Source organism: Mytilus galloprovincialis, chromosome 1 (genome assembly GCF_965363235.1).
Source record: "Mytilus galloprovincialis chromosome 1, xbMytGall1.hap1.1, whole genome shotgun sequence".
Taxonomy (NCBI): Eukaryota; Metazoa; Mollusca; class Bivalvia; order Mytilida; family Mytilidae; genus Mytilus; species Mytilus galloprovincialis.
The window spans coordinates 54,666,195-54,779,616 of NC_134838.1; the positions used below are offsets into that span (position 1 = coordinate 54,666,195).

Here is a 113,422-nt window from a genome sequence, read left to right on the forward strand (position 1 = left end):
GATAAGTCACGTATTGGACCCTTGTAATTTGACACTTGTAGTTTACACATGTGTTTAAAATTTTGATTTAGACAGTTGTATTGGATTGATATTAGACATGCTGTTTTATTATGTCTCATGAACTTATGTAGTTGTGATATGTGATTACTGTGATTGATAAACTATACTGAATGCTGATTTAATAAACATTATATATTGAACTTTGAATCTGTTTTACGTTGACATGTATTCAAATGAAAGCTACCAGCTAGTTCCCCCTAGTTCTAGCAAGATAAGTAACCACGTTAGGAACGAGCATAGTACTGGCCTTGGTTATAACATACCTTTGAAACAGACTACGAGATGGGTCCTACTGTGGATGACAACAGAATTTAAGCTGATGATACACTTTGAAACAAAGACAAAAACCAGACAAAACACAACAGTGGAAAGTTTTACACTTTACAGACAAAAGTGAGAAAACAACTCCAGAACAATCACGACAAATATGTCAAAGATGTTCTACCACCAAAAAAACCGCCAAGTTCACATACACAGTTGCAGATAACAAATATTTAAAAAAAAAAGAAATGTTTGTCAAATATAAACGGTATGGAAAAGACAGTTGCATCATAGTAAGCTTAAAAAAGAAACAGAACAGAAATCAAACATATGGAAGAAAAAGCTAACATCCTGAATCAGCAGTATCATTCTAGGATATTTATTTCAACCAGTACATAGATACAAGATACTACATAAACATAGATTTTAGGCTACCAAAGATATCTAAATGAACTCATCATAGATACCAGAACTAAATTTTGTATATACGCCAGACGCGAGTTTCGTCTACAAAAGACTCATCAGTGACGCTCGAATCCAAAAAAGTTAAAAAGACTAAATAAAGTACGAAGTTGTAGAGCATATCAATTAATATTGGAACTACCACATTACATCCAAGGTACTAGTAGATAAAGCATCACAATAACTAAATTTTGTAAGAAGAAATGTGTATCGATGCCCACAAGATATACATGCTTATATTGCTCTCGTTAGAGCACATCTAGAATACAGAAGTCAAGTGTAGGATCCTCATTGGAAGAAGTATATAAAAAGGGTACAAATGATTCAAAACAGAGAGGCAAGATATATAACCAACAATTTCAATTACCTACCTGGCTCAATGACAAACCAGATGCTCCGCAATGCGCAGCTTTATATGACCGCGGAGGTTGAACACTGAACGGTTGGGGCAAGTATGGACACAACATTCAAGCTGGATTTAGCTCTAAATTTGGATTGTGATTAAAAAGTTGACACAGCATAGGTTTCTGGCACAGAATGAATGTGGTTTAATGAACTTTTTTTTGCCTTTGAGCAATTCACTATGCTGTTGAATATTAATCCTCTCAAAAAAATGTTTGAAGAAATTTTCTTTTTATTTATGAAATCTGAAATGAGAAAAATTTAACCCCCCCCCCATTTTTTTTTCACATCCCCCTTTCCCTTTTTCCAAAACTGATCTCAATTCAAATTTCTAATGTAGTTTGCAACAATAACTACTCATTTAAAAACATCATAAAATATTAAAATGTAAAATAAAGTGCTTGTTATCACTGAATGGTAAAGATTGTTTTAATTTATCAGTTGGTAGTAAAAGTGAATATACATTGTATATTGTATAAAACAATGATTCAAGTTGATTCAACTACTATTCTGGACAAAGAAAGATAACTTCAATTGAAAATTTCTTGCTATTGCACAATATTGTGCAATTAGATATTTCTTGCTATTGCACAATACTGTGCAATTGAAAATATTTGCTATTGCACAATACTGTGCAATTGAAGATTTCTTGCTATTGTGCAATACTGTGCAATTGAAAATTTCTTGCTATTGCACAATACTGTACAATTGAAGATTTCTTGCTATTGCTGAATACTGTGCAATTGAAAATTTCTTGTTATTGCACAATACTTAATATAATAATTTTAGATCCTGATTTGAACCAACTTGAAAACTGGGCCCATAATCAAAAATCTAAGTACATGTTTAGATTCAGCATATTAAAAAAGCCCAAGAATTCAATTTTTGTTAAAATCAAACTAAGTTTAATTTTGGACCCTTTGGACCTTAATGTAGACCAATTTAAAAACAGGACCAAAAATTAAGTATCTACATACACAGTTAGATTTGGCATATCAAAGAACCCCAATTATTCAATTTTTGATGAAATCAAACAAACTTTAATTTTGGACCCCGATTTGGACCAACTTGAAAATTGGGCCAATAATCAAAAATCTAAGTACATTTTTAGATTCAGCATATCAAAGAACCCCAAGGATTCATTTTTTGTTAAAATCAAACTAAGTTTAATTTTGGACCCTTTGGACCTTAATGTAGACCAATTTGAAAACCGGACCAAAAATTAAGAATCTACATACACAGTTAGATTTGGCATATCAAAGAACCCCAATTATTCAATTTTTGATGAAATCAAACAAAGTTCAATTTTGGACTCTTTGGGCCCCTTATTCCTAAACTGTTGGGACCAAAACTCCCAAAATCAAACCCAACCTTCCTTTTATGGTCATAAACCTTGTGTTTAAATTTCATAGATTTCTATTTACTTATACTAAAGTTATGGTGCAAAAACCAAGAATAATGCTTATTTGGGCCCCTTTTTGGCCCCTAATTCCTAAACTGTTGGGACCTCAACTCCAATAATCAATCCCAACCTTCCTTTTGTGGTCATAAACCTTGTGTTTAAATTTCATTGATTTCTATTAACTTATACTAAAGTTATTGTGCAAAAACCAAGAATAATGCTTATTTGGGCCCCTTTTTGGCCCCTAATTCCTAAACTGTTGGGACCTCAACTCCCATAATCAATCCCAACCTTCCTTTTGTGGTCATAAACCTTGTGTTTAAATTTCATTGATTTCTATTTACTTATACTAAAGTTATTGTGCGAAAACCAAGAATAATGCTTATTTGGGCCCATTTTTTGGCCCCTTATTCCTAAACTGTTAAAACCGAAACTCCCAAAATCAATCCCAACCTTCCTTTTGTGGTCATAAACCTTGTGTTAAAATTTCATAGATTTCTATTTACTTAAACTAAAGTTATAGTGCGAAAACCAAGAAAATGCTTATTTGGGCCCTTTTTGGCCCCTAATTCCTAAAATGTTGGGACTGAAACTCCCAAAATCAATACCAACCTTCCTTTTGTGGTCATTAACCTTGTGTTAAAATTTCATAGATTTCTATTCACTTTTACTAAAGTTAGAGTGCGAAAACTAAAAGTATTCGGACGACGACGACGAGGCAGACGACGACGCCAACGTTTTACCAATATACGACCAAAAAATTTTCAATTTTTGTGGTCGTATAAAAACTTACACTCTTGAATAACACTTGCAACCAGAATTACAGTAAACCACTTGATACAATCAACAACTCTGAATGTGAACAGCTTCAATACAAAAACTGTTCAAGGCTGGAACCCACCTCCAGGAAACATCTTAAAAGACACCGACTATGACACATTTAAGGAAGGCCTCTTGTCACACCTTCATTAGGAGAACAAAAACACAGTGATGCTGTAAAAGATCAATGTTTAACCTGCACAAACCACAAATTTCAATTTTCCTTTAATCACAGTTTGTACAGCACCTTTACTGCGTGATGGATTTTTGATTTGATGATTAAAGGACGAAGAAACTTGACAGCATGATACATTGCTTATATAAACCATTATTTATTTTAAAACAGTGACCATATTGGTTATTTTGTGAGATGTCTTATCAATTTCAAAAGGGCATACTTTAATCATGAGTGGGACTATGTTTTGACTGAATCTTCATTAGACTGAGAAATTTTAACATGGAAAGCAATTAGATGTCATGTTTTCAAGGTTACAAAAACTTACTTACAGGATATAGAATACATTTAAGGTGGTATGGGATTATAATTAAAAATGTTAGAATTTGTTCATACTTTGCCAAAACGTAGAATATATTGATATATGATAAATATAAAAAAAATGATAAGTCACCGCCAATTTTCTCAAGCTACAGGTTATAACAAAATGACACATTTTGTATGGATTATACAGGGAAAAAACATCATTATGAAATTACACTGTAGAAGCTAAACTAAATAACAGAAATGTAAAATAAAATATGAGAAGATAACTTTTAGAAAATGCTTTTAGAATATCAAAAGAAAAGTAAGAATCACCGTATGATTTCAATCAGTATTTTTCAGATGATAAAAGAGATAAATGCTTTTGTTTTATTTTCAGTCAAAGTGGTATGCAAAATACCTAAATCTGTGACATAATAGAAAAACAAAGGTTACAGAGTATCCATCCATGACACAAAATCAATTAATGTAAGACAAAAAAACAAAAATTAACACACACAAAAAGCTTTTATTGCTATTCTTCATCTCAGAGTCAGAGAAGCCTTCATCACGGAGCAAAACAAAAAGTCATTTTACTGTAATTTCACCTTTAGACAATCTAATAAATTATAGTTGGGAATAACTTTCTGTCATAGCAGAGCGTGATGTCTTATTCCTAAACGTAAGACATTTTACTAGCAGACCAATTTAGATATAAAACTGCCAATTGGATCTATAGAGCTCTGAAAAGACTGAAAAGACTGAAAAGACTGAACAATAAATTATGAAGTAATTTTCAGTCTTTCAGTCAATTTTCCAACTTCAGTAATGTTCAGACAATTTGCTAACAGTCAACTAAGATCTCTTTAGTCTGTATTCAGCTTGATTAATAAATGTCATTTACCAGTACACATCAAGTCTGAAAATTGACTAAACCTGACTGAATAATATCTTTACTTTCCAAATGATATTTTAAAGATCAACACTACCTTTTAAGGCTTAAAATACAGTGACTAGTGTTTCCAAAACAAGGAAATAATAATACACATTCCTTTAATATTATCCTTTATTGTAATACAATTATTCTCATATTAAAAGAAAATGTTAGTTTATGGTTTTTTCCCTAATAACCTATCATTCTAAAAACAAATAAAATCTATACAATTATTTAAATGTCATTGGGACACTAATACTTCCTCTAAACATTCTTATTTTCTTTTTCTTAAATAGTTTTTTTTCTGATAAATATGTCAATATATCATATAAAATAAATTATCACTGAATACATATGTTTTTATCACAATAAACATGGATTTATGGTTACACATGCCAAAGTATCATCATTCCATGTGTGGTAACCAACACCATTGATTATTCCAAATCAAGTTAATCAATGCTGAATTGTCTACCATTATCTGAAACTGCAAAAAAAATGAATTCCTCAAATCAACATGGAGTAGAGATTTCATAGTTGTGTTGGTATAGAATAAGTTTTAATAAATTAAACTGATTTAACTGCTTGTTATTGTAGCTCCACTCACACACTCTTGGCTTTATCATGGCAGCCAGTTTTGTTGGTGGAGGAAGCCAGGAAAGGAAGTCATTTTTCATAATGTATGGTTGCGGTCTTGTTAATGAATTATAGAATAACAAATCAAAGAATTCAAATAGAGAAAAATATTTATCAAGTAACTGACAACACATTATAAAGTAACGAATATTTTAAACAATTCTATTGGGTGAAACGTTATCATGTGACATGGAATAATTCAGTTGTTTTTCATTCAATTGCAAGGAAGGATGAATAACCCTAAAAATTTCCACCAGTGGTGAATAACCATATTATTCACCGGTGAATAATCTTTTGAGTTTGTTGTTTTTTACTTGAGTTATCTCCCGTAAAATGACGTCACATACGTAAATAAACAAAATGGCAGCATTCACATTAGACTGAAAGCCCACCGAGAGAAGAGGAAATAAGGCATTGGACATGAAACGAGTGCCAGCAGCCGATGATGTCTCTTATAAAAAGGTCCTTTTCAGGGCCATCAATATTTTACAAAAAGATTCTACCTTTGTTGTACATTCGAGAAATTCTAAAGCACAAAGCTGTCAAAGGTATTTTTGTGTGTGTTATGTAAAGAATATAGTTAGTGTTGAAAGGCCTTTCCACTGTTAGTTCAGTATAATAAAACAATTGTGACCCCTTAGAATCGATGAATATCCAAAATTGTCAACCCTTAAAAGTTATTTCACTTCCAGCTGCGCCCTCAATGAAATAACCTTCTTGTGTTGACAATTTTGGATATTCACTTCTTCAACAGGCAATAATTGTATAGTGCTGTTCGGTCACAAGTTGAATAATTTTTGATATTTGAATTCTTTGATTAGTTATTATTTTTATTACATTGGCAAATGACTTTTTCAATGAAATTAATTGAGATAATGTAAGGAACTATATCTTTTTCTTTGCATTCACAATTTATTTTAATCCAACGTTACTGACAATGCCTATGACGTCAGGGGAGTGAAATAACCACGTTTATTTTACATGTGAAATTATCGGTTTTTATTTCACCAGGAAATCAATATATATCATTACAACCAATGTAATTACACCCAATATCATTCCCCTTATTTTCAATAACAACTATCTTCTTCAGCCAAAATCTGATGTTTTGCAATATTCTTTTTAGTCCCTATTGTTAAATATGAGTTTCAACTCAGAAAGTCAAGTTTTTGTTATTACCTGCTTGTAGGTGTGTTTTCAACATTTTCTGTGTTTTTTCTTCTATTCACTGATGCAATTTCTGTATCTTTAATTTCATTGACCTGTAAAGTAATCATGAAACAGCTGTAAACTCTATAAAAGTATAATTTGGCTTTAAAATTAGAAAGATCATATCATAAGCAACAAGTGTACTAAGTTTCAAGTAAATCGGAATTCTGCTTCATCAAAAACTACCTTGACCAAAAACTTTAACCTGAAACTCCCACTTTAATTTTCTATGTTCAGTGGACTGTGAAATTTGGGTCAAAAGTATAATTTGGCTTTAAAATTAGAAAGATCATATCATAAGCAACAAGTGTACTAAGTTTCAAGTAAATCGGACTTCTGCTTCATCAAAAACTACCTTGACCAAAAACTTTAACCTGAAACTCCCACTTTAATTTTCTATGTTCAGTGGACTGTGAAATTTGGGTCAAAAGTCTAATTTGGCTTTAAAATTAGAAAGATCTTATCATAAGCAACAAGTGTACTAAGTTTCAAGTAAATTGGACTTCTGCTTCATCAAAAACTACCTTGACCAAAAACTTTAACCTGAAACTCAAACTTTCATTTTCTATGTTCAGTGGACTGTGAAATTGGGGTCAAAAGTCTAATTTGGCTTTAAAATTAGAAAGCTCATATCATAAGCAACAAGTGTACTAAGTTTCAAGTTGTTTGGACTTCAGCTTCATAAAAAACTACCTTGACCAAAAACTTTAACCTGAACAGATGCACAGACAAACGGAGCACAGACCAGAAAACATAATGCCCCTCTTCTATTGTAGGTGGGGCATAAAAAGAAAATGATTTGTTTCCAAATGCAATGTCAAGCAAACTTTTTTAAGAACTTGCACTTTTTGCAGGAGATTATGATAGTTTACTTGTCAGGAAGAAAAAAACACTTGTACTTTCTTAATAAAAAATAAATTGCCATTATGGACACAAAATGATGTAACAATGTTCATTTTTATAACTCCAAAATATCACTATAAAATATCCCAAGGCTAGCTGCAATGTCCATAATACATTTGTGATGAATTAACTTATTAAATTTGTTCACAAACATTTTTAAACTCCACTGAATTTCACATGTTTTTGAGATCTTAAAATCATTGATTTTTAAGTCATCACATTATATATCATAATTGTGTCTAACATTTTACATTTTGTAATTAGTTTTCCTAAAATAGCTAGGCATAAATAAATGGTCATTTCAAATGTGTGTCAACATCAAAACTGTGCTCTGATTGTCTGACATTATCGAATTATTATCAAAAAATCTTCCAGGCTCATTTTCAAACGGACCTCCACTTACACAATCTATGCAATATTTTAAATACCACTGACACAATAACTGTTTGTTTGCTTCTCAAATTAATAAAAATATATAATAATAATAAAGTTCTGACATATATTGTTAAAGGTCAAACTATACAAAACAATCATGTTTCAGATAACAATCATGTTTCAGATATATGTTACTTGTTTGCATATCTTGCTTTGATAATAACTTTTTTTTTAATAAACAGATTCTGTCTATTGCATTTTTTAATTTTTTTTTTAGATAAATGATGTTTTCTGTATATTTTTTAATATTTTCCTAGGTCCTGCATTGTTGATTATGGTATTTTTTACTGTTAACAGTTTTTGTTTATCTATTAATGTTTTTGAAGATAAAAGGCAACTGGATTCAAACCAGTAGCATAAACTTTATGTAAAAACAATAACTCTGAATATAGTTACTCATTTTTATCTTCTATGGATAATTTAATGCTACATTATCTATTATAGTTTTCTAGGCAAGAGGGAAAAACATTCTTCAAAGTACTGAGTATTAGCATACCCCCACTTATAATTCTTAACACCAGAAAACATGAAATGGGTTTCTGAATGATCCAAAAAGAGCTACAACATATCACTGGTACACATTTCATGTTCATTTTATATTTTGAAAGTTTTAGAATATCATCAAACAGAGAATATTTTTGTAAAAACTTACAAAAAAATAAGAAAAGATGTGAAAACTTGACTTTAAAGGGCAATAACTCTTTTAGGGGCCAATTGACCTTTGGTTGTGTTGACTTATTTGTACATCTTACCTTGCTGAACAATTTTGCTATATACAGTTTATCTCTGTCTATTTAAATATTCAAGAAAATAACCAAAAAATGTAAAATCTCCTTAAAATTACCAATTTAGGAGCAGCAACCCAACAACAGGTTGTCTGATGCGTCTGAAAATTTCAGGGCAGATATATCTTCATCTGATGAACATTTTTACCTAGTCAGATTTGCTCTGAATGCTTTAGTTTCAGAGCTATAAGGCAAAAGCTGCATTTTACCCCTATGTTCTATTTTTAGCCATGGCGGCCACCTTGGTTGATTGCTGGGGTCATCAGATAACTTTTTTAAACCACAGGAGTTTCAGAGGAGAAGATTTTTCTAAAAGTTAATGGACGAAGATGACGACAACAACGACGATGGGCGACGACAGTCGCCAAGTGATGAGAAAAGCTCACTTGGCTGTTTTGGCCAGGTGAGCTAAAAATTGTGGATTAAACCTAGTTTTGTAACTAGTTAAACCTCTCACTTGTATGACAATTGCATAAAGTACCATTATATTGCCAACAATGTGTGAACCTGATATGAAACAATTACTGAAACTTACCATTTGAACAGCATTTCTAACATGTTCCCTTTTCTCTCCATATACATGAACATACAAAACCTTTTCTGTATGTTCTACACCCCTGGTTTCTAATGCTTGGCCTCTCAAGAAAAGTTTGGTTTTAGTCTTAAAAGAAAATTTGTTTTACTTATTTGTAAATCAAGGTGAAAACATCTAGAAATGTAAGAAGAGCAGGCCAAATACCTCCAAAAATCAATTTGTTAGTTTATTTTGTTTGTGCGGCACAAATGGCTATTTATATATGGTAGCATTTATTATTGGTTTTGGAAAGTCCAGAAAAAAAACACCTATTTCTGTTTTTTATGCAGAACAAAAGAAGCAAGATGGAAACTTTATATTATAAAATCAAGTAAATAAGTTCTATATATAGGTCAACATGGTCATTGGTTTTCTTCTTACAGATGTAAATTCCCTTCATTAATTGTTTTGCATATTTTTGTGCTCTAGTCAATAAAAATATAATAACATTGTATTCATATAATTTAAAAATGCAAAGCAAAAACAGGTATTTTGGAGTCTCTAGAAGGAACTATTTGTTTAATATATTATTTTAAAAGACACAATATGTTTTGGAATGCTTGTACATGTCAAATTTTATTTTGGAGACCATGTCTTTTATTTTATTCAATCAGCACTGTGGATAGTTGTCTCATTGGCAATCATACCACATCTTCTTTTTTATATCTAACAGATATTTTTAATTTATAATGCATTCCCTACATTACACACATTGCTTTGCATAAGTGGTTTAAGCTTAATGCTACTGTAAATTGAGAAATTATTCTGTGCATCTATTATTGCTATTTTTCACAAATGGACAAAATTGGGAATTTAATTATTGCGATTACAAAATAATCTGCATACAGATCTATGTTTCAGTTATCAAAATACGAGTTCTTGTTATTGCGATACTAAGCATTAATATAATCCTCGAGATAATTTCTGAATTTACTGTAATTGGTAGAAATTTTCCTTAAGAACTAACAGTTATCACATACATTTTGTTGGGAGTACAGAAGATTTTCAAGTTTACTTTGCTTTCTTTGTGAATAAGTTTATCAAAAATATTAAATTGTGGTTCTTATTCCTGAACGTGTGTTTCTTTAGTTCAAGTATATTTTGGCCCCTTTGGGATTTGATAATTAGTGTTAAACAAAGCATTTATCAGCACTGACTGACTGTAACTTCTCAGCATTTGGTTCAAGTGCAACCTGGTATTGAATCAACATATGAATAATTTCACACAACATGGTTAAAATATCCCCTTCCCTGCATCAAATCCACAATAAACACTTAAAGTGTCACCTACAGCACTTGTAAGTTTAACAAATTGATTTTATAAATTTATGAATATTATATTATCACCTATTGGTTGCTCGTCATATCACTTTGCTTTTCGGTCATAACAAAATTGAAACCTTTGACTACACAGTTTGAATTCTTGGACGGGAGAATTAATATGTGTAACAGTAGCATCACTACTGACAAGTGACATCAAGGTTTAAAGGTGTTGTCAATTGTTTTGTAACATGTTGAATATTGATAATAATTTGCATCATAGTTCCTAGTTTTAACAGACCATCGTCTTAATTAAAACAAGATTTTTTATTAAACTATCTTCTTTTTGTAAACATACAGATGTCTTTCAATTATTCATTTTTCAGCTATAAGTTTTAATCAATTTCCTGCTAAAATAATCTTTAATACAATATAATCAGCATCTTCTTTCCTACTTTTTCATATTTGATTTAATAACTATAAACATACCTCTGTTTCCAATGTTTTCTGTTTGGCTCTTATTAACTGAATGAAGTTTATCTCTGGGAAATCATCTAGATGTATTTCAATTTTTTCCTTGAACACTTTTGGACTGAAAAAAAGAAAACAATCAAAAACTTCCCTAATCTTTATGCAAACACATTAGATTCAATAGATTCAATGAAATATTATTTTGAATGACAGAACATTTTCTTATCTAATCTACTCCGTTCTAAATTTTTGATTTGTCTAGACGGTTTCTTTCCAATTTCATCTTCTAAATCCTTATCAATTCAACTATTATTTATACAGATTCTATACAAATGCTGCAATTTTTAAACTAACATTCATTTTTTTACTTTTTACTTTAAGCATTTGCCAGATATACCCTCTTATTTCATAATTGGTTGTCCTCATTGAAAATTGGGGGGGGGGGGGGGGGATGGTAATATCATCCCATATAAGTGAACAGACAATATAATATATGTGGGCTTCATTGATATACTATCATACAGATCATTTTGCCTTTTTAAAATTTCTATCTATCCATTATGGTTTTCAACAAATACCGGTAGGTCAAAATACTAAAATAATACTACATCAATTTCTTCATTTAAAGAATCTTCTAAGAATTTTATTCTAAATAGACATATTAACATTCTGCATATATTTGCCACTGTCCTATGTTGTCTATCTGCAACTGGTTATAAGATAACAGACATCTAAGCCCTTTTCACTCTGGTGGATAGTCATCATTTTGGCAATCATACAACATCTTCTTATTTTTTATAAAAACTAAGTTTTACCCCTGAGTTTTTTGGGCTTTTTTTCAAACATTTACCTTTCAGATACTGTAAGTGTTGCTGTTGCTGATGCTAATTTGTCCATCTCATCTCCATCCTGACTTGTTTTGTTGTCCGGTAAACCTTCTCTTTCTCTATCTTGTCTTGAAGAACTCTTTTCAGAAACATTTTCACTATTGGTGTTTGATGTTTTATCTTTTGTTATATCTGTGTCTTTTTCAGCATTTGTACCAGTAGGTTCATCTTTTGGTACGTCAGAACTAAATAATGGCAGAAAGTCTGTATTTTTTTTCTTATCATCTTTAATCCCTGCAGATTGATCTTTTGGAGGTATGAGATCAGGAATCTTTTCTAAATATAGAGCAATAAATTAGCAAAGAATATATATGTAAGGCCACACCAATTTAATTTCTTGTTCTACAGATTTTTGGACTCAAAAAATTGGGGCGAGCGAGCGATTTGAAAATTTTAATAAAAAAATATTTTTTTGCAAATTTTTTAGGCGAAGCTTGAAAAGTAAAGGCGAGCGATTATATTTTTTTTTTTGTAAACATAAAATAGTAGGTTTTGACAATATTAAAACTTGATTTATCACTTGTACTTTGACATTTTTTTAATTTATGAAGTATTTTTCCCTGTTCATCAAATAAATAATTGAATAATTAGATTTGGTATATGTATGTGTGCCAATTAATGAGACAATTCTCCATCCAAGTCATAATCAGGTTGGGAACAACTCCTCAATTTTATAAATATCCTTTTTATGAGGGGTCAATATAAGTTACAATATATTTTTTTGTAAATAAAACTTTTTAGTACAAAAGAGCTCATATTTTCCCAAAGAACTATATATCTATCTGGTATTAAATGGTCAAAACATGCCCAAGAATTTTGTAATATTCCTGGACTTAGGCCATGTTAACACATTTACTTTAATATTATTCAAAATAAATAATATCATAAATAATTCTCTTTAAGAATATAGTAATGCTGTTTAAAATTATTTAAATATGCTGTATTTCTCCCCTCTTTTAGTTAATTTTTTTAAGTTCTTCAAAGGATTTGTATAGTAACACTATGCAAATCCTTGGTATTTCTTCAAGTTTCTTTTTTACAACAGTAAAATGACCCCATATGTGCCCTTCTGAGGGATAATAGCAAATACAGGTCATAGTACGTACGGCAGAGCTTTGACCCAGACCAAACAGCAAGCTATAAGGGACCCCAAAATTATAAATGTACACAATTCGAACAGGAAAACCAACGATCTAATTTATATATATACAAATGGGAAAATACCAAATAATATTTATGAACATCAACGAACGATATCTAACTGCTGAACGACAGGCCCCTGAATCAATCAGGACAGGTGCATAAACATGCAGGGGGTATGGATAGTTTTGTATCGCCAGCATATTGCAGTTGAAGGCATTTCTTTCCGAAGTTCTTTGAAGTTTATTTCTAACAACGAACATATTTTGATAGGGAATCTAAGTAAGGGGGAAGGAAACCAATGTTTTGTTACAGGTATTTTCTTCTGTTTTCTATTTATATCGGAGCACTCCCATTTGGGATAAATGGGTTTCATGCTGAATCAAATATTATCACAGACATTGACACAGTGTACTTGGGTGCTTATATGTTTAAAATCGTTGTAAATACATGTTAGATTGTGATTATAAAAACAAGTGCAAATATCTGTTTATAATATTTACAAATAAAAAAAAAACGGTGCGGGAAATGGACACGATTACATTTCCGGATGCGGGAAGCGGGAATATAAAAAAAATAAAAAAATTCTGCTTTAAAAAAAATAGGTGCGGGCGGGTCCGTCGAACAAGTAATTAAATTGGTGTGGCCTAATGGTTTGGTTTTTGCTTACAATTCTGCTAGAAGAGTGTCTCCAATAAAAATTGAATGAAGTTATATTGACTCTATCACTGATTCATGTGTTATAACAGATTCATTCTAAATATTTAGAATTTGTTTGATCTAAAATAAACAAAATTGAACTGTCAAGGGAGGAGAAATATTGATTTGCACAACATACAGCTATGGAATTTAATTTTCTCATGACTTTTCGACAATATGTAGATAAATTTTTGCTCTTTTTTCTGTTGGCCAGTCCATTGTTAAAATTCTATCATCTTGATGTGTCTGTATGAAAACAACCATTTACTGCAAATTTTAAAGTTTCTGTGCTAAAGTTCATCTCCCAGTATATTGCTTTTCAAATAAGAATAACATTTTTTTCATAGTTAGAATGTTGTTAAATATTTATTTCATGCAAGTGGTAATTCCTGTTATTCTCTAATACAAGATAATCTGGACAAGTGAGGAGCTTTGCGTACATTGAATAACAGATGTTGGATAAATCTGAGACATCAAAATCCCTCTAATTGCCTATACAGCATGTTATTATAAATGTCAGTAGGAAAGTAACGCAAAACAAAAAAACCTATAAAATTCACACAATATGTGGTTCTGTTGATGAATGAATGCGTCAGAACACACCTTGGGTGTTCCTAGTTGATATTTGTGTTGGATCTTTAGGGGTTCATTGAAAGTTCTTTTGTTTTGAGAAAATGTTTAATGAGAATTTTGTTTTCAAAAATTGATGATAGAAACTTTTGCAATTGGCTTTTAAATATTTGACGTTCAAATATTTGGCTTGAAACATTCTTGGTGATGGTAAATCCAGAAAAGTGCTTCCGACACATGAAATTTATAAAGTTCTGTTCTTAATATTTTGGGGTTAAGAAGGTATCTTCTACAATTAATTGTGCCAATTTGTCTGCTTTTTTTTTCGCAAGCCATGTATAGGTCTCCAAAGATGAAAGGTGAAACAAGGGTTAAAATTTCAACTGTGAAATTAATATCTCTTCTAAGTTCTAACTGGAGGAATATATTTATAAATATAATCTAAAAGTAAAATGGTGTAATTTGAAATTAATGTGATATTTTTTTTAATCTAAGTTATGATTTATTAATCACAGCTTATTAATTTTAGCTACCTATTTTCAAAAGAGTAATATTTCAGCTATAAAGATAAAGATTTTCAAAAAAACCATTGTGAATTAGGGAGAAATTAACTTGTTTAAAATTGGAGAAATAAGAATTACACTGTTGTGAGGGGGAGGATGCTCATTTCCCAGATCCCGCTTCTTTGTAATAATTTTCCACTTCCAACCTTTTCCCTTCTTTTTCCAATATCACACCTCTCCACATTCCAACCCCCCTTTTCACCCACATGCTAAAAGCTTGTCATTCCCCAATGCTGAACTACCTTAAAACAATGCATTTGCTGATGTAAAATGCAAAATGTTTTAAACCCTATCCAATTCAACTTAGTTTTGCCATCTCTAACCAGTTCAGAAAATCATGATAATGATGGTATTCAATATTTGTTGAATTTGTTTGGCAAATTAAGGAAGTTTGCTGCTCAGTTTCAAAATAAATAACTTTTCATAAAACTAGTATATATTGATATGGGATTAGATGAAGAATCCAAAAAGCAAAAAAACTATAGGGGTCAATGTGCTTGTTTTCGAGATATAAGCCATTGAAATTTTGGCGGGAAAATGTTCTCTCTTGATTTTTCATAGCTTTATCATTGACCAGTTAAAGTTCTCAAAAACCATTAAAAAATAAATAAAATTTTACAAATGGCGTATAATTATACATATAAAAGATTAATGAAAAGAAAAATGGGGGTTCATGTGCAAATTTTTTTAAGGCATTCAAATGGATAAAATCAGAGGATTTTGAAAATCTGACAAAAAATCCAAAAATATGACAAGCAAACATCCTTAAGCCCAAAACTGTACCTGCTCATTTCCAATCTGAGAAGAAAAGTTCTGTTTTTATAAAGTGGAACATGGAAGATAAACAGCATTTACAACATAACCTACAACCAATACAAAGTGAGTTGAACTTGAGACAAAGAAAATAACTGTAATATCTTACCTCTGAATTTAAGACCCTTCCAGTAATTTTTGTGAACATCACATACATTTTTAATTGTCTTTATTGCACTGAAAAGACAATTATGAATGTTACTTCAGATATTTATATGAAAGCAATGTTGCTTCAGATATTTATATGAAAGCTTTCAGTGGCAGATTTCTGACAATACTAATTGACAACAATAATCCATAGTAATTTTGTGCCAGTCAGGAAACAATACTGAAATTTGTTCACATTATATATTTTTCGTTCCAAATGTAATTTACTTCAAATAACATGTGAACCTTCAAACCCTATACCTAGAAACAAAACTTCATAATATGCAAAACACCAAGAGTTGACTTTGACATATAAATATTGTCTTCAGTGGACACCATTCTGGCTTTAAACCGTTCTTAAATCCATTTGGCTGTGTAAAATTTTGACTTCATATTGACATTTGGGCTTCAAACTTTTTACAATAAGTGCATAAAGGCAAAACTGCCAAAATAATCTCATTTTGGAAATCTTGTCATTAACATTTAGATAAAAGCAACAGCTTTACCCCAAAAGATATTTTGCTACAAAATGTATTTTACAAAGATTTAAATGTGTGTAAAATATCCTTTTGTGTATGTAAATAAAGCTGTTACTCATATGTGTTTTGACCCAAACTATGGTAAAATATATTAATTTCAACATACTTGCATGTTTATGACATCATAGCAACATCAAAAGCACACTACATATTAACCTGCTCATTTATCAATAAAATTGCAATAAATTTAAGTGGCTTAGATAATTTTGATATCAGATTATCTTCATACTCAGTATTATATTTAAGAATTGAATGCTTCTTTTTGTAACTTGATTGGGGGGTGTAAAAGCGTTGACCAAAGTACATTTTGTAAGAAGTGCGGAAGTGCTTCAATCTAAAAGTGTGTGCACGGTCAACGCTTTAACAACCCTATGAAGTTACAAAAAGAAGCATTCAATACTTATAATTACATTTTTTTAGCTAGGATCATGAAAACATGATTTTTATCAAGTTTTTATTTAATTTACCTGTGCACTTTATTGTGGGACCTCGTGTCATCATGAATGATGAATTTTATTGTGTAATGCAGTTGCTTAAGGAATAACGTGAGCCTGCAGTGTATCCAACCAGAATAACGTATTATAATGAAACATACATCTAATGTAATTTTTGTAATATACCAGCTGCAAGTTACAATATGCAGAGTGAGCATAGTAAACAAGTTCAAAAGAGTTCATATTGTGTCAAGCAGCTGATAGATATTTTACAATATATATATGCAGACAACCAGATAATTGATTTCTTTGCGTATTTTGCATGATAGAAACAAGTGTTTTGTTCAACCAGCAAACTGAAGATGACTTGATGAGTTTAAGTCTAGGTTATCAAAGTCAGTTCAATCGTTATGACGCCAGTGATATGTACAGTTGTGGAGTGATCTTCAGTTTACTAAAAATTCTGCTCAATCAGGTAGAAGTGCAGTTCCTTTGGGTTTTTTTAAATCTTTTATTTTGCATGTACTGATTTTGTGTTGTGAATGGATAACCCATATCCTTTCTCTTCTATTCTTCTAATTTTCTTTTAAATTATTTTATACGCAATGATACTCAATGACAATCATACCACATCTCCTTATTTTCATATTGAACTATATTGTCTGAAACCTAAAAGGTAAGTTCTATTCAAAGCTAGGAATTTCCAAGAGCCTCTTTTTAAATATTCAAAATTACCTGTCCTTAGGTTTTGTTATCTGTAATGAAGGACATGAATCTCCTAACAATACGGATGTACACATACACATTGAGTGAGATATGGAGGTAAGATTGTATCCACCCTGAAAAAAAGTAAAAGGTTATGCGAATTAAAACCTAACTCTTTGTTATCTGTAGACAGGTGCAAATTAAATAAATTGTTAAAAGAATAAAGCTTGTGCTGGCATGAAGCAACTAAATTTCCAAGAAATATTTTTTTAATAGATAATTGCAACTGAAAACAAGGGCAATATCTTTTATAAGAGTCTGACAGTTTTGATTTAAAGGACAATGAAATATCTCAACATCTGGACATTTCTCGCCACATAATCTCTATTAATAACTGTTTTCAAGATAATATACAAAACTTCCATTTTACTCCTATCTCCTATATTTAACCATGTCAGCTTAATTGTTATTTGGTAGGGGTATTTATTTTTAAACTAGTTACTAGTACATAGTAATAATAATTATTGTGGCCAAATTTAGTTAAAATATACTCGGTACATAAGATTTTTTATCAAGTTAACAGAGCAAGGTGATGTATGATGACTGGTGACTTCAGATGGAGAAAAGCTCACTGAGGCCTCTTAGCCAGGTGAGCTAAACAAGAATGAAAGAAATAAAGTTTAAAAAATCAATTAGTTGAATTATAAAACTATTTAGGTTTACATTTTTCATGCATTTTTTAAGTCAGCTATTTATTAGTCATCAGTTACTTTTCATTACAAAAGAGAGATGCTAGAATATTTTTAAATATTTGAAACAGTACATTTTAGTCTTTTAAGGTAGATTCATGGTATACAGCCATCTTGGATTGTACAATCACAGTACAAAATCAGTCTAGTTATTTGGCTTAATCTGCAAATTTGGAGACATATTTTCAATTCAATGGTAAGACTGTTTTTCTATATAAAGAAAACTTGTTAATTAATTGTATTTTACAAAATATTTGAACAAATATCAATTTATTTGGTTTAAAAATCCTTTTTTCAAATGAGCCATTTAAGGGGAGATAACTTTTTTAGTACAAAATTTATACTGGGCTAATAGAGATTTTTTATTTTTACTTGTAGCAAGGAAACAAGTTTGGTGACACCATGTTTTCTTTTTATTTTCTTAAAACATATTATGAAAACTATCTTCTCACAATTTATTTCAAAATTCTATCTCATAGATTTTTTTTTATGCACACTAATGGGTTTTTTTCATGAACAAACTAACCACATTTTGTCAATTTTCAATGACTCATAGCTCGAAAAATAGCATGGTGACCCATACTTTTTATTAAATTTTTGAAAAGCATAGTAAAATCTTCATTTTGGCAAATTATAAGAAAATTCTGTCTCAAAAAATATATACTTATGATCTACCTTAATCCCTTATTCAGACAATTTAACAAAATCACAGATGAACAGAGAATGGAATATCACAAGTTTGGGATGATCACAGAAGAACAGAGAATGGAATATCACAAGTTTGGGATGATCACAGATGAACAGAGAATGAAATATCACAAGTTTGAAATGATATTCAAGTGCATCAAAAATGATGACCAATCATAATCTTACTAGCAAGTTTCATTATGTTTCACAAAGAAATCCATTCCCCATGATAAATGCTGTTCAATGAAACATCATAATTCCTAAACAAAATGGCCTACATCTTAAAGAAATATTACAAATGTTTATTCTTTCAAAAACAAAATAAACATTCATTGAAATCAACTTTTTTGAAAAAAAGGTAAAACATTAATAAATTCATCATATTTTTTTTTCATTATAATTTATTCAGTTGTATTGAAAAAATCCTTCTACTTTACTTTGAATTGATGTATGACATCTACATGTTTGCATTTAGCATTATTTTAACAAATCAATTCATGCGTTTCAAAGATGAGAACCTCTGATGAAAAATAGATTTCTTATGTTTAATATTATATATGTATTGTTTATACAGCCATTCCAGCTCACACTTCTAAATTAATGTTATTATAAAGATGCCAAAATCCTAGACACATTCAGTTAACATGTAGAGACCACATGTTATATCTTGAGGTTAATTTCTCTGGCATTTAACACTTTAAAGTAACACAAACAACTGCAATCTGACCAGGAGACACACTAATCTTTTCTTCTTAATCATATAAATGTCACATTGTTGTTTTTGTAATAATTATTAATAAATGTACTTAGCAGTACAAGAACACTTGATATTAAATCATAATTCAAAGGGTACTGCAAGTAATTGCTTGTTGTTTCTAATAAAGGGTTTATAATCACTTATCCTGTTAAGCTGTGTTCACTGTTCACATCTATCAGTTGACCATTAAATGATGTTTTCATCATTTTTTACTTTTCAGCAAAGGCATTTCAAGATTAAGTTGTAACCAGCATTTTGAGGATATACAATATCATGTAATAAAATGGCTTCTACTAATTTGTATGTCTACATTGGTTGCATTAACATTTTTTGGGGAAAAGTATTAAGCAAACTGATGTTACTGATGGAAAATTGCTCAACCTGAAAAAAAACCTCCAGCTTCATCTATAGCTACTTATGCTTTAACTGTATACAAAATATCTAATCAAGAGCTCCAGGCAATACATAACACAATATATAAACTGAGATTTCAAAGCAGTTTCCTTTTTCCATGGATCACTACTTATTTATTTGGATTTTTTTACTATTCTTTGGGACTTCCAGTTTATGGGTATGTTAATACTGTTACAGTACAGGTAAGTGAAAAAAAAACTTGATTCAAATAATTATTTCAGTTTTGGTCTCCAGTTTATCATTAGTAACAATATATCTAAATTTGAAAAGCATTGTTGAACAGTTCTTAAGTTATTACATAGCAATGACACAATGTGCCATTTTCAAATGTATCAAGGATCATAAATCTTGAATAGTAAACATGGTAAAGGTGAAAATTGTCAATATTTTACATGACTTACACTTTGTCATTAGAAACTACATATTAAAATTTGAAAAGCGTTAATTGAAGTTTTCACAAGTTTTTTCACCAAAATCTGCCATATTTCATCATTTTGATTCAACAAATATGATGGGTAGCCACCAATGGCATCAATTTAATAAAAGAAAATTTAGCTTTAGAAGACTGGATAAAAAACAAATTCATTAGTTTAGAGATACCAGTTTATATATATGTAAGAATTTGAAACACAATTAATGGGACTCAGAACAGCAATGGTTATACTGATGTGCGATGGTTTGACGCTTAAGTGTATTTTTTATCCTTCTGAATGTGCTATGGTAGCATTATGATGCTATCGTGTTGATAGCTATGTCGAAGTGTGATGGACTTCATCAAGTCTATTTTCAATGCTTTTTATGTCAATGTTAGAATAGTGTCTTGTTCCTTTTGAGTTCATGTGATTCTCCAGTTTGAGTCAGGATGCCCTCAGTTGATGTTTGTTACATTGAACTGTATCTTTAAATTGACTTAAAAGAAATGAACACTGGTAAACTACTGCTGCCTAATTGTATACCTATTCTTACCTCAAGAGATAGAATAACTCTACCATTGGCTAGGCTGGACAACATATGTGTCATGTGGGCATATCCTGATGGTGATATCATGTAACCACCCTGAAAAATATAATAACAAATTATTAGAACATAATATGAACACCTTAGTTTTCATAATTTCTATCAAATTATTTTATGTGAGCTTGCTGTAAAAGACCCTCATATTGAAAGATTCATAGCATGGTCCCAATTTCTGTTTTCTTTAATTTAACAATGTTAATCTACATATTCTTTTCTTTTACCCATTCTTGATTTTTCAGCAAATTTTTATTTTCTATTCTTTTTATTTTTACATCCACTCATTTTCTATTCTTAATTTTTTGCCTATTTTGCTCTGTTGTATATTTTTTGTTTTATCCATTATTTTAAATTCTGTAAACTTCATCCACACCTTCATCAATCATTGGGTCAGAAGGTTGAGACAAGGTCACAGTGCCTATAAACAGAGTGAAATTTCGGGACACAATTTGTGCCCTCAACAATATCTTTAGAGCACCAGATAACTGTCAATCATTGATGAAAAAGGCAACTTCTGACAGCCTTGGCATCATCTGAATTTAGCGACTGTTTTTCAAAATTTTGTTGTAGCTATATGGTTGATGTGATTGGTATACACAATATCTGAAGAGACTGGCTACATAACATAATATGTTGAAGGCCATACGGTGACCTATAGTTGTTAATGTCTGTCTCATTTTGGTCTTTTGTGGATAGTTGTCTCATTGGCAATCATACCACATCTTCTTTTTTATATAATCCAAACTATAAAGGTTTATTATGACTATTTACTTACCAAGGGATCACCTATTGCTGAATCAAAACCAGCCGATACCAAAACCAACTCTGGAGAATACTGAAAAGAATCAACATTTGTTTATTGAGTATTATGTCACCAGTAAATGAAGATTTTGTATGAAGTATGGATAGCATGTTCCTACTGGGAGCTTCTCTCCAAGAACCTCCATGGGGATGTGACTGTCATACACGTGAGAGGTTTAGCTAGCTATAAAACCAGGTTCAATCCACCATTTTCTACATTTGAAAATGCCTGTACCAAGTCAGGAATATGATAGTTCTTGTTCATTCGTTTTTGATGCGTTTTGTTATTTGATTTTGCCATGTGATTATAGACTTTCCGAATTGATTTTCCTCTGAGTTCAGTATTTTTGTGATTTTACTTTTTAGTAGTCTATCTAAATCTATTATTTAATGCACCAAGTAAAAGTGCCTACTTGATTATAATATTATTTGGATATTTATAATTATCCAAGTCTTCATTTCAAAATAGTGATGTACTGTTTGCTTGGGTAAATTGCTAACCATGCATAGAGTGTGCTCAGTATCTGAATGGAGTGCACTGAGCAGATTTTCATGCACCAAATATGCAGGGTAATTGAATGCAGTGTCCTAAGTAGATTATCTTACACAGAGCAATAAAAGAACTGTTTTATTAAACTTGTTGCAAGTAATTCACCTTGCTGTATTGCTTATTATATATTAATGTATTTCATTACAGGTCATAAATGTTGGGAACCACAGTATTTGTTGTATTGCATTTTACAGGAGCAGAATATAATACAATTTAAGAAATACCAAAATGATTTCTATTTTTACTTCCTTCACAGGAGGCCCACTTAAGTAACATCATGGTCAACATTACAGAAGCAGAATTTAATACAATTTAAGAAATACCAAAATGATTTCTATTTTTACTTCCTTCACAGGAGGCCCACTTAAGTAACATCATGGTCAACATGACCCAAAAATTCCAGACTGCTACAGTACTACTATTGGATTAATGGTACCTTATACTTTTATTTGCCAATATTTTTTTCCCATAGGCAGTGACCTTAAAATGTCATAATGTTTGTTATTATTTTGTAAAGTGCATAGAGAAATCCTTGAAAAGAAAACAAATGTGAAAGAATGAAACTGTAAATTGATTCTCAGAGAAAATATTTAATACACCAAATCATTTTTTAAAACATCTGCTATGAAAAGTTTATTTAACAAATGGGAAAGAATGCAAAACATTTTTTTTTAAATCACTTCTTACACACACCTGCTCACCTTAACATATATAATGCTGTGTTAATTGTTTATCAAGGTTATAATCAATAAACACTGGCACTAAATACCAAAAGTAAATTAGCAACTTAAGTTTTTCGATTATCAATCACACTGTGACAGAATAATTTTTTGTTGTTGATTTTTACGTAATGGATTTGAAATAAAATAAAATGTAAGTAGAAATGCACAGATGACTTACTTAAGTATTTATGCTTGATAACCTTCAATTTTTTCCTTAACATTATTAACACAAAAAAAACTTGTTTTATATGACTTTAAGCAGTACTAATTATTAATTCTTGCTTTGTTGGTGGTTTTCATCTGTTTTCTGCACTTTTGTTGGGTTGTTGTCTCTTTGACACATTCCTCATTTCCATTCTCAATTTTATTAAGTTATCATTGGAAAAACTCAAAAATACATACATAAAAGGATATAAGACTTTTTTTTTATATATCTCAAAATACTGAGAATACCTAACTTTAATTTTATTATCTAGATATAGTAAGCGAAAGGTGGTTGCAATCTGATACATTAAAATCCTTAAATCAGAAATATGCAAAACAGACAAAAGAATAGATATGATGACCTTTTTTTGTCCAGCAGGGAATAAAAAAGTTTACTTCAAATATTCTACACCTATTTTCTTTTTCAAAAGCAATTAGAACTAAAACTGTGAGTGATAACACAAAAGTTCAGTTATGGAATTTGGGTTTTTCTTCTTTTTTTTTAAAGGCTTTTACAGCAATTCTAAGTATAAAATATTTTATAAGGAAACATTTGGTTTCCGGTAGATATCAGTTAAATAGAACAAATCTACAAAATCTAAATGATTAAATGTCATTGCAAGATTCTAAAAAAAAAAACTAAAACTTATTTTTACAGTTGAAAATGGCATTTCAAAAATAGAATTGCAATCAAATTAAACACAAAATGAACAAACTGATAAAAAGTTATTAAGATTTGTAAATGATTGTCCAAGTGTAAGAGTAACTGTAAATTGTAATATTAGTTACACAGTGTGCAATTGTCCTAATACGAGAATTTATCGGGTCAATAAAATTCATTTCGGGTGATGCGAAGCCAAACCTGATATGAATTTTATTGACCCGATAAATTCCGTATTAGGACAATTGAACACTGTGTAACGAATTTATCCTGATTTTGTTAGTTTACATATTATTATTTACATATTATTTACATATTTTTCATATATCTCAAAATACTGAGAATACCTAACTTCAATTTTATTATCTATATATAGTAAGCGAAAGGTGGTTGCAATCTGATACATTAACATCCTTAAATCAGAAGTATGCCAAACAGACAAAGGAATAGATCATGATGACCTTTTTTTGTCCAGCAGGGAATAAATTCAATTTGAGGACAATATCAATCAAATATATTAAAGATATTTAATCTGAAACTGTGAAATTAAAAAAAATTAGCACTATAAAGCAACTCAAATTTTTTTTTGTATTAGGTCAATGGTATAAGGGAGATAATTCCAACTAACGTAATAAATAAGGGAGATAATTAAGGGAGACGTTATAAAAAATTGTACTGAAATTTATGAGGACAATATCAGCCAATCAAATTGCGAGAAATTACTCTGAATCAGGATAAGTCCATTTATCAGTACAATACAGATTTTTTTTTAATTCAAACTTTTTTCTTCAGATGAAGTTTAGTAATATTTAAGATTAGCTTTTGACCAAGTTTCATAACAATAGATTAAGGATTACAAATTTATCATGTAAAAAAACTTCAATCCCATACTGTATATGTAAATTTGAACTGCAAAAAAACTAAATCCATCTATCAGTAAAATGCAGAAAAAGGGAAAAAATTTATATTCAATTTCAACATGAGATATTATCTCTTGAATCATCAAAAAGCTTCACCAAAATTTCATAAAATTCTATAAAGGTTTGACATTATTGTCTAACAAACTTTAACACCATACTGTATCAACATCCTCACTTAAAAGAACATTTTTTAATGAATTACAACAAAAACACAGAATATGAAGAATCACACTTTTTAGGATTTCTATGATGACGTGTTGAAACAAACTATTGAGTGATACCATTAAAGCACTGACTAGCTAGTCCTTTTGATAATAAAATATTAAAGCACTGCCTTAAATAGTTAGCCCTTTTGTTAGAAAAATATGACATATGAAATTAAATATTTTCATAACTTAGCCCTGGATACTGTCTTTTGATCATAATAAAACATCTGCCCTAATTTCGTTAAATTCCATGAAAATCTGACAGTGTAATTGATGTTATAAATCTCATAGAAGGAGCCTAATTGCTGATGCTATGACGACAACCAAATGAAGGATCCCTACATCTCACATTCATAACATAAATGTCACATGCTCTACAACTATGCATTTACTAACCTGGGATGCAATAGGCATAACAATTTGATGGAAAGCAGCTATATATTCAGCATCACCCATGTATCCCTGAAAGAAGACAGATCTTTGATAATAAGAATCTAATATGCAAATAATATTAGTATTACAGAAACACATATCCCCTGATTCTATGATAGTAGATAGCCATTTGATAATAAGAATAATTACAGATGAACAAAAAATATACAAATACAGAAAAAACCCATTTTATCTCCAATTTTGGTTGCAGCAGGTTGGTACTATTCCCATTTTATTGGGGACTATTATTATTGTAACATTGTCAAATGTATAAATCCATATTGCTTAATGAACCAAAAATTCCTATCAAATGACTACAATATGATTGTTTTATGATTTGTAGTACTATCTAAGTCTTAGTCGGTTACCTTCAATGAAAGAACAACATATATCATTGCATTTTTCATTAATCATACAGCAATAATTACCACCATATATTGTTGATTTAGACAATAACCTCACATACTTTTAAACGAGTTTAATGAGTTAATTATACAGCAATAAGTTACCACCATATATATTTAATGTACAACAACCTCACATACTTTTGAATGAGTTCAACGAGTTAATTATACAGCCATATATTGTTAATAAAAACACCACCTCACATACTTTTGTTGACAGGTGTTGTTAAAACGTGAATTATGGTTCTCAAAATTTGACCTAAACTAAATCACGTTTATCCATCAGTGGAATGATTCTAGCCAAGTTGGACTCAGTATCTGGTGTAATAAATATTTAACACATTTCACTCATATAATGTAAGAGGTTTATGACACCATCAAATGAAAAATTGTTTTGACAAACATTTTAGTACTTAGCATCTTTTGGTGTGAATAAATGGTTTATTCACTTTTCCCTAACTTTTGAAAAATGTAAATGATATTTATTAAACACTTTTCAAACACTAGATGAACTTTTCATTCATACAACTTTTTTTAAAAATGATTCTTTTTGACAAATCTTTAATGTATAGTGTAAAGTCTGAAAACCATCAACTCAGACTATATTGGGATTTTAAAATATAATAAGTAGTAAAAAGAGGGAGAATATACCAACAAGGAAATACCCTGCTAAAATTAAAGGTGAACACAAAGTTGAACAGCAATGGATGTGAAATTGTATTACTACAATATAGCATGAATGTTGATACCAAGTTTCAGGTTGTTCTGATTCAAAGTTCCTGAGAAAAATGTGACTAAAATTTTACAAACAATCATTGTACTTTTGTATTTGGTATTTTTATTGATCATTGTTAAAGACATTATGGTGACCTATAGTTGCTAACTTCTACGTCATTTGATCCCTGGTGGAGAGTTGTCTCATTGGCAATCAAACTAAATCCTCTTTTTTTATAATGTTAAGAAACAATTCAAGAATATCATCATATAATTACATGTGTGTTTTGGGGATTTTATATAAAATTGTGTTATATATTCTTACATGATTCCAGGCAATGTTAACATTGTATCCCTCTCCTTCTCCTTCTCCTACTTTCTCTTCTGAACCATCCTCTGATGATGGGTAGAAACAACCATAATCATATCGATGGAGATTTATTAACAGAACACTAGAAATAGAAATATTTGTAAATAAAATTATTTACTTTACTTCATCAGTAATAAGAATAATATCTGTACTAAACTTGCAATAAAAAATATGTTTGTTATGAGCCTAAGTCACATAATGCTAGACTCACTGACCAATTATACCAGTCTTCACGCTGAATGGCAGCCCAGGCAGCCCAGGCTTGTAAAATTGTTCTAGGGTCTGGGAAAGTCATATCTACAGGCCAACAGAATCTAACTAAAAAATTTCAAAAATTGAGCTTCGGGCCTGTAGATTTAACAGTTCATCGTAAAGACTGTTATACCAATTTGATGTTAAAATACCATTTATAAAAAGAGATACTTTAGGCAAAGCAGTCCCTTGCAAAGTCCCTGCTTTGGTCAGGGAAATCCTAAAGGATATTCTGATCAAAAACATATTATGAGTTGAATGGCATTATATGCTCGAGATTGCAAAAAATTTCAATAAATTATAATAAGAGTTTTTTTTAGGGGAAACAATGCGTACTTGAGTTTGCTATATAAATTGGTAAAATTTAGAAAATATAACTAAAATGTCATCATTGAACAAAATTTTACAAAAATCTAAATTTTAATAAAAAGTCACATGTGTTGTTATAGTTACCATACCCCTAATCCAAAAAAATATTGGAAAACAGCAATTTTAGTTGTCTGACCGATTAAAAGACTTGGCATGTTTCAAGTCATCAATATCAAGCTGCTTACCAAATATTCAGTCATTCCATTTTGTGTTACTGTTGTAATGGAGAAATGTGACGAAAAATATTAACACAAAAATAAGAAGGCGTGGTATGATTGCCAATGAGACAAACTATAGGTCACTGTACTGCCTTCATAAAAATAAATTTAATTCATTTCAGCCTTAAAATTCAAAATGTCAACAAAAAATGAAACTGAGAAAAGTGTGGGACTAAACTACCTGTAGGAGGATTTGACAGACAAGATGAATACAATATAGACCCACTTCACAATGGGAATGTTATAAAATTATTACCTGTTATCATTATAAAATTGATGCTGAGTTCCATTTCCATGATGAACATCCCAATCTAGAATCAATATTCTGTCAAACAAAACAAAAAAGAGTTGTAGTCATAAATGATAAATCAACTTTTTATCAGGATAATTTAAAATTCTTTCAAGATGATATAAAAAAAAGTTCAACCATTGTTATTGCCAAAAATGAATCAGTGTTTTCTCTATGAGTTTCACAGGAATTTCATATCCCTAATGAGAGTCATGAAATAAAGTTGGATAAATTTACAGTAATTTTACCGGAATAAAGCTTTTTAACCTGTGTTATATTGATTTCAACACTTAGCAATTTTTACATTAGCTCCTAATCAAGTTTCCACAAAACAAATCAGTTCCAATATACATATTTGTTGTAATCCTTTTATCATTTAATGTCAGAGTAAATGGATAAATAAGCAATCCAAATAAACAAAATTCTAACCTTTTTAATCCAAACTGTTCCTGTGCATACTTAGCAGCAATAGCTACATTATTAAAGAAACAGAATCCCATACATTTTGTACACTCTGCATGGTGCCCAGGAGGTCTACAAAATAGAATTTTAATGAATGCTAATAAAACCTTTCCGTAGAATTACAGCCATTAAAGCATCTACTTTAATTGAACATGTGAATGCCAAAAAGATCAGAATTGCTATAAAATTTACCACATGGTTGCAGTAAAAAGGAAATGCTAAACTTAGTTAGGAAACAGCATATAGTATAATAGTAAGCAGCAATACAGTTAGGAAAAAATATTAAAATTGACACTCTTAATATCTAACCCTCTTTCCTTTGCTTTTTTATAAATAAGTGTATTTATTTGTTTGTGTCATGTACGTGCATATGTATGGAAACAGCATCTTCCATAGATTTGGTTTCCATTCGTTAAAATGTAAAATAGTCTTTCATAGATTTGGCTTCCATCAGTTAAAATGCAAAATATTCTTTGATAGATTTGGTTTCCATCAGTTAAAATGCAAAATAGTCTTTCATAGATTTTGTTTCCATCAGTTAAAATGTAAAATAGTCTTTCATAGATTTGGTTTCCATCAGTTGAAATGTAAAATAGTCTTTCATAGATTTGGTTTCCATCAGTTAAAATTCAAAATCTTCTTTCATAGATTTGGTTTCCATCAGTTAAAATTCAAAATATTCTTTCATAGATTTGGTTTCCATCAGTTAAAATGCAAAATATTATCTCTTTATGGTGAAAAATATGCATTTATTTATTTGATACAAAATACTACAAAAAGAGGAATGAAAATGACACAAATGTCCCCAAAATAAAGTCTAAATAGAATTTAAATACAATTGAGTGATACCTTTTCTGCAACTATAGTCATTTATCAAGAGGTCAAATAAAAGTCATATGCATTTCACCTGATTTTTTCATAAAATTGAATTGAAAAGTTTGAGCCTTAAACATAAACTATGTCATAAGTTTAAAACACTACAATAATTTCACACCTATGGCCAGTAGGGATGTAAAAACCGTATATATATATTTATCATATACTTAGACTAAATAACATATGATTTTTACCGTATGATAATAGCATTAAATTAAAGTATTTTCCATATTTTTCGAATTGGTGCTTAGCGGGCTGATATGAAAAGTTTATCACATGCTTCGATTGTTATCACATGCCTTTCCGTAACGTTATCACATGGCATTCCGGTGATACTCGGCAAATTCCAGAAAATACACCTCAATGCTACGTTTTCAGTGAAAAACATTACAAAGTAGTGTACAAAACAATTATTTGAATACTGGAAAGTATATTGTGTAAAATAATTAAATTAAATTAAAAAAAAATATATTGAATAAATGCATTTTGTAAGTTTTTCTGAAACATAATTTAGAAAGTTACTTTAAAAAAGTTGACTTTTCCAAACAATGTTCATTATGTATATTGTTGAATTATTTTTTTGTCGATTCGTCCATATTAAAATGTGTTTTTTTTTCTCTGTTGATATGATAGAAAGATTTCATATTGAGTGTATCAAATTTTAGGTCCGATGTTCGTGAACTTTTAACTCTTTCAACTTCTTTTCGGGAACCACGTAGAAGGATCAATATATGAATCTGTTATTTTTCTCTACTGTTGAAGCATATGATAAAAAGATCATAACATGTCATTTTTCATATCACATGTATTATCAGCCCTCGGCCAATATCAGCCCTCGAGCCATGCGGCTCTTGGGCTGATAATTGAACCTAGGGCTGATAATATATGCGATATGAAAAATGCCATGTAATAATCTGATAATATCAACTCATTTCAAAGGCTATATAGTTTTTTAGCTATCTAAGCATTAATATTATTGCACATTCTATTATGACGTCCTTTAAACCCTTTAAGTACACACCCATAGTAAAATATGAATATATTGCCAGGGCTGTTCTGATCATACTCCCACTTCATATGCTTTTTTTTTTTTTAATGAGATACCAGACCACATAGAATGATGACATAAGAATACAAGAGTGCACACGCTGAAATGTCTCGCCTGATATCATTGATATTATGTTGATAGTCCTAAGTATAAAGCTAAGCTTTATTACAACTGTCACATAAACTTAACATTCACAAAGACCAATGAACCTTGAAAATGAGGTCAAGGTCAAATGAACCAAGCCAGGCAGACATGTACAGCTAACAATGCTTTTATACAACATATATAGTTGACCTATTACTTATAGTTTAAGAAAAATAGACCAAAACACAAAAACTTAACACTGTGCAATGAATCGTGAAAATGAGATCAGGGTCAAATAAAACCTGCGCGACTGACATAAAGATCATAAAATATTTCCATACACCAAATATAGTTGACCTATGGCATATAGTATTAGATAAAAAGACCAAAACTCAAAAACTTAACTTTGACCACTGAACCATGAAAATGAGGTCAAGGTCACATGACATCTGCCCGCTAGACATTTACACCTTACAATCATTCCATACAACAAATATAGTAGACCTATTGCATGTAGTATGAGAAAAACACACTAAAACACAAAAACTCAACTATAACCACTGAACCATGAAAATGAGGTCAAGGTCAGATGACACCTGCCAGTTGGACATGTACACCTTACAGTCCTTCCATACACCGAATATACTAGCCCTATTGCTGATAGTATCTGAGATATGGACTTGACCACCAAAACTTAACCTTGTTCACTGATCCATGAAATGAGGTCGAGGTCAAGTGAAAACTGTCTGACAGACATGAGGACCTTGCAAGGTATGCACATATCAAATATAGTCATCCTATTACTTATAATAAGAGAGAATTAAACATTACAAAAAATTTGAATTTTTTTTTCAAGTGGTCACTGAACCATGAAAATGAGGTCAAGGACATTGGACATGTGACTGACGGAAACTTTGTAACATGAGGCATCTATATACAAAGTATGAAGCATCCAGGTCTTCCACCCTCTAAAATATAAAGCTCTTAAGAAGTTAGCTAACGCCACAGCCGCCGCCGGATCACTATCCCTATGTCGAGCTTTCTGCAACAAAAGTTGCAGGCTCGACAAAAAGCATTTTACGGGAAAATACAAGCTTGTGAAACCGAAAATCATCACAACAAAGAAAACATAAACAAACGATGCTAAAATGTGGTATAAGCCAATTTTTTTTTATACATATAAGACATATAAGTAAATTATCATTATCATTAAAATTCATCCAAAACTATATAAAAACATCAATTTAAATAGTTTGAGCTTGTCAATAATGTAGTTTGCTCTGTTCTTTTAGGCCAATTTAATAGTGAGTTTATCTATGGGAACAGCAAATATTTGCCTCCACATAGAGCACTTTGATCCAAACGAATTGCTGTATTTGTCCTGTTAGAATCGAAATAATTCATGGGGGCTTGAACATATCATGATTTTACCACAGGTTGTCCCTTTATGCCAATATTTTACCCCTCGCTATCGCTCAGGGTAAAATATTTGTCATAAATGGCCAACGCGTGGTAAAATTACCATATATTCAAGCCCCCATGAATTATTTCTTAAATAACTTAAATATTTGAAAAGTTTACCAGGGCCAGAATGCAAAACTAAATTATATCTGTGTAAATATATATCAGAATACTGTAAATAACACTTGTAATATCCTAAATGTCAAAAGTTCTATATTTTTTGCAGTATATTAACAATCATTTTCAATATGATACAAACTGCATTTTTTTTTGTTTATGTAATATAATTTCAAGGTTAAATATTATGTGTTATATCATTTGATTAAGGTCATGGCAACCAAAAAGGTCAAACAACTATAAACATGTTATATGACACAACAAATTTAAATTCCTTTACAAGCCAAATAGTTCTTGTGTTCATGAAATAGTTGATCTTAAAATAATAATTTTCCATTTTATTAAGTAAAGGTGTAATATTGGCTATCTGCTCTTTGGTCAGGTTGTTGTCTCTTTGACATGTTCACCATTACCATTCTCAATTTCATGTAATATTGGTTGCTTTCGAATATAAACTTATCATAAGGTCTATCAGACTTTTTTCAGTTTGTGAGAGAGCTGTCAAGTTTACAGACCAATAAACTCCTTCAAAAGTACCTTTATTATAGCTTCGGCAAAATGAAATGAAAAAAATATTTTCTGAAGAGAATTAATCCTTCAACATTACACCTATTTTATAGATATCATATTCATTACGTAAACAATTAAAAGCCAAAAATGAAACAAACAGTATTTAAACTGTTGGCAGTAAGAATCTTTTATATTCTGGATAAAAGAAGTATAAATAATTTGAAACAAATGATACTATGAACTAATAAGCCCTAGTTTTTTTTAACTTACCTTACAACTGCTACTCCACTTGAAGCCTGAAATTAATATGCAAAACAACTGTTAAACTTCATAAACTGTTATTAAACTTCATTTTGAAACTTGCACATGAAGAGGCTGTCAAAATGACAGCTAACTAGGTTTTTCTGACATTAATAGGTATCACAGTTTAAGAATTCATGGCACTTTACTCATTAAAGTTTAACATGAAAATCAACATAATCATTTTTAATGCTTCACCAATTTGTCATGATAAACTATATAATAAAATTTGAGAAGGATAATATCACTTGTCACATGAAGCTTACATGAACAAGAGTGCACACACTGAAATGTCTCGCCTTCTATACTAATCATTGATTTTATGTTGATAGTCCTTAGTATAAAGCTAAGCTTTATTACAACTGTCATTAACCAAGATAACTAAACAAAGACCAATGAACCTTGAAAATGAGGTCAAGGTCAGATGAACCATGCCAGGCAGACATGTTCAGTTAACAATGCTTCTATACAATATATATAGTTGACCTATTACTTATAGTTTAAGAAAAAAATAGACCAAAACACAAAAACTTAACACTGTGCAATGAACCGTGAAAATGAGGTCACAGTCAAATAAAACCTGCACGACTGACATAAAGATCATAAAATATTTCCATACACCAAATATAGTTGACCTATGGCATATAGTATTAGAAAAAAAGACCAAAACTCAAAAACTTAACTTTGACCACTGAACCATGAAAATGAGGTCAAGGTCACATGACATCTGCCCGCTAGACATGTACACCTTACAATCATTCCATACAACAAATATAGTAGACTTATTGCATATAGTATGAGAAAAACAGACCAAAACACAAAAATTTAACTATAACCACTGAACCATGAAAATGAGGTCAAGGTCAGATGACACCTGCCAGTTGGACATGTACACCTTACAGTCCTTCCATACACCGAATATACTAGCCCTATTGCTTATAGTATCTGAGATATGGACTTGACCACCAAAACTTAACCTTGTTCACTGATCCATGAAATGAGGTCGAGGTCAAGTGAAAACTGTCTGACAGACATGAGGACCTTGCAAGGTACGCACATGTCAAATATAGTTATCCTATTACTTATAATAAGAGAGAATTCAACATTACAAAAAATCTGAACTTTTTTTTCAAGTGGTCACTGAACCATGAAAATGAGGTCAAGGACATTGGACATGTGACTGACGGAAACTTCGTAACATGAGGCATCTATATACAAAGTATGAAGCATCCAGGTCTTCCACCTTCTAAAATATAAAGCTTTTAAGAAGTGAGCTAACACCGCCGCCGCCAGATCACTATCCCTATGTCGAGCTTTCTGCAACAAAAGTTGCAGGCTCGACAAAAACCATGATCCAATTAATCAGGGCTCATAACTGCAGAATGGCAAAAGTGAGAATTGTCATTATATAACTTGAACTACATTTTACCATCAGTTACAAAATACATGTTTGTTAATTTTGAAAAGCATTGATTTACAATTATTCTAGGAACAAAATTCAAGAACAACAAAAGAAAAAAAATGTCAATGTCAAGCTCTACAGATGATTTAAAATGTCATTCCTGATAAATAATGCGATTTAAACGCTTTCTTTTTGTGATGAAGAATTATGCATCATACTATTGTATGTTATTAAACTTGCATTTAACATTTTATCAGTGTTTTTATTTTCTTTGAAGTTTCAGCAGCTGAACATGAAATAACAAATAACTTTTTTTTACAGATGCTTTATTGAAGGACATTCAACATACTTATTATCACCATTTCATTACATCATAGAGCATGTTTTATATTGAATTTAGCAGTTTCATTCTTCTTTTTTTTTTGTAATTAAGTATGTACATGATAATGAATCAAATTTAAAATACCTTGAAAAAGGAAATAAATGGATTTTGATGGGTTTAAAAATTCATAAATTTGAAACAAAATGCAAATCAATGAAAATTGGTATTTTTTGGTCCTTTTTGACTTGCTACTGCTTTATACAAAAAGAGAAACAACCTTTTCAAATAAATTTGCCGTTTCAAACTCTACAGGATCCTGGGTATTTTAATTGTTTGTACCCCAAATGAAAACAATGTCATGTCATTTTCTGAATTTCAAGTGTTTGGGACATAGTCAGACAATCAAAGTGTTTAAGTGAATGCTTTTGAAAATATTACCCAGAATGCATTAGATTCTGAAGCAATGAATTATTCCGAGTTCTTACCTGTCCTGTCAATACTGTATGTACAACGTTCAATAAACTTCCTGTAGCTAACAAGGCACAATTATAGGTTTCCTATAACAGATATGAACAGCAATTGTAAGTTCCATGTTTTGATAAAGCTCATTATCATGTATAACAGAGTATCTAAATAATTATAAGAAAACCATATATACATGTGTTAATTAAAAAATAAGGGAAATGCACTTCTAACAAGAGGGCACGGTCAAATTAATAATAGGATCTTGGATTCAAATAAAAAAATACAAGGAAAATAATGTATTGAACTCTTTGCATAGAATATAATGTTGCAATCCTTTGGGTTTTTTTTGCTAAATTTTGAAAAATTGTTCTATTCAAGATAGTGATAAGAAGTGCTCTAAGCCAAATGTTAAAAATAAGCAGATGCAAACATACCTTGGAATTATATTACCAAATAAGACTTAAAACATCATGCATCTGATTTTGTACCAAAGTTCATGTACAAATAAATAAATTTTTAACAGATGGTTTAATTTAACTATAGTATAAAATAATATTTAAGAATGAAATTTTCATTTAGCTATCAATTTGGTAACAATTACCTACTTGACACAGGTAAATAGAATTATAGTTCCATGCTAGTTTTCTTAAATCAAATACAGTCTTCTCTGCTAATTCTTTCATTTCTTCTACATATTTTGAACTAAAAAATATTGAAAAAAATATGCGAAATTTTTTGAAGTTATGTAATACATGTAGTAACTATAGGTGAAGACTCTGTTTCTTTACTTTTTTGTGTTTTTTTGTTGTTAATGTACTGATTTTGTGTGATTGATAGATACCGCATATCCTTTGTTTTTCTATTATTTCTTTCACAGGTATTATAGCTTTATAAAAGGTTTTTTATTTTATTTCCAAACATGTATACTTATGTCTCAGTCACAACAAATGACGTCATCAGACAAAGGAGAATCAATGGATTCACACAAAACCTTGAACTATGTGAATACAGTGAAAGATTTTTTTGCGTCTCATATTCATTGCCTGTGAATTATATAAATGTGTATTGACCGGGAATTATATAAACTACACTGTATGGTTTTTGCTCATGTTAAAGGCCATACAGTGACCTATAGTTGTTGACTTCTACATCTTTTGTCTGGAAAGCAGTTCACCATAAACGTAATTTGTAAAAGTGCATTATAAAAAATGAGAAATTCATTAAAATTACAATCATAGGTTTATATCATATGATAATTCTTAGATTTGGCTGGAGGGGATTCAGAGCTTAAAACTACATATATATGTAGTTTTACATTTATATGTAAATATTTGTAGATAACTGAAGATTATATGTTGATTTCTACATACGTTTTTTCATTAGATTTTATTTCTTTTTGGATGTTGTCTTTATGTTTTTTCAACATTTACTTGAATTCATTTTAATTTACCTGTGTATGAGCTGTAGTTCTGATTCTGTTGCATGCCGTGACTGAAAAAAATAAAACAGACAGACCATTAACAATACAGTTTTTGATACACTACAATTGTTCAAATCTTTACATAAGCAAGACTTACATAAGCTTCATAATTCATAATTAGATGGGCTGATTTACACTAGTCAAAACTAAATTTGAAGGTCAAGACTAGTCGAGACAGGTCGAGCCTTGGTCAAGACCATATCAGACTACACCAAGATCATCAAGTACTGAATCAGACTGATTGTGTGTTTTTCTATGTTGTGATGTTATGCTATTGTTTCAGAAAAAGGGAGAAGGTTTGGATCCATTAAAACGTTTAATCCCACTGCAAATATTTGCACCTGTCCTAAGTCAGGAATCTGATGTACAGTAGTTGTCGTTAGTTTATGTAATTTATATGTGTTTCTCTTTTCTTGTTTTTTTATTTTATATAGATTAGACCGTTGGTTTTCCCATTTGAATGGTTTTACACTAGTAATTTTTGGGCCCTTTATAGCTTGTTGTTTGGTGTGAGCCAAGGCTCCGTGTTGAAGGCCATACATTGACCTATAATGATTTGCTTTTTTTAAATTGTTATTTGGATGGAGAGTTGTCTCATTGGCACTCACACCACATCTTCCTATATCTAATTAAGTAAAGTCGAGTATTCTTAAGTACAGTTAAGTACAGTGGAGACAATGTTAAGACTAGTCAAGTAAAATGTGTGCTTGATTTTACTGGTCGACCACAAAAACTGGTCAATTCAGAATCTGAGCAGTTTGTAGTGTAAACAGTAACAAATTAATTATTGTAATTTTATAAGTATTGGTTGTTTAAGTGTGCAGTAAGTACTACTGACAGAGTCAAGGAAATAAGGTACATAAAAGCCTAACATTATTTTTTATCAATGATACATTTAATAACTTCATTATCAAAAAGTACAATTTTAAAAAAACCTGTTTCACAGAATATATACCTACTTGTACTCTAAGACACCTCTCTAAAAGACCCAATTCTACATGTTTATCAAATATTCTAGTGATTCTGTCTGGATCTTCAGGATGACCTCTTGAACATAATAAAAATAAACTTTAAAGTTTCTTTTATCTTCCAGGAACCAAATCATACATTTTGTAAGTGATTAATTCTTTTTTACTCTCATTGTTTTTTTAAATATTAGAAGAGATTGAAACCTAGATAGCTCAAGCTATTATTTAATATAAGCTAGAGCCAAATGACTCAAGCTTTATCAACTGATTTCTATTTCAAAACCCTAAATGATGTTAAACAGCTCATTATTATATTTTCTGTAAACCCCACCCAGACCCTCAATTGCATTGGTACTTTTAACTGACAGAAATTAGTATATTAGTATATTGGTATGTGTTCCATTTACTCACAGAGTCAGTGCATCTTTTGAAGTATGGAACATAAGTGAACAATAGTTGATGATACAATGTATATTGTTTATTATTGCAAAAACTTAAAAAATGCTTTTCAAAAGTATGTGTCTTTTTTACTGGATAAATCTGTGAACAGAGAAGACAGAATATGTACAATTGTGTACATTTTTGTCAAGCATCCTCAAGGTTTAGTAATATAGATATATACTACTTTAAAACAAGAAATTTTGTTGATTTGCTGTGATTTGTTTTTGTGATAAATAACTTGTTAAGCAAATATATTAACTGGAAAAGAAGATCCATCACAACTATTCATGTTGGATTTGTATATTCATAACTCTACTTATATTACATTTGACATATTCACAACTATTTATATTGGGTTTGACATAATTCAAAATTATTTATGTTGGGTTTGGCATTTCCATAACTATTTATGTTGGGTTTGGCATATTCACAACTATTAATGTTTGGTTTGACATATTCACAACTATCTATAGTAGGTTTGACATATTCACAACTATTTATAGTAGGTTTGTCATATTCACAACTATTTATATTGAGTTTGACATATACACAACTATTTATGTTGAGTTTGACATATTCACAACTTCACAACTATTTATGTTGGGTTTGACATATTCACAACTATCTATGTTAGGTTTGGCATATTCACAACTATCTATGTTGGGTTTGACATATTCAGAACTACTTATATAAGGTTTGCCATATTCACAATTATTTATGTTGGGTTTGACATATTAACAACTATTTATGTTGGGTTTGATATATTCACAACTATCTATGTTGGGTTTGGCATATTCACAACTATTTATGTTGGGTTTGACATATTCAGATTCAGAACTATTTATATAAGGTTTGACATATTCAGAACTTTTTACATTGGGGACATATTCACAACTATCTATGTTGAGTTTGGCATTTCTACAATTATTTATATTAGATGTGACATATTCACAACTATTTATGTTGGGTTTGACATATTTACAACTGTTTATGTTTGGTATGCCATATTTACAACTATTTATGTTGGGTTTGACATATTCACAACTATCTATGTTAGGTTTGGCATATTCACAACTATTAATATTAGGTTTGACATATTCATTACTATTTATGTTGGGTTTGGCATTTCCACAAATATTTATGTTGGGTTTGACATATTCACAACTATTTATGTTGGATTTGACATATTCAAATTTATTTGTGTTGGGTTTAGCATTTCCACAACTATTTATGTTGAGTTTGACATATTCACAACTATTTATGTTGGGTTTGACATATTCAAAACTATTTTGACATATTCACAACTATTTATGTTGGGTTTGACATATTCAAAACTATTTATGTTGGGTTTGGCATTTCCACAACTATTATATAAGGTGTGACATATTCACAATTATTTATGTTGGGTTTGACATATTAACAACTATTTATGTTGGGTTTGATATATTCACAACTATCTATGTTGGATTTGGCATATTCACAACTATTTATGTTGGGTTTGACATATTCAGATTCAGAACTATTTATATAAGGTTTGACATATTCAGAACTTTTTACATTGGGGACATATTCACAACTATCTATGTTGAGTTTGGCATTTCCACAACTATTTATATTAGATTTTACATATTCACAACTATTTATGTTGGGTTTGACATATTTACAACTGTTTATGTTTGGTATGCCATATTTACAACTATTTATGTTGGGTTTGACATATTCACAACTATCTATGTTAGGTTTGGCATATTTACAACTATTATTATAAGGCTTGACATATTCATTACTATTTATGTTGGGTTTGGCATTTCCACAAATATTTATGTTGGGTTTGACATATTCACAACTTATTTATGTTGGATTTAACATATTCAGATTTATTTGTGTTGGGTTTAGCATTTCCACAACTATTTATGTTGAGTTTGACATATTCACAACTATTTATGTTGGGTTTGACATATTCAAAACTATTTATGTTGGGTTTGGCATTTCCACAACTATTTATATAAGGTGTGACATGTTCACAACTATTTATATTGAGTTTGACATATTCACAACTATTTATGTTGAGTTTGACATATTCACAACTATTTATGTTGGGTTTGTCAAATTCACAACTATTTATTTTAGGTTTGACATATTCACAACTATTTATGTTTGGTTTGGCATTTCCACAAATAATTATTTTGGGTTTGACATATTCACAATTATTTATCTTGCAATGTTCTTCTATTTACCAAAGTCATGAAAATATATTTCTCATGAAAAATATTGGTTACAATAAACAATAAAACATCTACTTGCACACTTATGTATTCCATTAAATGACAGCCAATCCTTTCAAGTGTAGATTATCAGCAGGCTTAAGTTTGAGCTATTTGGTTATTACATATATTTTTTTTCAGAAAGCTTTTGGATGCAAAATACAGTTTCTCTCATTAACAAAACCTCTACAAATGCAAACCAGTTAAATATAAGAAACAACTTCAAGTAGATCAATTGATATTTTATGCTAGTTTATTTGTCAGGTAAATAGGCAAATCTCAGCTGTCTGACAAGTAATTAACACAGGTGAAAAATTATTTTTTTTTTTATGAAAAAATATTTAATAATGGTTTACCTAGAATCAGCCTTGTGTGCCCGCATATCATCATCATATACTATACAGGTCCTGTTATAATAAACAAGAGAGATTTAATTAATCAAATAAAGCAATACACAAATAATACTATACTTAGTGCCTATAGAAAACAAACATGCCAGGAGCCTAAAATTCAGTGTTAGTCGTTTGTTGCTGTGTTACATTTTTGTTTTTTGCTCATTTTTTTTGTACATTAATTTGGCTGTTAGTTTTCTCATTTGAATTGTTTTACATTAGTCATTTCATGGTCTTTTATAACTCCCTAAACGGAATGGGATTTTCTAATTGATGTAGGTCATATGATGACCTACAGTTGTCAATTTCTGTGTCGTAGGGTCTCATGTGAAGAGTTGTCTAATTGGCAATCATAACACATTTCTTTAAATGCACTTTTCATAGATTTGGCTATATGTAGTTTGATCCTGCATCTATCTTGTTCAATTCCAGTAGCTAATTACAATAAGTCTAAAAGGAGTCAAAACAATACTGTGTATATAAAAATAAGAAGATGTTGTAAGATTGCCAATGAGGCAAATCTCGATCCAGAGACGAAATGACATAAAATAAGTATAAGTTCAGAGCATTTGATGGCATCTTATTCTTAAACTATTGTCCTGAACATGCATGAAATATTTGCCACTGGACATTAAGCAAACAACTATCAATCAATATTCATAAACTAAAATGAGCAAACATAAGCATGTTTATTAGCACATAAATATTCACCTGTAAGGAGGTCTCAATAATGCTGTCTCTGCAATAAGTTGATCAATGATCGGATCAAACTTTTTCTGTAAAAGATAAACTTCTTGGACTTCTTTTTCGTATGTGTATGTTAGTGGAAACATCTTTGAATCATTTTCTTCATTATTAAATTTGACATCTGATCTATAATAGAAGAAAAAATGCAATACTTTAATTCTAAATATACTTTCTATTTTATCTATTTATTTGGCCAAATAAAAATATATGTGTGGTTCCAGTAACCCTACCGTCCCTACTTTTTCGGCTTAAAAATAGCCTACCCTAAAGATTTTATTGTCATTTTTCATTAAGCACTGTTAAAGTCAGAATGTCTCTACCATAGACTCAATGTAAAAAAAAAACATAAAATAAAAAAAAAATCCCTACCTACCTACCCTAACTTTTTTTCAGATATAACTGGAACCACACATACGTTTTTATTTGGCCTTTAATTTAATGAATTCAAGAAGAGCCCAAGGTCTGTCAACTTGTGTGACTTATGAGGAATTCACTCACAAAAGAAGTTTTAAACTAGAGGCTCTAAAGAGCCTGTGTCGCTCACCTTGGTCTATGTGAATATTAAACAATGGACACAGATGGATTCATGACAAAATTGTGTTTTGGTGATGGTGATGTGTTTGTAGATCTTACTTTACTAAACATTCTTGCTGCTTACAATTATCTCTATCTATAACAGTACTTTCTGTGGAAAATGTTATTGAAAATCTTCAAATTTTAAGAAAATTGTTAAAAATTGACTATGAAGGGCAATAACTCCTTAGGGGGGTCAATTGACTATTTTCGTCATACTGACTTATTTTTAGTTTCTTATTTTGCTGTACATTATTGCTGTTTACAGTTTATCTCTATCTATAAAAATATTCAAGATAATAACAAAAAAACAGCAAAATTTTCTCAAAATTACCCATACAGGGGCAGCAACCTAACAACCAATTATCCGATTCATCTGAAAATTCCAAGGCAGATAGATCGTGACCTGATCAACAATTTTACTTCCTATCAGATTTGCTCTTAATGCTTTGGTTTTTGAGTTATAAGCCAAAAACTGCATTTTACCCCCATGTTCTATTTTTAGCCATGGCGGCCATCTTGGTTTGTTGGCCGAGTTACCGGACACATTTTTTTAACTGTATACCCCAATGATGATTATGGCTAAGTTTGGTTAAATTTGCCTCAGTAGTTTCAGAGGAGAAGATTTTTCTAAAAGATAACTAAGATTTACGAAAAATGGTTAAAAATTGACTATAAAGGGCAATTACTCCTAAAGTGGTCAACTGACCATTTTGGTCATGTTGACTTATTTGTAGATCTTACTTTGCTAAACATTATTGATGTTTACAGTTTATCTCTATCTATAATAATATTCAAGATAATAACCAAAAAGAGCAAAATTTCCTTAAAATTACCATTTCAGGGGCAGCAACCCAACAACAGAATGTCCGATTCATCTGAAAATTTCAGGGCAGATAGATCTTGACCTGATGAACAATTTTACCCTGTCAGATTTGCTCCTAAATGCTTTGGTTTTTGAGTTATAAGCCAAAAACTGCATTTTACCCCTATGTCCTATTTTTAGCCATGGCGGCCATCTTGGTTGGTTGGGCAGCGCACCGGACACATTTTTTAAACTAAATACCCCAATGATGATTATGGCCAAGTTTGGTTAAATTTGGCCCAGTAGTTTCAGAGGAGAAGATTTTTCTAAAAGATTACTAAGATTTACGAAAAAAATGGTTAAAAATTGAATATAAAGGGCAATAACTCCTAAAGTGGTCAACTGACCATTTTGGTCATGTTGACTTATTTGTAGATCTTACTTTGCTGAACATTATTGCTGTTTACAGTTTATCTCTATCTATAATAATATTCAAGATAATAACCAAAAAGAGCAAAATTTCCTTAAAATTACCATTTCAGGGGCAGCAACCCAACAACGGAATGTCCGATTCATCTGAAAATTTCAGGGCAGATAGATTTTGACCTGATGAACAATATTACCCCATATCAGATTTACTCTAAATGCTTTGGTTTTTTAGTTATAAGCCAAAAACTGCATTTTACCCCTATGTTCTATTTTTAGCCAGGACGGCCATCTTGGTTGGTTGGCCGGGTCACCGGACACATTTTTTTAACTAGATACCCCAATGATGATTGTGGCCAAGTTTGGTTAAATTTGGCCCAGTAGTTTCAGAGGAGAAGATTTTTGTAAAAGTTAACACAGGACGACGACGGATGACGACGGATGACGACGGACGATGACGGCGGACGCCGGACTCCAAGTGATGAGAAAAGCTCACTTGGCCTTTCGGCCAGGTGAGCTAAAAACTAATCTCAAAATCATCCTTTAAATAAACTGAATACCACAAAACAAGCATCCAACAGTGTTAAAATTGCATCTAAGCACAAAAATACTAATTTAAATCTATGAAATATTTGGCTACATACATTGTGCACTTGACTAAGGGATGCATTGTGTCGTCTAGGGTCTTAGTGGGGATACATGTATTAAAAAGTGTCCAGTTTAAGGCCTATCAATATTAGCAATTGTTATTAAATTGTTCAAACAAACAGTTTACAACTTTAATGTCACATTCATTATTTTTGTTTTCTGCAAACTACTGTCATACCATGGCCAGTATGTATATCAAATATTGTTTTATCTCCATTTTTGTCAGGATTCAAAATAAGTCTCACAAACTCACATGACCTAAACCTGTCTTTGGCAGGTAAAAATTTCAGACAATGTTTTATCCTGTCAGTGCACCTTATTCTTATACCAGGGGCATATAGGGGGGTCTCTGCATAAAAGAAAGTGAAATAAAATTGCCATTTCATAATGAACGAACAATAATAATTTCTTGCACAATGATCTCTTATTGATGTCATGAAACACAGTGAATAACCAACCTTTTTCACTGCTGCAGATGAAATAAAAATGGCAAAACATGTTGCACGAAATAACCCTTTACCACCCTCTTATCCTTAAGGAAATTTATCCACTTTTTAGAAGATGTTTTCTTCTTTCTATTACAGTGGTATTGCTTGTCATCTTTGCTTTTAGTTATTCTATTTACTTTTCAATTATCAATGATATAGCCAAAATCTGCAAAATTTGCTAAAAAATTAAATTTCAGGGGCAATAACTTCAAAATGGAATGTTTGATTTTCAGAAATTTTAAGGTTATGTAGACCTTGACATTCTGAAAGTATTTATCTTATCATAAATTTTTTCTTGAACTAATAACTTCTGTTTCACACCTCCAGTTCAAGTTTTTGGGAATCCTTAAGGAAAGTTCACACAATGATTTCAGACATGACGATTTTTAAAAAGATTTACGTCATTCAGACACCAGCAGACGCCAAATGATGACAACAGCTCACAATTACCTTATAAGGTCATTTTCATCATGTGTAAAGAATTTTTCATAAGTTTATTGTACAAACCGCCAGACCAAACTGTCTGGGTGGTAATTATATTAGCAGATTTAGTGAAATGTCAAACGTACTGTTTGAAATAAAGATATATAATCTCTTTATTTATGCTGTTTTATACATTAATCTAACGTTTAAATTTTAACAGGTTACCTGGGTGGTAATTTGTTGACCTCTTCAAAAGAACAGAACTCTTCAGTATCATCTTCCAGTAAGTCTTGGTAATGAAAGCAAGACCAATAGGGCCTCAGTACTTTAATTACGTTTAAGATGGTTCCTGCAACGCTAAAATAAATTTTAAAAAATCATTCTGTTTCCATCTTACATAAAAAAAACTAAACTAGGATGCAAAAGATGAAAAACATGTGAATAAGACTCATTTGTATGTCATCTTTTTGTATTTCTTTGTCACCCTTAGTTTTTGGTTGGGTTTCGTTTTGCTCAGTCTTTAAGGTGGTACCCAACACTTTCACTAAAATTGATTTGGCTCGTTTAATTTTCATAAAATTTTGTCAAAATATTTACTTTGACCCTTTAACAAAAATATAAAAATTTTTAAATTTTGAACCAACCGTTTCGTCAGAAAAATTACACTGGTTATATAGCAGTTTGAAAAATATCAATTTTGATCATTGAGAAGCTTAATATTCTTTTTACAACACAACGTAATTAAAAAGTTTAGCTGACTTTACAGAGTTATCTCCCTGTAGTGTTAGGTACCACCTTAATTTTTTAGTTGTGTTTTGTGTGCTGTTTTTCCGCCCTGATGTTGTCAGCTTCAATGATTTAAACAAAATGTACCTCAATCTACACTTTTAAATCCAAATCAAATCATAAAAAGCATTAAATTCTTAACTAGAAAAACAAATTTAAAAAGAAGCTATTTTCTTTTTTCATCCCACACTTATTTGTCACCTTTATTTTTTCAAAATATTTCCCTTAAAGGCGCATAAGCTGTCAAATTCCTTTTTGCCAATTTAACTCAAAGTCGTATATTGTATTATAACATACTAAAACCTGTATTTAAATTACAATAAGTCTTAAATAAGCAATAAACAATGCATGGACTTAATAAAATTATCAGCCTGTTGTGCATATTTAAGTCTCAAAGACAACATCTAATTGTCCATTTGTGGATAGAACCAGTCAGAGGAATGGTTCTGCCTTTTTCAATTTCAATGTTGACATTCTGTTTATTTTAATAGCTGAACACACCTACGACATAACCCATCTCAAGCTAAGGGGTTAATTTGAAGTTCACATGAATACAGATGCACTTGAGGTCAATTTAATCAATTGCAAGTCATGACACAAGAGATTTTTGTATGTATTTCCCTTAGGGTCCTGTGTTAAACTAAGTCCCTCGATGGCGGCCATCTTGGATGATGGATCGGCTACAAAGTAAGAACACTTAGTCAGAACCTCATAAGGAGCATTCATGCTATGTTTAGTTTCAATCCATTCAGTGGTTCTCTTAAAGAAGTCAATTGTATGCATTTCCCCTAGATTCCTATGTTAAACTAAGTCTCTCACTGGCGGCCATTTTGAATGATGGATCGGCTACAAAGTAACAACACTTGGTCAGCATCTTGTAAAGAACATTCATGCTATGTTTTGTGTCATTCCATTCCGTGGTTCTCTACAAGAAGTCATTTGTATGCATTTCCCGTAGGGTCCTATGTTAAACTAAGTTCCCAGCTGGTGGCTACTTGGATGAGGGATCGGCTACAAAGTAACAACACTTGTTCAGCTCCTCATAAGGAACATTCATGCTATGTTTAGTTTGATTCCATTCAGTGGTTCTCTAAAAGAAGTCATTTGTATGCATTTCCCATAGGGTCCTTTGTTAAACTAAGTCCCTTGCTGGCGGCCATTTCGGATGATAGAAAGGCTTCAAAGTAACAACACTTGGTCAGGACCTTGAAAAGAATATTCATGCTATCTTGAGGGTTATTCACTTTTGTTGTGGAAGAAAATAACGTCTTGCTAGTTTAGATGCTTTATGATCGTAAGATAAGATACGTAACAATAACGTTACGTTACATTAACAATAGTGTGCGCGAAAGTACGGGAAACAATTACATAAGATCAAGTGCTAAAGTCTCTTGGCCTATATTCACGACATTCTGGGGGCCTCAAAATGCATAAGAAATAAAATTATTTTAAATGATAAATAATCAAAACTTTAAAGTTCTATAAATGGATCACATTGAAAGTTTTTTGTAATTTCACTTTACGTTAAATGTCCTTCACAAAAATCCCATAACAGTTACTATAGTTCTAATGGATATAACTTCACAATTGGTCGTGTGGTAACTAGTCCTCTAGAAGTCTGTACTTTTGCTGCTCGAATAAGTCCATCTCCTCCTTTGATGACGTCTTCTATTGTTCCTAATCTCCATAAAAGTCGTGGCGATTCACTTCCTAGTTGAACTACATCACCGATGTTAACTTGTCCAGTATGTTTTCCAGAGGCTCGATGATATTCACGTAATCCGGTAAGATATTCATTAGACCAGCGTTTTGAGAAATGGTCTAATAAGAGTCCTTTTCTCTCAAATAGTTTGTTTGCTGTAATCATATCAAGTTCTCGAATATTCGCGTTGTGTTCGTCGTTGTGCATCTCTGTGGTCGTAATAATCCTTCCGTGTAAAAGATGATGGCATCAAGGGTTCAGGATCTCTTATATCTGAAGATATGTATGTAAGTGGGCGATTGTTTATAATAGTTTCAATCTCAGTGAGTATTGTTGTCAAAGATTGTTCGCTGACGAGTGCTTTACCAAATACTTTCTTTAATGTCATTTTCGTTAAGCCAATTAGACGTTCCCACCATCCGCCATACCACGGCGCTCCTTTCGGAATGAATTTCCAGTTGATATGTAAATTCAGCTGACTTTGAAGTGCATTTGATGCGGCTACAAATGTAGGCGCGTTATCAGAATAAATAGTTTGTGGTGTTCCTTTTCGACTGATAAAACGTCTAAATGCTAGGATAAAAGTGTTCAATGACAAATCAGGTACAAGTTCCAAATGTATAGCTCGTATACATGCACATGTGAATAAACATATATATACCTTTCGCGGTTGTTTTGATGTATCCTTGATGTGTAGAGGTCTGGCAAATCTATCCCAGTTGTACAAAATGGTATGGTGTCTTTTACTCGATCCTTTGGTAGTGGTGGTGGTTCCAGGCTGTTATACGGTTTACCAATTATTTTTTGGCACTGTATGCATTTACGTAAGACACTGTTCACACATTGTAAAATTGCTGGTATCCAGTAAGATTGCCTTATATGTGTTATTGTCTGACCGACTCCTGTATGTAGATTTCCTAGATGTGCGTCCATAATAACAAAATCTGTAAGTTTGTGGTTCTTTGGTAATAATATAGGAAACTTCGCGTTTTCTTCTAGAGATGAATTTTGTATTCTGCCTTTACATCGTATGATTCCATTTTCATCCAATATAAACGTAACTGTTGAACAAGCGGTAGTGATTTAACTTTCGGATTTAACGAAATATGTTCTAGCTCTTTCATGAACCTGTCTTGCTGTGTATCTTTGATCCATAAATCCATAGCTAATGAAATGTCCTCTTTTGTTAGACTTGTTCTTAGGTTCCTGTCACCTTGTGAACTCCGTAGTCGATATGGACGTTTTTTCTGGCAGTTCTTAACGAATTTCAAGACGTATCCAGTTACAGTTAAAAGTTTATTTAGATCAGAATACCTGTTCATGTCTATGATTTGTGATATTCGCGGCGGATCACTTGGTATTTTATCGTCACTTCTGTATGTCTTTGGTCCGGTGATATTAGATAGCTGAGTGCTTATATCCACATGTCCTGTCCACGTAGGCCATTTACGCTCGTCTGTTATCCACTGGGGTCCATTCATCCATAATGTTGAATCTTCAAATTGCGATGCAGTCAATCCACGTGTTTGTAGGTCAGCAGGGTTCATTTCTGTGGGTACATATTTCCATTCATGAGTTTCAGTTAATTCTTTAATTTCACTAACACGATTTTTTACAAACTTGTTTAACGATTTCGATGAGGTGAGCCAGTGCAGTACTATTTGGCTGTCGCTCCAAAATACTGCTCTTTTAACTCCTAAGTTTTCGATTACATCTTTTGAGAGTCGTGCTCCAATCACTGCAGCCATTAATTCTAATTTTGGTAAAGTTATCAATTTTAACGGTGCAACACGGTTCTTCGCGATAACAAGTGTCGACTCTGTGCCTTTACTCAAGTAAACTGAAGCTCCGTATGCTTTCTGACTTGCATCAACAAAAATGTGTAGAGTAGTGTCGCTGGTTTCCTCGTCATGGTTTTCAAAATAGTATCTCTGTATTTTAAGTTTCGTAGTTATCTGTAAGATGTCATTCTTCACATCGGTCCATTCGTTTTCAATTTCTTTTGGTAGTGTCTCGTCCCATGCATATCCTTTTTTCCAAAGATCTTAAATAAGTGTTTTTGCTCTAATTGTTATCGGTCCGAGTAGTCCTAACGGGTCATATATAGCGGAAGACTGTCTCAAAAGTTCACGTTTTGTCAACTGTGTGTCCATCTTTAATTGTTTTGTTTCGGCAAAGCTGAGTGTATCTGAGTTTGTATCCCAGCGCATTCCCAATATTTTTGTCACCTTGTCTGCATCCAGTACTTTTTCCGATAAGGCTAAATCTCTGAGTTTGTCGCTGTTCGACATCCATGAACGTAAGTTGAAGCCTCCCTGTTTTAGCAACTCTCTGGATTCATGGAAGTATTTAATTGCGGCTTCTTCCGAGTCCATGCTAGATAGTATATTGTCAACATATAGATCTTCTTGTAGAATAGAAGCTACTTTGCTCGGATTCATGGATAAATGTTTCAGTAATGTTGCGTTTAAAATAAACGGCGAACACGTTGCTCCAAAAAGAACAACTTTGAATCTGTACATAATCAACTCACTTGTCGGGTCAGTTGAATCGGACAACCAAAAGAAACGTGTGGCGTCTCGGTCATCATTGTCAAGTCTTACTTGTAAAAATGCTTTTTCTATGTCCGTTGTGATGCCATATTTTCCTAATCTAAATCTTGTAAGTATGCTTGTCAATTTATTTAAAATAGGTGGTGCTGAAGATAGGCAGTCATTAAGGCTGGGTAAATCTGGATTTCCATGGCAACTGCAGTCATATACAATCCTAATAGGGGTCGTGTTTGAATCTTTCTTAACGGGATGGTGTGGTATGTAGTGGATTCTTCCATGCTCGCGATCTATTTCTGTAATGGGTACCTTTTCTATGAAGTCTTTCATCTCCTGTTCTTTGATAATCTTGTCGTATAGATTTAACATATCCGGATCTTTAGCCAACCTATCGATAACATTCTGAGTCCTCCTTCTTGCTATATATTCATTAGTGGGTAACTCGGGATGATCTTGTTTCCATGGTAGTCTTGCGACATATTTATTTTCCTTAAATGTTATGCTAGAGTTTTGGTACTCAAGCATTAGGTTTTGTACATTTTTTGTGTTTTCATCAGAATCCGCCTCTAATCCGCACGACTCAATTTCCCAAAATTTCTGTAAATCGCACTCCTCGGGTTTGTGCGCAACTAAGACATTCATCATCGTAGAGTTCCATTGTTGAGTGTTGATATCTGTGTTCAGTGGTCCTGATAGCAAATAGCCTATTTTAGATTTAACAGCTGTTGGTCCGTCACCTCGAATAATTTCATCTTGTACTAAAGACCAGTAGTAGTCTGCTCCAACGAGAAGTGAAATGGAAAACTTTTCATCCTGCGTGACTGGAAGGGCAAGTTGTAATCCTCGTAAATAGGGCAAGCTGTTAATGTTTACCCGTTTCTTCATATAAATCGGTGCGGCAATTTTTGGAACAATAATTACTTCCATTGGAATTCTTTCTTTTCTTTCGGTCTCAAAGAATAATGTTGCTTTCTCCAGGTTGCGTACATCACCTTCTTTCCCGCCAAATGCAGAAATTTGCATGCTTACTATACCAGTTGGTTTGATATGGAGTTTCTCTACTAGTTCTTGAGAAATAAATGAATTCTGGGCGCCTTCATCGAGTAGAATGTTAGTCATAACACTTTCATCATGGTACCATACGGGCGCTACGGCGGTTTTCAATAGAATTTCGGTATGTGCTGTAACTGCAGAATGCATAGCGGCGCTCTTTGTTTCTGTGGTACTTTGTAGCTCTTCGTTGACAGGTTTTGTTACGGCTTTATTTTCATTTGAAGTGGAGTTTTCATTTAGTAAATTATTACGGCAGATGCTACTGTGATGTTTCTTACTGCAATTTCGGCAACTGTATTTTGACTTGCATTCCGAAACCTTGTGATTACCGAAACAGTTAAAGCAAACTCGTTTTTCCTTTACGATTTGGGTGCGGGCGTTTATATCGGTGATCTTTGTACATTCATTTGGGTGATGCGGGTTTTGACAAAACAAACACGGCCTTTTAGTCTTAACGGAACTATTGTTGTTACTATCTTTAAACCCTGTTGACTTCCATGTTTTATTTGTAGTTTCTGTCACGAACGATGTGGTGGGGATAATATCGGTTTCAATAGGATTGGCGTTAGCGGCCTCTTGGATACAAATTTCTTTCTTTATTGCTTTGCGTAAACTTGAAATATCCCAATCATCATTACCGTGGTCTCGAGTAATATTTTGTCTGACAAAACATGGAAGCTTGTTGAGTATTAGTGGTATCAAAAGGCTTCCGTACGATTCCTGATATCGACCCATTCCTTCTAGTTCACGTATATTACTTTCTATTGTGTCACTGAACGATTTCAGTCCCCTAATTCCGGGCGTTGGTGCAGGCAAATTTAGCAAATTTTGCATGTATGCGTTTACTATTTTGTGTTGTTGGCCAAATCTCTCGTGTAGAATTTGTATTGCTTGATTATAGTTTGTATTAGTCATTTGCATTCCCGAAATACACTGGCTAGCTTCTCCATAAAGTTGCGACTTTAAATAATTAAATCGTTGCACGTCACTCAATGAAGGATTTTCATGTACGGAATTATTATAGGAATCCCAAAAGGCTGACCATTCCAATAGATTTCCGCCGAAAGTTGGCAAGTTGAGTTTAGGCAATTTGTTATAATGACTTGACACTGTGGAGGTGGGCATGCTTGACTGGCTTAGGCTTGTTTGCTCTGAGTTAAAAATTATCTGGTTAGAATGTTCTTGCACGCTGGGGTTATTGCATATAAAATCTGATGCATTAGGGTTAAGAGCTGATTGATTTTTAGACTGACTAACACTTACTTCTTTTATGAACTTTTCAATTTTCGTTATTCCAATTTGAAAACTAACTCGTATCTGTCAACTTCTTCAATTTCTTCGTCGAGGTCTTCTTCTTCTTCAATAGATTCTAAAATCTTCTCATTGAGGTCGGACAATGTCTTCTTCTTGGTTTTGATAAGCTCCATCATGGATTTGAGGTTGACAACATCTTGTTGCGGTTCTTCTGTCGGGTCTGCTTTTTTCACTAGCTTCATTACTGCTCAACGATGTGCGGCTCGTACTGTTTTGAGTTTTGAACTCATCTCTAGTTGAGGTTTTCGTCACGGCACCAATATCTTGAGGGTTATTCACTTTTGTTGTGGAAGAAAATAACGTCTAGCTAGTTTAGATGCTTTATGATCGTAAGATAAGATACGCAACAATAACGTTACGTTACATTAACAATAGTGTGCGCGAAAGTACGGTAAACAATTACATAAGATCAAGTGCTAAAGTCTCTTGGCCTATATTCACGACACGTGCTATGTTTTGTTTCATTCCATTCAGTGGTTTTCTAAAAGAAGTAATTTGAATGCATTTCCCATAGGGTCTTATGTTAAACTAAGTCCATAGCTGGCGGCCATCTTTGATAATGGATCAGCTACAAAGTAACAACACTTGGTCAGCACCTCATAAAGAACATTATACCATGTTTGGTTTCATTTCATTCAGTGGTTCTCTAGAAGAAGTTCAAAATGTAAAAAGTGAAAGACAACGACGACAGACATACAACAGAAGCCAGACGCCAAGAGATGAGAAAAGCTCACTTGGCCCTTCAGGGCCAGGTAAGCTAAAAAGTAAAAAAATGCAATTTGAGAGTGAATTTGAAAATCATTGAGGACTCAAAATTCCAAATAAAATTGCTTAATACATGTACAGTAATCTATTCCTGGAGTAGAAAATCCTTAAAATTTTGAAGAATTCAAGGTTTTGTATAAACTTTATTTATAATTATGACCATATAAAAACTAGAATAAACAGCTGCGCCATGAGCACATGATACGCCCGACGTCTTGTGTGGAAGTTTTATGCAATAATCATAAATAGTTTCTGAGAAAGTTTAAAGCAATAACCATATATTGTTTTTGAGACAAGGTGGGACATGTGAAACCCCCCACCCTATTTTTTTTCAAAAAATAAAATTTTAAATCAAACCAAAAAGTATACAGATCTTTAGATTAATATAACAAAGACTTTTGTAAAGTTTTAAGCAATAATCATAAATTGTTTTTGAGATACGGCACGACATGTAAAAAAAACCTCCCCCTTTTTTTACAAAATACTCAATAACTCAAAAATGAAATTTTGAATCATCACCAAAAAGTATACAGATCTTTACATTAATATAACAAAGCTATGTGTAAAGTTTAAAGCAATAACCATAAATGGTTTTTGAGATATGGTGCGACATGAAAAAAAAAAACCCTCCCCCTTTTTTACAAAATACTCAATAACTCAAAAATGAAATTTTGAATCACCACCAAAAGGATACAGATATTAAGATTAATATAACTAAAAAGTGTTTAAAGTTTAAAGCCATAATCAAGAATCGTTTTTGAGATACGGTGCGACATGTGAAAAAAACACACCCCTGTTTTAGTTACAAAGTGCTGTAACTCAAAAAGTTTAAATCTTATTTTCACCAAAAAGTATACAGATCTTTTGACCATCATAAGAAACAACTAAATTAAGTTTCATGAAATTTGGATAAGTCATTCTCAAGTTACGGTGTGGCATGTTTACGCTGGACAAACAGACGGACAGACAGACAGACGGACGGCACGACAGAGGGACGGACACCGGACATTTGTATACCATAATACGTCCCGTCAAAATTTTGACGGGCGTATAAAAAGTTCTTTATATTGTTAACTTTTTTTCTAATAAAGTCTTACCTATCTGATGGTTCATTTTGAGGAGGTAGTAATGGAGATGGATCTCTTAGTAATGCCTTCAATGTCAAGGCCACAGATTCTGACAGAGATTTAATACAGTAACCACCCTAAAATATTCAAATATAATAATTACAGAATAACTAATCGAAGAATTCAAATAGAGAAAAATATTCAACGAGTGACCGAACAACACATTAATTCACGAATGCGTGTAGCGCATGAGTTAATTATAAGTGTTGTTCGGTCACGAGTTGAATATTTTTCGATATTTGAATTCTTTAATTAGTTATTCTTTTTATTACATTGGCAAATGGCTTTTTTTTTTTTAAGAAATTAATGTAAAACATGTAAGGAACTATATTTTTTTCTACACATTCACAATTTGTTTTGATCCGTCGTTATCTACGTCTTGACAACGCCTATTGTTGTATGACGTCAGAGAGTGAAATAACTACGTTTATTTCACATGTGAAATTATCGGTTTTTATTTAACTGGGAAATCAATGTAATTCATTGCAACCAATGTAATAATGTGTTTCACATACTTTATGATGCTATTTTTTTTTTTACATCATTCTCAAATTGGTAAATTGAATAAAAAAAAAATCTAGTCTTTTTGAAGTGGTTCATTACTGAACGATAGTCTGTTTGTCAATTCTGTAATTGACACTGTAGATAAACATTAAATTTATGAGTTGCTTTCTTCAGAAGATCATAGATTTTCATTGACAACGGGAACCTAGCGGAAATACTAATATTTATCTATTAGTTATATATATGTTTTTCAGACATAAAGTTTAGAAATAGAAAGGAGTACAAAAAAATCTCAAAACATTATAACCATAAAGGTCATAAAAAAGAAAACATTTTACCAACAAAGATCATAAAAAAGAAATCATATATCAACAAAGATCAATTTTACATGAAGAATATAATTATATTTATTCAAATCATTTAAGATTCAATCATTACATCATTTTCCTATTTATTATATGAGTACCTCCAGACAAACACACACTCTTCCATCAGCTAATCCCATCAAATAATGTGTCATATGACCAAAACATGCAGGTGATACCATCATTTCTCCCTATATAAAATAAAACAAATTCTTTTATAAGTTTCAACAAAATTCTATAGTGACTTCACAACCATTTTTTACATCTTTGGAAGACCATACACATAGATTGTTATGACAGATGTGCAAACTACTACACCATTTCAAACCTAAACAATATTTTTCTCTTTGCTTGTTATGAGCGCTTTTTGAAAATATATTGATAAAAATAAATGAAATATTATATTTCCTAATTTGTAACTTTTTGGCAAGGATATAAATATATGAAAATAAATAGTTTATCTTATCTTAATTATATCAATTACAATAGCAAAAAAAAATTAAATATGTAAACATTAAATAAATAATCCTCATACTCGTGATGTCCTTTTTATTTTATTAACAATATAGCATATATTTTACTTCATATATCAAATTATTATTCTTAATAAAAAAGTTTTTAATTTAGAAATAATAGATGGCAGCCCTAGATTTGTTTTCATTTAACCATGGGTTGGGCATTCTTATTCGATTATTTTACCCTGAGCATTAGCGAGGTGTAAAATATGATTGTAAATGCCCAACCCATGGTTAAATGAAAACAAATCTACAGCTGCCATGAATTATTTCGATTCTAATAGGACAAATTGGATATTTTTTTTAATTTTTAACAGTTAAAGCCCTATACATATAATACTGTTTTGGCTGCTCCGTTTTACCCAATTTTGATAATATTAAATAATTCAATAGATATAGGAAGAGGTGGTGTGAGTGCCAATGAGACAACTCTTCTTCCAAATAACAATTGAAAAAAAGTAAACCATTGTAGGTCAATGTACGGCCTTCAACACAGAGCCTTGGCTCACATCAAACAACAAGCTATAAAGGGCCCCAATATTACTAGTGTGAAACCATTCAAACAGGAAAACCAACGGTCTAATCTATATAAAATAAAAAAAGTGTTTTTTTTTTTAATCACATTTTTCACTTATTTATTTTCTTCCAATGTAATTGTATTCGTTCTGAGGCGTACAAGAAGCTTTAAAACACTCGTTATTAACATGTGATTTTTTGTTTAGGGAAACATACTTGTGATGTCACCTTGTTTTGTTGCCATGCCAAGACAATAACATCATTTCATGGAATTTTTGTTTTATGAAATTTTACCATGAAAAATAAATTGAAATGGATTGTTTTGTTTATTTTGCTGTAGAATAGAGATAAATATATTGAATCTGAATCCTGGCCTATGTAAACTGGGGGGTTTTGATGTCAAAAATTGAGAATATCTGGTAGTATAAACAAGTTGGTCTTAACACGGAACAGGAATTTTTGTGTATTACTGTGTTTGCGCTAAATGTAGATATATTGTGATTATACTGGTTGACTTTAATAAGTCGTAATATTAGAATATAACATTAATACATAAGTTTATATAAACCCCAGACATAACTTGTGATCTTACCAATTCTGAAATTAAATGGTCAATTATACATAGAATAATGGCATTTTTGTTTTTGATACTGACTTTATCAGGCAGAATATCAAGCGAGCCATAAGGGCACAGTTCTGCATTTTTAAAGCTCTTAAAATTATAAACTGTTATTGCGAACCCAGTTGAACCTTTCCATAGATTCACCTGATAGTTACCTGTCCATTTAAACTTTTGGCAGTTCTATTGTCCCATCTAATAAATACAACAGGTATTGTTCTCTGTATAGTTTATTCACTCAGACCTTTAAATTTCTTCTAAGAGAAATCTATCACTCATTGATTAATCTACCTGAGTAAAAAATTAACTGCTAAATTAGATGGACATAACATGTTTACTATTTATAAAAAACTGTATATGAGTTTGAATGTATTATATTTTCAATCTGTTGATTGTAAACACTGATTCAAACATTAATAAAAGTTGATTTCTGACAAAAAAATCAACATTATTCCTATTTCGAAAAAAAAATTGATAAAAAAAACCTAAAAATGTTGATGTTTATATATTAAGGCCTTCTAAAAAGTATTCTATAACTAAACAAAAACTAAAAGATGCAAATTTTCATACGAACAACACTTTTTTTTTTAAAACTTTTTATGATTAAATTATTATTTATTTTGGACAAATTAAAAAAAATATTTAATTTATTTTAATAAACATCAAATCACAGGCATTTTTGTTTATGTGAAACATGTAATTTCCATCAATTTAGCAGATAAACTTTTTACTCTGGTAGATTAATCAATGAGTGATAGATTTCTCTTAGAAGAAATTTAAAGGTCTGAGTGAATAAACTATACAGAGAATAATACCTGTTATATTTGTTCAATGGGACAATAGAACTGCCAAAAGTTTAAATGGACAGGTAGTTATCAGGTGAATCTATGGAAATGTTCAATTGGGTTCGCAATAACAAGAGACATGTTTTTGTTTTTTTATAACTAGAGGTTCTACAGCCTGTGTCCCTCACTTCTGTCTATGTGCTGCAGTGCATATTACACAAAGTACACTCTACAACATTAAAGACAAGAATAGAATTCAAGACAAAATTTTCTGTTTTGTTAATAGTGACTTATTTTATATCTTACTAGATTGAACATTCTTGCTGTTTCCAGTTGTCTCCTTCTATAATGAACATGGCCAAAAAACGTTTCAGAGGAAAAGTTTTTTTGAAAAAGATTACAAAAATTTACAAAAAATTGTGAAAAATTGACTTTAAAGGGCAATAACTCCTGAAGAGGTCAATTGACAATTATAATCATTCTGACTAATTTGTAGAGTCTACTTTGCTGAACATTACTAGATACCCTAAAGATGATTTAGGCTAAGTTTGGTGCTATTTGGACCAGTATATTCAGAGAAGGAAGATTTTTGTAAAACTTAAGGGACGAAGGACGCCAAGTGATGTGAAAAGGTCACTTTGTCCTTTTAGGCCAGATGAGCTAAAAATAGACAAGACTGGGTGTTTACAAAAAAAGACATGTTTTGTCGTTCAAAGACTTTATATGGACACTTTAAAGAGAATCAAACATGTTAATTATTAAGGGGAGGGATACGTTTCTGAGTGTTACATATATATTTTCTTTATCAAACTAATGGCAGAAAGTCAAGGACAAGGATAATGCTATTACAATTCCCAAAATAATTTTAGAAGTGCAGTAAATACACATTACATATACCTTATAATCCCCTATGGAACAATCATAACCAGCAGACACTAAAACTAAGTCTGGACAAAACTGTTAATGAATAAGAATTAGCTGAATTAATTCAAACTTTGTATAAATAGATAAGTAAGCAATTTCCAATAGCACACAACATTTTTTTTTTTTTTATTGTACTACCTACTTTCAATTCACCATGAACTTTCTTTTTCAAAAATTATAAATTTCAGTACTGTATATACAGCAATGTTTGTGATGTTTCTATATTGCTATAATTGTGACAGGACGGATTTTTAAAATTGATGCAATCAAAATGGACATTTTGATAGCATCATTTGTATTTCATTAAATCAATTGATCATGCACTTTTGCCAGTTATTAATTAATCACAATAATAAATGCAAGCAAAAATTTCTGAATTTATAATGGTTGTTTGCTGTGGTAAATAATGTGATTCAAAAGTAATTTTCCCTCTGCAATTTACTAATTAAATTCAAAAAATGTTGTGTACTATGGATGCTACAACATAAAAGCTGTAAAGAAATCGGTGATGTTACTTGAGAAAGATGTTACTGGAAACCAACATAGTTTCAAAAGTACTGAACAAAAACAGTTAAGGATCATTTCAATTTAAAATAATATGACAATATTTTCAATATGTGGTTACAAATAAAGAATGTTTCAGTCAATAGACCCATTCTATATTATCTTCATTTCTGCACTAAAGGATGGCATAGAAATACAAATTCCAGTAAAATGATGTCCTAAATCAGGAGCAATCATTCAAAAATACAAATTTTAGGATGTTTGTTGAATCTTGTGTTTTATTTAATGTCAGATATTGGAAATCCTCTGGTTTAAAAATTTTGCACACTTCCTTTATTTTCATTCAAATTAACTAACATATATAAGCATGATGATTTTTGAAAATCTTATAAAATCCTTGTTATTTTCTTATAGAAAAGAGGCACCAATGTTAAATTTTCAAGGATATGATATCAAGGCTATTATGACTTTTCAAGAGTGTAAAACATCTTAGTTGCTATCTTTTTTCAGTTTTCATGTTTAAAAAAATTGTTAACTATTTGAAAATCAATTTCATAGTCATCTTTTTTACAGTTTGCATGTTTAAAAAAATAGTCAATAGTTAGAACATCAACTTTTTTTTCGTATGACAATGTCATCTTTTTTCAGTTTGCACGCTTAAAAAGTTGTCATCAATTAGAACATAACTTTTTTATCTTTATCAGTTTGCATGTTTATGAAAATTTTAATTTTTCAAGGATGTGCCTGAAGCTACTATGACTTTTTGAGAGTGAAAAAATCTTAATTGCTATTATTTTTCAGTTTGCATGATTAAGGAAATGGTCAACTGTTTAAAAATCTTTTTTTTTTATAAGTCATTGTCATCTTTTTTACAGTTAAATAAAATTGAGAATGGAAATGGGGAATGTGTCAAAGAGACAACAACCCGACCAAATAAAAAACAACAGCAGAGGGTCACCAACAGGTCTTCAATGTAGCGAGAAATTCCCGCACCCGGAGGCGTCCTTCAGCTGGCCCCTAAACAAATATATACTAGTCCAGTGATAATGAACGCCATACTAATTTCCAAATTGTACACAAGAAACTAAAATTAAAATAATACAAGACTAACAAAGGCCAGAGGCTCCTGACTTGGGACAGGCGCAAAAATGCGGCGGGGTTAAACATGTTTGTGAGATCTCAACCCTCCCCCTATACCTCTAACCAATGTAGTAAAGTAAACGCATAACAATACGTTGCATGTTTAAAAAAATACTCAATAGTTAGAACATCAATCTTTTTATAAGTCAAGGTCATCTTTTTTCATTTTGCACGTTTATAAAAGTTGTCAACAATTAGAAAATCATTTTTTCTATAAATCATTATTTCCACATTAAAAAAATTGTCAACAGTTAGACCATAATTTTTTTTCTATAAGAATTTTATATATCAATGTCAATCGTCACCAACAGAAAATATAAGCTTCATGTTAGGCTCTTAATGAGTATGTTTTATACTGGTTCAATTTAATGTTAATATAATGGAAAACAATTGGTAATCCTTAATTCTTTTTGTTCAGTATATATATTTTTTTCTTAATATTATCTAAATCTATTTACAATTTTAACAAATTATCTGTAAGAATTTTTCAAACATGCAAAAAGCCAAAATAAAAACTACATATATAAGTGATATTGGTTTCAAGTAACATGTGGCATGCTGAAAGAAAAGAGAAATATAGGTTACAGTGATCAATTGCATACAAGCACAGCATAAAAATATACCACAATATACTGGTACCTCAGGACATCCTATTGCACAATCATATCCCGCTGACACTAAAATAAGGTCTGGACAAAACTAAAAACACATTCACATGATTACTTCTTACACAGAATTATTCTTAAAGTCGATAGCCAATGAAACAACAGTTACAGTTTGTGTTGCTCAGTTTTTAGTTTTCTATGTTGTATAATGAATATTGTTGTGTGCCTTTTAGTCCTTTTTTGTTCTTTGCCATGGAATTGTTTCACATAAATAAGGGGAGTTATCTTTACCCTACTTTAACAGTTTGTTTCATTGTTTGGTTTTTTAAAAACTTACAGCTTATAATGCTTTTGATATGATTTCAATAAAAAGTATTAATTAAAACGGATTCTGCCTTTTGTAAGCTTCTAGTTGCTGTTTGTGAGATGTGTATATCAAGATGGTACTTTTCAGTTTCTATTTCCATGCTAGATATGTGCAGAGATTCATTTATGGTTCCTGTTAGGTGTGTTTGTATCTGTCTCATTGGTGTTTACCAAATAAGTCTAATTCATGATTTTTTCATTTCAAAACTCACACAAGTTGTCACAAATGTTTTAAAGAATTAACCTTCCATTATGAAAGGAAGTAGACATTAATTTTTGTAAAACACTCAAATACCTAACACTGCTTACCTCATATGCTAAAGGTAACAACACCTGGTGAAACACTGCTAAGTAGTCCTTGTCAGTCATACCTGTCTTTATTGATAAAAATAATAATATACTATGAATTATTAGAAAAAAATGATCTGTATATCAAAAAACATATATAATTTACATATGTTTATGGTAAATCATAGATTTGCAGGTTCAGTGCCAGTGGGTGCCACATGCAGAGCAGAATTTTCTTATCCTTCTTGCATGTCTGAAACCCTCCTTAATTTTGGTGGGGTTCCTGTTGCTCAATTGTGTTTTGTGAACTGTTGTTTATCTTTTTGTTGTTTTCTGTTTATTTGCTATTGTGTTGTTTCGTGTTTTCGACTTATATGTATGAGTTTGAATGTCCCTTTGGTATTTTTCTCTCTCTCTCTCCCCTTTCCAGCTACAAAGGAAGCCACATTTTTATTTCGCTTGGAAAAACATGTAACACTGCCTTTATCTAATTTGAGATATAGCTAAAAGAATAAATCAAAGCGCTGTAAGCGCTGAAGGCAGTTAAACAAAAACCAAAGGCATCGGTAATTATGAAAACTGTGTCAACATTAAACATTCATATATAGTATACATTCATGTTTATCTAATGATTTATTTATTAAGGCAAATAATTTATATGTTATCAAGGTTTCCAAAGCAATGCATATATCAATGTATATTTTTTTTATGGCGAGTCTGCAGTGGTACAAGTTCCCAATGATTGCAGTTGGTCTACTTGGTAGTTAACCTTGGTTTTTATTTGACTGCTAGAAGTTCAAGTTGACTTAGTATGAACATGTAATAGTATGAATGGACTGGTTTCCCTGGAAAGAAAACAGAGTTTGTGTTCTATAGTACAAAAGTTATGAGACACGAATCAGACAAATGTTCACTACAACAGGGATCAAAGGTGAGGTCTGACTGACCTGCCCATAGTAAATGTAAATGATTTGTTATTTTGTCCCATACATATGAATATATATAATTTAGGGGTGGGGATCTCAACTGTTTTCAAGTTCTCAAAAAGGTAGGGGTAGGCAGAGGATTTAGGGGGGGCAGGGGTACCGCCCACCCCCTTTTTGGGAAAAAAATTGGTTGCTTATATAGGGAATCACTGAAGAGTGACTGGAGCGGGCCCCCACTTGTGAAAATTTCTGGATCCGCCACTGGGGGTAGGGTGACCCTAGGGACTTCCCCTACATTTCATTTTATTTGTTATATTGTCCCATACATGAATATATATGGTTTAGGGGTGGGGATCTCATTGGTTTCCAAGTTCTCAAACAGGAGGGGTAGGGTGACCCCAGGGACTTTTCATTTAATTAGTTATATTGGCCCATACATGAATATATATTGTTTTCGTGTGGGGATCTCAACCGTTTCCAAGTTCTCAAACAGGAGGGTTGGGGTGACCACAGGGACTTCCCCTATATTTTATTTTATTTGTTATATTGTCCCATACATGAGTATATATGGTTTAGGGGTAAGGATCTTGACCATTTCCAAGTTCTCAAACAGAAGGGTGTACAGTGACCTCAGGGACTCCCCCTATCTTTCATTTGAATTGTTATATTGTCCCGTACATGAATATATGGTTAAAGGGTGGCGATCTCAATGGGTTTCAAATTCTCAAACAGGAGGGGGTGGGGTGACCCAAGGGACTCCCCCTATATTTCATCTTATTTGTTATATTGTCCCATACATGAATATATATGGTTTAGGGGTGGGGATCTGGACCATTTTTAAATTCTAAAACAGGAAGGGTGGGGTGACCCCCAGCGACTCTTCCTATATTTCATTTGATTTTTCATATTGTCACAAACATGAATATATATGGTTAAGGGGTGTGGATCTCGACCGTTTCCAAGTTCTCAAACAGGAGGGGTGGGGTTACTCCAGGGACTCCCCCTATATTTCATTTTATTTATTATATTGTCCTATACTTGAATATATGCAGGGGCGGATTCAGCGGGCGGGGGGTTTTGCGGGCTTGCACCCCCCCTTCTTAAATTTGCAAATCATGGGTTGTTATCAGCTTAATAAAGAATATTCCGATAATTTTACCTCAAATTTTTTTTAGTCTCGCTCTGCTCGGCGAAATTTAAGTTTGTGCCCCTCCTAACCTAACTTGAAATCCTGGATCTGCCCCTCATATGGTTTAGGGGTGGGGAGCTCGACCGTTTCCAAGTTATCAAACAGGAGGGGTAGAGTGGCCCAAAGAATGCCACCTATATATCATATGATTTACTTACATTTAGGTATATATATAATATAGTTGCATTATTTGTGAAAACAAGGATTTGTATAGTAAGACTATACATATCCTTGGTGAAAATAAAGAAACTTTCAGGTACTTTAATTGACCCTTCAAAATTGAGAAAAACTAATAACCCTTCGAAATTGCAGTAATATGTTTACACTTTAAAAGCATCTCACATGTATTATCATCATTTATCACTGATAAAGAAAATTTAGACTGTGACCATGAACATGTATATTGTTAGATATACTGTTGCCAGCTGTCACGTTGTATTGGATTTTTAAATTAAAATTTGTCAAAAAGTAATTTTGAGTTTCTGTATAAAATATTTTTCTGCTTTTTCTTTCTTTTACATATATCTTTTGGTTTACAATTCTAGTGATTATATTCATTTACCATGCATAGATTTATTTTTTCACCTGCTTTGATTTATTTTGTAAATGATCGCCAAACCCGGAATTATCCTTATCCGCTTCCGGAATCGGATCCGATATTGTAAAATTTTGTCTTCACGGCCGCCATTGTTATCTGTTTACAATGTTGTTTTTGTCAATCAGATACGATTTTACTCGAATTTATACAATATTTGTCGGCGATTTTCTGTATAAAGCTAGCGGTTGAACAAAATGAACATTGCTGTCATGAATAATAATGATAAAAATAAGTTTTTAGCTCGTTTAATTGGAGACTTTGGTGACTTGCATGGAAGGTTTGCAAAGTAATTTCTTATTTTCTTTCAAGTGGAAGGTCACTACGTCGGGCGTAGCTAGAAACCAACTATCCTAGTCGAAATTCTGCTTGCAAAAGTGGAAGGTCGCGGACCTCGGACCACCGCTAATTTGCACACCTGCCTCCAAATTGAAAAGCTACAAAAATTTCTTTTTCTAATTTGAAATTGCCGCCAACAGCATGAACAGTTGAACTTGTTATATAATAGACTACTGACGTAATTGTACTACGTATTGATGACAAACAATATCCCTACGACTTTTGCCATTTGGGAAATCTAAACTACTTGCCTTAAGAGATTTTCGGCGATTAAATATTTCATACAATTGTTCTTTGACATCTTATCTAAAAGCACAAGTCATAATGAACTACACAAGGATTCTTAATAAGCACTACTTCCTATGTGTAACTTCAAAACTTTTGGATAAATCGACGATCATTTAAGGTTTTTCTGGTCATATTTTTTGTAATCCAGAATAAAAAGTATTAAAAAAGTGTTCAATTAGTTATATATAACATAGTAGCGAGCTAGATAATAACAATGGCAAGTATTTCAGCATTTATTGGGTAGAACACAAATCAAGGGTGCTCGCATAATGCAGCTTAACTGCATAAAAACAAAACATAGAACGGTGAATAACAATATGGAAGAAAAATATAGAACTTGCTATTCTCAGATGACATCATTTTTAGTGCATATCTCAGTAAAAACCAGGGGCGTAGCAACCGGTACGGCAGGTACGGCAGGCGCCGTACCAATAATTATCGTTGGTACGGCATGCCGTACCTAGAATTCATATTAAAAAAAACCCAAAAAAACAAGGTTTTTGCACTGCAATAAAGAAAGCAAGTTTGTTTATTACAGAAAATAAAAAAGAATTACCAGTACTGTTACGGCATGCAGTATAGTGTACATTTATCGATACCGGGTAACGTTCGACAACTCGTACGACTGGTATATGCGTTGTACGAGTAATCGACCATGACCCGGTATTAATTAAATAAGGCATTGTTTTACTTATAACTAGTCCCGGGTAATTAACCTAATCTCGCAAAAGATTTTGATAAATCATGGTTATAAACGAGCATAGCATCACAAATATGTAGCATCATCTAGGGTAGATCTATATAGATTTCACAATATTAGTTAAAATGAATGACTTGTAAAAATACAACATATGGAAGAACTAAAGTTAGCAATTTCCAATGGAGACGTAAACTTTGTAAGGCAATTATTTGCCACAAAAATAGTGACTTTGCCCACACAACAAAGTAAACATGAAACAATTATAATAGATGAGTTGTCCGAAATCTTGATTCCGGCCGACCTACCTGCAATAGAGACAAACCAACGATTTATAGCAGTGAAGACGAAGGGCGATGGCAATTGCCTGTTTAATGCAGCTTCCCGGTGTATTACAGGTAATAATGCATATTATAAGTAAACATTGATTAGGGGGGAGGGGGGGGGCTTGCATTTCACTGTGTTCAGAGGCAGGCTATTTCTGTTCTGCCCCTCCACAAATTATTGACACAAAAACTGCCTCTCCCCTCGAAATCAACTAGTCATATCTATCGTAACTTTTGTGTATGCATACCAACTTGAGTTTAGATATTCAATCATAGAACTGAACTCAGTAGGCGATAATATACTTTTTTTAATTGCGGGAGGCCAGCGAAACGAACAAATTTTCTTTTGGAGTATTGAATGTTTGAGGTCAGAATGTTTATATTTATATGTGATTAGACATGACTGATTTGTTTTACCTCAATGTAGGCAAGAATATTATTACATATCCAAAATTTGCCAGCCTTCCTTTTCAATATGATTTGATTGTCCCCTTAAACTGCATATGTTTCTGTTTCTAGTCACCAGGTACGATGGGAATATAAACTAATTTAACTCGCAACATTCTGTATGATGTAGGTGCCTGCAATTCAGTGATTGTCGATTGTTATTTGTACAAAAAGTGTGCGTTAAATGAAGTTGTTAAGTTGATCAAGCTTGTTCTTGTGATGCCAGCAACGAACGCAACAAGTGAGCGATCTTGTAGCTTCCTTCGTCGAATGAAAAGCTACCTGCGTTCTACAATGAAACAGGAGAGATTGAACAGTTTAATGTTTCTTAATGTGCACAAAGACAAAACTGATGGACTGAACATACATGATGTGGCTAGGGAATTTGTATTTAAAGAAAGCAGATACAACACTCTTGGAGAATTCTAAATTATTTTTGCTAAAATTTTTGTATTAATTAAGTCATATGTAACTTTGTGTTGATATTATAATGCTAAACATATGGAAATTTTATAGAAAATCCACAGCCTTCGATTAAATGATTGCTAGCATTGCACCCCGTCTATCCTATCTACATATTAAGCACTGGATTTCCAAATATGAGAGTACAAGTAGAAAGACTTTAAGTTTTCTTGTTACGTACTCTCATATTTGGCAATCCATTAGTGTTGCACACATGACTAGCAATGATTTCATTAAAAACATTTTTATAAATCTAGATAATGGTTAAAACAAATATAAATATGGACCAATATATATATAGGACTAAGGTACTATAGTCACGCTTTCTAGGTTGACTTTAATGACTCGATTAGCAATTATTTTTTTTAGGAATTTATAGATTGTTTACGACTTTTTGTAAATAATAAACGCTAGCACATCATAGAAAAACAAGTGAGTAAGATATGTTTAAAATTCTTTAACAAAAAAACTCATTTCTAAAGTCTGTGGATTTTCTACAAAAATCTTGGTTTCATTTGTCACAAAATCTCCTTTGACTTTGATTTTTTTTGTGTACGTAAACCTTGCAAGCCTTATTCAAATAAGTTGTTTGGACATTTGTCCTTTTATTTCTCAGTCTTACTTTTTGCACATGGAGTTTTGATAATCTGTTCATCGTCCTCGATCTGATCATAGTTCATTTTACGGAAAACCCTGTGACTTTGTTTAGCGAAAATTTGATCGTCTATGATTGAAGTCGTAAATTGTCCTGCATCCAGTATACTGTTACAGAATTGCACGCATTTATTTTTCTAAAACTTTCCCAGGAAGAGCATGCCAAGCCCCGGCCTATCAAGATGTCCGACAAAAAGTGAAACTATTAATTTTGAATAAGATATTCCACCTATTTCTAACTAGTTGACTAATTGTCCTTTTTTGACACATTTCACGTTTCTTATATTTTTTTTATATTATAAAGATATTTTGCAATCACATTTACATTTCGTGGTATATTCAAACATAATAGATGAATAAAAAAACACATTTTTAAAAGCATGTTTTAAGCTTCAGAGATGCTTGCCATCATCTAACCATAATATTGCCTTTAAGACACATATTATAATTATATAACAGTGCAATACAGGGAATGTTTTGTAGGAAAAGTTTTTCGGTCAGGATTCTTCTAAAAAAAACTCATATAAATTTACGAAATATATTCTTGGTGTGAACAGAAAGTCCAGTAACATTGCTGTGGGAGAGCTTGCTAGCTGATTTTCCTATTTATTTTACTATTACTTGATCGATATTAAAACATTGTTTACGACTGTGAGGTTTGAAAGAAGGATTATTATTTGATGCAATCATACCTTGTAAACAATTACGTATTTCTTATGTAAAAACATGATACTGACTCTAATATAGATTATATTCCAATAGAGATTAAGTTACCAAATGTGGACTAATCACTTGCTTCTTTGTGTAAGTTTTAAAAAAAAATCTATAGGAAAGTTAGTCGACATTTTGGAATAGACTGAAGGACACTTCAAACAATTTCTCAGAAAAAGGGGAGTAGAGTTCTTTTTTTTTCTATAAAAAAAATGTTTTAAAAAAGGCAGATTTTAAAACTTCAGGTTTTTTAAAACGGAAATAAGCATTCATTCTTTAAAAGTGAGACAGACATTTAAAAAAAAAACATATAGAAAGATCTGAGCGTCTTTGTTGAAATTGCTCACTTGGTAAAGTTGAAGATGAGCTTAATTTCAAGTTTGTTAGAATACCCACTTTGGGAATATTTATTTCAATAAATTGTTAACAATTTTTTATAATTCTAATTGCTTCAATAATCTTCTAAATTTTTATGGCTCTTGACCCAAGAAAAATTAAATGGTGTTGTTATTTTGGTGACTATTATTATTTCAAGGAGATGATGATCGGGTATGAATATTGACACTAACTGATGTCAAATAAATGATTTTGGAATGGCTGTGTTATATAATGTAAAAAAATTTGTTATCCAATATCTATAATACTAAAATTACGAGGTCCAATTTGTCAGCCGTCATCACGTAAAAACGACGAATCACAGAATTCAACTTTATATATAACTAATTTAGTACAAAGGTGTAGATTAAAAATTACACCACTCCAGGCCCTTTTGTTTTCCACGTAATTAATATTGCCAATAATGAAGAAGTTCCGGGTCGAGTCCGCTACCGATACCAATAGTATATTCACCTGTTACCTATTACCTTATCTGACAGGCGCACCACCAAACGTTGTATTCAGGATTAATATGCTATATACACGGGTCATAACCACAGGGTTGACACTACTAAATTGTCAAATTGTTACCTATTGTAGTATTTTAATCAGTTAGACTTTCTAAGATAACAATACGAATACTAAAAATCTGGACTAAAAATAAGGCGTATAGGTACAGTTTTCAATTTGTTAGTGGGCATGACGTAAAACAGCGAGGCAAAGAATTCAACTTTACTTATAACTTCTATAGGACAATGCTGTTGATTAAAAAATACTCCATTCCAGGACCTTTTGTTTTCCAAATAATTGATATTACCAATAATTGATAAGTTCCAGTTCGACGGGTTCAAACAGAAAGACTTGAAAGCAGAGAAAAACTGTGTGTCTTATAATCGGCATGACTTTAACAGATGACAATACTAATACTAAAATAAGGCTTGCGCAAAGTTATATACTTTAATTCAATCACGGACCCGTGATATCACGGGTGTGTTCTAGTATATACTATTTTGGCTCTGATTCCGACAAATGCTAATATACTGACACATGTACACTGTGATTTTAATTGTTGTGATTATCAATAAGTCAGTCAAGTGTATATAATTGTATGCCCTTTATGGGCTCTATAATTTGGGAAATAAAAATATTCGAATTTTTACTATTTTTATTTTTTTTTTAAGTAAACTTTGAAAAAAAATGTGTCGTAGGTAAAACTATTGCTGACAAAATAGGGTTTTCAAGAATGAAATATAAGTGTCAGGAGAGGGTCAGAATGCAGGATTTTGCACCATTTTTCAAAAAATTTCTGGGGGCCTTAAGCGGCCCCCGGACCCCCAGCCGAAATACCGCCTCTACGAGGCGGGATGATTCGCTTTGCGAATCATACATATTCTGCCGTACCAATAGAAAATTCAGCGCTACGCCTCTGAAAACAGATTACAACATTTAACATAAATGGATATCAAACACATTTTTACCATTAACACATCCAATTAATCTTACTTGATTCAACGGTACATTTATATTAAATCCTTGGCCTTTGTCTTTCCCTATGAAGTCATAGTCTGATTCTCTGAGGTTTGGCCAATAGTTTCCATACTCATAGCGATGAATTGAAAAGTACAGTACCCTGGAAGAAAACATTCTCATTATATGTGCTTTTTCATATTTGACATTGTGGCATTATAATTCAGGCTTACTTTATTCCTTTTTTTTTCTATAAATACATATTACTTAACCTCATAACTATAACACAACATTTTTGGTTTACCAGTAATTTGTCTTAAAATAGTAAAAAGGGCAAAGCTTTCCAACCAATTACCATTTCATTAAATTTTAAATTGTTCTTTATTCTGTATAAATGTATATATATTTACTTATCAATTGGTGATATTTTAGTGAAAATGAGTAATGCAAGGGTTTTACAAATAAATTGATTCATGAATACTAGAGGTATACCACCTTTGTGTAACAAACCATTTAAGCTGAACCTATAGAGCAATCTAAATTTGAATAAATCACAGAAAAATAAATGTTTTGCACTAGGCTAAGATACATAGATTTGACCTCTTAACACTGCATCAAAAGTGATACAATGTTTCTCCACTCAAGACAATTAAATTTTCAAATTTAAACAAAAGACTTGACGAGCATTTTTAATACCTTAATCATAACGTTGTGAATGGAGAAATAATATAACCTAATGCTACAGTGGTGGAATCTGATTTTCTAATGATTTAAAGACAATATGAAGGCAAACTTTATTTTTGTTGATGATCTGCAAAATGGTATGTTCTTTCTAGGTTTTGTCATCAGACATGGTTGCCTTTTTTGTGACATCATAATAGCAAATTCAAAAGAAAAAAAGAAAATGGATGTCATAAAAGATTTTTTATCAATGAAAACCTGAGATCAAATGATCTGAGATTAAATTTCAAACTGAGATTAAATTTCAAAATTTAATCAACCTTGTTAGGAAAGTGCAAATAGGTGAATATTAAGAGAAATCTGCCTACAGAACCAAAAGCAAAGAAATCCATTCCTTATATAACGAGGGTCATATAAATCACTTTGGCCCATTTTAACAAATAGGTGTGTAAAGTATATTTGACGTCATAATCTCCAAAAATAAATGCCACTGAATTGAAGATTTTACTTTTCTATCCTTTTTTTTTTCATTTTTTTTAGCATTTGTAAGGATTTTATCTATTGGCTTAGAATTTGATTTGCAAAGTCTTTGGTGATGAATTGAAAGAAAAATGTAATTTCCAATGCTTTCCATTTCATTTCAGAAAACTATCATGTCTTAAATGTGACAGGATCAACAGTAAATAACAGGTGAAACCTCAATTTTTAAAATTTTAATTTACATAGAAACTAAAGTTTGTTTACTTAGAAAAAATAACACCCTGTATAGCTTAAATTAAAGCAAACAAAAAACTTTATTGCTTTCAAATTTTTCAATATTTCACACAAGCTGCCATAACAACCTTTGAGATGTGACATTCAGTGAATTTGATGATTATCAATGTTTAAGACCCTTCCTGATCATGACCTACAGTAAATGCCATTAGGTTTAATGTCAATGATGATAAAAACATAAACTAGTATATATAAGATCTAGACCATCAATGACATTTCCGGGTTTATGGAGGTAAAACGTCATTGTGAGAAACATGTTATTAATTGATTATGTTACATCAAGAAACACGTTGTTGTCTCCAGCTCAAAACTGGAGGGTTGTCAGGTATGTGATGGTTCCAAATAAATACTGTCATTGGTAGAACATAATTACTACCATGTACTATTATATTTTGAAATAATGTAAAAAAAAATCTGTTTGAAATTTATAGAAAGCTGATTGATTACTTTATAAACAACCAGATGCTCCGCAGGGTGCAGGTTTATACGACCGCAGAGGTTGAACCCTGAACGGTTGGGGCAAGTATGAATGGAAGATTTTACTTTTCTATCCTTTTTTTTCATTTTTTTTAGCATTTGTAAGGATTTTATCTATTGGCTTAGAATTTGATTTGCAAAGGGTTTGGTGATGAATTGAAAGAAAAATGTAATTTCCAATGCTTTCCTTTTCATTTCAGAAAACTATCATGTCTTAAATGTGACAGGATCAACAGTAAATAACAGGTGAAACTTCAATTTTTAAAATTTTAATTTACATAGAACCTTAAGTTTGTTTACTTAGAAAAAATAACACCCTGTATAGCTTAAATTAACGCAAACAAAAAACTTTATTGCTTTCAAATTTTTCAATATTTCACACAAGCTGCCATAACAACCTTTGAGATATGACATTCAGTGAATTTGATGATTATCAATGTTTAAGACCCTTCCTGATCATGACCTACAGTAAATGCCATTAGGTTTTAATGTCAATGATGATAAAAACATAAACTAGCATATATAAGACCATCAATGACATTTCCAGGTTTATGGAGGTAAAACGTCATTGTGAGAAACACGTTATTAATTGATTATGTTACATCAAGAAACATGTTGTTGTCTCCAGCTCAAAACTGGAGGGTTGTCAGGTATGTGATGGTTCCAAATAAATACTGTCATTGGTAGAACATAATTACTACCATGTACTATTATATTTTGAAATAATGTAAAAAAAAATCTGTTTGAAATTTTTTATAGAAAGCTGATTGATTACTTTATAAACAACCAGATGCTCCGCAGGGCACAGCTTTATATGACCGCAGAGGTTGAACCCTGAATGGTTGGGGCAAGTATGGACACAACATTCAAGCTGGATTCAGCTCTAAATTTGGATTGTGATTAGACAGTTGACACAGCATAGGTTTCTGACACAGAATGAATGTGGTCTAATGAATATTTTTTTGTCTTTGAGCAATTCACTATGCTGTTGAATATTAATCCTCTCAAAAAAATGTTTGAAGAAATTTTCTTTTTATTTATGAAATCTGAAATGAGAAAAATTTAACTCCCCCCCCCCCACCCCCCCCCCCCATTTTTTCACATCCCCCTTTCCCTTTTTTCAAAACTGATCTCAATTCAAATTTCTAATGGAGTTTGCAACAATAACTACTCATTTAAATACATCATAAAATATTAAAATGTAAAATAAAGTGCTTGTTATCACTGAATGGTAAAGGTTGTTTTAACTTATCAGTTCAACTCTGTTGGTAGTAAAAGTGAATATACATTGTATATTGTATAAAACAATGATTTAAGTTTATTCAACTACTATTCCGGACAAAGAAAGATAACTCCAATTGAAAATTTCTTGCTATTGCACAATATTGTGCAATTAGATATTTCTTGCTATTGCGCAATACTGTGCAATTGAAAATATTTGCTATTGCACAATACTGTGCAATTGAAGATTTCTTGCTATTGCGCAATACTGTGCAATTGAAAATTTCTTGCTATTGCACAATACTGTGCAATTGAAGATTTCTTGCTATTGCTGAATACTGTGCAAATGAAAATTTCTTGCTATTGCACAATACTTAATATAATAATTTAGGATCCTGATTTGAACCAACTTGAAAACTGGGCCCATAATCAAAAATCTAAGTACATGTTTAGATTCAGCATATCAAAAAAGCCCAAGAATTCAATTTTTGTTAAAATCAAACTTAGTTTAATTTTGGACCCTTTGGACTTTAATGTAGACCAATTTGGAAATGGGACCAAAAATTAAGAATCTACATACACAGTTAGATTTGGCATATCAAAGAACCCCAATTATTCAATTTTTGATGAATTCAAACAAAGTTTAATTTTGGACCCCGATTTGGACCAACTTGAAAACTGGGCCAATAATCAAAAACCTAAGTACATTTTTAGATTCAGCATATCAAAGAACCCCAAGGATTCAATTTTTGTTAAAATCAAACTAAGTTTGATTTTGGACCCTTTGGACCTTAATGTAGACCAATTTGAAAACGGGACCAAAAATTAAGAATCTACATACACAGTTAGATTCGGCATATCAAAGAACCCCAATTATTCAATTTTTGATGAAATCAAACAAAGTTCTATTTGGACCCTTTGGGCCCCTTATTCCTAAACTGTTGGGACTGAAACTCCCAAAATCAAACCCATCTTTCCTTTCATGGTCATAAACCTTGTGTTTAAATTTCATAGATTTCTATTTACTTATACTAAAGTTATGGTGTGAAAACCAAGAATAATGCTTATTTGGGCCCCTTTTTGGCCCTAATTCCTAAACTGTTGGGACCAAAACTCCCAAAATCAATCCCAACCTTCCCTTTGTGGTCATAAACCTTGTGTCAAAATCTCATAGATTTCTATTTACTTAAACTAAAGTCATATTGCGAAAACCAAGAAAATGCTTAATTGGGCCCTTTTTGGCCCCTAATTCCTAAAATGTTGGGACCAAAACTCCCAAAATCAATCCCAACCTTTCTTTTGTGGTCATAAACCTTGTTTTAATATTTCATAGATTTCTATTCACTTTTACTAAAGTTAGAGTGCGAAAACTGAAAGTATTCGGACGACGACGACAACGACGACGACGACGCCAACGTGACAATTTTTGCGGTCGTATAAAAATAATTAAGAATATGTTGATGCTGGCTAATAAATCCTGTCAATGGCAAACCACTAAATGACTTGAAAAACCTCTTTTTTAACGAATCTCAAGATAACATGACTGGGTGTTTACTTTCAGTTTGTACTTCCTAAATATGCATAAACCTATTTTAGCCTAGGTACCTCCATAAGCCTGGAAATAAAGTGACTAGTCATGTTTTGTGCATAAATAATAATACCTTGGATCATCATAAAACATTTTTTGTGTGGCTTGACCGTGATGAACATCCCAATCCACAATAAGTACCCTGAAAAAACAAACATGAAGCTGGTGAGAGCTGAATGGCAAAACACATCTCATAGTTAAGCATGCTCACATGAAATAACAATCCAGTATATCCCACCATTCAGAGGGAGGTCAAATTAATCCATTTTATATAATTCATGGATAGATCGTTTGTTTTCCCTTTTGAATTGTTTTACACTAGTAATTTTGGGGGCCCTTTATAGCTTACTGGTTTGGTGTGAGCCAAGGCTCCGGGTTGAAGGCCGTACCTTGACCTATAATGGTTTACTTTTATAAATTGTTACTTGGATGGAAAGTTGTCTCATTGGCACTCATACCACATCTTCCTATATCTATTGTTGAAATGATAAATCAATTAATGGTACATTGTATATCCATTATGGTTAAAACACAAAACTTACAGAATCTGGACAGACCCATAGACAAGCAAATGGTCAGACCACATTGGAGAAAAGACATCAAAATCAAAATTAAAAACACTTCTATAATGTAATAAAATATTCATTTACTATATCTATCAATGGTAATAATGTTGTATATGAATTCCTCTATAGGAATATACTTACTTTTTGACACCAAGATTGTCTACTGCATGTTTTGCTGCTATGGCAACATTGTTGAAAATACAAAATCCACATAATGCATCATTCATAGAATGGTGACCTGGAGGTCTAATAAAAGAAATGTGTAATAACTGATAGCAGAAATAAACAAAAATACTGGGCAGCATATAACTGACCACACATCAACTACCAACATTTGACTCCTCTTTATAATAAATGAAGCATTTTGTTTAATTTTTTTCTGAAAAAAGCTCTTGATTTGGGTTTTGCTTCAGATCATTAAGATTTTTAATTAACTTGTACCATTGAATTTGCTATTTTCTTTTTATTTTGTCACAATCAAAAGGAGATAGAAGTATCTTTCATAAATACTTTTCTATTTTACCTTGTGATAGCCAGTCCATTTGTAATTTTCTTCTTTAAGATTTGCTCCATTAGTTCTATCGTACTACCCAAAGCAACAAGTGCACATTCATAGGATGACTGTAAAAAATTGTATTCTAAGAAACTATGCAGATATACTAAAGAAAATTTTAATGAAGTTACTGATTCTCTGGATTTGATATCATCCATCTATACTCTATAGATCAATTAAAAATTTCTCAGTAGATTTTGGAACAATAGCAGACAGTGAGAGTATGATAATATCAGATTATTACAAGGCATTTTTCATATCGCATGTATTATCAGCCCTAGGTTCAATCTCAGCCCAAGAGCCCCTGGGCTGATAATACATGCGATATGAAAAATGACATGTTATGATCTTTTTATCATGCTTCAACAATGTAGAAAAATAACAGATTGATATATTGATCCTTTTACGTGGTTCCCAAATAGAAGTTCAAAGAGTGAAAAGTTCACTGACATCAGACCTCAAAGGAGAAAGTCTGGTAAGACCCTTATTTGGCCCCAAAATATAGCAGTTTAACAAAATTGTTAAAATGTAAACTTCTAGTTATTTATTGCAAAGAAGAATGGTTCGGCTACATAGATATGTGCTGTTTTTGACAATAAAATGCACATATATCGGGTAATAGCATCATAAAGTCGTGCTAAATTACTGAAATCTTCACAATTTTAGCATTTTAGTTAAATTTTGGACAGTTTTCGTCTTAAATGAAAGTGGCCGCATTTGTGTTCATTCATAATATTGAAATGTAAGTTGTATTTGATGATAATACATAACATATATAAATGTTGAAGATGAACACGGATGTGGCCACTTTTATTTTAGACAAAAACGATCTGAAAAGTGACATTTTTTGGCATATTTGATAGATATTTCATATTTAGGCTTGAATCGAAGCATTTTTAATGACAAAATCAGTTAAAATCTGTCACATGAAATAATTGAATCAATTGAAATAGACATTGATGTGTTTAAAAAGTGTCCAAAATCTTTCGTCAGATGAACCTGAAATTTGAGGCCAAAATCGGCCCTTACCAGACCTACTCTACTCCTTTAGTACATTCGATATGAAATCTTTCTATCATATGCCTCAACAGAGAAGAAAAACTTTTTTAAAGTGGACAAATCAACAACAAAAAATAATTCAACAATATACATAATGAACACTGTTTGGAAAAATCAACTTTTTTTAAAGTAACTTTCTAAAATATGTTTGAAACTTTTAAAAAATGCATTTATTTAATAATTTGTTTAGTTTTTTGTTTGTTTTTTTTTTTTATTATTTTACACAAAATACCTTCCAGTATCCAAATATTTGGTTTGTACACTACTTTGTAATGTTTTTTTAACTTAGGACGTAGCATTGAGGTGTATTTTCCAGAATTTGCCGAGTATCACTGGGATGCCATGTGATAACGTTACGGAAAGGCATGTGATAACAGTTGAAGCATGTGATAAACTTTTCATATCAGCCCGCTAAGCAACAATTTGAAAAATATGGAATTTACGTAAAATTTAATGCTATTATCATACAGTAAAATTCATATGTTATTTAGTCTAAGTATATGATAAAACAATATATTTTACATAAACAGGGAATGAAGGTCCTTGAGTTAGCTTTTTTTTATGTTATGAACATAATTTATATGTTACTTTGTTGAACCTTGCTTGTTTTGATCAAATTTATGGCTATTTTTGTTCACATTCAAAATATATGTGCCAAGAAAGATAACTCAATTCTATCACTAAAACCAGATGCTCCACAGGGCACAGCTTTATACAACCGCAGAGTTTGAACACTGAACAGTTGGGGCAAGTATGGATACAACATTCAAGCTTGATACAGCTCTGAATTTGGATTGTGATTAAATAGTTGACACAACATAGGTTTCTGAATGTGGTCTAAGAACTTAAACTTAAAAACTTTAAAATTTTAAATTGGACATTTACCTATTATGGGTCCAATATCCAAAATCTAAATACATGGTTAAAGTTTAGTTTTGAACCCCTAAATCCTACACTGTTATGACCAAAACTCCCAAAATCAATCCCAACCTTCCTTTTATGGTCATAAACCTTGTGTTTAAATTTCATAGATTTCTATTTACATATACTAAAGTTATGGTGCGAAAACCAAGAAAAATGCTTATTTGGACCCCTTTTTGGCCCCTAATTCCTAAGGTAGCAATACCCAGTTAGGAAAAAAACTTAATATTGACACTCATAATTTTTAAACACCCTCTTTCCCCTCCTGTCTAACAAAGAAAGCTTTATATGTGTGTTATGCATGTATATACTTATAGAAAGAGAATCTTCCATAGATTTGATTTCTAATGGTCATAAGGGGGAAATATAATCCCTGTTGGGTGTAACCATGGCAACAATCTGCATTTCTTAGATACAAAATATAGCAAAAAAGGGGGGTGAACATGTCACAAAAGTCTCCAAATGTTGGTCTTAAGGAAAATTTCAATCAATTACAGTGATACCTTTCCTGAATCCATAGGTTTATATCTACCTAGTGGTCCAAAAAATCATATGCATTTCTGCTCGTTTTTCCATAAAATTGAATTGAAAAGATCGAGGGCAAAATCTTTGTTGATAAACACTACAATAACTTATGGAGCTATGGACCTATGGACGGTAGGGATAGGAAAATACGGACTGTCAATCATATAAATGGCCTATAAAACAAGAATGTGTCCCAAGTAGACGGATGCCCCACTCGCACTATCATTTTCTATATTCAGTGGACCGTGAAATTGGGGTCAAAACTTTAATTTGAAATTAAAATTAGAAAGATCATATCAAAGGGAACATGTGTACTAAGTTTCAAGTTGATTAGACTTCAACTTCTTCAAAAACTACCTTAACCAAAAACTTTAACCTGAAGCGAACGGACTGACGCACAGACGGACGCACAGACGGACGCACGGACGAACGGAGGCACAGACCAGAAAACATAATGCCCCTCTACTATCGTAGGTGGGGCATAACAATCTAAATGTTCATATAAACCAACTAAGAAGGCTATATTATTCTTTAATTATCTAAAAATCAATTTTATTGTACAAAAACTTTCATAAATTTTATATCCAGTATATAAAATGGTAAAATATAATTTCTTTTTGGTGTTTCCATGGCAACAATCTGCATTTATTTGTTATAAAATATTGCAAAAAGGGGGGGAAAGATGTCACATATTTCCCCAAAATTTGGCTAAAAGTAGAATTTCAATCCCTTGAAGTAGTACCTTTTCTGAAACTGTGTACATATATCATTCAGCAAATCCAATGAAAATCATATGTCTTTCGTCTCATTTTTTTGTAAAATTGCGTCAAAAACTTCGTGTAGAAAAAGAGTGTTTGTAAACAGTACATTAATTTCTGGACCGATGGCCGGTCTAGCTATGAAAATACGGATTGTCAAACAGAAAACAGCCCATAAAACATGTAAAAAATAATCTTGATGCACTTATAAACCATCTTTGAAGACTAAACTAGCACTCATCTGTCTTAAAATGAATTTTATAACACAATAACTTTCCTATTTGAAAAATCCACAGGGGCCAAAATGCGAAACTAAACTCCTAACTGTGTATTGCTACCTAAACTAAAGTTATAGTGCGAAAACCAATGTGTCTTCGGACGATGATGACTACAACAACGACGATGACAACGTCATACCAACATACGACTGCAAAAATGTTTTGCGGTCGTATATAAATCATTTTGGATTGGCAAAAAAATAAGACAGATTAGATAACTGTACAATTGCTTTAGAATTATTCACAAGAAAAAAAGATCCTTTTTGCAAAACAAGAAAATCTTGCACTTGAATATCTATGGACTATTATTGCGTTAGATAAGTGATCCAATCACACTAATGAATGATTATACATAAATTCATATTTCCAAATGACTTATTATCTGTACCTACCTGATTACAATACACAGAATCATAATGTTGACTGAATTCTTGCAACTGTAGTTTGTTCATCTGACTTGTTGATTGGACTTTTTCTAGTAATTCCCTTGTGTGCTGTAATAATACCATATCCTCTGTCCCATACTGTGTCTGAAAATACATAAAAACTTAAAATCAGAATATTTTTTTCTTATTTATAGGAAAGTTTAGAACCTGAACCTAGAAAAAAGCTGTATACTTAAAGATCTAAAGATGGAAGACATGGATGAGTGGAGAATAAAATTACAAGGCAATTACAAAATATGATGCTTATTTTTGCTTTATACCACTAGTTCCACTACCAAGACAGGAGCAGATGTGAAAATCAAAGTGATGATGTGGTTTCCATAACTACGTATTTTATGTGACAGAGATGGGGCCCCATTCACAAACTTTCTCCTTTCTTCTTCCATGGAGTAATGTGAGTGTTATATAGATTAATACAAAGACAGTAAAATACAATTTGTTTTATGTTCAATGAGGAATGTGCCAAATGCTGAGAAGAAAAAAAAACACTTTGAAATGAATTAATTAAAATCTCATGATACAATGAAACTGACATTCAAAACACAATATGTTGGGCTTCTTTTATTTTGAAAGGCTGTTAGACTATTTATACTTACTACATCAAGTATTGAACACTTCAATATTTTGTTAATCAACATAGAAACCTAATGGATAACTTTTTGATTATAAGCTTAAAGTAATACAATTAATAGTTAGAGTTTGTGTAGATCGTAAATTACCATACATGAAGAGAAAAAATGTAGATTAAAAAAAAAAAGATTTTTAGAATGAAACTCTTCCTCCCTTCATAAAAAATGTACTTCAGTCAACACTTTTAACACCCCACTAAATTTACAAAAAGTAGCACTCAATTCTTAAAATTAACATGTTTTATCATGTCATCAGTTATTGTGCTACACATGCAAAATAGTTCTCATGGTAAAGATAACATTTTAAATATTGACATGATTTTGAGTCTTATTTTTTGGAAAAGTTATTAGGGTTTTTATGTAGCTTATAGTTGCATGAAATTTGCTAATTCATTTAGAAAATGATAGACTTTATGGTATTTGTAAGTGAATAAATGAATTGTTCACATCAATAAACTTCTTCCAAATGATCTTTACTAATATAATGAATTTGGCATCTCAAATAGCTTTTTTTTATATAGAATTTCAAAAAATTGTGAAGAAAAATCCCTTAAAAAAGTTTTATAATAGTAGAAAGAAAATAAGATTACCAAACAAGAATGTGTCCAAAGTACACGGATGCCCCACTCCCACTATCATTTTCCATGTTCAATGTACCGTGAAATTGGATAAAAAATATAATTAGGCATTAAAATTAGAAAGATAATATCATAGGGAACATTTGTACTAAGTTTCAAGTTGATTGGACTTCAACTTCATCAAAAACTACCTTGACCAAAAACTTTAACCTGAAACATGCACTTTCATTTTCTATGTTCAGTGGACCGTGAAATTGGGGGTCAAAAGTTTAATTTGGCTTTAAAATTAGAAAGATCATATCATAAGGAACATGTGTACTAAGTTTCAAGTTGATTGGACTTCAACTTCATCAAAAACTACCTTGACCAAAAACTTTAACCTGAAGCGGGACAGACGGACGAACGAACGGACGAACGAACGAACGAACAGACGGACGGACGAACGAACGGACGCACAGACCAGAAAAAATAATGCCCCTCTACTATCGTAGGTGGGGCATAAAAAGCCTTTTTCTTCATACCTCTATTCTTATACATCTTTCTACCAAATGAAGCTCAGAACATCTTTTGAAAGGCTCTGAAATTCTTTCTGGTTTCTCTGGAAAATTGGGGTCCCAGTCATTCTTATGCTTGAGCATTAATTCATCATAAACAAGACCTGTGCTGAAATGAAATACAAGTACATGAGAAATAGAAAATGTTTAATATGTAAATCTAATATATAAATTTAAATGCAATAGTATTTCAGGTATCATATACTTCATAGTTGATCAAGAACCACAAGACGAGGCCTTGATCAGTGAATAATGAAGAAACATAAAAGGAGTAAAGATCTAAATCTTAAAACACAAACACTGGAAGAATTTTTGAAGGCAATCTCAATGAAGCTGGTACTGATATGCAATTGATGACATAGAATATTTCCATTCAGGAAATCACAAGTGGGAAAAACATTAACATGAAGATTTTATAAACAGAGATTCTACAATGAAGAACTCATTAATTGTCCTACTGTTGATTTGAGTATTACTGCAACTTTAATTGAATTTGAACAACATTACTGTACAAATTGAAAAATTGAAACAATTCTTAATATAATCATTAATACCGATTCAAATTTCTCAGACATACATCCTGTAAATTTATTGTAATGTCAGGTTTAAAATTTTATACAAGAATATGTCATGATACCATGACAGCTCTCAAAAGTATTTTTCAGATGTTTGGCCATGGCTCATCCACAGTTATGAATACATTTATCTTTAAATTGATCATGCCTTAGTGTGAAAAGTTTTGTCTTCAACTAAATTTTTCCAACCTTGATAATTTATGTGATTACAAGAACCAGTTTTCTGTAAAATCTCACAAAATGAATTGAATAAACTGAATCTGATTTCCTATCACAAGAATCTCAACTGTTGTTTTTTTTCAGAAATAATCAATTCAATGTAAAGATATAATTTCTCAGTATCCTAAATAATCAAATACTATATCTAGCCTGGATACCTGGCCCAATCATACTGCGTCCATGTAGCAGAGCAAATCAGTAGCCAGGACCTCAGGCTAATACTATATCATCATGCACTTGATTTTATTACTTTATTAACATTAGTCTTCTATAAATAGATTTAAAGCAGTTGTCTTAATTTTCGCTAGATTAGTTGTGGTTGTTACATGTGGAGAATTGAATGGAAAAATCTGACTTGTTACATAACAAGAGGCTCTCAAGAGCCTGAATCGCTCACCTTAATTCCTTTGGTTAAATCTCTCATCAATGATTATTTTGGCTTTTCAATTTATTTAAATGTTTTTTGGATCGTCCTCTTTTCTTCAAAAGCCAAAAAAAAATAATCATTTTCTCCTATGTTCTATTTTAGCCATAGGAGCTATGTTTCTTGACATACAAGGAAATGAAATATAAAATTTATACTAGATACTCTGAAACTCATTTAGCCTAAGTTTGGCTGAAATTGATACAGCAGTTTCAAAGGAGAAGATTTTTTAAAGTAAGTCAACATGATGAACAAATTGTGAAAAAAGTCTTTAAAGGGCAATAACTCCTTAAGGGGTCAATTGACAATTTTGGTCAAATTGACTTAATTGAAGATCTTACTTTGCTGAACATTATTGCTGTTTACAGTTTATTTCTATCTATAATTATATTCAAGATAATAACCAAAAACAGCAAAATTTCCTTAAAATTATCAATTCAGGGGCAGCAACCCAACAACAGGTTGTCTGATTCATCTGAAAATTTCAGGGCAGATAGATCTTGACCTGATAAACAATATTACCCAACGTCAGATTTGCTCTAAATGCTTTGGTTTTTGAGTTATAAGCCAAAAACTGCATTTGACCCCTATGTTCTATTTTTAGCAATGGCGACCATGTTTGTTGATAGATCATAACTTCGGATACAATTTACAAACTAAATACCCTAAGGAACATTCAGTTAAAGTTTGGAAGTATTTGGCCCAGTAGTTTCAGAGGAGAAGATTTTTGTAAAAGATTACTAAGATTTACGAAAAATGGTTAAAAATTGACTATAAAGGTCAATAACTCCTAAAGGGGTCAACTGACCATTTTGGTCATGTTGACTTATTTGTAAATCTTACTTTGCTGAACATTATTCCTGTTTACAGTTTATCTCTATCTATAATAATATTCAAGATAATAACCAAAAACAGCAAAATTTCCTTAAAATTATCAATTCAGGGGCAGCAACCCAACAACAGGTTGTCTGATTCATCTGAAAATTTCAGGGCAGATAGATCTTGACCTGATAAACAATATTACCCCTCTCAGATTTGCTCTAAATGCTTTGGTTTTTGAGTTATAAGCCAAAAACTGCATTTGACCCCTATGTTCTATTTTTAGCAATGGCGACCATGTTTGTTGATAGATCATAACTTCGGATACAATTTACAAACTAGATACCCTAAGGAACATTCAATTAAAGTTTGGAAGTATTTGGCCCAGTAGTTTTAGAGGAGAAGATTTTTGTAAAAGATTACTAAGATTTACGAATAATGGTTAAAAATTGACTATAAAGGGCAATAACTCCTAAAGGGGTCAACTGACCATTTCCGTCATGTTGACTTATTTGTAAATCTTTCTTTGCTAAACATTATTCCTGTTTACAGTTTATCTCTATCTATAATAATATTCAAGATAATAACCAAAAACAGCAAAATTTCCTTAAAATTACACATTCAGGGGCAGCAACCCAACAACAGGTTGTCTGATTCATCTGAAAATTTCAGGGCAGATAGATCTTGACCTGATAAACAATATTACCCCCATGTCAGATTTGCTCTAAATGCTTTGGTTTTTGAGTTATAAGCCAAAAACTGCATTTGACCCCTATGTTCTATTTTTAGCAATGGCGACCATGTTTGTTGATAGATCATAACTTCGGATACAATTTACAAACTAGATACCCTAAGGAACATTCAATTAAAGTTTGGAAGTATTTGGCCCAGTAGTTTCAGAGGAGAAGATTTTTGTAAAACATTACTAAGATTTACGAATAAGGGTTAAAAATTGACTATAAAGGGCAATAACTCCTAAAGGGGTCAACTGACCATTTCCGTCATGTTGACTTATTTGTAAATCTTTCTTTGCTAAACATTATTCCTGTTTACAGTTTATCTATATCTATAATAATATTCAAGATAATAACCAAAAACAGCAAAATTTCCTTAAAATTACACATTCAGGGGCAGCAACCCAACAACGGGTTGTCTGATTCATCTGAAAATTTCAGGGCAGATAGATCTTGACCTGATAAACAATATTACCCCTGTCAGATTTGCTCTAAATGCTTTGGTTTTTGAGTTATAAGCCAAAAACTGCATTTGACCCCTATGTTCTATTTTTAGCAATGGCCACCATGTTTGTTGATAGATCAAAACTTTGGATACAATTTATAAATTAGATACCCTAAGGAACATTCAGTTAAAGTTTGAAAGTATTTGGCCCAGTAGTTTCAGAGGAGAAGATTCTTGAAATAGTTTACGACGACAGACAACGACAGACGACAGACGACAGACGACGGACAACAGACGACGGACGACGACGGACGCCAAGTGATGGCATAAGCTCACTTGTCCCTTCGGGACAGGTGAGCTAAAAATGGATAACCTTGATAAGCCAGAAAATAAACATGCCCTCTGTAGGATTTGGTTGTTATGTTTAGGCCATTTTTGTTTTTCGATAATCTAAAACATTTCATCTCTAATAAGAACTTATCAAGACGTCAGTATTATATATGCCTTTATTTTATATTCAACCTTTCTGTTACCTAACAAAATCATCCCTTCCTGATTCTACATCATCTTCATGTTGTATTTTGATAAATTGTTTAACATCTGTAGGTAAATAAGCTGTATACCTATGACAACACTTTTCATTCCCAAACAATTTATGAAATGGCCAAGTAATAGCTGAGGTTGCATTCCTTACAAGTCCTTGACCCATTATAACGATCCTTCAATTTATTTCTTACTTATCCTTTCAATAGCTAGAAAAAGTGTGTTAGAGAGCAGCCAACGTTTTGATCAACACCAAACCACAATTTCCAGAATCCGTTTTCAAATAGTTTTCACATAATGAACGGAATAAAATAAATCTGCCTTCTGATGACAAGAATCTTTTCTATTATTTCCAGAAATAATGAAAAAATCATATTTAAACTAGATCACAAACAATGAAATACAATACCATCATGCACTTAATGATACCTTTAATTCTAAATCTGTTTTAACCTCTTAACCTCATGCAGTTTAATACTTCCTCATTCTTACCTGTGGAGAACTTTTTTTTTTAAAGTTTATTACTTTTTACACACTAAATAATCAAACAGAGATACTGGTTATAATTGTTTCAAATTTATTGTCTCATATAATAAAACATTACAAACGACAGAGAACCATTTAACACCTGGCCAATCTTCAGTACAATAAAATCCCAGAAGCGGATACTTTGGGTATGCAGGGTTGTTATGATAAAAACTGCTTAAAAATAAAGTTTTAATTTTTTTTGCACCTTTTCTTCTTCTGTGACAAATCATGTAAAATGCATTTTTCTTGAAACATTTTATAATTACAAAATATTTTTTGACAGTTTCAAAGCTCCAAACGACATAAAGTTTTAGCTTGCATTACTAATTAGTTTTATTATTATAGTTTAGTCAAATAAGAAAATATGACCTTCCAACAAAGCAGCCAAAGGATGTACTATGATTGATTGATTGTTGGTTGTTTAACATCCAGTGTCAAATATTTCATGCATGTTCAGGACAAGATATACCATGATGAGTATCTACTGTAGATTTATTATTATTCATGGGATACAAAGTTTAATGGATTTCATGGCTAAAGTGTTAGTTAAGTACATATTTTAATGTTAAAAAAAAGTACACATTATCTATGGGCTTGTAGGCAGAATTTTGCAAAACAATAAAATACAATTTCCATAAATATAATTTCCATAAATACAATTTCCATTAATACAATTTCCATAAATACAATTTCCCTAAATACAATTTTTCTTCAATCCATGAAAACAAGTACAAAATGTAATCACAAAAAAAATATATGAAGTATTCAACAATTAAGTTCAACAGAGAAGCTAAACAACTCCAGTAAACTTACCCAAGAACTTTCTCAGGTTTCTGTAGTGATATGGACTGAAAACCAAAATAGGTATGTTAGTTAAATCAACATCAAATCTATTTTACAAAACTGTTATAGTGTTAAAATTCACAAATACAACCTACAGTACACAACAATCTTTATAGGAGAAATGCATGTTTATCAAAATACTTTTTTTTTTTTTTTTATTTTTATTATTTATAACTTCCAATTTACAACATAATATACACAAATATAATAGCAATATATAATATATAAATCTATAGATATTATCTAATCAATACATCTTTCTATTAGGAAGCAATTTTTTTTTTTTTTTAAATATACAAATATAAAATAAAGAGTAAAGCAGTTTGAACACCGGAGAGAGAGAGATAGAAAGAGAAAGAGAGTGAGAGAGAATAGTGTGGTGAGTTTTCAATATAATGCATCTAGAAATTGAATTCTATTTTAGTATAGTAAATACAGCATTTCAATTTATAACAAGTATAATATTAAATGTAAAGTATATACATTTTTGTACTTAACTAAGCATGCTAAGTAATATATCAAAAGCATTCCATTCTCTGAGAAACTGATGTTCACATTTGTTTTTCATAGCAATATTTTTGTCCATTGCATACACATATTTTATCTTTTCTTTTACTGAGTTTATTGTCAGTTTTTTTTTAAAACATCTGGAATTATAAATATATTGCTTTATGGTAAGAAAAAGAGTATTTTCTGCATTGCCTTTTGATATTTTTGCAGTGTTACCAAACAGAAAAACTTCTTTTGTAAAAAGTACACTAATTCCATTGGTTTGAAACCAATTTTCAATCTGTTCTAATAATAATTGTGTATGTTCACATTCCCAAAATAAATGTTCTAATGTTTCAATTTCTCTATTACAAAATGTACAATTTGGATTATCATAAATCTTGATCTTAATAACAAATTTGGTTTATCTTCTCCTCATGGAGAAGATTTGGTAAAATTCAGATTAAACCATGAATCCATTTTACATATATTATGTGAAACTAACATATTTCAACTTATCATTTTATAAGGCAGAAGAGCTTGATAAGATACTCCATGGTCTTCTGTCTGCATACGAGTGTTGTCATTGACCTCCTTTCTCTGGTTCAGTGCACAGTGATTAAATTTAATAGTCGTATACAGACAAGACTAATGAATGTATCCCTCAAAAACTTTTGAGTACTACAAACTTACCATTGCTGAGAGAGTTTGGACATAATAATCTTCCTCGTCAGGGGAATCATTTTCTGCCATAACCTTTTCTTCTCTTTTTGTCTTTCTTTCTTCTCTTTTTTGAGCAAGTTCTTCTCTACCTTTTCTCTTTATTTCCTCCAGTACTTCTTTATGAGACTTCCTTTTCTGTAATAGTTCTTTAACTTTTGTCTATTCAATATTTCAAGGTACATAAACTAGTGGTTAATGTTAAAAATATATTTTCTTCAATAAAACATAAAAAAAAGAAATTGAAATATAAAGTTAAATTTCTCTTTTTTATAAAATATTTCTAGCTTATTACCACATAAAATTAAGTAATCCAATGAAAGCATTCTGACAGAATACATGTTGTTTTTCAAATACAAATAAGATATATTTCATTAAATTCAATACACATAGACTAGTTGTCAAAATACATGTCAATGTATGCACAAACATCTGTCCATATTTTGATCAATGAATTCTATGATATGTCAGGCTCCAAAACAAACTTCATAATATTAGTATTTTCTAGCAAGGGTCAAAGTCAAAGAAGCCTTTGTATTTGAACTGCAGATATTGGTTATACAACTTGTAAGAAGTCAATAAATTTAGTGTACCTACAAGACAATTTTTCATATAATAAATATTTTCAAGGACCCAATTTCTTATAAAAATATTATCATGTACAAATGTGATACATGCTGATAGTAAATACAACTTGTCAAGTAAATAGTATGGGTAATACACTCAATGGTAATAGGTCCGAGACCACAATTGTCGTCCCTTGATTTTCGTTGTTCACGAATATTGTCCCTAGTGTTGACAGTGGGTTACTTGCCATTAATTTTTATACCCCTTCCAAATTTATTTCTCCATGTTTAATGCCTCAAATTGCAAGTAGGGGGGTGAAATTTCACTGTAAAAAAATTTGGGTCCAGAATTTTAAAGGAAAGTAGTGATTTGGTCCAGCTGAAAAAGGTTAAAAATTAGCACTTCGGAAGCTGTCAAAAGATTTCAAGACGCCCTAAACATAAAATTGTCCATATTTTGAGTTAGAGCCGATGAAGTTTTCTATAATTTTGATATAATTTGTCCCAAAAGTAGTGCAACACACTGTAAAAATTTCTTTGAGAAAGCGCAGGTGGGATTTTTTTAATTTTCATTTATGTTCTAAAAAAAATGCACTACGAAATAATTGTGGTCTCGGACCAATAGTTTATAATGAGCAATCCCTGACAATATTGATATATTAAGTCAATGTTGCAAAGACTTTAATGAACCCCTAATCTGTACAACATCATGTAAAGTGAAAAACATATACATTGTATCTTAGGTATACAAAATCATAGCCTCAGTTTATGACATATTTGCACCAAGATCTATAGAATGTGAGCTAGTGTTCATACTTTACTCTGAGATAACATGTTTTTTTTGTAAATTTGTCTTGGCTTTTACTAGATATTAGTACCTTAGAGTAATTCTAGATCCTTTTGTTATGTCTTTTGTCTCTATATTAGTTTTTTTTTGTGCTTCTTATGAATCTGATAAGTCAAATCATTTTTACAGTTTGTTCTTTATGTTGTGCTATTACCATTACATCTCTGTGACATGGGACTGGGAGGATTGATAACTAATAAAGATGTTTAACCTTGCTATATGTGTCTCTTCTCTCAAGTCAAGAGCCTGTTTTTTCTAAATTTGTCAATGATTTCAGTCAATATTAGTAATATTTGTGTTTCTTTTATTATAAATCTGGTTGTCAGTATTTGGTTTGAACTGTTTCATATTTTGTCTAGTTATGCCTTATATTGCTGACTATGCAGTATACATGGGTTTTATAGCTATTTGTGTTCCATAAATTATGATCATGAGGGCAAATACATCATATACATATAACATTGTTTTTCATTCACACTAATTGTAAGTTCAGTCAAGATATTATTGATGCAATCTTTCATGCATGAATTAGATAAAAGATTAAGTCATAAATTATAAGAATAAAAATGCTAATTATGATCATTAATGATTTTTTAATTCAATTACAAAAAAAAACCATATTACATGTAGTATCTATTATTGCTAATTTATTCAACCATATATATGGTTATTAACAATTGATTCTTTGTAAAAAATAATTCAAATACAGCCAGAAAAAAACCTATAATCCATCAGCACAAACTTATCCTACCATATGGTTTTTAACAATGTATTCTTTTTAAACATATATCTGAATCTACAATGTTAATCAATCACATTGCTGAAAGAATACAAGAGATCAGCCTTCAACATGATATTCTCTCAAAACACAAGTACTCTAATACTAACATAGAAAATGCTTGCATCCTGATGTCATTTGGGACAGGCACATATTGGAGCTGTCTGGTCTCTTTTTTTTACATTAATGAATAACACAAATATTGGACAGATGGACAGAACAACTGAAAACACCAACCAACAATCAACTATTCAGTGCACTTGAAAAAAGAGACATAAAGATAAAAAAAAAAAAAAAGTATCCCACACTGACTAGATAGTCTGACATGAAATGATAGGAATACATATAAACCAGTTTTACATGCAAATGAACACCCCCCTTTGACCATAGCTATCTAAACCATTATTCAAAACTGCAAAACTCAGCTTCCCATACATGTAGGTTAGACCAATAAATAACTAAAAATGTATACACACAAATTTATTTCAGCATACATGTAGTGACTGTACATGTACATGAACATGTATATACAAAGCTGACAAAAGAATTGTTTATATATCATACTTACATCCTCTTCTGAAAGATGTTCATCCTTTAAATTACTTTCTTTATCACCATCAAAGTTTGTTGCTGGAAGCTCTGCCATTGTCCATTTGTTCTACACAGAGAAAAAAAATCTTACAATTGAAATCAATAAGGTTCAACATGTTCGATGTGTAGGTTAAGATACCTTTTTCAAATTTTTTTATATTACTTTGTGATACAAACTTCTTTTTTTGAACAAGCATTATATATGCCTATAGCAACTGAAACTAATATCAAAAGATCTTTCCATTATGTATGAAAATTATTTAATGGTTATAAACATGATAAATGTAGGTTACGGAGCAGGCAAAATAGCCATTGCCTTTATCCAATTGATATAGAACATGTAGAATTGTAAAGACTAAGTTTTTATATTATTTTTCTTTTAAAATGAAGTTAAAAGATTTTAACATCAATTTGAATTTCAACATGTTACATGTACATGTATATTCAGTTTATATTTTTTTAATATAGGATTAAACGCCTTTTTAAAGGAATTTATTGGTGTATAAACTCAACCAATTCACTCACAAACAAATAAAACTTATAATTCGTTAAAATTGGAAATAGGGAAAATATGTTTCCAAACTTGTAACCTCTATCCCACGTAAGTTGTATATCTGTGTCATTGAATAGACATGGCGCATGAATTTATTTGTTGGCTTACACCATGTACACAAAAATATGTTCTCCCTGAAATTTGCAATCTGATAAAAATAAACTACAAATATTCTTATTATCATTCAAATGAATCTTTTTGTTTTTGTTACTTTATTTAACAATTAACTTGCAGTGAAATAAATTTTGTTTTATGTCTGTGTCATTATCGCCGCCATCTTGTTTACATTGGTTACGAAAAGAAGTTTGTTCAATGTCGTCTATCAAAAAAAAAACCAATGTCAGATCAAGATCAACTACCGGAAGTCATCTCGACCAATCATATCAACGTATTCCCTAATATGCAAATTATATAAGAATTATATTACAATATATTTGTTGATAAGTTTTCAGTGGAGGCCAAAAGTAAAAGTTTTTCTTAAAAAAAAAGTGTGTGTGGAAACTTGAGGTAATCTGCCAAGAGAGGTCTAGAATACAAGATTTTGCTTAATCTACACTCAGTTCTTTGCTCGTTGTCATCCACTTTGGTAGGGCAAGTTAATAATTAAAATATGCACAGGAATCGGAAATTCTATCAAAAAATTCTCTCATTTCTTTAAATAATAAAGTCAAATATTAGTAGAGCTTCTAGTAGAGTGGATAGTCAACTTTATTATTTGTTGAATTCTATTGATCCCATGGTCAAATTATGGACTTTGTTATTTCTAAATCAACCCCTGCAGTAGTCCGAGATTACTCTGACATCCAACAGCTGTTTTGCCAGACAAGCTGGGGCCATGGGACGTCAGAGCTCATCCCATATCAAAGAGTGGATATTTGCCCATCCAAAATAGATGCCCTGCTTCGTCTCTTCTGGTGCCAACTAACGGCCTTAGAATTATATAAATCGGGTATCAATTTGTTCATTTTTCATTTACATACCTGTCAACTGACCCGTATTCTGCAGGTGTGACCAAAGATTTTCACAATTCTGAGGGATCACCCGGGACACCCGTCGGGTCATTGAATATTACAGTTTTCACAGTGACCTATCGATTCAGACATTTTTACTTTTATTTTCAAAACACCCGTTGGACGTCAGAGTAATCTCGGACTACCCCTGCAGTTGTATTATGTATTTATATGATTCATGTATATAATGTATATAGCAGTTACCTTTCTCAGCAAATAAAAATCTGTATTCGGTATTCTGTAGTTGTAGCTGTTGACAGTGGATTGTCCGGATTGTAAATCAAATTATCGTTAGTATAATTTCTCACTGGTATAAACTATCGTATATTTGGAAAATCAACAATAGCATGAAGAAGAAGCCTCCATGAAGGGCCGTTATAAGAGTGGGGAGAGAAATGTGTTCTCACGTTTAAAATCAGACTGGTGGTTAAGCTTAAAACAAGTCAGTAAGGAGCACCACCACAACAAAATTTGATTACTGCCTTTATATACAGGAACGTATATATTAATATATTGTTAGATATACTGTTCCCAGTGCCTTATAAATGTTCATTAGAAGAATTATTATTGTGGCAGTTAGGATTATTCATGTTATTATGTCATTATTATTTCCCTTGTTTAAAACAAGGATTTGTATAGTAAACTTATTTTAAAATCCTTGTTTAAAACTATAAATTTCATATTTCTTTATTTCAGATGATTTAGATGAAGCTTATTCTGACAGTATGTATTTGTTAAAATGCATAGCTTTTGCTATTTAAATTCATTGGTTAAAGATGTTTATTTATATTGTAAAGTTTAATATTTGCAGATCTTTGCATCTTCGCAAACTTTGATTATCTTCTGCAAGTTATATTTTATATAACTGGTTTGAGGTTATCATGTTGAATCCTCTGAGGACTGACATTCAGGCCAACCAAGGGAAGCCAAGCTTTCCAACCACCCTTTAGGTTAGTGAATCTGCTACATCGCCTTCTTAATATGGGTAAATTAGAAGTCATTGAATGCTCCATTTCTACTTTTGGCTTTACATGATAAAAGTTGTATTTTGTTGATTAAATCAGTGGCGGATCCAGAAATTTTTATAAGAGGGGGCCCACTGACTGACTTAAGTGGGGGCCCGCTCCAGTCACACATCAGTGATTCCCTATATAAGCAACCAATTTTTTTCCCCAAAAGGGGGGGAGCGGCCCCTGCCCCCCCCCTAAATCCGCCTCTGTAAATTATATATTGTGGTCCGCATCCCCGAATCTGCAGCAGAATTGTTCCTGCTACATTATAAAACAAATATGTAAATAGATATGACTGATTTTACACTTCAAAATTTACCATAGGACAGATAAACTGCAGCATCCAGAAAATTTAAATTGAAGAAAGAGCATGATATGAAATTTATATACAGAACCATTATATATCCTATGTTTGTTTATTAATCAGGAAGAAACAAAAAGATTGGCTTACAAGTCTATGGTGCGATCAAATCTCGAATACTGCTCTTCAGTTTGGTCCCCTACCCCCCCTAAAAATAACCGATGATCGCCAATGTAATATGTATTGATTGTCACATGTATGGATTTGTATTATCTCCCTTACTACATGTATGATTGATGGGTTATTTCCCTTTATTGTTTACCGCCTCATGTTCATTATTAAATGTGCCTTTCTAACGATCACATGTGTTATTTTTTTTACTGCTTACTGGCGTGGCGGTAGCGGTTTAAGAAACTCACATCTCAAATAACTCAACAATTTGAACATTATTCCACTCTAGAAGGATCTAGAAGTAAAAGGTGAGCAGGAAAATTTGTCATTTAATTTGACTAACACGACAACATTTTCTATTGTTGGATTTAACTGATCTTTACAAAATGGCAGGCACACGTGCTCCAAAACAATGGTCACTCTCAAAAGTTGAAACAATAACATCGTTTGAAGCATGAAGACAAAACTTACAATATACCTTGTCCTTTGATCAAAACTTCGCAGCATTCCTTGTTGATGGATTTACATGGCTGAAGAAAACCAACGCCAATCCTTTACGTGGCATTGCTGACGATGGCAAGGCGGTTGCCGAAGCTTACCGACGAACATCAGCCTAAAAGTGCACACATTTGGACATTATAATTGGCCAAATAGCAAATTACTGTCCGATTATTTCAAGAAACACTATAATTAAAAATTCGACATCAATTAATTCTATTTGGCAGTCAATTCGTCTACACTGCGGATTTCAGTCTACTGGTGGACACTTTCTTGATTTTAATAGCATCTTTTTGGAACCAAATGAGCGTCCGGAGGACTTATTTCAGCGATTGGCTAGTTTTATTGAAGACAATATGCTTCGTGCCGGTGGCAATATTCATCACCACGGAGAGGTACCTGAAGCCGACGAAGAACTATTGCCTTCCTTGGAAAACTGATTGTACTAACTTGGTTAAGACTTATTAATCGTGACTTGCCAAACCTAGTGAATCAGCGATATGAAACTGAGTAACGGTCAAAAACATAAGCTTCTTTGAAACCTGAAATTTCACAGGCACTTGATAGTTTACTTGACGAAGTTCATTCAGCAACTGATGCCAAGGTTTTACGGGCGTCAATTAAAGACAAATATTTTGACAGAAGTGCAAACAAGACAGGTACAAATGTAGTATAAGAACTGGTCGTCAAATAAAGTGTTGTATTTTATGTAAGCAAGCAGGTCTTCCGTCCCAACATTTTTTAAGTGCTTGTAAATATTTACCTGATGAAAACAAACAATATGTCCAGAGTTAGGCAATCTTATTGTACAGACAATGTTTATAATAAACAAGTCTCATTTTTAAATGATAATTTAGGTCCTAGTAAGCTTAGAGTTGTATCTGCTTTAATACGGGTGAGCACTAAACAGTCCCCTTACTTTAAGGCATTTTATAAACATTTTCCGCTTGAGTTAACACTAGATACGGGTGCTGAGGTGAGTATGATAAAAGCTTCTTCCGCGGATTACATCGGCGTAACAATCAAGAAAAGCAACCATTCCGCTCTACAAGCTGACGGTGTTACCCCGTTAAATATAGTTGGTGAATGTCATTTCACACTTTCGAGAGACGGAATCCAGGTACAGTTAGAGGCCCTAGTAGTGAACGACTTGGACGTTGATATCCTCGCCGGTATCCCTTTCATGTCATCGAACGACATCGCGATTTCCCCTAGCAAACATAAAATCGTAATACGCGGCAAGGTAACTGTTATGTATGGTAGCCCAAACAAGGAACTTAACTCTAGTAATACTCGCGTACGCAGAACACAGGCCTTTCTTAATCGGACTCCATCAGCAAGTTCAGTAGTTTGGCCAGGATATTACGGCGAGTACGACATCCAATCGGAAAAAGAAATGGATTGCATTCTAGCTATCGAGCCTCACACTGACGCTTCTCGTACGAAAGATTGGCCCAGTCCGCAAATTGCTCAGTCGTCGCAGGCAAAATTCAGGTCGGAACCGCAATTCATACAACGAAATGAACATTTCTGTCGAGTGCGACTTACGACTACCATAGACAACGCACCAGAGGCTCCGGACACTATCCGTGACATAAAAACAACAAACTATATAGACACAACACATACTTCCCAATTTTTCAAACAAGTCTCTGTAGACCCAGATAATTTACTTAGTCCAGATCTCCAAACCCAGTTTAATGAACTTCTGCGAAAGTTCAGTGAAGTTTTTAGTCCTAACTTTGAAGGTTATAATGGGGAAATAGGTCCCTTTGAAGCATCTGTTAATATGGGTCCTGTCCAGCCTCCCCAAAGAAAAGGTAGAATGCCACAGTATTCAAAAAATAATTTGGTAGAACTCTTAAACAAATTTGACGAATTGGAATGTAAAGGAGTGTTCCGTAAACCCAAAGACGTCGGAATTTCAGTCGAGTATATTAACCCTTCATTTCTTGTCAAAAAAGCTTCCGGTGGTTTCCGACTTGTAACGGCATTTGCCGATTTTTGGCAGATATAGTAAGCCGCAACCCTCTCTTATCCCCGACGTGGATTCCACACTCCGTACGATCGCACAGTGGAATTATATAATCAAGTCTGATCTTACGAGCGCATTTTACCAAATCCCCCTGGCAAAAGATTCGATGAAGAATTGCGGAATCGCGACCCCTTACCGTGGAGTTCGCGTTTATACACGTTGTGCGATGAGAATGCCTGGTTCCGAAACGGCTCTTGAAGAACTAATGTGTCGTATAGTGGGGGATTTCTTACAAAAAGGTTGCGTAGCTAAGTTGGCAGATGATTTATTTTGTGGCGGCAATACCCCGGAGGATCTTTTATACAATTGGGAGTGCGTTCTTCAGTCGCTACAAAAATCAGGAATTTGCCTATCACCTAGCAAAACTGTTATTTGCCCAAAATCGATAACAATCCTAGGTTGGATTTGGTCACAGGGTTCAATTTCCGCTAGCACACACAGAGTAGCAGCAGTAGCCTCGTGTCCTGTACCAGACACTGTGCGGAGTCTTCCATCATTTATCGGTGCGTACAAGATGCTAAGCCGCGTCATACCGAATTGTTCCAACTTAATGGCCCCATTAGAAGAGAAAATAAGTGGTATGAAGTCAGCTGGCAAAATTATTTAGTCCGACATGCTAAGAGAACAATTCGAGTTTGCCCAAAAGTCTCTGAGCTCCCGTAAAGCCATCACGCTACCTCAATGCAGTGATCAACTGTGGATAGTCACAGACGGATCTGTCACTAAACACGGTATCGGAGCGACCCTATACATAAATCGTGACGGTAAAGTGTCCTTAGCAGGATTTTTCAGTGCTAAGTTGCGTAAACATCAAGTGTTGTGGCTACCGTGTGAAATCGAAGCGCTTTCCATTGCCGCTAGTGTCAAACATTTCAGCCCCTTTATTATTCAGTCAAAGCTGCAAGCTAATGTGTTGACAGTAAACCATGCGTGCAGGGCTTTGAAAAACTATGTCGTGGTGAATTTTCGGCCAGTCCGCGTGTCACGTCGTTTCTTTCCGTTGTAAGTCGATACCAAGTCATCCGACTTTGCAAGCAGGAACGCACCTGTTTGTACAGAACCTAATTGTCAGGTTTGTTGCTTTATATCGCGTACCTAAGATTCTGTCGTACGAGCCGTAAACATTCAAGACGTACTCAATGACGAATTTCGCTTACCTTTCACCACCAGGTCGGCCTGGATTAATATTCAATCAGAATGCCCTGATCTTAGGCGCACTCACGCTCATTTAAAACAAGGCACTCGGCCCTCCAAAAAACTGACACACATCAAGGACGTCAAACGTTACCTGAATGTTGCATCAATCGCCAAAGACGGTTTGTTAGTTGTTCGGCGTTGTGATCCTCTTGCTCCACCCAACGAATTGATCATTGTTCCACGTAGCGTTCTTGACGGACTCACCGCTCTTCATATTAAGTTGGACCATCCTTCAAAACACCAATTAAACCTCGTCTTAAAACGTCACTTTTATGCTTTAGATATGCCAAAAGGCGGCCGAACAGGCTAGTGACTCCTGTCACACATGCGCGTCTTTAAAACGGTTCCCTAAGAGACTCGTCGAGCAGTCTTCAGAAGACCCACCGGACTTGGTTAGCATATCTTACGCAACCGTCAACTCATCCTGGTCGTCAGAGAAACTGTAACGTCGTACACTAGTACGTGCTTTATCAAAGACGAAAAACTGGGTAGCTTGCGAGATGGGCTAATACACTTATTGATACCTTTAAAGCCTTTAAACGGTCCCAGTGTTGTCGTTTGAGTTGACCCGGCCCCGGGTTTTCGCCCTTTGTGTGAAGATTCATATTTAAAGCAACTCAACATATCAATTGAAATTGGCCGTGTTAAAAATCAAAACCAAAACCCAGTTGCCGATAAAGCCATCGCTGAGCTTGAAGACGAGTTACTTCGCGAGGAACGCGATCATTCTCCTTTATCTGAAAATACACTGGTTATTGCTACCACGAGACTTAATTCAAGGCTTCGCCAGCGTGGATTGTCTTCCCGCGAACTATGGACTAAAGAAGTCAGTTTACTCATGAACAATTGCCAATTTCTGACATGAACCTTATTCGCGCACAGCACGAGGCCCGAAATAAAAATCACAAATTTAGCGAAATTTCTAAATGCAGTCGACCGAGTCGTCCGATCCCTGATATTACTATAGGGGATTTGGTTTACTTTTATACCGACAGGTCAAAGACCCAATCGCGAGATCGGTACCTTGTTGTAGCGCGTGATGGCGAATGGTGTTTCATCAAAAAATTCTCAGGCAATCAACTCCGCGCCTCGTCCTACATAGTAAAACTTTCAGAATGTTATAAAGTTTTAAACACTATAAGTGTCCAGCGAAATCCAAGATATTCTCAGAAGGTATACAATCAGGAGTCTGATTCAGATGACCATGATAAAGATAGCCTTCCTGGTCCTATCCGTGACCTACCACCAGATCGCGCGGAGCCCCCGCCTTTTCTTATTTGCGAAAATATCGACGATGTTGAAAATCTGAACGAGCCGACTGGGCAACCTGATAATAGTCTCGAACATGACTTGACACTTAGTAACTCGAGCAATGAACAAGATAATAAACGCGTTCTCCGTAAGCGCTCCAAATTGAAAAAAACCAGCGCGGTTTAAAGATTTCATTGCCTTTTAAATGTAATGCTCACTCGTCACCTTGGGTTAATTGTTTACTTTGAGATACGTCATATTTCTTTCTGCATTTCAGTTACTGCTCATTTTATGTTTATTACAATGTATATGCACAGTATCTTTTGTTTAACTACTTATACAATAATATGCATTCGATGAAGATATAGAGACTTTAAAGGAGAAAAGAAATGTCAGAATTATTTTGTTTCTTATTGATAGTTTTGTGCTTAATTTATGCATATTGATAACATCTAATTTCATTCATGTTCTTACAATAACAGAGATTTAGTAAGTCCAATCTACCTATAGAATCACATGAGTGAACAGATGATCACATGACGCAAATCAGAACGTGGTTGATCCTCTGTTATGCAAAGTTAGACTATTTATTCAGGAGACGAAAATTCAAAATTTCATATGTGTTAGTGTTTGGATAGTCAGGACTTGTTTGTAGTTTGAAAGTTTTACTATAGTGATGTTATTCATAATTTTCATTTGACATGTAATTACGTTTGTAAACAATTTTCTTTGTTAAGTGTGTTTGCGCTGATAGAGAGGGCACGTGGGTTTATGAAATTCCGAACAATGGCAGAGGAATTTATTATTTTGGATCCAGTGGTGGAAAATTGCAATGTTTTCCAAGACCAGATAATAGTGGTGAAGGATGATGGTTCTCTTCAGTTGATTCATACTGGAGCTCCATCATCTTCACAGCCTACCCGTTTAAATTCTGTTTCGAAGCGAGCGACAGTTGAGAAAACAAAAAGGGGGTGGAGCCTAACTATGTACCTTTTATTGCAAGTGTTGTAGTTAATTAACAGCGACCGCATTTGTTAGCTCAATACAATGAGGAATTGATAAACAACCAAAAGCTTTACTTTGAACAGCAGAAAGCTATTAATGAGCTAACCAAATCCGTATTTGAAATTCAAAACGAGGTTCTTCACAAAACAGCTGATCCGATTGCGCCCATTGCGCCGACGCAGTTGAGAAACAATAAACGGGGCCAATCTCCGAATACATTTTATGACAGTGTTTCGGAGGAGGAATCGGAACGGGACTATGAGTCTTCTCAGGAGGATATGGCGGAGGAACCACCTCAAAAAAGAATAAAAGTTACGATGAAAATGTCCAAAATGGGAAAAATGTAAAAAGTTGAGAACATTTTGTATAAGAAACCAAAATTAGGATCACCGGTACACGAGGAGATAGCAAAAATCGTTAATCAAGGGGCGGAGTCTGCCGTAGATCATAAAAATAAAAAGTTCAGGAATTAGTGGACAAATTTGTTCGGTCAGAGAATTGTGAATTTCTAGAGGTTCCTAAAGTGAATAAAGTGTTGTGGAGTTCTAAGGAAACATCTAAACGTCTGAAAGATAATGACAGATCCCTGCAAAGAACCCAGGGGTATCTTGTTAAAGGGATGGTACCTGTTGTTCAGCTGATGGAAAAGTCTTTGAAAAGCTCATCGGAAGAATCGGAAGAAACGTTTGAACTATCCCTGGACTCCCTAAATTTGTTGTTGTATGCTCATAGAGATATGTCTATTCAAAGAAGGAAGTTGCTAACGTCAGCTTTAGACAAAAACATATTTAGCTCTGATCATGAGCCATGACGATGAGAAAATTTCGCCGAACTATTTATTTGGGGACAGAGGAAATCTGGAACAACGGATGAAAGAAATAGACGATAGTACAAAATTGGGCAATAAAATGAAAGTTAAAAGTGCTTGGAACAGGGATAAGGCACATGTACCTGAAGTTAAGGACACTTATTCTCAGAATGATAATTTTTAGTCTGACAATGGAAGTTTCAAAGGGAAAAAGTGGTTTTAAAAACATTTTTTTAGCCAAAAAGGCCCAGATACGACGAGATCAGAAGAAACCCTTCAACAAGAAAGGAAAGGGGAATCTGGGCCATTAGAAATGGACACACATTTTAATAGTAATGTAAGTACATGTACATTATTAAATCTTAATTGTCTGTATAATACTACTGACAACTTTTTTGCTGGAAAAATAGCTCAGTATAGCGAGACATGGAAAACAATTACAAGTGATAGGAACCTCTTGGACATTGTATGTTAAGGTTATCACTTGGAATTTGAATGTGAACCTTGTGGTAAATGTTCACGGAAAGAAATTAAATTTAATGAAAGTGAACAAATAGTTATCGACAATCTGTTAACAAAATTTTTACACAAAAAGGTTATTGAACCTGTAATTCATCAGTATGGGGAAGTATTATTTAGTATTCTTATTAGGCCCAAAGCTGATGGTTCATTTAGATTAATATTAAATTTAAGAAATCTGAATGAGCATTTGGAATATAAACATTTCAAGATGGAAACTTTCAAGTCAGCATTAGAATTAGTAAAAAATGAAAATTTCTTTGCAAAGTTGGATATTAAAGATGCATATTACAGTTTAGGAATCAAAAAGGTAGATAGAAAATTTTTGAGATTTACATGGAAAGGTCAATTATATCAGTTTACAGCTATGCCTAATGGTTTATCACCAGCTCCTCGTATTTTCACAAAGTTGTTAAAACCTGTGTTATCTTCTTTAAGGAAAGAAGGATATGTTAATTGTGCGTATATTGATGACATTTTATTGGTAGGGGATACTTATGAGGAATGTCTAAATAATGTTCAAGAAACAATGAAATTGTTTGATAGCCTTGGATTTACTATACATTAAGAAAAATCAGTTTTTGTGCCTGCTCAAAACATTGAATTTTTAGGATTCATTATAGACTCTTTTTGCTATATAGCATGGTAGTGAAACTAGCACCAAAGAAAGTTGCAAATATTGTGGAATTATGCAGAACTTTGTTAAGGAAGTGTTTTGTTACTATACGTGAATTTGCACAGTTAATTGGAAAGTTGGTTACTAGTGAACATAGTGTCTTATATGCACCAGTGTTTTACAAAACTTTAGAAATACATAAGGATGTTGAATTAAAATTGAATAAAGTATCTTTTGATGCTAAGATTATATTATCAAGTGAGAGTAAACAATGTATAAACTGGTGGATTGAAAGCATTCATGATAGTTATAAACCGATTGTTTTTAAACCACCAGATAGAAAAATTGAATCTGGCAGTAGTATATTAGGATAAGGCGCACTTGATGTAACAAATAATCTTACATTATCAGGTGTTTGGAGTTTAAGTGAACTTAATAAACATATATTGTTTTTGGAACTGAAAGCAGCTTTTCTTGCATTAAAAGCCTTTTGTGGCAGAACTCGTAATGAACATGTACAATTATTTCTTGATAATACAACTGCTATTAAGTATTTGAATAAAATGGGAGGAAGAAAAGAGGAGTTAAATAATTTAGCGAAAGAGATATGGTTGTGGTGTATACATAGACAAATTTGGCTTAGTGTTTTTCATATCCCAGGGAAGTTAAATATAAAAGCAGATGCGTTAAGACACAAGACTAATTCAGATATGGATTGGATGATTATTGGTAGTAATATATATTGAGTGTATAATGAATAAACTTGGTTCATGTGACATTGATTTATTTGCATCAAAACATAACAATAGATTAGAACAATATGTATCCTTTGGCCCGGATGTGAATGCTTTGGCTGTCAATGCATTCTCTTTAACTTGGAATACATTTTATGCTTATATATTCTCTCCTTTCAGTTTGTTCAGAGCAGTGTTACAGAAAATTTGTCAGGAAAAAGCAACCGCATTAGTAAAGAGTTGGTATTGCTTTGCTTCGTAAAAAAGAATGGCCAACGTAGATACAAATATCTTGTCTTAGGGAGGGATAAATCCTATTTTGTAAAGGATCACTCTGATTCGAACAAAAAAATGTCTGAAACTGATATTATCAAGATGCTTGATTTCTTGATTGACAACATATTTGTTACGTTCGGAGGACGTGTTTTTCAACAGACAGTCGGCATTCCAATGGAAACAAACTGTGCCCCTCTACTTGCCGACTTATTTCTTTATTATTATGAGGCAGGAACTTCTTGGGAAGAAAAATAAGAAGTTAGCAATATCCTTTAACTCTACTTTTAGCTATATAGATGATGTTCTTTCACTAAATAATTCAAAATTTGGTGACTATGTGGAACGCATCTATCCAATCGAGCTAGAGATAAAGGATACTACAGATACAGTTAACTCGGTCTCATATCTTGACTTACATCTAGAAATTGACAGTGAGGGTCGGTTGAAAACAAAACTTTACGACAAAAGAGATGATTTCAGCTTTCCAATTGTGAACTTTCCATTTCTAAGTAGCAACATTCCAGCAGCACCTGCATACGGGGTATATATCTCCTAATTGATACGATATTCCCGTGCTTGCATTTCCTATCATGATTTTCTTGATAGAGGGTTGCTTCTCACAAGAAAGCTATTAAACCAAGAGTTCCAAATGGTGAAGTTGAAATCATCCCTTCGTAAATTTTACGGACGCCATCACGAGTTGGTTGACCGTTATGGAATAACCGTTTCACAAATGATATTGGACATGTTCCTTACATCGTAACTACAATCCCCTTCCCTTTCATGAATGTGACCTACCGAATTAGACTATTTACCGGATTTGTTATCACATAAGCAACACGACGGGTGCCGCATGTGGAGCAGGATCTGCTTACCATTCCGGAGCACCTGAGATCACCCCTAGTTTTTTGGTGGGGTTCGTGTTGTTTATTTTTTAGTTTTCTATGTTGTGTCGTGTGTGCTGTTGTTTGTTTGTCTTTTTTCATTTTTAGCCATGGCGTCGTCAGTTTGTTTAAGATTTATGAGTTTGACTGTCCCTTTGGTATCTTTCGTCCCTCTTTTATAGCACCTTCAACACAGCCTTGGTTTCCGCAGCTACTACAAATGATTTGCGATCAACCATATATTTTGCCAAAAGTGGAAACGATTCTGACGAATCCTAAACCACAAATCAAACTAATCCTTTGAAAAACATGAGATTGGCGACTTTCAAGATCTCAAGAATAAAATGTGTGAAGGAGGAGTAATCAGCAGAGGCTGCCGACATCATCATCAATTCATGGAGAGATTCTACCAAAAAAACAGTAGGGGACATATATCAAAAAGTGGCTGCTTTTTTGTGACAAAGAAAAAAACGGATCGATTTAATCCATCTGTAAATAGTGTATTAAATTTTTTGTTAGAATTGCATCTGAACGGCTTAGGATATAGTGCTGTTAATACTGCTGAATCAGCAGTATTTAGTTTTGTTTACCTTATTACTAATGTGCAAATTGGAAAACATTTTCATGTTAAACAATTTATGAAGGGAATATTTAATAAGAAACCTGTTTTAACTAGGTATAATTGTACCTGGAATGTGGAAATTGTGTTAAGTCTGTTAAAGACTTGGAACCCAGTGAAAGATATTACATTAATAAACTTAACATTTAAATTGGCCATGTTATTAGCTTTAAAAACTGGTCAAAGAATGCAGAGTATTTTCTTAATAGATACCAGAAAGTTGGAACTTGATAGATACTCAGTTAAAATTAGATATGGAGACTTTCTTAAGCAAACTAGACCTGGATATCAGTTACCAGAGATATTTATAGAAGCATTTAAGCCAGATTATAGGATTTGTGTGGTTCATACATTACATGAATATTTAGAACGCACAAATAAATTGAGATTTAATAACACTCAATTGTTTTTGAGTTTCCAAAAACCGTATAAACCTGTAAAAAAGGGTACCATTGCTAAGTGGATTAAACAAGTTTTAATTTTGGCTGGAATAGATATGACAATCTTTACACCTCATAATACTAGAGGAGCTGCTACTTCCTATGTTAGTGGACGAATTCCAATAGCTACAATTCTTCGCACAGCTAAATGGAGGAAAGATAGTGTCAAAGACCAATTACTAATGACAGCTCCTTCAGTAAAGAAATCTTATTGGCCAAGAGGAAATAAGATAGTTTGTGTATATAAGGATGTATATAATTTCCGAAATTTAGAATCAGTAGTGTTTTCCAAGTAGTGAAATATGTAGTGTTTATAGTATAACTGTTGCTACTTAACAAAGATTTTGACTGAAAGTGCAGAACTGAACTCTAAAGACTCATGTGATTCCATAGGTAGATTGGACTTACTAAATTAACAAATTAAACAAAACTTACCTAAGTTGTAGTTTGATGTTAATTTGGTAAGGTCCAATCTACCAGAATCACATGCCCGCCCCAGTTGTTATTTGTGACCGCCCTCATTATGAAAGTTTCAGTTCCTGACTTTCTCCACTCTGAAGTCTGATTTGCATCATGTGATCATCTGTTCACTCATGTGATTCTGGTAGATTGGACCTTACCAAATTAACATCAAACTACAACTTAGGTAAGTTTAGTTTAATTTGTTATTTATGTATAGGAACAAAGTGATATATGTCTTCGGCATTAAAATTTCATGTAGTAAGGTAGTGTGTTCGATTAAGTAGTTTTGTTAGGAATCCATTACCAATTGTTAGAAGTTTTGGTAGGAGCTGGTTGAAATCTGAGCCTGAAGTATATACTGTCTACGAGTTGATATGGTGGACATTTATTTTGTTCTGTTTATTATGTCTGGTACTTTGAAGAGTATCTCGAGAACATGCTCAGTGGTTACTGTACGATATATAGTTGGTAGAGTTTGGGTCTGAAAAAGGGCCAGAGGTCGATGATTTAGCTCGGGTATTGTAAATGCGGGATACATTTCTTTTGAGGCGTAGGTAATGTGACAAAAACTATTTAGTTACCTTAATAATGTTAAGAAGTTCTAAGTTTATCTGTAAGGAACTCGGCAAATGTTTAAATCCAGAGAATGTTAGCATAATAAATTCTACTTTCACGTACGTTTGTTAACGACGTACGCTAAGTACAATTGTAATAACGGAAAACAATTTCTGAAGTTTTAATTTGGTACTGGTTCCGAGATTATATGCAATTTGGCTAGAGGTTAATCTAGCATATAAGAGGAGTTTCTCACAGCGTCAATCAGTTATGTCATTACAGCTTACGTGCTGGGCCATTTCTCCTTTACCCTCTATCTTCGATGAGAGTTTACTTTTAGACGAATCAACGACTTACTACTTTAGATGACAAAAACCAATTCAACGCTGTACAGTAAACGTCTGGTATTCTTCGTAAATTCCCGCGTCAACATGCACTCAAAACCCCAATGTAGATTGGGGAGTGTTTTGCCAACTGACGTCCGAGGGCTGTATCCTAGGAGTTAGATGATGAACATTCATTTTACTGTCTCACGACTTTGGTCCTAATAATGCTTATCACTGAACTAGTATATATTTGTTTAGGGGCCAGTTGAAGGACGCCTTCGAGTGCGGGAATTTCTCGCTACATTAAAGACCTGTTGGTGACCTTCTGCTGTTGTTTTTTTTCTATGGTCGGGTTGTTGTCTCTTTGGCACATTCCCCGTTTCCATTCTCAATTGTATTCCTTTCATCTTTAATACTATGTCCGAGACTCATCTACCAGTACTCCATCATCGTGGTTAGCGGGCTGCCAAGCTTACCAATCTGGCCCTGAAGGAAGCCGATGTGAAGTAAAGAAACATCAAAATTTCAATCATTGATGAAAGCAAAATAGTGAAATAATAATTCGTTTTTAGCAGCAAGTATGGTTCAATTTTGACAAGATAAGCTAAGAAACATTGATGATTAATCATTCACTTGCAAGTGAATCATTCTACCTCATTGAATCCGTATTCATGTGAATGTCAATTTAACCCCTTAGCTATGAGATAGACAACCCACGAATCCTGCGTGATCAGTCATTTAAAGAAAAAGAATGTCAACATTAAAAGTGAAACAAAGGTAAATCATTTGATTGACTGATTCGATCGACAACAAAGCATTCTTATACAGATGAAAATGATGATTAACATATATCTATAATATGAAATTTAATAGACCTAGAAAAATCAATTACACGAGTTCGCTAAATCTATTCATATCTTTGTTGATGTTTACAAAAGAGAGACGAAAGATATCAGAAGGACAGTCAAACTCATAAATCGAAAATAAACTGACGACGCCATGGCTAAAAATGACACTGAGGACAAACAGACAAACAATAGTACACATGACACAACATAGAAAATTAGAGAATAAACAACACGAACCCCACCAAAAACTAGGAGTGATCTCAGGTGCTCCGGAATGGTAAGCAGATCCTGCTCCACATGTGGCACCCGTCGTATTGCTTATGAGATAACAAATCCGGTAAATAGTTTAACTCGGTAGGTCACATTTATGAAAAGGAAGGGGTTTGTAGTTACGACGTAAGGAACATATCCGATATCATTTGTGAAACGGTTATTCCATAACGGTCAACTAACTCGTGGTGGCGTCCGTAAAATTTACGAAGAGACGATTTCAACTTCACCATTTGGAATTCTTGATTTAATAGCTTCCTTGTGAGCAACAACCCTCTATCAAGAAAATCATGATAGGAAATGCAAGCACGGGAATATCGTATCAATTGGGAGATATATACCCCGTATACAGGTGCTGCTGGAATGTTGTTACTTAGAAATGGAAAGTTCACAATTGGAAAGCTGAAATCATCTCTTTTGTCGAAAAGTTTTGTTTTCAATCGACCCTCATTGTCAATTTCTAGTAAGTCAAGATATGAGGCCGACTTAACTGTATCTGTTGTATCCTTTATCTCTAGTTCAATGACATATTCACCAACTTTTGAATTATTTAGTGAAAGAACATCATCTATATAGCAGAACGTAGAGTTAAAGGATATTGCTAACTTCTTATCTTGCTTCCTAAGAAGTTCCTGTATGAAGTCAGCCTCATAATAATAAAGAAACAAGTCGGCTAGAAGAGGGGCACAATTCGTTCCCATTGGAATGCCGATAGTCTGCTGAAAAACACGTCCCGCGAACGTAACAAATATGTTGTCAATCAAGAAATCAAGCATCTTGATAATGGCAGTTTCAGAGAATTTTTCGTTTGAATCAGAGTGATCCTTTACAAAGTAGGATTTATTCCTTCCTAAGACAAGATACTGGTATCTTCGTTGGCCATTCTTTTTTTATGAAACAAAGCAATACCAACTCTTTCAATTTGTCTTTTAGTTTGGAATGTGGAATACTTGTGTAAAATGTAGAAAAGTCAAATGTTTTAATACTATTACAAGATGAGAGAGAGTTAGATTGTATGTACTCTAAAAGATCTTTGGAATTTTTAGTATCCACATCTGATTCACGCCACCTTTAGAATAGGCAGTTTCACAATAACTTTGAAGCTCGTCAATGATTGCTGATAAAATAGATGTTATGCAGTTTAGGTATCCAATACAGTGATGGAACATCCAGTTCATCATCTTTGGTTGAAATTCTAAAGGAACATAGAACCGACCTATGATTATCCAGGATTTCCTCTTTGGTAAGTGTCATGAGGGTATATGTTGGGTTTCCACCTTATATGGCCATCGGATGTTCACGAGGTCAACTCGATAGTTAATGAGATGGCGTGTAGACTAAAATACACACGAAACGAAGCTACATAATATCGATCCCATGCTCTGAAAATTTATTATTTTAGATTTTTAATAATTTGGATAAATGTTTTAAATTGTTATAAATCAAAATTAATGTGAGAATTTGAATCAAATCGGTGAACATGAATTTGACAGCTAGTGTCCCTTTAAGTTAAGTTCAGGACAGCTGGTTCGGGATACACGTTGCCATTTGTAAGGAGGAGTCAATGATACACAACGAATCCAGGGAAGTAACCCTGGTACGGATCCACCGGTACATAAAGTACCGTCTGGTGTGAAGGACCCCCTGAACGTTACACTACTAACAAACCTCTGTGTCTTCATTATATACTTTTGGTCCCTTTTGATCCATTAATACTTTTCATTTCCTCAAAAATTTTGTTTCTGAGAAAGGAGGGGTGTTGGGAAGAAACTAGTTGTTGGTAATAAAGATAACTTGATGCAGATAACTATAAATATTTTTGATTAAAGTCAGATTACAATTTAACCCTTCAAACGTTTTCTAAGCGGGAGTCCTATAAAAATATCTTAACTGATGCAGATACCTAACCATTTTCTTATGACAATTAACACAGCAACAATATTGCACCAAACATTTAAGCTAGTAAAGTGATATGGCTATAAAGGGGCACTAGCTGTCAAATTCATGTTCCCCGATTTTACTCAAATTCTCATATTTTATTTATAACAATGTAAAACATTTTTCCAAACTATCTAAAGTATAAAATAAACAATTTACAAGACATGGTCTCAATAAGATGTAGATTTGTTTCGTGTGAATTTTAGCCAAGACGCCATCTAATCTAGTTGACCTTCTATGACCATACAAGCAATGTAAACATAAACATAGATATAAATAGATTAAGCAACTCGTGCAATTGGATTTTTATAGGTCTGTTAAATTTTGTATTATAGATTAAAAATTTATGTTTATCGTCGTTTTTACCTTTATAAAAATGATTTTTGTGGATCGAATCAGTCAATCAAATTAGTTTCACTTTCAATGTTGAAATTCTTTTCCTTTAAATAACCATACACGGACAATGAATGCATTATTCTATCTCTTTCTACGGGGTTAAATTGGAGTCCACATGAATATATATACGGATTTAATGAGGTCGAATTATTCACTTGCAAGTGAATAATTCATTATCAATGTTTATTAGCCTAATTTGACAATATTGAACCATTTTAGCTGCTAAAAGCGAATTATTATTTCACTATTTTACTTTCATTAATGATTGAACAAACAAAATCATACTTTAGATTTTTATATATCTCGTAGCTAGTGACCCTTTAATATTATGAATCTCAGTTTTCTCAAACTGACAGATGACCGAAATTAACAGAAGACTCCTTATTGGAGGAGTAACGATTTTTTAACATTGACTCTATAAACCAAAGACTGTTAAGAGCCTGTCAGTATCTATCTATTTTTCAAGGTATATAGACATGAAAACAAATAAATTGGGTAAAAATTGTCATTAAGGAGAAAATACTCTAATGAGAAGTTGAATGTTGTTATTGACCATGTTTGATTTGTTTGTAGATCTCATCTTGTCTGTATATCTGTAAATAGTTATCAAAGGTACCAGGATTATAATTTAGTACGCCAGACGCGCGTTTCGTCTACATAAGACTCATCAGTGATGCTCATATCAAAATATTTATAAAGCCAAATAAGTACAAAGTTGAAAAGCATTGAGGATCCAAAATTCCAAAATGTTGTGCCAAATACGGCTAATGTAATCTATGCCTTGGATAAGAAAGTCCTTCGTTTTTTTTTCGAAAAATTCAAAGTTTTGTAAACAGGAAATTTATAAAAATGACTACATTATTGATTTTCATGTCAACGTCAATGTGTTGACTACTGGGCTGGTGATACCCTTGGGGACTCAACGTCCACCAGCAGTGGCATCGACCCAGCGGTGTAAATAGTTATCAAAGGTACCAGGATTATAATCTAGTACGCCAGACGCACGTTTCGTCTACATAAGACTCATCAGTAATGCTCATATCAAAATATTTATAAAGCCAAACAAGTACAAAGTTGAAGAGCATTGAGGATTCAAAATTCCAAAAAGTTGTGCCAAATACGGCTAAGGTAATCTATGCCTTAGATAAGAAAGTCCTTAGTTTTTCGAAAAATTCAAAGTTTTGTAAACAGGAAATTTATAAAAAAAAAAAAAAGACCACATTATTGATTTTCATGTCAACATCGAAGTGTTGACTACTGGGCTGGTGATACCCTCGGGGACAAAACGTCCACCAGCATTGGCATCAACCCAGTGGTGTAACAGTTTTAAAGGTAACAGACAAAAACATTAAAGTGGCTGGAGTGTCTTCCTCCATCTTGGGTTTTGAAATAATAAATCAGTAATAATAAATGTGCAAATTTTGATAGTAGTAAATAATTCATGTGTAATACATTTCTTGTTAATATAAAAGATTGCGTGTTTCATCATATTTACTGATGTATTTTGAACAAAAAAACTGAACAGTTTTGTTTGATTTCTTATTTGGTTTTTTTTTCCTCATAAAGGGGAGACAACTCAAATATAAGGAAAGATAACTCAGATAAAGTAACTTTTATAATAGAATGTGTTGTGAATTTACCTTTTTTTATTATGAAGCAAGAAAAGGAGTACAGTGACTGCATTTTTCTTTTTCTTATTTAAAAGCCTGTGTTACTTATTTATGCCAGTCTGCATCTTCAACAATGGACACACTCCAACATTGTGGAATAGAAAAGAATTCTTGGGAAAAATATCTTTTTTTGTTGGTCTTGTATTGCTGATAAATTTTTCTGTCTACAGTTTCTACTACAAAGGGGTGTTTTGGACCTTTACTGCCTATCAGGATCTTACACAGTTGATATAATTTCTCTCTATCTTTAGTTTTTTCCCAAAACCCGAAAAAATGCAATCCCACTGGTAAAGTGTCAACTAATGATTTTAGCAAAATTGGTTTAATTGTACATTATATTTGGCACTTTAGTTTCAGAGATTTTTTTTATAAAAGTAAATGACGACAAAGATTCTGGACGACAATGGACACCAAGTGATGAGAAACACTCACTAGGTCTTTTGGCCTAGACCATAGAGCAGACAACAGCCAAGGCCACCAGTGGGTCCTCAATGTAGCGAGAATTTCCGCACCCATAGGTGTTCTTCAGCTGGCCCCTAAAAATATGTATACTAGTACAGTGATAATGGACGTCATACTAAACTTCGAATTATACACAAGAAACTAAAATTAAAAATCATACAAGACGAACAAAGGCCAGAGGCTCCTGACTTGGGACAGGCACAAAATTGCGGCGGGGTTAAACATGTTTATGAGATCTCAACCCTCCCCCTATACCTCTAGCCAATGTAGAAAAGTAAACGCATAACAATACACACATTAAAATTCAGTTCAAGAGAAGTCCGAGTCCGATGTCAAAAGATGTAACAAACGGAAATAAATAAAATGACAATAATACATAAATAACAACAGACTACTAGCAGTTAACTGACATGCCAGCTCCAGACCTCAATTAAACTGATTGAAAGATTATGTCTTCATCATATGAATATCAGGCACAATCCCTCCCGTTAGGGGTTTAGTATCATACTATCATAAAATATATGAGAAGAGCATAACCCGTGTCATGCCAATAATTTTTTTTTTTAAATAAATGTGTTTAGTTCCGATGCAAAGACCCTATAAGTGAATCAATATTAAAGCCAAAATATGCAATCTTTAATGACCTGACAACAGTATCGTAACTATATGCCTTCTTAAAAAGTCTGTTTAAAGGTTTTTTAAGCTTTTGAGGTGAATACTGACATTTTTGTGCTTTGTACAGAATATTACCATAAAAGATTGGATGTGAAATACCTGAACGTATAAGATGTCTGCATGTTGAGTTATATTTACGAATTATTTCCTTATACCGGTGATAAAATTTAGTAAATGTTTTGACCAGTTTGTGATATCGAAAACCCTGGTGTAATAATTTTTCAGTAATACATAAATTTCTCTCGCTAAAATCTAATATGTTGTTACATACACGAGCGAATCGTACAAGTTGAGATATATAAACACCATATGATGGTGACAAGGGAACGTCACCATCTAAAAATGGATAATTAACGATAGGAAATGAAAAATCATCTCTTTTATCATAAATTTTTGTATTAAGCTTCCCGTTAATGATATAGATATCAAGATCGAGGACAGGGCAGTGGTCATTGTTAGTATTAGCTTTATTTAAAGTAAGTTCAACAGGATAAATTTCTTTAGTATACATACTGAAGTCGTCATTATTGAGAGCCAATATATCATCCAAATATCTAAAAGTATTGTTAAATTTTTGTATCAAATGTTGTTTCGATGGGTCTTTGTTAATTTTAGTCATAAATTGTAACTCATAACAATATAAAAACAGGTCCGCAATAAGTGTTGCACAGTTAGTCCCAATTGGAATTCCAATAACTTGACGATATACGGAATCTCCAAAGCGAACAAAAATGTTATCAAGTAAATATTCAAGCGCATATATAGTATCAAAGCATGTCCAATTGACATAGTTCTTGTTTATTGCTACTAAAAAATGACCTAAAAGAGTTTGAACATATATACTCGCATTCTGACTTTTTAAATGCCCAGTTAATAAGGGATGTGAATTTTTTTTATATTCCTAAGAACTGCAGTAATACAACTGAACTTAATAGTGCTATATTGTTGTTTTTTGTTTTTTTTTTATCTTCCACCATAATTCAATGAAAGACTATATTAAAATTGAAATTATGCACCCAACTTTTCTAATCTTTTCCATTGGTGATTTTTTAGCACATCACTTGATCTGATAGATGCACCAAGTCTGTCCCCTTTTATTGGTCATGGAATTCCCTTAGTTTTAATTTGTTAACTACTGTTGTCTAAAATTATATCTCTTTGACATATCTAATTCTATTCACATTTAAATATGTTATTGCTACTATGGTTGAACTATGAAATGTGTGTATTATGAAAAC

At 32.3% G+C, this 113,422-nt stretch overlaps 1 protein-coding gene across 3 annotated transcripts; it reads right to left on the minus strand.

Moving 5' to 3' along the window:
* Nucleotides 1-4,932: 4,932 nt before the first annotated feature.
* LOC143078966 (protein deacetylase HDAC6-like) lies at nucleotides 4,933-92,575 on the minus strand. 3 transcript variants are annotated; one of them, XM_076254064.1, is made up of 35 exons: nucleotides 92,423-92,575; nucleotides 90,633-90,722; nucleotides 87,847-88,011; nucleotides 86,635-86,669; nucleotides 81,502-81,643; nucleotides 79,720-79,857; nucleotides 75,757-75,854; nucleotides 75,375-75,479; nucleotides 74,741-74,809; nucleotides 69,963-70,089; nucleotides 61,472-61,537; nucleotides 60,831-60,890; nucleotides 55,290-55,379; nucleotides 54,290-54,396; nucleotides 45,249-45,380; nucleotides 41,625-41,786; nucleotides 40,878-40,928; nucleotides 37,808-37,895; nucleotides 36,819-36,859; nucleotides 35,974-36,070; nucleotides 35,389-35,460; nucleotides 33,150-33,175; nucleotides 28,751-28,855; nucleotides 28,289-28,357; nucleotides 27,149-27,275; nucleotides 25,670-25,735; nucleotides 21,985-22,044; nucleotides 21,162-21,251; nucleotides 17,619-17,722; nucleotides 15,873-15,940; nucleotides 11,942-12,254; nucleotides 11,110-11,212; nucleotides 9,322-9,447; nucleotides 6,634-6,716; nucleotides 4,933-5,305 (listed from the first exon to the last, which is right to left on the minus strand). In XM_076254064.1, exons 2-35 carry the CDS (start codon nucleotides 90,708-90,710, stop codon nucleotides 5,296-5,298), a joined length of 3,273 nt encoding a protein of 1,090 aa, XP_076110179.1. In that variant the 5' UTR covers nucleotides 90,711-90,722; nucleotides 92,423-92,575; the 3' UTR covers nucleotides 4,933-5,295. The 3 variants fall into 3 exon arrangements, with proteins under 3 accessions (XP_076110179.1, XP_076110169.1, XP_076110164.1); XM_076254054.1 differs by lacking the exon at nucleotides 60,831-60,890 and adding an exon at nucleotides 58,521-58,580 and having other exon boundaries at nucleotides 87,847-88,035; XM_076254049.1 differs by having other exon boundaries at nucleotides 87,847-88,035.
* Between the last annotated feature and the right edge of the window lie 20,847 nt (nucleotides 92,576-113,422).

What these genes read in the sequence shown, in the direction of transcription:
- LOC143078966 (XM_076254054.1), bottom strand. Translation starts at nt 90,710, where the DNA reads ATGGCAGAGCTTCCAGCAACAAACTTTGATGGTGATAAAGAAAGTAAT. An exon ending in AACATCTTTCAGAAGAGGAT is followed by an intron (nt 88,036 to 90,632) that starts GTAAGTATGATA and finishes AATATTGAATAG; the next exon opens with ACAAAAGTTAAAGAACTATT. An exon ending in ATTCTATTTACCTGTGTCAA is followed by an intron (nt 35,461 to 35,973) that starts GTAGGTAATTGT and finishes TATCTGTTATAG; the next exon opens with GAAACCTATAATTGTGCCTT.